Source organism: Eucalyptus grandis, chromosome 1 (genome assembly GCF_016545825.1).
Source record: "Eucalyptus grandis isolate ANBG69807.140 chromosome 1, ASM1654582v1, whole genome shotgun sequence".
Classification (NCBI taxonomy): Eukaryota; Viridiplantae; Streptophyta; class Magnoliopsida; order Myrtales; family Myrtaceae; genus Eucalyptus; species Eucalyptus grandis.
The window spans coordinates 12,057,396-12,193,974 of NC_052612.1; the positions used below are offsets into that span (position 1 = coordinate 12,057,396).

Below are 136,579 nucleotides of genomic sequence, written 5' to 3' on the forward strand. Positions count from 1 at the left end.
GGATGCTGTGCTGGCCCGTGGCGGGGGACCAGTTTGTGAACTGCAAGTACATCGTCGAGTCGTGGCGGGTTGGAGTGAGGCTGGGCGGGTTCAGGGAGAGGGAGGTCGAGGACGGAGTGAGGCAGGTCATGGACGACGGCGAGATGGGGGTGAGGTTGGCAGAGCTGAAGGAGAGAATGATGACGTCGAAGGCAAGCTCAAAAGCAGCGGCTAATATGGCAGGCTTTCTCGAAGATCTCAGGAGAATGGCGGAGGATGATTCTCTGTAGTTACTTAGCTGGAAGCTTGGAACAGTAATCGTTTTCGTTATAGTTGTCTTCATAGGGTTTTGAGTTGATCATCTTTGTTTAAAGGCTATGCAAAAGTCTGTAAACCTTTTGATGGTAATGGTATGTGATGCATGCGTATGTCTTTTTTCTTTTTCCTTTTTTGTATTTTCTCTTTTGCAGGATTTTCTGAGCAAAATAGGTAGAAACGATATATATTGGCTCAGCATATATAAAGGTCATATACGGCTACCGCCAGTAGTCCTACTATTTTTTTTTTTTTTACGTGAACATCAGCACTTTTAATGTACTTATTCTATGATGTTGAAAATTTTAAATATCCACTTACATTGAATAAGACACCCTTTAACTTTATAAGTTATTTACATAAGGCTATAAATTTCGTACTGATCGACTTTTCATGCTTCAATTCTAGGGTCGTTTGATTTTACCCATCATTCTTCATTGGAGTTAACAATCTATTTGTGTTCAATCAAATTTACGCATGGGAGAGGACAGGAATGGCAAAGATTTACCCCATGATCATTTTTTTGGCTGTGCAACTATTGTATGGTCATAATTAAGTTTCGTTCTTTTCAATCATGGAAAAGATTTGTATTATCATATAATTGACAGAAAAATAGTAACGGATCAATATTACTCACTTAAAATGAAGTAGTTTCGATAACTATTCCATGAAATAAAAAATATTGATTATATGAGTCTCGCAGCAAGATCTACTTCAGAAAAATAGTCCCCATGATTTTAGTCCATGTCACGTTTAGTTTAGGGTGATTTATACTTGGTGTTATGAAGCAACTAAAGGCTGCATAATGAGGGTTGACCGCACGATTTCTCGAAGTCAAATATACGTGGTTGATGCATCACATAACGCAAAATGGTAAGTGTTGACCACTCAATATTTCTCTTTTATGCTACAAAGTTCATCATCCAACCGCGCGCAAAGAAAGACGAGATTGGAAGAACGATAATACTTCTCATTTGTAAACGCAAGAGAGTGCGAATACTAACGCAATAATTGCATATGATACGCCCCAAGCCACTCAATTTCTCTTTCATGCCAGAAGTGATTTTTTTTTTCTCATTTCACCTGTTGTCAATTTGTGATCAAATAGTTTAAACATCGAATTAAGGATGTTGGAGTATCCCGTGTCACCAAATTTACGGGATTTATATTTCTTTATATACATACTTTGGGTTGAATATTCTAACAAAAGATTTATAAAAAAAAAAGATCAAAGTTTAAATGTCCATCTATAAGAGTGTTGATTAATTTATTCCCACCCGAATCTGACATAGAATACAGATTCAACGAATGAAATGTACGGAATCACTACTTTCTTCTTCTTTTTATTGGCTGACGTAATGCTTTTCTCAATGAAATATTCGAATATAAGCAAAAATATGAAATGTCTACCTATTAGCCAAAGATTTGATATTTAAAATTTGGCGTTAGCTGATGATATATATTCTCTAATTGCAGATAGTTAATTTCCATGTATTGAAATCCTAAATGCTGCACGACAAGGGAAAAAAAGTATTAAAGGCTCGGTCATGTAATTTTTTTTTTTTTTTTTTTGGAAAACCTCAAATGGTGGACATTTAAAATATCGATTTGCCCTCTAAAATTTAGAGCGTCATGGTTATTAAATTTTATGAAACTGCTAGCAACTGCTCGGAAAACTTAAGATGCTAAACTAAAGTGTTGTTTGATATTTAAATTTTTTAATACTTTGCCCTCATGAGTAGGCTAAATTTTGGCCTATGACTAGGCATGTAATTTTTTAATAAGAGACAAGGAGTCTGGAAAAATTTAAACTCAAAATCACATGCTCTAATATCTTATAAAGATTTTGTGAGACCATTATCAATAATAGACAAAACAATAATTTAATATTGAAATATTCTAGTAATGATCCTAATTTATATCACGATAAAAGAACATTAGAACCCATATCGGTACCATTTTGTAAGTAGAGTGATGCTAGAGGTACAACATTCTATAAAGCAAATTAATAAAGTGATGGGACCGAGTGTTTTAATATATCACATTTATTTAAACATTATCACTTCAATGTCTAATTTATTTAAAATCCATTTTTAGGTGTAATTCTGAAAATATTCATTGAGCTATCCTCCTCCAAGTCTAGCAAAAAAGGGAATTATACTTCCCGAAGTCAATGGTGCACTGCCTCCAAAAAGAGTGCAAAAAAAAGTTATAAACTATTATAATTGTGTCAATTCAATTCTAAACTATTATGATAATACCAATTTAGTCATAAACATTTTCATATTTTGCCAATTAAGTCTATCTAGCCAATTTTAGATGTAAATTATAGATGTCAATGTTGACAATCCTACCTGATAAAGTCAATGCTAATGTGGATATTTTAATAATATTTTGATAATTTCGATTTTTTTTTTCTGCTTGTTTCCTTTCATTTTGGTTGTCTCACCTAGAGTTGGTGGGCCATGAAGGCCCTCAGGGCCCTCGCGCCCTCGCCCACAACCGACGAGGCTGTGATGATCCTAGGCGAGGCCATGCTAATGGCATTGCCCAAATTTAGCGAAGACCTTTGTGACCTTACTCGCGGCCAGCAGAGCTATGACCCTCGCCCGCCAAAATGAAAAAAAGGTAAAAATTGTCCATGTCATTATCAATCGTGCCACGTAGGATACTAGTGTACACCTTAGTAATTTCTTATTAAAATTAGCCGGAATAATTAAATTAGCAAGTTGAGAAAAGGTTTAAACTAAATTAACACACTTAAAATATTTAGTGCTAAATTAGTTTAAGTGCAACAGATTTAGCAAATTTCGGGTACTTTTTCCGTTCATTATTCATGAGCATTTGAAGTGCACATTTGTAACTTTCGAGCTAATAAAGTAAAATTTGGGGGCGCCGAAAAAGAGGCACATCATAAAGGGAAAATAAGTTGTAGCTTGCGATAAAATATCATTCACGTGTGGAAAATCCTCCTCCATGCGCGACAACGACATCAGATCCCACCATTGCGGTAGTGCCCATCAACCCACCATCAATTGCACCTTCCAAGAGGGATAAATCCACATCTGTCAGAATCCCTCTCGAAGTGGTTTCTTTCTTAATTGAATTATAATGATCTTGTTCAATCTTTCCCATCTTTTGCTACGGACTATTATCGGTTAAACTCAAGATTCACGAGATAATTTACCGAATAGCTTGAAACGGGGTTCTTTTTATGTCCAAAGATTGTTGTCTAATATGATTTCATGTTGATTCTACAATCGCACCTTCGATGAATTGCGTCACTTTGGCACTGACTTTAATGATTAGTATGTGAGACGTGGAATCTCTAACCTGCGTGGTACCCTCCGTGTATTCAACAATTCTCAATCTTTAGTTTTTGGAATATGAGATTGTTGTTGAACGGTTGAATTATGTCGAGACAGGAAGGCTGAGGGCACCGCGCGGGTAGAAAATATTTTCGTCCCTTTACACAGTAACGAACATGTATTGTAATTTCACAGCCTGTACCCGATACATGATATATTTTCTTTAGAATTCAAAAAGTTAGGCGGTTTCCTCCTCTCACATCCATGCATCTGCCACAAAAACTTACGAATAGTAAATCTAGTGCGATTATGACATGTGCGCAATTGTGAGAAAATGACATTAAAAATGTCATAATTTTTCAGTTGATCGCTTAAGTGCTATGACTTTTAAAAATATGTTCACTCGAATAATCTCAGCGATTTCCCTTATCTAAAGATCTTACGAGTCATCAATTTCATATAAAATCCTCCAAAATGGTTTGCCCAGGAATCGATATCTTTAAAAACGCATAGAACAACATCGTCTGATCCCTTTCCATGCACCAAATTATGTGCTCTCAACTAGCATAAATGTCGAGGTGGGCAATTGGGATGAAGCGGAGAAAGCAAGGATATCACCAACGGGGAGTGAAGCAGAAAAGCAAGCTGGATGCGGCTGGATTGAGCTGAGAAATCAGGTTCATATACTTGTATTCAATGATCAAGCGCTGCCCAAACCACGAGATCTACATAACATCGAACTCTTTAGCTTCAAAGACTTTCGTCGCATGCATGGCAAAAAAAAACATAGTCCTTCATTCCTCGGCTCTAATAGTTTACAGGACTATGGATTATGGATCATGCTGTTGCTTATCATTATTAACAACCCTTACTTGACAAACTGGATAGTATTTTACTAGGATGTACATTTGCAAGTTTTTTTTTTTTTTTTATGAAATACACTTAAACTTTCACTGAAAACCCGAAAATGATCCACAAGAGGTTCCACAATCATAACAAAGTAGTGACAAAAACAAATAGGTTTAGAAAGCCAACTCAAACCTAGGAAGTTAGAGCAATGGGCCTTTGCCACCTAATCTATGGTCTGGTTTGCATCCCTAGGACAATGGACTAAAGAGACCCTATATTGTTGGGCCAATAGCTTTTGGCAATCTTCTGTAATTGAACCCACAATCCATGGGCTTTCATCTTGGCCTAGCATTCACCATACACGAGATTGTTTGACCCCACTTCAACCCTTAGATTAGATCCCAATCTAATCTTGTCCTTTTCCTTCCTAGTTTGACTACAAATCTTCAACAAAGACAACAACCCCTCTCGAAAGGCTAGGGTTTCAGCTACACTTGCCAAGGGAGCTTGAATTTTCTTCACAAAACCAAAGATAAGGACTCCATTATGATCTCGAAGCACCTCCACGGCTGTAGCCTCACAGGATTTGCTGCACCAAGTTGCATCTATGTTCAGTTTGAAGCTCCCTTTCATCAGCAGAGACCACCAAGCTACTGTGGTAGCCTCCTTTTGTACCTTGTCTCTTTTGTTGATGTTCCACATATTGCACAAGTTATAATCGCTTATTGCCTAGTCTATGATGCACCATGGGTCTAGTTTACAATTCTGAAAAATTGCTGCGTTTTTTGCCTTCCAAATCAACCATAGTATACCCTCCAAGATCGATGACAAGGGAATGGTTTTCATTGGGATATAGTCATTACTATACACCAAGTTGTCCGCTTGCCATTTATCGATTCTTGACATGTTGGTAGGTGAGACATCAACATTCAATCAAGAGTCTAACCGCACCTATTTCATCCATTAGCATAGGAGGAGGAGATCTTCAAGAGATTTCGGGACATGTTGACATAGAGGGCATAGAGGATTAGGTGCCAACTTTCTCCTATATAAGTTTTATTTTGTTGGTAGAGCATTGTTATAAACACTCCAAAAGAAAAATCGAACCTTGGAGTAGTCTTGTATTCACCATATTTTAGTCCACAAGCTCCTAGGGGGTTGATAAAATGAAGATGCCTGATTTGTTTTTTTGTTGTGAACTCAGGAAGCATAACTCGTTGTATCCACTTTTAATTGAATAGTTTCTTGTTCTATTCCCCATCCATACCATTTTATCTTTCAAGAGATTCAAACTAAATGGGATTGTCGGTATTTCTTGCACCACATTCTCTTCATATAGTTTGGTAAGTAACTGAGACTTCCACTCATGTGTCTCCTGATTAACAAGTCCTTCTACAAGTTTTGGTTCATTTTGGTCTGATGAACCACTAATTTTCCGAAAGAAAGCCACTTACCCTCTCTAATCCTTATCCTTGTACCATTGCCTACTAGACATCTAAAATCAACCTCAACCATGTCCCTACCCATTAATGAGCTTTGCCAACCCCAAGAAGGCCAGTGGCTCTTGTTGGCCTACCAAAACTCTCCATGAGGGTAGTATAATCCTTTTATTACTTGACTTCACAGGGCATTTGGTGCTTGTATTAGTCACCAAGCCCATTTTCCTAACATAGCCTTAATAAAGGCCATTAAGTCCCCAAAGCCTAATCCTCCCAAATCTTTCCTCATTTCAAGAACTCCCATCTCTTCAATGGATATCTATCTTCTCTACACTTTGCTTCCACCAAAAGGATGCAATTTTCTTTTCAATCATTTTGCAAATTGAGATGGGAATCTTGAATATAGACATCGCATATGGTGGCAAGGGTTGGACAACAATTTTAATAAGGATTTCCTTCCCTGCTTTCATAATGAACTTTTTCGCCCACCCTTCTAACTTTGTATTAAACCTCGCTAAGATCTAGGTGAACATTTGTTTCTTGGATCACCCTTAGTCAAAGGGGATCCCTAGATATTTGCTTATTTTATCGATGATTGGAACTCTCAGTGAATACACCATATTTCTCTTCAAGGGCTTGGGGTAACCATTACTAAAGAAGATGCTCGACTTGTTCAAGTTAAAAGCTTGTTATGAGGCATAGCAATATTGGTTCAAAATACTTGCCAAATTTTGGCACTCCCACACCATTCCATTCAAGAAGAAAATGGTATTATCAGTAATTAACAAGTGTAATAATGTTGAGCACCATCTATTCAGCTTTGTACCCCTCACACTACCCTCATTTATTGCCTTGTGTAGAAGAGAAGATAGGCATTGGCCGTAATAATAAACAAGTAAGACGATAAAGGATCTCCTTGTCCGATACCACGGGAAGGTGAAAACTATGAGAGAGACTCACCATTGACACTAAACACTAAAAGAGACCATAGATATGCACTATTTTTTGAAGACAACTTCAAACTTCCTTTCCATTTTTTCGATGCACAATTGATGAAGGACTTTCGGGACTACTAAAATGTTATCTTGAATTTGCCTTCCATTTACAAATGCATTTTGTTCAGTGGCAATAATTTTAGAAAGCCAAGGTTTCAAGCAATTAGCCATGACTTTAGATATGATCTTGTAACTAAAATTGCATAAACTAATGGGCCTATATTGAGTGATACATTATGGATTTTCCACCTTTGGGATAAGGACAATATATGTATGATTAAGAGTAGGATCAAACATACCTAACATGAAGAACTTATAAATTAAGCAATGGACATCATATTGTATGCTCTCCTAATGATGTTGGAAGAATTGTCCATTAAGCCCATGCCGCGGGAGTCTTGGTTGTGCCCATTTGAAAAACTACTTTTTTTTCACCTCTTCCGTAGACATTCTTTTTATTAATGCCTCATTCATTCCCTCTTTAGGAATATATGGGCATTGGAAGTTTCTTGATCCTATAGATGTATATAATGACTTAAAGAATGATCCAATATGTAACTTGAGCTCTGATGGCTCCCTACTCCATCTGTTATCCTCCACTTTTGGAATAGATATTCTATTTCTTTATCTCGTTTGAATCATTGTGGCATGAAAGTGTTTAGTGTTCTTGTCTCCCCATTTCGACCTATTAATCCTAGATCTCATTCTTGAATACATCTCTTCTTGCTTCCATAACTTCTCGATTTTCTCCTTGATTTTTTGGATGTCATCTCTCTCGCCACCCACAACTAAACCATTAGTAAGTTCCATTAATCTCCTCATCCAATATTCTATTTGTTTATGTGCATTTGAAAATTTCAGCCTGCTCCACATTTTCAAAGCTCCCACCTCCTTTCTGGCCTTACTTAAAAAATCTATGTGAATATTAGCCTTATCATTCCAAGCCCCTCTATAATGTCTTTACATTCAAGATCATCTAGCCAATATGCCTCAAACTGAAACTCCTTCTTCCTCTTTAACTTAGATGGAAAATGGATAGTAAAATTGGACTATGGTATGAGCCCATAGCCAATAGTGCAAAGACTTTTGCCTTAAAGAATAACACTCTCCATTCCATATTACATACCATCCTATCTAATCTCTTTCTAACCGACTCCTCTCTGTCTCTATTGTTAGCCCACATATAAGCACATTCTTTACTCTCGATATCCATGAATTTACAATCGTTTAGCATCTCTTCAAATGTCACCATTCTATAATATTTAGCCTCTCGTTTGCCGATCTCTTCCCATTGGTAGAGAACATTATTGAAGTCACCCATACAAATCCATGGAGGCCTATTTTTATTACGTATGGAACACAACTTTTGCCAAAGGCTAAATCTTTCCTGGAAGTCAGTTGATGCATGGAAAAAAGGACATTCACATTCTTTTTCTAGTAGTAGGTTCCCTATATCGTATCAATTAAGTTCTCCATGATTTCCTCTACCTCCACCATTACCACTTTGTCCCAACATAACTACTAAGCCTCCAGCCATTCCCACGAGTCAATTGTTACTAAGTGCTGAAATTTCAATTGATTTTTTTATTGTGTCCACCATGCCTCTTTTATTATTTGTTTACATTAAGAACAACACATTGGATCTTTCTCGATCCACTAAGGCTCTAAGATACTTGAATGTCAGGGTAGAACCCAAACCCTAACAATTCCGAGCCGCAACCTTAATAGGGTTAGCCACCAGAGCCCATTCTTTTGAGCTATCCTCAATCAAAATTGAGGTCTCATGAAGTTGAGTGTCATCTAGGGTGTAAGGATTATCCCCTTGAGAGTTGTGAGGGTTGTATCATCTCAATTCCTTCAATGCTGGGGTTTTATGGTCTTTTTTCTCTTTCAGTGAACTCTCAAGTGCATTTCAAGAGACACCTCCATCCATGGGGTGGCTGAGAGAAAGAGTTGAGTGCTTTGATGCCTCTTTCCTCAAGTTTCTTTGACCACTCCCTGCTAGACCTTTCCCTTCTATTTCAGCCTATCCTTATATTGAATTTCCATGGGTCTCTAATTCGGCATTTCCATAGTAAAAGGTAGCACATTGTTGACATATAAATTTTACCATTTTATTTATGACTTAATTGTATACAAATTAGGAATTAGTCGCTAAAAAAGGAAGTAAAAAGTAAACTAAATAATTTTCATTAAAATGCATCGTGTATGTTTTCATTAAAATCTATTACGTGTAGACATTACGAGCATTTACATAACTATCGCTATATATTAAAATTAAAAATTAAAAAAATCAAAAATTAAAGAAAAGTAAAAACGTTTCATTAAAAGGTATCTTGTTTTCATTATTGCACTGTGTATTGAATGGTGAATGGTCATTTTAAATTTTTCCAAAAATTTGTCATCAAAATGAAAAAAAAAAAGTAAAAAGAATTTCATGAACAGGTATAAGAAAAATTGAATGGGGCCAAGTAGAGGGTTTTTCTTCATGCATGGACTCACCCACCTATCTCTTTTCCTTTTCTCCCTTTTGCACTTAGGCTGGCCCATCTCCTTTTATTTCAACTCGGCCCGCGCGCAAGTCATCTTTCTCCCCTCATGCCAACCACGCTTCTGCAAAAAGAAGGAGAAAAGAGGAGAGTATCAGCAGAGGAGACAGGGGATCGCCATGGAGCAGATGGCAACATGATCCACGGGTCGGATCAATCCGGCCGGCAAGCTGGCAGTGGTAGGGGCCATGCGCACTTGCCGGTTGCCCTTAAAAGAGAGGGGCTCACTCATTTGTTCAGGGGATTTTCCATTTTGGCCAGAATGGTTCTTTTGTTGGAGCTAGAGAGTGACAGAGGAAGGGAGAGGGAGAGGAGACAAGTTTTTTTGGTTGAAGCTTCTCTGGTTTTGGTGCCAAGGAGAGCAACGTTCTGCAAAGGGTGAGAACTAGAGGGCTTGAAGATATACACAAGGAGAGAAGGGCAGAGAGCTCAGTTTAGAGAGAGAGATCCGAGCTAGTGAAGAGCTGGGGGAGAGTGATAGCTGAGATAGAACGAAGAGGAAGAGGGAGCCCTAGCCGCGCAAGCTCCATCCGACGATCCTGTTGGAATATAATCCAGAGAAAGCAAACTATTTGTTGTAATCAGAACATCAATGTAAATAAGACAATAACAACTTTATAATATCCTTCTTTTTACGTAAACTTACAAATCTTGGAGAAGAAAAAAAATAAGATATCACTAGAAAAATAACATAAAATTAGAGATAAGGTATGGCTATCCGAATCTCCTTAAAGCGATTAATTCTTGCCAATGGTGCTCCGCACATTCACAAATTATGCCTCCCAAGATACAACACATCGAACTTGTTTGAATTAGCATTATGCAAATATGACTCGATTAAACCGTTCAATTGAACCAGCAAACCTAGAAAAATTAGAAGAGTAGAGTAGTATTTCAAATCTCTTTTGGAATCGTTGTCTCGAATTGTTCTATCGAAAAACCTTCTAATGAAGCTCTATGCTCTTATCGATTTATAGAGCTTTTAAGTTTATATATAGAAGAGATACATGAATTAAATAGATGCATGTATCCAAGAAATTCATAAATTAAGAGATACATGAATTATTCAAGAGATTCATGAATCTATAGACACATGAATTCAAGAGATTCGTGAATTCAATAAATATATGAATTAAAAATATATGTGAATGTAAGAAATTCATGAATTCAATAGATACGTGAACAGAAAAGACGTATTTAATTTGTTGGCTTTCGTTGATCTATTAACCATAATTATAACATATCCTTCTGGGTAGATATTCTCAAACCCGAATCAATAAGTCTTTGTTTTTCCCTCTATTTGCTGCCCTTTTTTGGCACGCCGGGCCAAAGCTCGTGGCCGTTCGGCTCACACATGCTCCGACCCCTGTAGGTCGTTAGCTAGGTCACTGCATGTTGGCGGTTGTTTGCTAAGGTTTTGTGGCTCACCCTCGAGTCTTGGTTGAGTCGGAAACCACTTGTTTAGTGGCGCACACAACCCATTCGATAAAAAGCTTCGCCGAGATCTAGTCTCGTTTGGCCCTTTTTGGCCAAAACCGAGTGTCTTCATGTTGATTTGTTCTGTTGAGGTGTCGTTTTTCTTTTATGCCCCAGCGTTGGTTGTTTAGTCGTTTCGCTGTCCCCGCCACTATCATCATCTATGTCGTTTGGTGTTTCTTGCTTTGCGGTCGACAATGGCCGTCCGATGACAAAAGGAAATCGGCGAATAGGTTGGCCGACGAGCGGTGGTCGAAATGGATGCCTGTTGTGGGCGTCGGTGACAATGCCTTTGGAGGATGTTATTGTTTCAGATGGTATGGGTTCGGTGGAAATCCATGGAAGAAGAAGTTCGGGGAAGAGGATGCAGGGGAGTTGTCGTGAAGAAGAAGATGGGCATAAAGAAGAAATAAGAAAGAAAAAAAGAGTGTAGAAGTGGAAAAAGACAAGGGTGAAGAAGACATTCGGTGAGGAAAGCACGCGGGGAAGAAGACTACAGGGGAAGTGACAAATAAAAGGTAAGAAAAAAAAAAAAAAAAAAGTAAAAGCGCAGAAAAGGTTTTTTTTTTTTTTTTTTTTAAAGGAGAGAAAAAGAAAGCAAAGGTTGGCTGGAAGGAGGAGGCACTTAGAAGAGATGCAGTAGAAAAGACAAGATAGGGATAAGACAAAAATATTTTAAAAAATTGAGAAAAGAAAGTAAAAGTTGGTTCCAGGAAGGAGGAGGCACAGAGAAGAGGTGCAGTAGAAAAGACAATATAAGGATAAGACAAAAACATTAATCAAAATACTAATATTAATATAAAAATGAAAAAGAAAACAAAAAAAGGTTTTACGAAATAGGCTTTGTCCATTTTAAGTTAAGTTCGGGTCATCGAATCGGGCTAGCAGGTTGGATCGGGTTATCAGTCCCAACTCATTTTCTCAAATATAATAATATTAAATATTTAAAATTTCAAAAATTTTCAAAAAATTAAACATTAGAAAATTTTGAAAATAATAAAATTCAAAAAATTAAAAATTTCAGAAAATATTAAAAAATTCGAATTTAAAAAAATTTAAAAAATTAAAATCAAGAAAAATTAAAAATTCTCAAAAAATTCCAAAATTCGAGGAAGTCTAAACATTTCAATAGTAATTAGAAAAATAACAAAAAATTAAAAATATTTAAAAAATCCAAAAAATTTGGAAAATTCAGAAATTCAATTTTTCTGAAAAATCAGAAAAAAATTCTTTAAAAAAATTAAAAAATTAAAGATCCTCAAAAAAGGTTAAAATTAATCTTTTAGGTTGTTTTCTCCTAAAAATTGGAAGTCTTTCACTTTAGAGTTATGCTCAAGGTTGACCAAGCCCTTAGGGCTTAAAGTTTTGATTGTCCTTAGAGACAAATGTTATGATTGCGTGATATTGATACGTTGATTTTGGCTTCCCTTTAGTCTAGTTAGGATAAGCATTTATCTTTTCCTTAATGTTAAATATTTGTTCTCCCGTGCAATTTATTTAGACGCTTTCCTTGGCTACTAACTGATATTTTTATGATTGCGTATTCGCATAATCACCTCGAGTGTTAGTGGATTGGTCTAAAATTAATCTAAACTGCTTAACAAAATTTCTTTCTAAAATGAACAAAATTAAGTACCAAAATGGCACTAATTAGTTAATTAGTGTAATCAAGTCACCAACCCTAGATTCTCTAGTTGCATAGGAAGTGAGATACACTCTCATACCTCCATTGGTTTCTAGTCGACCATAATAGGTTAATGACGACTTCTTATTACAAAATTCTTATGAACATCCCAATGTCGTGCAATGTATGGGCTTGGAAGAGCTCGTACTTGATCATGGGTCGTAGGCCCACCTTTTAGGCAATGCCCCATAAACCTATTCCCTTCCCCGAGGGGTAGGTCGCAACACACATCATCCAGCAATCCATCATGTCTCAGGGTTTCTAGAATGATTTCGTCCTTATCCAACTCCAAAAAATCATCTCCATTGAATAATTTCCAAAAGGGGCTGGACTCACATGTTTCCGCTTTCAATCAATACCCATAGTATCTTGCACTAATATCTTTCAATTCGGCTTCCTTACAAGGCATTTCCTCAACTTTGGGTAAAGTCGCCTATCTTCTTACAAGAATAGCAAAAGAGAGGAAGATGATTTTTTTTTTTTTTTTTGGTAAGGAAAGCTGGGGAAGAAATAGAGAGAAAAAGAGAGGAAGATGTTCATATCTAAAATCAACCCAACACTGGTCATCATCCAAGTTCATCACAATTCCTGACATAAGCAGTTTTGACAACTCTAAAAGTACTCAAGCTTTCCCCACTTTGCACAAGCCACCCTCTTTCGCTTCTAATCTTATCTCCAAAACTCTCCTGACTTTGGAGGACTTTAGAGGCCACCTCTTGCATCGTATTCTCAATAATCCATACTAAAGGCAGGCCATGAACTTGTATCCAAAAAGCACAATGAATGAAAACATGGTGATGAATGAGTAGTTTGGGATTTAGTTGCCGGAGGAAAAGTAAATTAATCAAAAAGGACCATGGGCTACCCTCTAAAATTCTCTTCTTATCTCTCTCTGATCCAAACGCAAATGTGAATAAACTTTATTGTAGTTGGTCGCCCATCAAATCCTCTAATTTCCAAGCCTTTTTCATCGTAGATAGGAAAGCCTAAAAATTAACTTTAGGTCTAGAGTGAAGTTTCGCCAGTAGGGTCAGATTACATGCTTCCATTTTCTCCCTAGGACTATCCTCAAACACACTGGCTATAGAATCCTCCAACCACATTCTTCCCACATGTTTACATAGGGCAACGAGTCTACATTCTTTTAACCTTTCATTTCCTATTCTGCTCACTTCTTTTCTGCAACAAGTGTTTAAAAAACTTCCAAGTATCAGAGCCAATAGCTTACCAACGGAGATGACAGCCCCTGCTACAAGTGAGAAAATATTGAATGCAGCTCTGATTTCAGCGTGGACTAGTCAGAGTCCACTCACCGGGCAACACATGTCACTCGATGCCACGCTGGAACCAAAGCCCATTTTGGAAATAGACATGCTAAAAATATTGGTTTCTCTCTCTTCCTGCAGCTTGCTATCTTGTCCCTATCTCTCAGTCAATTTAAATTGACCAAACTCCCTCTCTGTAAGAAAATATTTGGTGGGGCCCCACTAGCTCCTTCACATAATATTTTCTCTCCTCCCATGATAAAATTGAACGGAAATGGGATCTCTCTCTCTCTCTCTCCATTTTTTTCATGCTGAAGCGGGTGAGCACGTCGAGATCCTCGGTGGAGAGGGTGTATGAGGTGGTGCCGAAGCAAGCGGCTTTGGTGAAGAAGCAGAGGCAAGAGGAGGCTATGGATGTGAAGAATGAGCACGTCAAGATCCTCGGTGGAGAGGGTGTATGAGGTGGTGCCGAAGCAAGCGGCTTTAGTGAAGAAGCAGAGGCAGGAGGAGGCTCTGGATGTGAAGAAATAGAAGGAAGCGGAGGGGTTGACCAGTGGCGACCTATTGAACGAGGCCTATGAGAAGAGAAAACCTTGAATCTCTAGCTTTTGTACCCGACAAAGGTGCAGGTGGTGAACGTGGTCTTAGCCATTTCGAGCTCGATGGCGAGCCCGTCGAGATCTCAATGCAAAAGGTGTACGAGGTGGTGCTGCAACAGGTGGCTTTAGTGAGGGAGCAGAGGCAAGAGAAGACTCTAGATGTAAAGAAGCCAAAGGAAGTAGAGAGGTTGACTAGTGGCGATATGTTGAACAAGGCCTACAAGAAGAGAGAACCTTGAATCTTCGGCTTTTATACTAGGCGAGGATGCGGTGGTGAGCGTGGTCTTGGCCATTTCGAGCTCAATGGTGAGCCCATCAAGATCCTCAGTGAAGAAGGTGTACAAGGTGGTGCTGAAGTAGGTGGCTTTGGTGAGGGAGCAAAGATGGGGGGAGGCTCTGGATGTGAAGAAGCTGGAGGAAGCAGAGGGGTTGACCAGCAGCAACCTATTGAACAAGGCCTACAAGAAGAGAACCTTGAATCTCCGGCTTTAGTACTTGGCAAGGATGCGGGTGGTGAGCATGATCTCGGCCCTTTCAGGCTTGATGGTGAGCCCATTGACATCCATGATTGAGAGGGTGTATGAGGTGGTGTTGAAATAGGCAGCTTTGGTGAGGGAGCAAAGGCAGGAGGAGGCTCTAAATGTGAAGAAGTCGAAGGAAGTGAACGGGTTGATCGGTGGCGGCCTATTGAACAAGGCTTACGAGAGGTGTGGTAAGGTCTGTGTTGAGTACACCAAGATGTTTTACTTGAGTACACTTTGCTTTCTCCTTTTGCATGCATGGTCCTATTTTTTCCTATTGAGATTTAGATAATGCGTTTATCTTTTGATCATGAATTCTAAAAGGTTGATGTTAGTTAAGCATAAAGAAAAAGAAGAATACCATTATCTTGCTTGATTGATTAAAAAAAAAGTTCAATGAAACTACACCTTTTCTGGCTGACCTTATCTCCTGCATTGCCTATTAAGCTATTACAGTGTTTAGTCACATGAAGTGATCTTTGTGGTTTAAGTAACTTATAGTGTTGTGTGAGGCTCACATAGATCAAGTGCACTATGAATGATTTTTAAGATAGTCTTTTAGTAAATGATGCTCCATTCTTTGTTAGGAAAAAACTTGTGGATAGGTTGCATACTTCTACCCGTCTACGATTTTTTAATGGATCAAGAAAGTCTGGAGGCAAATAAAGTAAGACTCAGATACACACATGTTCTCTTGAATGCTATAGATATAATGCAACTCATATGGCAATATCATCTTGGCAGGCATTGATATGACAAGCTTTAGCTTATGCTTATGCATGTGTATGATGAATAAAGTATCGTCGAGTGTTGCTAGTGGGCTGGTGGCTAGTCCTTACTTGTGCCTACTTGTTCTGAATACGCACTAGCACTCTCCAGGAATTTCGCACCATTGCCATAGATACATTGGGAACATGTTCCAACATATGATAAAGATAACACTGACTGCTCAAAATAAAATCCATGAACAGTTTTTTTAATCTACTTTATGTTGTTTATGTAATTAGGTCACATTGCTATCTTGGTCAAAACTTGTTGAACCAATGGGACTTAACTTCAAAACGTGCTGGTCAAGATTGTTTTAGTGTCATTTCACTCCCAATTTGGTACAATTTCATTGCAAATTTGCACATATAAATATATCAAATGGCAAAATCACAGGTAAGAAATAAAAGGAAGAATGATGGGCAAAATCAAATAATCCAAAAATTGAAGCACAAAAAGTCAATTAGTACAAAAGTTATAACCTTATGTAAATAACTTATAAGGTTAAAGGGTGTCTTGTTCGATGTAGGTGAATGTTTGAGTTTATATACACTCATAGAATAAGAATAGTCAAAAGTGCCAATGTTCACGTAACAAATAAAAGGAGGTAGATTGGTAGTCATATATTATCTAATTTTTTGTTCAATACATATGATGTTTATTGAAATATCTCACATTACTAGTTTATGGGGTTTATGTGCTCTTTATGCACATGTGATCTCTATGCACATGTGATCTCTCTTCACATATAAGTTTAAGCTTTTGGGTTCTACAAATTTTTCTTTTGCACAGCAAAAAGTACTCAAAAGGGAGGGAAGAGGAGGAAGAAAAGAAATACAGATACATCGCATACATTACTAGAAAAAGAATTACTGACATTTGCATGGCCTTTAAACAATGATGATCAACTCAAAACCCTAAGAAGACAACTATAACAAAAACAATTGATGTTTCCAACTAAGTAATTACAGGGAATCATCCTCCGTCATTCTCTTGAGGTCTTCGACGAAGCCTGCCATATTCGCCACCACTCTGGAGCTCGCCTTTGCCATCATCATCCTCTCCTTCAGCTCCGCCAACCTTACCCCAATATCGCCATCCTCCATGACCCACTTCACACCGTCCTTGACCTCCCTCTCCTCAAACCCTCCCAGCCTCACCCCGATGCGCCACGCCTCGACAATGTACTTGCAGTTCACAAACTGATCCCCTGCCACGGGCCAGCACAGCATCCTTCTCCCAAACTGGACTGCCTCCACCACCGAGTTCCACCCGCAGTGTGTTATGAAGCACCCGATCGCCCCGTCCCGCAGGACCTCCACCTGCGGGGCCCATGACACGACCCTGCCCTGGCTGCGGACCCTCTCCAGGAAGCCATGTGGCAAGGCCTCGCGCCATGACAGTCTCAGCACCCAAAGGAAGGGCCGCCGTGTAGACTCGAGTGAGAGGGCGAGGCTGGCGACTTTGTCGCGTCCGATGGGACTGACCCAACTGCCGAACGAGACGTAGATCACTGAGTTTGCCTCTTGATCCTTCAACCAGGTCAGGCAGGTGGTGTCTTCTTCCCAGAAGCTAGGGTTCTTTGTCAACAAGGAATGGACGGTCATCGGCCCGATGGGGACGATCGAGGGGTAGCCTCGGGAGCACTGGATCGGAGCTTTCTCTTCCTCCTCGGGGCAGGAGTTGACCAGGAGCCACCGGAGAGATTTCGACCGGCGAAGAGTCCGAGTCCAGAACTTGAATCTTGCTTTCTGGGCGTTGACCGGCCCGATCAGCCACGGCAGGTCTTGGGTGGTCAACGATGGGTTTTGATGTATCTCGCTTTCTTTCTGGGGTATTCCTGCTTGTTATTTTGCACGTTTGCATGTGAGAATTAACGCGGGAATACAAGGTACTCTCACAAAATCATAATCATAATAATAATAACAACAGCAGCAGCAGCAGCAGCAATCGTATTCGTGTTGATATTCCTCTGTCGCAATTATTATTTTTAATGGTCGACCTGGAAACAAATCTTGCTCATTTGAGGTGGAAGGCATGTGCGCCTTTTTGTCCCTACGGCAAAGCCAATCGTGCTAACCGAACACTTAGTACAATGCCACAACCCTTGTATATATTTCAATATAAATAAATGGTCGAGATGCAACTTATATGTATTATATAAGAAATTCTCAGTTATTTGATTTCCCATGTTGGAAAAAAAATAATATATGCATCTGTCATTTTTAAGATCAATTAGGAATGTTAATGTTAACTAATTCAGGCGTGAGACTAATTCATTTTTGACACAGTAACATATATTAGTAATAGATAGGTGGTACAAACAAGTGTCATTTTAGTCGATGCAATACCATCTATGCTCCGTTTATTTTGTGAAGAATGAATGATTTGAAAAATATTTTCCTAAAAAGCATCGCTTATATCATTTGAAATAATTAGTTAATGAAAAATAATATCATTATCAATAACAACTTATATCTAAATATTTTCATAGATGATAAATATATTTTCAGTCTAATCATTTTTGTAAGTGATACAAGTTATCATATATATAATATGTTTTTCGAATATTCATTTTATTTATGAAACAAATGGAGCCTCAGTTCAAGAAAAGGTCTCTATATATAGTTTTTTTTTTTTTTTTTTTGGACAGACCTCTCAATGTACTTAACAATGGTTTTTCCATGTTTATTGTACCCGAGATGGATTTACATTATTCTCCAGTACCTAACTCAATTATAAAAGTTGGGTTATAGGATTAAGACTTAATCCTCTACAGGACGAAAATATTGCGTAGGCTCATTCTTTGAATAATTGTTGAAATATTTAAATAGTAACTTATGTTTTCATCTTGCATTTAGAATAGTTTGCGGTGATTTCAAAAAAAAAAATTACATAATGTCAAAGCAGAAAATTCTAAGTTCAAATCCTTGCAAACTCCTTATTTTTCCATTTTATTATGTATTTCCACGCTAAATTTTTTGCCAATGTCCAGCCTATGTATGAAAGGAAGTGTTCGAATATAGTGTCAAAAACATCACACTTTCATCTAAGAATTCAGATTTTAGAATAGTTGGCATTAATCTCACAAAATTTTATGATAATAAGATGGTTACAATTAGTCACATATAATTCTGAGGTTTCTAGGTTCATTTGGAAAACAGAAAATTAGGAAGTGAAATGAAACAATTTGGAAGCATAAATGACGAGCGAGCAAGACTCACCACAATTTGAGATGTGACCTTGTCGGACCAATTCCGGGATTGTCGCAACCAGCTTGTAGGTCGTGAGCATGGCGACCCAGAATCCCATGGTCGGGACCCCGCACCGGATCCCCACTTCGATAGCGAACGAGGCCAGCAAGTCGACCACCATCAACGCCACGTCAAGCTCCCTCACAAGCCGCTCCAGGTGGGCTGCCATGCCGTCCTCCATGGCCTTTTCAACCGAGAAGAAGTCGCGAGGCGCACCACCATCGGCGCCCAAGCCGTCCGGTATCGAAACGTACGTGATCACCTCCACCGTCGTCTGATCATCCACGGGAGAGATCCTGCGGTGGATGAATTCCGGGGTGACGAGCACTGGGTCGAAGCCGTGGGAGTTGAGGACTAGGGCTAGTTTGAGCATGGGAGTGACGTGGCCTTGCGCTGGATAGGGGACTAGTATCGCCTTTGGCCTCCTTGCGCACGGCTTCATCTCTCTCTCTCTCTCTCTCTCTCTCTCTCTCTCTCTCAGAGTCTCAGCAGATGCGCCCTCTAATGGAACTATATCAAACACCTGTACTTCAGGACGTACGTATATAAAAACCTCGTAAAATCTAGAGAGAAAGAGAGAGACAGAGAGAGGAGTCAGCAAAGCATGTGGAAACAAGTATAGCCTGAAATGAATAAGACACAACGTAGTACATGTTGTAAATTTTGCTGTATTTACTATCCATAAGGCTATGAGCTAAGCTACGCGCATGCATAGTGTATGTAATAATTATTAAAGAGGAAACTGCTTAACTTTTTGAATTCTACATAACATACTATATAATACATCTGCATAACTGTGCATAGGGACAAAAACGTTTTCTACTCGGCCCAGTGCTCTCCCCCTCTGCATTTCGGCGTTCAACTGTTGATAACAACCTCGCTTCCATCAATCAATAATTGTGATTTATTGAAAACACTGAGTGGGAGTCGTGTGCGGATTAGAGGATCCTAGTCCATTGTAATCCTTGCAGGCATACAGATCGAATCAGGTCCAAAGTGGCATGGTATGCTAAAAATGCGATCGTAATGTCGGCATTGCATCTTATTCAACATCTAACTATAGATATGAGGGACTCCGATTCAAGTTGTTAGGTAGAGTATGTCTTGATTATTGAGTTTATGCATAAAAAAGCCCAAATGGAAAGAATGAGAAAGATCAAATAAGATTATTATAATTCAACCAGGAAATTATAAAATTCGAGAGGGATTTCAAAAGATGTGACATTGTTGCTTCCTCTAAATACTTACAAAGATTAACCATTTTACAAATTTTCCTTCAAGTGATTCGAGTACATGAGCCCTCTGTATTTGAATCCATTGATGTTACTAGGTTACACGAGACATCTAAAAGTTAGGATGCATTGGATTCATACTTTAGGGCCCGTTTGGTTCAACTTTGGGGAAATGCCTTTGCATTTCCCCAATTATCTTTAGAAGAATGGGCATTTTGTGAATGCTGAAGTGTTTGGGAACTCTTTTTATTTTGGTGCATTTTACAAAGGAGCTTTGAGCTGAAAAGAAAAAGGAAAAAAAGAAAAGGAGAAAGGAGAAGGAGATGTTGAAGCAAAGGAGGGGAACGATTGGGAGGCAGCCGGAGCTAGTGGGGGAGGCGGCTGGTGGCTATGGTGGGGGAGGCGGTTGGTGGTGGTGGTGGGGAGGCGGTGGGTCGCGCGACCCACGCGCCGGCCGCGTGGGTCGCGGCCTCGGGCGGCGTCGCCTGGGTCACGCGACCCATGCACTGTCGTCTTGTGGGTCGCACGCCCTCAGGGCGATGCCGCCTGGGGCCACGCGACCCACGCACCACCGTCGCGTGGGTCGCACCGCCTCAAGCGTCGATGCCCGAGGCCGCGCGACCCACGTGACGACGGTGCATGGCGACCAGATCAAGCGGTGCTCAACCCATTGCGTGGGTCGCGCGACCTAGGCCACGCCGCCTGAGGCCGCGACCCACGCGATGGTGGTGCGTGGCAACGGCGGTGCTTGGCGACGGCGGTGCGTGGCGACAGCGGTGCGTGGCGACGGCGGTGCTTGGCGACAGCGATGCGTGGCGACCAGATCTGGCCGGCTGAGCACCGCTCAGCCCGTCGCGTGGGTCACGCGACCTAGGCGACATCGCCTGAGGCTGCGACCCACGCTACGGCGGTGCTTGGCGACAGTGATGCGTGGGCAACCCGCTCCGGCCGGTTGAGCTCCGCCGGCTGAGCTTCACTCTTGAAGAAATAAGTTCAACTAGGAAGACGATGAATAGTAGTTTTTAGGGTATAATAGGAAAACACAATTATCAGTGAGGGCAATATTGGAAGAAAAAAAATTCATTAATCTCCTCTTCAGCATTCTAGAGCATTCCAAATGCTAACATTCTCCCAAGTATAACTCAAAATGCTGAACCAAACGCTTGAAATTTTTTCCAATGAGCTTTCGAGGAAAGTTCCTTGGGAATGCTGAACCAAATAGGCCTTAATGCATCGAAAATTGTCTCGTGTTTTACCATAGGTTTATCTTCGCTCTTCTAGAGAGAAGTGTCCAATACCACGGCACTAAAAAAGGCGTGCCTGCCTTTTAGCGATTGACCCTTAAGAAGAAACCTGTACCGATGTTAGGTTTGATGTGACCAGGGGAGATCCATTTTATTGGTGCGCATGGAGGGACGATATTCCACACGTGATCATATTCTATGCAAAAAATACATATAAAAATGGGTTTTCAGTTAATTAGATTTTTTAAGGATAGTTCATTCGTCTTTTGCTAGGCTTGGAGAAGGATAGCTCCATCAATATTTTTAGGGTTACATATGACAAATGGGTTTTAATTAATTAGACATATTCAGAAACTATATGTCCTATCACTTTAGTAATTAACTTTATAAACTTTTGTATTACTCTACTTACATCATGGTACCAAGATGGATTTTAATACTCTCACACCGTGATATCAATAGGGATAATGTTTTTTTTCTTGTCATAGAGCACTTAGGAATCCAATACATGGATCTTACCTGCTCACTCCCACTTGGTCTTCTACTTTAAATAGTCTGCACATTTGAGCCCACCACTTTCTCTTCTCCAGCAATGTCATGCCCACAGTTCATAAAAATAGAGCCAAAAAAGCATAGTTTAAAGGATTATTAATTAAAAAATGTATACCGCATTAATATGTTTTGAATCTGGTAAATTGCCTGGTTAAAGAATGGTAAATTGTAAATTAAAATATGGATGTTGTAATCAAAGTTGAAACGTGTTGGAGAAAACTTCCTTAAGTGTTTTGAAGCTGACAAAACGTTTCCATCAATCTAGTCGGAAGACTTGCAAACTCTTCCATCAAAGTCTGAAAACTCCAGACTGCCAAATTCAAAACTCAAGATCTATCCTCATTGACTGTTTCTAGACCGTCGAAAAAGGCTTATCCAGAACTAGATGTTTCGTTAAGGATTTGACTTTATCGACTAGAGAAGATCTATTTGCTGAATACAGCATGTCGGAATCCATTATTCAAATCAAGATTGATTCAAGGATTGTGAATCCGTTGATTGGTGAATTATACTTGGAAGGTTCTACTTATGGAAACCTAGATTCTGATTGTATGTGCGAGCGGGATTGGTGAGCTATCGTCATATTCCTTAAATAGCTTGGAATCTTCCTAATTGATTTCGTCTAATAGGTAGATTGGAAGAATTCATTTGGTAAGTGCCAACGGGTATGATGGCATAAAATAATATATAAGGAAGACGTTCTAGTTGTTTGAGTGTGTGCGCAATAAAAGAATTCCAAAGTCTGAAGCTCATTGTTCTTAGTCAATTAAACTGTTGAGCGAAATCTTGTATGCAAAAGAGAGTCTATATCTTTGAGAAACCTTGAGGAAGTGTAGTAGAGTCTCTACACTGTGGAATCAATGAAGAGCTTTACTGTAACAACTCTTTTGTTTCATAGTGAAATCCAGCCGGTGGGCTGTCAGTGCGGAAGAGTGGACGTAGACTTGGATTAAGCCGAACCACTATAAACCATGTGTTCTTATTCTCTTCCTTACGCTCTTTTACTTTAGTTGTAACTTGATTTGTTTACAAAAGAGTTGCACACTTCACTCGGGAAAATTGTTTTTACACCTATTCACCCCCCTCTAGGTGCTCGTACTAGCTTTAACAATTGGTATCGGAGCCTATGTACTCACTTAAATTGAAGTGTTTTACTTCAGAATTAAAGATCCACGGCTAGTATGGTGGCTCCAGGACTGGTTGAAGGGCAAAGCAATACCAGACCGCCGTATTTTGATGGAAAGGAATACAACATATGGAAAAACGAGATGAAGGCATTCCTAAGATCAAATGATCCTCTAGAATGGGATGTGGTAGAAAAAGAATCATTCCTAAAGCTGCATCAGTCTCAGAAAGAGGAAAATAAGCGATTGAGTCTAGTGAAATGACTCAAGAAAAGATGACCAAGAGACAAGCTCTTAATGCAAAAGCAATTTACTCTTTATATTGTGCATTATCTCCTACTGAATATAACATAATATTTTCTTGTGAAAGAGCTAAAGAAGTCTGGGATACACATCACTTATGAAGGAACTGATCGAGTGAAAGAAACTAGAATCAACATTCTACTTGGTCAATACGAATCATTCAAAATGAAATCAAGAGAATCTATCACTGACATGTTTAGTCGTTTTATAGAAATCGTGAATGGTCTTAAATATCAAGGTCAACCAATTTCTAGACCCATGAAGGTGAAGGTAAACAAGTTACTGCGTGGACTGTCCAAGGATTGGAATCACATAAAGATCTCAATAAGGGAGACACAAAGAATCATGCCATTATATGTTGACGAATTGGTTGGGACTCTTCAGTCTTATGAAGTGGAGCAAATCAACGAAGATGAAGATCCTAAATGTAAGAAATCCATTGCATTAAAATCTAAGGATGATTCTGATGTCACAGATTCTGAAGACAATATGGATGATGAAGAGCTTGCTCTCATGATAAGAAGATTCAGAAAACTAAACAAAAATGGGAGAAGATTCAATCCAAAGAAACAAAGCTTTCAAAAGCAACAGACTAAGTCAGTTGAGGATGATGAATCCAATAAAGATGTAGTATGCTTTGAATGTAAGAAAAATGGACACATCAAATCCAATTGTTCCCTTCTAAAGAAAAAGAAAGGAAAAGCTGAGAAATATCGAAAGGCACTTAAAGTAGAAACGTGGAGTGATACAGAATGTGAGGAAAGTGATTATGATTATGCCAATATTTGTCTCATGGCACAATTAGACTCAGATTCAGACTCCGGCGACTCAGATTCGACAAAGTGAAATCGAGGTAAGTAATTTGAAAATCCCTACTAAAGTCTCTAGATACATTGATGAATTGTGTCTTAGTCTCAAAACATCTCTCAAAAGGATTTCCGAACTTTAAAGAGAAAATTCTGCATTGAAACAACAAGAAAATGTTTGAAAAGAAAAGGTTAAAAGCTTAGATAAAAGTGTTACTACTTTGAAAGAAAATGCATATCATATTTCAAAAGAAAATGCATTCTTGAAAAATGATATCTCAAGTATCTCTAAAAGATTTTTTATAGGATCTAAGAAACTTGAAAAAATTCTTTCAGCACAAAGACCTTACTTTAACAAATCAAGTTTAGGAATGACTGCTAAAATCATTCCTCTAATTGATTTTCTTAAGGTAAAGGAAAGAATTAAGCAAAGACCTACTTACAAAAATCATTTCAAGAGAATTTTTGTAAAACCAGTAGGTCGCAGTGCTCTTAAATGTTCTAAGTGCAATAGCTCAGATCATTTTGAGAAAGAATATCCATGGTTTGGAACTTGTTAAGAAGGTATGGGCAAAAACCGTATATTACACTAACACTAATGGACCCAAGAAAATATGGGTACCAAAGAAAGCTTGAATCTTTTTTCAAATGCAGGTCATTATCGAGAAAAAGGTCAAATGGTACCTGGATAGTGGATGCTCAAGACATATGACAGGAGATTCAAATTGCTTCATAAAGCTCGTTCAAGTTAATGGTTGAAAAGTTTCTTTTGGAAGAAATAGCAAATGAAGAATTATGGGATATGGAGCTGTAAAGATTGGAAGTCTCACGATTAATAATGTTTCCTTAGTAGAAGGACTCAACTACAATCTGTTGAGTATCAGTTAGCTGTGCGACACCGGTTTCAAAATCAACTTTCAAGAATGAATATGTTCAAGAACCAGTAAAGACTCATCTCAGTCTTTCACAGGTCGAAGACATGGGAATATCTACCTCTTGGATATCAAACCAGATGAAACTCAAAATCTAATCTCAATTCAAGAAGAAGCAAACTTATGGCACAGAAAACTTGGGCACATCAACATGAAGCAAATCTCAGCAAAGAAGCTTGTTCGTGGACTACCCAATCTGACATACCAAAAGTCTGATCTATGCACACCATGCGTGTTGGGAAAACAGGTAAGAAACTCATTCAAACCAATAAATCAAGTATCCACTAATCGTGTACTGCAGCTCTTGCATATGGATCTCTTTGGACCAACCAGAACTCAGAGCATTGGAGGTAAGAAATATTGCCTAGTAATTGTAGATGACTACTCACGATTCGATTGGGTATATTTCATGGCAAGTAAGTCTGAAACCTCTTCTTATTTTATAAAATTTGGTAAAAAGGTCCAAAATGAGAAAGGGTATGTTATTTCAAGTATAAGGACAAACTATTGAGGTGAATTTGAAAATCAAGACTTCACAAAATTCTGTGATGAATCTGGTTTTCAACATGTGTTTTCTTCACCATATACTCCAGAGCAAAATGGAGTCGTAGAAAGAAAGAATAGGTCACTTCAGGAAATGGCTAAAACTCTTTTAATTGAAAGTAACATCTCTTCTCGTTTTTGGGTTGAAATAGTTTCTACAGCGTGTTATATCATTAATAGAGTCTTTTTAAGGCCTATTCTGGAGAAAACTCCTTATGAGTTATTCAAAGGAAAAAAAAACCAATTGTTCCGTATTTTCATGTGTTTGGATGCAAATATTTTGTATTGAAAAATGCACATGATCGAGTTGGCAAGTTTGAAGAAAAATCAGACGAAGGCATCTTCCTTGGATATTCAACCACAAGCAAAGCTTACAGAGTTTACAACAAAAAGACTCAATCTGTGGAGAAATCAACGAACGTCAAATTTCAAGACTTTATGCAAAACCAATCGATTTAGACTCAACCTAAAGAATTTGAATCTATTCCAAACTCTACAAAGTCTAAATCCTCAAAAGCAGCTCAGACTTCAGAAGACCAACAACAAATGATCGTCGAAGATTCAAATGAGAAAAATGATCAACAGTCTGACAAATCAACCATCAACTAGAAGCATAAGTCTAGTCATCCCAAAGATCTTATTATTGGTGATGTTAATGAAGAAATTCGCACAAGATCCAAAAGGCGTGAATAGTCTAGTGATGTGGCTCTTATTTTTGAAATAGAACTCAAAAGCATAGAAGAAGCTTTGACTGATGAAAGCTGGATTGAAGCTATGCAAGAAGAACTCAGGCAATTCAGCATCAATGATGTTTGGGAATTGACTCCTAAACCAAAAGGTAAATCCATCATTGGAGCTAAATGGGTTTTCAGGAACAAGATGAACGAGAAGGGAAAAGTCGTAAGAAATAAAGCAAGACTCGTGGTCAAGGGATATACACAAGAAGAAGGGATAGACTATGATGAGACTTACGCGCCAGTAGCAAGGTTAGAAACAATTAGATTATTACTTGCATTTGCCTGTCATAAGAATTTCAGGTTATTCCAAATGGACGTCAAAAGTGCTTTCCTAAATGGATTCATCCAAGAGGAAGTCTATGTAGAACAAACACCCGGTTTACTCTGTATTCAGACTGAAAAAAGGCTCTATATGGTTTAAAGCAAGCACCTCGAGCTTGGTAAGACAGGCTAAGTAAGTTTTTAATTCAAAATGGTTTTGTCAAAGGTAAAGTAGATACTACATTGTTTATCAAAAGACAAAGCAAAAGTTTTCTACTTGTTCAAATTTATGTTGATGATATTATTTTTGGATCTTCTAATGAAAATCTATGCAAAAAATTCTCTAAGTCTATGCAAGATGAGTTTGAAATGAGCATGATGGGTGAGCTAACCTTTTTTCTCAGGCTTCAAGTGAAACAACTGAAGGAAGGAATCTTTATTCATCAAGAAAAATATGCTAAAGAACTTGTTAAAAAGTTTGGACTAGAAAATTGCAAAAAGACTAACATACCAATGTCAAGTTCTTTGAAGATGGACAAAGATGAAGAAGGAAAGAAAGTTGACCGGAAGCTATACAGGAGTATCATTGGTTCACTTCTTTATCTAACTGCTTCTAGACCTGACATTTTGTTTAGTGTTTGTATGTGTGCCAAATTTCAAGTAGATCCTAAAGAATCTCATCTAAGTGCTACTAAGCATATTATCAAATGCATTGCCTCAACTTCAAACTTTAGTCTCTAGTATCCTAAAGAAGGAGACTTCACTCTTCTTGGATACTTAGATGCAGACCTAGCGGGATGCAGAGTTGATAGAAAGAGCACCTCGAGCACCTGTCAACTACTTGGAAGCAAGACAGTATCTTGGTTTTCAAGGAAACAAAGTACAGTAGCTCTTTCTACGGCAAAAGCAGAATATGTAGCTCTTGGAAGTTGTTGTTCACAAATTCTATGGATAAAACAATAACTAAGAGACTTTGGAATTGAAGATTCATGCACTGAGATCAAATGTGACAACACCAGCGCAATCAATCTCACCAAGAATCCAATTCTTCACTCAAGAGCAAAACATATAGAGATTCGACATCATTTCATTAGAAATCATGTTCAAAATGTAGAAATTTCGATTCAGTTTATTGATTCAAAGAATCAACCGGCGGATATATTTACAAAACCTTTGGAGAAAAATTAATTTGAAGTTATTCATTCCAGACTCAATATCTTAAAGTCTGAGGAAGTTCAGACTCAGGATTGAAAGTCTAATTAATCTCAGACTCAGACAATCAAGACTCTCGACTGTAAGTTATTTTTATTTAGAAATTTATCTCTCGGATCAAATCTTGAAAAGGTATGATCTTCTATCCGAAATTGATTGGTGTTACTTCCCAGTTTCCTTGATTATTGTAATTCTTCTTTTTCGAAAAAGAAGTTATTTTTTTAAATGACAGTTATCTAATTTTTTGAAAATGCAGTTATTTTTTTTAAAGGCATTTTTATATTTCCTTTTTCACGACACTTCGTATGCCTCGCTTCGACTGCCTTATATACTACTAGTTCTTCATTTTACACACAAAAACCTTAAGAGAGCACAAATCTTCCATTTCTATCTTCTTTTCTTGTTTAATCCTCAAAAAATTTTCATCTTTCTTGGGAAACAAGCTTGGAATCTCTCAAAGACTGTGAAAGATGTCGTCTCAAAGAAAGTCTTCAAGGATCGCAAACAGGGGACCACAACAAATGTGTGAGGGGCCCATGCACTTTGATCTCATCGAGGAAGAAGAATCTCCTAGACAGTAGCAGAGCCCACAACATTCTCAGCAACGTCAATCTCCTCCATCTAGACCTCAGGATGTTGCACATCAAGAAGAGGAAGAAATCATCGAAGACGCAAAACTCGTAAGAACTCTTAAGCCCGCTTTTACCTACAAGCTTTATCGTGCTTTGAAGAGGAGTGGTACTCCGTTGAACTACATTGATGAATTTCTGAAAGACAAAGGGTATAGAAATGAAACTTTCTTTTTATGCACAATGGAACGATTGGGAATTGCCCCTACGAGGTCGACGAAAGACACCTTGACAAATATCCCAAGCGATCCATGTATTGGAGGGCTGAGTCAGCCTGATGGAAATGACGATGATAGGATGTACAGTCAATTTAAACCGAGAATGGGTGTTGCGGCAAAAATCCGAAGCAAAAGGACAAACTTGTTTCGCTTGAAGAAACACATGCAACTGTACTCTAAGTTGCTTAAGCATGGCGTGATAAACCCTAGAAGGGTGGATTTTGATTTTCTTAACTCTGTAAATGTCAATCTGCAAGAAAAATTCAATCTTCTGCAACTCGAATAGTTTTGTTCTGAAACAACAGAGGCTTATGCTGAACTTACTGCTTACTTCTATTCGAATCTTAGTTTCTTGGATGCGAATAGGTTCTCTTTCAGTGTTCGAGATCAAGATTATGTGGTTGACATGAATACTCTGGCTGATGTGATTGGGGTTGAAAGAGGGAGATATCAACCTATCAGTGTGTCTATTGCTCGTGCAACGTTGGAGCTTGTTTAGGTCAAAACAACGGAAGGGAAGATTTCGAATTTGAGGATGAATGCGTCCAACATTTTGCTTCACAAGATAGTGATTAATTGTCTCAGACCAAAATCAACTTCAAAGACCGACGTTTCAAACTCGGAGGCAAAGTTGATGTACGCCATCAATGCTGGTAAAAAGTTCTCTCTTTCACACACTATTATGTTCCACATGTATAAAGCAATGGTGAAGGACAAGGGTCAACTTCCTTACCCAGCACTTGTGACCAAATTATTCAGACATTTGAACATTCAGCCTCACCAAATTCTTTGTGTTCGAACGTGTGATCAAATGGTGGTGGGACTGAAAATGGACTCTAAAATGCGTCTGAAGGAACTCAACAAGGCATTAGAGCAATTCAAGGAAAAAACTCCTGTCAAGACTCATCCAGTCTCTTCGGCTGCAAAGAGAAAATGGAAGGAGCCCATGACTGCTCCATCCAAGAAAAGAAGAGCACTTATCATTGAGGATGAAGAGGATGAGAATGATATCACCATTTCTGCAATGGCATTGAAGAACTTGAGTCGTTCTGCTCCAGAATCAATGGAGAGATAGGAACAGGACAGGATGAGACAGAATAGAGAACTAGAGAGAGAGAAGAATTGGAGAAAGAAGCAGAGGAGGAAAGGATTGAGGAAGGAGAAGAAGAGGGCAGAGGAGATCAAGCAGGAGAAGAGCATGAGGAATATTTTTCTCCACCTGAAGGCATGGAAACAGGGGGAGATCCTGAAAAAAGAGGTACGTCCTCATTCCCTACCACTAGTGAAGGAGTAAGCCGCTCTCCAGCAAATCCAGAGGACATCTATGCCTCTCAATTTCCTGAGGAGGGACATGATGTTTCATCGCCCAATCTACGTGACCATGCTAATTTGCCATCATCTACCAATACGCCATCTGATCGTGCAGATGCCAGTGCTCAGACTGATAATTCAGCAGACTTACGCAGAGTGCTTGATGTTCTTTTGGAGATGCAAGGTCAAATCTATGCTCTGGGATACGAAATTCAGAACTTGCAGAATGCAGGACAAGCTTCTTCGGTTTCTTTGAATGATCAAATCCATGCCCTTGCTCTTTAAGTTCAAGCAAATGCTAAGGGTGAAGATGTTGTGCAACTAAATGAGGACTTGAAAAAGCTGAAAGGCATTGTCCAGTCAATAGGAGATTTCCAGCTTGTCCGTGTTCCCAAGCAATCTTAATTCCATTTTCTTTTCATCTCTACCTTTTTAATGATGACAAAAAGGGGGAGAGATGTGGTGCAGATTTGAACTTTGAACTCTTAACTTTTGTGATGTCTTGACTTGACTTGACTTTTGTGCTTGGCTGTTTGGATTTGGATTGGATTTGGTTTGACTGTTTAAACGTTTGTTTTATCTTAAGCACTGTTGATATCCCATGGCTTTGTTCATTTACAGAACTAACCTACTTTCTGTTGATGCATATTTTAATGATATCTTTACTAAGCCATTTATCTTTTCTGAGATATCCATATTTGCTTGAGTAATGTTTTGCAGGTCAAAGTTATCCAAATCTGTAGGAAAGTTTTGTCACCATCAAAAAGGGAGAGATTGTTGGAGAAAACTTCCTTGAGTGTTTTGAAACTGACAAAACGTTTCCATCAGTCTAGTCTGAAGACTTGCAAACTCTTCCATCAAAGTCTGTAGACTCCAGACTGCCAGACTCAAGACTCAAGGTCTATCCTCATTGACTGTTTCTAGACCGTCGAAGAAGGCTTATCCATAATTGGATGTTTCGTTAAGGATTTAACTTTATCGACTGGAGAAGATCTCTTGGCTGGATACAGCACGTCGTAATCCATTATTCAAATCAAGATTGATTCAGGGATTGTGGATCCGTTGATTGGCGAATTACACTTGGAATGTTCTACTTATGGAAACCTAGATCATGATTGTATGGGCAAGCAAGATTGGTAGGCTATCGTCATATTCCTTAAATAGCTTGGAATCTTCCTAATTAATTATGTCCAACGGGTAGATTGGAAGAATTCATTTGGTAAGTGCCAACGGGTATGATGGCATAAATGAGTATATAAGGAAGACGTTACAGTTGTTCAAGTGTGTGCACGATAGAAGAATTCCAAAGTCTGAAACTCCTTGTTCTTAGTCAATTAAACTGTTGAGCGAAATCTTGTACGCAAAAGAGAGTCTATATCTTTGAGAGACCTTGAGGAAGTGTAGTAAAGTCTCTACACTGTGAAATTAAGGAAGAGTTTTACTGTAACAACTCTTTTGTTTCATAGTGAAATCCAGCCGGTGGGCTGTCAGTGTGGAAGAGTGGATGTAGACTTGGATTAAGTCGAACCACTATAAACCATGTGTTCTTATTCTCTTCCTTACGCTCTTTTACTTTGATCGTAACTTGATTTGCTTACAAAAGTCTAATTTCCTTTTCATAATCTATTGTTGATTTGAGTTGCACACTTCACTCGGGAAAATTGCTTTTACACCTATTCACCCCCTCTAGGTGCTCGTACTAGCTTTAACAAAACGGAGCATAACCACTAGAACAAAATCATCATTGTCATAGCGAAAAACTCCCGATATTGGAATGAATAAACGAGTAGAAAATAAATCGCGCTGATATTGGAATGAATAAATGAGTAGAAAGTAAATCATGCAGTAGCGCGAAGCTTGTTACGATCAAACTCAACACATAAATAGTTCATCAAGAAGTTATAATGACAGTGAAACTTTGAATTCGCTCTTGCAGATTTGCAGTATATCATATTCACATCCCATGAGGTTAGCTTGAAGAAACCCTAGCAGATTCTGGATATTGAGAGCGCAATTAATTCAGCAGTATGATCTCTCTCCTTCGCAAACGCGTTTTTGTACATTGCCTTCAGAAGCTTTCTGGATAAACCACATGTAAATCAATAAATTACTTCGAGAAGTCGCACGAAAATAGACAAAAGAGGGTACTACAGTTGAAAAATCGGAAAAAAATAATAAATAAATAAACCAATTCAAGCAAATCCACGTTATTCCTGAGGGTAGGATCTCAATCGTTTACCTTAAAAAATGGAGATGAATATGGTCATAGGGATTTTCTTCAGGAGCTGCTTATTCTTTCAACGTCTTGTAATTTTCACAGTATCGGCATCACGTATAAACCGGTATGCCTGGGATCATAAGAATCAAACAGAGTTTAACTCACTGTGTAAACAAAACAAACACATTATAGATGAAAGCAAGCAAGCACAAAAACCTTCATACACTCCAAGGATTCGACCCCATCGAGCGTAGGTATCTTAGGGCATTGTTGTACATGTAAGTTGGATACAGATTGCAAACCTTCCAAGCCGATGACTTCTGTTTACTCAAAGCACTTATCGAGAATCAATTCAGATAAGTGCTTCAAGTTTGACAAATTCGTCAAAGCTTTAAGCTTTCCACAACATGAAATAGAAAGCATTGACAGTCCAACGGGAAGTTCTGGGAGACATTCAAGCCAACGGCAATCAGAAAAAGTGAGTTTCTTGAGAAAGGCTAGCTTGGAAAGATGTGGCAGTGACAGACTCCAGCAGGTGATACTTAGAGCTGTTAAGCCAGAGGCCAGTTCTGGTAGTTCTCAAAGCTTTTTGCAATGTCAACCACCAAGGTCTTGGAGAAAAGAGAGAGCTTATAAATGCTTTCTAGCAATGCAGAAATGCATGTCTTGTCTAAATTAAGCTTGTTTAGCGAAAGCAATTTGCCCATATTACTAGGTAGTTTTTTCAGATGTTCACATTCTAAAGCTCTCAACTCTTGAAGTTTCGCTAACATTCTGATTGCACCTGGCAATTCTGGTACATGAGTTCCACCAATGTGCAAAACCGTCAAATTCTACGGATTTCCAATGCTTTCAAGTAATTTCACAATTGTTGTACATTTTAAATCCAACTCAACCAATGATGTTAACTTTCCAATTGAGTTAGAAATTTCTCTTAAGAAGTGACATTCCTGTCTGCAAAGATATGAGGGAGCCTGTAAGGACCCGGGCCTCCCACTGTGTAATATTGTCCGCTTTGGGCCTTCGGCTCTCATAACTTTAAAACATGTTGTCTGGAGTAGAGGCACTGGGGTAGAGGTGCGGATGCACCGCCATCCCTCGCAAGGCTTTGTTCTCAGCGTAACGAAAGTTCACGTGAAACACGTTACACAAGTTAGAGAACCCAAGCCTTATAAACTAGCCCAAGACTCCCCCCCTAAGCAATGTGGGACAGGAGACGCACCCTCTCCCTACACACATCAAGGGACCAAGGCACGGACACACCACCATCCCTCCTCCCTGCCCAATATTGTCCTCTTTGAGACGTGGACGCACCGCCATCCCTCGCAAGGCTTTGTTCTCAACGCAGCGAAAGTTGATGTGAAACGCGTTACACAAGTTAGAGAACACAAGCCTTACAAACTAAGGCAGGACTCCCCCCTAAGTAATGTGGGATAGGAGACGCGCCCTCTCCCTAGCACGTCAAGGGACTGAGGCGCGGACACACCGCCATCCCTCCTCCCCTAAGCAATGTGGGACAAGAGATGCACCCTCAGTCCCTTGACCACCGCCCACCAACATCCCTCATCCCAGCCCAATATTGTCCTCTTTAAGGTGCGGGTGCACCGCCATCCCTCGCAAAGCTTTGTTCTCAATGCAGCAGAAGCTCATGCGAAACGTATTACACAAGTTAGAGAACCAGGCCTTATAAACTAGCCCAGGACTCCCCCCTAAGTGATGTGGGACAAGAGACGTGTCCTCTCCCTGCGCACGTCAAGGGACCGAGGCGCGGACGCACCGCCATCCCTCCTCCCCATGCACCCCTGCCTGGGCCGTCACAGAGCCTATAGAATATGGAAGTTGAGCAAGTTTACCGCACTTCCATAAGTCTAGGAGAGATAAAGACATTAGATGGCCTATGGAAATGGGTATATGGGTTAATGATACACAATAAAAGGCATCAACAGTCTCAAGCTCCTTCAAATAACTAATGGATTTAGGTAATTCTTTAATCCCTGTTAGAGCTAGGTTCAGCTACTGTTAGACTAAATCTAAACAAAAATTGACTATCTTGATTTATCATTCACAAAAAAATACGTGCATAATTTAGGATCATTTTGCAGAAATATAAGGGATTGACATACCTCTAGCCATTAATGAAATTCTGCAAATACGGAAAATCGCAAAACCTTGAATAGATGCATAGAGCATGATTGATCTGTAAATATGGAATCACAAAATCTGTACGTCCTGTTCCACTAACCAATACCCCTCAAAACTTGATGGTGTGTTTTTCTATAATAATAGAGTATAAACTTGACGACTTGACGTTTTATTCCGTTTCTTACGTTATCGAAGTCATTAAGACTATTATGATAACATATTAATGGGCAAATATCACATAATAAACGCGGGTAATAGATTAGGCAATAAATCAGAATTAATTTGAAAATATAGAATTGGGATTGCATTTAAAAAAATAAAATATTATAACAGCTAGTTAACAACGCAAGAGAGCCCATGGATTCTAGTAATTCTTTAATCCCAAAATAAGATAAGTCCAATTGAGTCAACAATACAAGAAAGCCTATGAACTCTAGAAGCTGAGCAAGTACTTCACAACACGAGGCACATCGAGTCTCCAGCTTCATCAAACAACCTCTAGAAATAGGTGTGACATCCTGATTTTCCAATTCTTGTTTTAATTGAACAAGTCGGGCATTTCATCTTTGCGTCTATAACTCTCTTCTCTGAGTTAGCCACTAACGAGATAACTAGTTTATCAGGTGAAGCCATTAAGGAATCTAAACGCAATAGACTTGAGAATTCAACTAGGAAACGATTGCTAGACTGTACTAATCTACAAGGGTCATTATGACACAGACCGATTAGAGACCGAAGATAGGTTGATTCAACATAATCATGTAATTCAGTGTGGGTGATTCCACCTAATTGCACAATTCTTGTTGATCAGCACTAAATCGATTTCTCTGTCATTTTGGTACCCTGTGTTCGTATTTGAAACCTTGAGATTTCTACGACAACCGAGAGTTGACAATGTATCAAAGATGCACTTTGTAGCTTGAAAATAATCAACCACAGGTCAATTGCACAAAAAATTCCTAAAAGCCACCCAGTAGATTAGGACGTGCTAAAGTCGTGCCAGATTGAAAGTAACCGTGAAATTGAACTCGATTACAGAAATTGGAAGTTCTATCAAGTCACAATTCATTTTAGGAATGTCGACTCATCTCTAGAAGATTGTTCTACAAACTGAGATTTTTGGCAGAAAAGCAAAGTAAGGCCGTTTTTGTTCGAGATTGTCATATGGCCGTTTTTAATCGAATCTTTGGGATGCAAGTTGGATCACTTGATGGGGAAAAGTCATAAGAAGGTTGAGGACACATGGGTTGATTTAATTGAGTTTCAATTGGATCGAATTGAGTGAGAATTGATTGAATTTGATGTACAAATACTCAAAATTCGTATGCCAAGGGCCAAGGGACAAATTGCACCTATTAACAAGCTTGTAGAGGAAGCTTGAGGAGAGAGAATGGGCTGATGTCATGTGGGGGCAAAGCAAATGAAATTTTGACAAGTGTAGAAGGCTTGAAGACTCACCAAAGGGCCCCCTCTTCAGCAAACCATCTTCTTCCTTCATTCATGGCTTTCTCCATGGTTGAGGCTTAGGAAAAGCTCAAGAGAACCAGAGGAAAGCAAGCTCACCAACCCCTCCATCGTCGCAAGCCCGGAAGGCCATCGTCGGCCGTTTTCCTCCCCTGTTTTCCCTCGTTCCAGTTTCTACTCCGGCTGACCCTTCAATGAAGAATCGAGTCAAAAGTGGTCTTCCCGTGCGAATCAGCTCACAAAACACCCACCATTCTCTTCAACACATCCAAACCGTCCGAATGGTCTTGGTTTCACGCCAAACGAAGCCCCCATCCGGCCTGGACGCCGCCGGGAAGGAACCGATCGCCGGTCCATCCGTCCGCCTGCAGCCTACACTGTTTCACATTTTTGGCCACTTTTCTCCTATTCCGGTCCTTCCTCCACCCATCCCAACCTCCAGCAAGACCCCCGGGAGTCACTGGTTGCTAATTACTCGCTTGCCGGAGCTCCGATCAGCCCGTTTTCGCCGTTGAAGTTACTGGTTTCTTCTCTGCAGTTCAGCCTAGATTAGAAACAGAAGACAGCAAGGTTTTGGAGACTTCAAGGCCCATTTTAGGTGTCTTCTCAGCCTTGGTTGGTGTCGCCGCCTTGAGGTTTATCGCCCGCCTTGGCGTCGCCTTTGCCGAGGACTCGCCAGAACGTTAATCCGGTGAGTTTATCCTCTAATCCCTGCTTAGTAAGTTAATTATGCTTAAGAGGTGTTTAGATTAGTCTAATTAGGTTTAGGTGGTTAGATTAGATTATTTTAATGTAAATTAGATTAGTTGTATGATTAGTTTAATGGATGTTTAATTAGGGCTAATTGTATGATTAAATTAGTGTAATCTTGTTTAAGCCCTAATTAATTATTTTTAATTAATTAATTATTTCGAATTTATAAAAATTATTTTATTAAATTATATTATTATAGTATAATATTTAATTATTTAATTTTCGAAATTAAATTTAATTATTTAATAATTTCGAAAATTTTGCCGAGATGGTTGGTCGTTAGAATTTCACACCGATTGCAGCGGTGCGGTCAATTTGTGTCAATTGTATTTTCAATTGAGAAATTGTGTAAATTGATAATTATGGTTAATTAGTCCAAAGTGTGGAATTGAGTGAAATTTAATGAAGTTTTGGTATTTAACTTGAAAATACCAAGTGTTGGCTTTTAGCACCGTAATTGGTTTGTATGACTAGTTTGAATTGTTGGTTGTTATTGGATTGACTATCCAATTCTATGGTTTATTATTGAATGATCAGCTTTGGTGAGCATTGGTTTATATATATATATTATTTATATATATAATATATATATATATATATATATATGTATTAGTTTGGGCGAGCAAATATTATATACATATATATATATATATATATATATATATATCAGCTTGTGTGAGCTAAGATCGTTTTATCAGCTTGTGCGAGCACGATCTATCTATCTACAGCTTAGGCGAGCTATTATCTATCTACAGCTTGGGCGAGCTATTATCTATCTATACAGCTTGAGCGAGCTATCGTCTATATATTACAGCTTTGGAGAGCATTTGTCGTATTAACGACTGGTTTGATAGACGGTATTGAATGATAGATAATAATGGAAAGATAGATAGTACGGATTGAAATGGAAAGATAGATAGTATGATTGAATTGAATCGTTGGATCAATTGTGTGATTGAGAATTGAATTGTACTGACATGCAGGAAAGGACTAAGGCGAGGTAAGTCATATGTTCTATTTGTGTGGCTAGAGCACCTTGAGGCGTATTTTCTTCCTAATCGGGTCTTAGAAAGTAGGACTTGCTGAGACATTATTTCACCCCGTCGTGGGTTTAACATTTTTAGGTCCTTAGATGGCGGTCATGGAGGACTCGAAGCCATGGACATTTGTGGAGGTGGAGACCGAAGAATCGGCGAACATGTCTGACAAGTTGGTCATAAGACAATTCCCTTTTTGTTGGGCCGGTCTATTTTGTAATCAATCCAGTGTTGTATATAAACCTATGTGTTTATAAGAAAGCTTGTTTGGTTGTGATTGATTGCCTGCTTTTTTATCCCAAGTTAAATGTTGTCAGGGGATTTGTTTCACTTCCGCATGTGCAATAAAAAGAATGGGTCGGCAACGTGTCCTGGGAAGTCGCATTTCTATTGATCGCAGTGGGATGTGCGCGTGCTCGAGGTTCAGGGCGTGATAATAGGAATCTCTTGTATAGCAGTGAGATCTAAGATAAGCTCTCTCGAATTTTTTTTTTTTTTTTAAAAAAACTACTCTTTCTGGTACTCCTCCAATCTCGAACATCTCTTGACATTCAAGGAGATGAGGGTCTTGATGTTTTCCGATAGAAGGATAAATCTCTTCCAATTCTTACAATCTTCAAGTCAAAATCTCCAAGATTTCACAAGTGGAGTAGTCAGAGTTCTTAGTAAGGAATGCCAATGTGAGAGGTTGAGAACTGTGAGCTTGACTACTATCTAAAAGAAAGAGAGGATACCTCAGTAAGATTAAACCAATGCAACGTGTGATTTTCCATTACTCGTTATCTTTCTTAGACTTCTCAAAATTCCTCAAAGAACTCTACTACCACGTTTACGAATGTTTCATAGCTCGGTTCCCATGCTGTCATTGCTATGATGCTCCACTACTTCATGTTTGTTTTTATTTAAATGTTTGTTGACTAGTAGTGTTTGGCTAAGTCACCAACATATAAATGCTTTTTTAGCATTATTTACAGAAAAAAGAATGTTGGGGACATACAAGAGCTAACTATACTTTCTCATTGCACCCACCGGTGGGTAGCTACGTTGGTTGGGTGTTCTCTTCTTCATCGCTGAGGTCGAGAATTCGAACTCCTATGTTGTCAATACACGTCTTAAGTGGGGGCCATGGTGGTGGGGTCTGTGCTAGTCTCCCTCTAGGTTTTACGTCTAAATAGTGGCTTGCAACGACATTCGACGGTGCCACCGGGCATCGAAGGGCGGTGTGACCCCGTAAGGGAGTCTCCAGCAATTCCTCGATTACCCAAAAAAAAAACTATTCTTTCTCATTGCACTAGGCATATCTTCCAATTTGGCTAAAATGAATATTGACTTGTTAGAACTCATAAAAATAACATCTAATTCACCCTCGCAAAATTATTATAGCGCAATGCACTTATTATGAAGTATTATGGTTAACTTTCGTTTCCAAATTCTATCTATGACCATTCAAATAGTCTTTCACGTAAAGGGCAGTTAGAGTGTTTGTGCGAAGGCGACCATACGATATCTAAATAGTTGTCATTTTTCATTTCTCAGGAAAGAAGATTATATAACAAGAATCCCAAAAAAAGACATACTTTTTAATGGGGAAAAATCACTTCGATGACATAAATTATTTAGATTAAAAAATCGAGATAGGTATGAATATTTTAATTGTATCTGTAATAGATTTTATCAAATATAGTTTAAAAAAAAAATCCCCAGTATGTCTAATTTTAAGCATGACTATTGTTAAGATATTAACAATAGACGATATTAAAGGCAGAAGCTTATGGTATATCTAGGGACGTACGAATTCCTCTAATATTTAGAGGAATATATTTCATCTGAGGAAGGATACTAAACCTTTCCGAAAAAAAAAAAAAAAGGAGAGCTTGGTGTTGTTAGACTTTCAACACCCGTGATTATTCATAAGAGACGTGTCTCTCTACATCTTACTTTGAGTAGACCCCAACCTCTCCCAATCATCCGAAATTCCACTCCACAACAGGTCAAGCACGACTAGCCTCTTCAGGTGAAAGTTGGCTATTGCAAAATTTGAGGGATAGTCCCTAAAGCCATCTTAATTGAGGAAGCAAGTTTTAAAAATCTCCTGTAAAATTTGCACCATTCACTTGAAGGAGCCTCAAGTTGGTCAGTTATTTAAATCAATCAGCTGTATAACTTCTTCTCCTACATTTAAATTTTTCAGTTGTGTCTTCCTTCCCTACCATATATGCCAAGTTGAAGGGCCTCAATCCTTTTAGTGCCCTGTAATTTCAAAATATTGTAGACCGTAAATTTTGAACTATGAGATAAGACCAACTGATATCAAATAAAATGTATTTTAATATGCTGTCTACTATCATGATGTGGACTTTGATATAGCTAGTATAAGTACCTAGAGGGGGGTGAATAGGTATATAAAAGATTTTTCTTCGATAATTGCACAATACTAGACAGTTGATGGATTTGAGACAAACGATAATCAAAGACTGAGAGAAGAGAAAATTGAACACGCGGTTTATAGTGGTTCGGCTTATGTCAAGCCTACGTCCACTCTTCTGCACTGACAGCCTATTGGCTGGATTCCACTATGAATAAAAGAGAATTTACAGCACAGCTTTGCCTTGATTCCACAGTATAGATGTTCTACCACACCTCCTCAAGATTTCTCACAAATAGAGACTCTCTTTTGTATACAAGTATTCGCTCAAAAGAATTGTCTAAACAAAAAGGAGCTTCAGACTTTGGAATTCTTCTATCGCGCACACCTCAACAACTTAGAACGTCTTCCTTATATACTCTTTTATGCCATCATACCCGTTGACACTTACCAAAGGAATTCCTCCAATCTACCCATTGGATGGAATCAATTAGGAAGATTATCCGAGCTATTAAAGGAACGTGTCAATAGCCCATCAATCCTATTCGCCCATACAATCAGGATCTCAATTTCCATAAGTAGAACCTTCCAATAATATTTAGGCAATCACCGGATCTTCAATTATCGAGTCAATCTTCGATCAATCAAAGGACTCCATTATGTCTTTTCCAGCCACGAGATCTTCTCCGGTTGATAAGGTTAAATCCTTAACGAAACATCCAGTTCGGATAACATTTCTTCAACGGATTAGAGACTATCAATGAGGATAGACTTTGAGTCTTGAGTCTGGCTATCTGGAGGTCTTCAGACTTTAAATAGCAGAGTCTGCAAGCCTTCAGACTAGACTGATGGAAACGTTTTGTCAGCTTCAAAACACTTCAAGAAGATTTCTCCAACAGACTTCTCACTTTCAACTTTGTAGTGGTTACATATTATTTATTTAAAATATGTAGAAATTTAAAGCCCAAGAGATTGTTCCCAAAATTCTTTCTCTTCTAATTCTACCCTTCCTAATTTGCACATTTTGAATTCCCAAAAATTGTATCCTTTGAAATTACTAGGAAAGTGTTAGAAAAGTCCCAAACCTATTACATTGATACCATTTTAGTCTTAAATCATTTAATTGTATCAATTTTGTCCTAAACTTATTGACCTAGAGCCAATTCAATCATTTTGACTAATTTTGGCTTGATATTACTGACATTGATACCAATCGGCTTATATAACACAATCAATGCTGATGTGGATATTTTTTAATAATATTTTAATAATTTTTTTTTCTTCTTTCTTTTTTCCTATTCTTTTTCTTTCTTTCTTTCTTTCTTTCTTTCTTTTCCCTCCTCTTTCCGATGGCCAACACAACCATGGTCGGCAAGGGCTAGCCTCACTTGAGCAAGGGCAGCTCTTGATGCCACAAGCAAGCACTGACCTTGCGAGGGAGAGCACTAGCGAGGCCGCCTTGGACAGATCTAGCAAGGCCAAGTGTCACCAAGGAGAGGTTGGCCTAGCCGAGCATCGTCCGGGCAAGGGTTGGCCTCACCTTGGCCTACAACATAACATATGCCTTTTTATTGTACATATTTATCAAGTTTTAGTTATATTTTGTGCAACGAGATCATATATATATATATATATATATATATATATATATATATTCTTTTGTAATGGGTATATTTATCACGTTAATTTATTTCTAAAGCATGTGTGTTAAGAGGAATCTATTAAATGACTTCATATATTTCAACAATAAATATATCAAAATGTATAAGTAATGACTACTATGATTGAAAAGGTGCATGGATGCCCATTGTAACTAAAAATATTCATCATCACAAAAAAGTCATTTAAGATGCTTTACAAATAATGAATATAATAAAAATTTCCATTATTAAAAAACCAAAGGAGAGTATTCTTATCACAATACTATGAGGGAAAGATATTACATCGATCATTAATAACCAAGAAACTGCTCCTCAATTATGGGCTAGAATTAGGCAAGATCGATAGTTGTTCAAAGGAGCTCTTTTGTTGATAGAACCAACAAGTTTTGGGGACTTAGGACTAACAATAAATTTTATCTCAAGCAAGAAAGAGAAGACGGATTCACATTCACTAACTAAGATAGGTAGAGAAAACTCTTACCTTAACCTTATTACTTTCAAGCACATCTACAGCTTCCTCATACATCCATAATCTGCTACGCTTTTGAGGCTCCTTGTGATTTTCTAAATGAACAATTTCCCTCCAAGATCTCTTAGTTGATCATTCATCATTAGCTTGTCGTCTTTATCAATTTTGATTCGGGACATAAGACTCAATACTTCAGTCCCTTACCCGGGAAATAATCACAAGCATCCACATATAAGTCAAATATTGTTTACATGATCCAATAAAAAAAACGTGCAACAACCAAAAATATCTATTGCTCCTCATAATCTAATGGTTCATAACTTATCCTTAACATCTCTTGCACTTCCTTATCAAGTACCTTCTTTAATTTTTTGTATGTATCTTTCCAAATTTTTTAGTCTTTCCACATAAAAATGAACCTGTGATTTCAAGAGCTAAGGGAAGCCCCATAGTAGTAGTTATTACATCACGAGAGATAAACTCATAATCACTTCAAGGAGAATCCTTCGAAATGCATGTCTACTAAATAAAATCAACGATTGGTCCAAAGACAACTCATTGAGTTGCTACATATAGCCCACCCTAGCCTCATCGAGAATGCTTTTGTTTCTAATTCTAATAATTATTATACTTCCAACTTTGAAGCAACTACCATCTCCAACCAAAACATTCAAGTGAGCATTGGCATCAATATCATCAAGAAAAATAAGGACTTTTTTGTGTAAAAATCGAGATTTGATAGCGATTCCCTCGTCAACATTTGACATATCGCATGAACTTCCTATTATATTGGAAATGAGCTGTTTTTGTAAGTATTCAATACCCTTTGCTAAAATGTTTCTTGAATATTTGCCACAAAGCTAAGATACTTCAAATTAGTAGTTTGTTGTATAACACATTTGCAAGAGTTCTTTTACCGATACCGCCCATTCCATAAATTCCAATTATCCTTGTTACATTGGATTTAACATCTATTGAGCTCATAATTTATTCCACATGATCATCAATTTCCACCAACTGTTCAAGAATACTTAGCTGAAAAAGCCTTTTTAGCCCACTCATGACTTTTCTGACAACTATTTTGACTAATGCTCCTTCATGCCTGTCAGATTACAATATAAATTTCAATAGATGATGGCAACACTTGCATTCCTTTTTGAGTAAGACATTAGTAAGAGAAACTAAATAAAGTTTTGGTGGAGAATAATGTACCCATTATCAATTTTCTCAGATTCCCATCCCTTCAAAAGACGGACTTCTTTGAGTACTTCTTTACATTCCTTCACAATCATTTCGTCCAAATTCTCTTCATGTGTATCCATAGCATCTCCCAATCTCCCCATAAGAAGTCACACCTGCACAGGGTCCACTTTATAAAATATTGGCAACACTATTTGCCCTCTACTTCTCTTACAATTTAATATCTGAGCCAGCTCGCGGAAACACCATTTACTAGAAGCATGGTCCTCCAAAATAATTGGGATTGAAAACTTAGACTATGTAATATTGCAAAGAAACTCCACACCAATCTCCTTACCAACACGAAGCTCATTGTTGTTTTTGAACACATGAATTCTTGTATCGGTAAGGCTAGTGTAGAGATAATCGGTAAAACCTTTGCGAGTGTCTTTCTCTCTAAAGCTCAAGAACACTTCGTAATCATTTCCTCTTGGCTTTTTGGTTCCACCTTCATAATCGCTTACATGTGGAGAGCTCGATAAGGAAGACGCCCCATGTATAGGATCTTCTAAATGAGTGACTTCTTTTCTTTCCATCTCAGGAGAATTGTACTAATACAAAGGCGGCAAAAGAAAAAATGGGAGCAAAGACTTAAAAGAAAGCAAGAAATAGAGAAGAGAAGAGAAGAGCATGGAGTCATTGATTGCCTAGGGGTGCTCAAACAACATAATCCAACCGCTGCTGCGATTTCCACCAATTCTCAGCCCTCGACGTTGGATTACCAACACGCAACTCTCTACTTAGCGTATTTGGACAATGTTGAATTGTTCAAGCTGATACGGGGTAGGTGGAACCTCCGCAAGCGCTTCTGACTTGGCTTGCCTCTTCTATTAATAAAACAAATAGGCAAGGAAACTAAGGAGCAGTGCCCACATGCTCCTGGCGCTAATATACATCACTCAAATGACAAAAACAGATCAATAGATGGATTATACAGGAGTTTGTTAATAAACATCTGCAGTATACTTCCTTACCAAAAAAAAAAAAACATCTGCAGTATACTTGATATTCAACTAATGAATTTTTCAATCTACAATCTGGCTTTTTGTTTTCCTGAAGAGATTCCTCCAATAAATTAACTCCTAAAATAAATCCGATCAAACAATTTGCTCAAACTAGATTTCTTCGTGCCTAAATATAATCTAGTAATCACCCTCTCAACCAAGTCACTTTCATCTCTCTCATTAATTTTACATTAATCTCATTCTTCTAGTGACCCATGTAGAAACTCCGGGCCAACGATTCAGTGATACTTTTTCCTGTTTTATTCCATTATTTTGTCGAACTTTTTATACCATGTTGACATTATTTCTTTACTTAGCTTTTCAATCAATATTATCACTTATTCAGTAAGGTATTTTTCATTAGTGATTGGATATTATGAACCAACTATATTACAATATTTTGACTTCAAACAATTATATTGTCATATAAGATTGCATAAAAAGCAATTGCTTTTCTTTTATGTCTCCTAAGAAATCAATATTGTTGACATGTTTAATGTTTTACCTCATATTGTAGACAGAAAAAAACGAGATGTGATAATATAGCGGACATTGTAGTTCTTCAGTATGACAGTTTATTGATTACAGGTTTCGTTGTGGAAGAAATAAACAAGGATATGCATATAATAAAGACTAAATATCAAAGCTAGGAATGAATAAACTTTATGGATAAATATGAAATGCAATTTCTTTTATATAGTAAAGTGATATATTTTTTAATCTAATGGTGCTTTGGATAACGAATGGGCGTGCTTGATGGATAAACCTCGCCGAGAAAAATTGAAATCCAGGCAAACATTGCTGTGCGCTAATATGACTTTACACCCATGTACGTAGGTATTGTAAGACATACAGTTTATGCATAAAAACATGACAACGTTTGACTTGTGCGTGTCCAAGGTGACCTTCGTTTTTTTTTTATTGGCTCTTGTAATACCAGCATCCGAACCTTTAACTTGACTAATAGAATCATGCAAACTGTTTTTTTCACTGTTTTAACTTTACTTTAGCTTTGGGTTTGTCTTTTTCATTGTTCTTTTAACTTTACTTTAGCTTTGGGCTTTGAGATTTGGCATTTATATAAGATGAGTATCTCGTATCTTTTAGAAGCACGCCCAAAGTGGCACTGATATCATATCGATTATCTCATAATTTCGTGAAAGAGTTAGAAAAAATGATTTTTGGTTAAATTTTCCCAGAAAGGGTCCTAGTCTTCACCGCAAAGTGAAGTAAAATCTAATGCATAGGGTTGAAGTCGAAACTGCATAGTTCCTTAATCCCAATGCAAAGCAATTGGATAAAGTAGGTGATGACGTTTTGATTTGTTAGGTCCGGATACGCAACCAAGACAGGGGGTTGAAGAGGTTTTTTAAAGAAAACAAAAACCAATCGGCCCGAATAAAAATATTGCTTTAAGGCGCAAAGTGAACTGTCAATATAAGCAGAGAAAAGAAACAGGTTTAAGGAGAGAGAAAGTGCAAACAATTCTTTCATCACTGATCTTTCCCCTCCTTTCTCTACCTCTTAATGAGTCACTGATAGAGCAGATCAACTTTGCCGATGGTCAACTTCGTTTTAGTCGAGCTTTCGGGGTGTGCAAGTTGCTAGAGAAGCTAACTTAAGAAAATAAGCATGGATACTTCTCTCCCAGGACGGTCCGAAACCCCGTTTTGTTGAGAATGTCCGCGCCATGGCATTTGCAATGCAGATGTAGTCGTGCCCTAGCGTTGGTGGAGCACGGCTTTTGATCCATATCTATCCCTTCGGTGTAAATGACAGGTATGAGGACTGTAACAGCTAATCTCTAGCTCCACTGGCCAATAATACTGTCCATTTTTTACTGCAGGACCCACCTGCCCCATGCGTTTTGTTACTTTGGGCTTCACCAAAAAGATATCGTTGGTAGTTAAGACTAATACTACTCCTTATATAAGGTATTACCTCACCATCTCTAGACGATACAAGATTCGGTTCATTTCCGCCCTTTCCACCATTTTTTAGGCGAAGCTACACTCCCATCCCTTTATACCCCTCTATACCGGGCGTTACAAAGACCATGGTGGTTTGGAAGTACAACTGCTGGTACTGAACAAACTCAAGTGATGCCGTACTGACCGCTGACCACAAAATATGTCTCTTTTATTCCTCGATTATCTGATGCTAGGAAGCACAGTGACTTGTAGTGTCGAAAAAGCTTTTTGGGTTGTAATCATGTTGCTGAATGCAGTGGGAGTTAATTATTTGCAAAACAACTGGGGCGTTCATAACTTGAGAACATGTATTCACACACATTTGGTGTTGCGCACGAAGCATGAGTTACTCGCGAACTGCAATATAAAGCAAGACAAGGAACATAACTTTCATATTGCACGTTTACCTGAATATCATAACTTCTCAATCAATCCCTTGAATACCAGGACTTTTAAAAACATTGACTTAAATACCATAACTTTTCAAGTTATCACTCAAAAACTTTAGCTGTTAACAAAGTCGTACGAAAATTATAACCCTCAATTGAGCGCCACAAGAGTTATCACACTTCCTTTTCCCCGCACTATTAAATGGAAAAGGTTAATAAATTACCTAAAAAGGGAAAATTATGTCACCCTACCATTATATTGATACACTTATCTTAATGAAATGCCAGAGAAATTTAAAAAATAATAATAATAATAATAGCCTTGCGAGAGGGCAAAACCCCATGCAAGCTGAAAATCAATTACACCAGGATGCGGACAACATACAACAGCCGCCCTTCTGCAATTATATACAGATGCCGCCAAAATAAATGGAACACGGTAAACAACAAAAACCTTCAGTTTGCGCGGTTGATCCATCCGCAGCTCGTGACATTAAGGCGTTGCTTGCTTTTTACCCTTGTTCTTCTGTTTCTTCATCTGGCTCCCCTACAGGAGGCTCATCTGCATTTTCTTCCCTCGCATCTTCACCGACACTGAAGTCTCGATCATCGATGTAGGCCTGGGAGCTCACAACCTGGCCTGCCAAGTCTTTATGTTTCAAATTACCTGTCAAGCAGAGGGGAAGATGTGAATAGCAGCAAGAGGTTATGCATAGTGAGTTTTTTGCCATTTAGAGAAAACCATATCGGCGACTGAAAGATCAGTAGTGATTCTTCAGAATAAAACGATTAAAAAGGTCATTGCAAATGTACAAAACCTCCAGTCATTAGTGTGAACATTAGAGAATAAGAAAATATTCTAATGCAGCGAGACTAGGATGATTTTGCATACCCATCCAAAATGCGCATCCACTTGATGAATTGTGGAGAAGAGCCTTGACACGAAATAAAAGTCGCTCTAGAGACCTTTTCGTAGCAGGAATTTTGGTGGTGACAGACATTTGTTTCAAACCCTTACAAGAACACAGAAACATTAGCATTCAAGTGAAAATGATTTTGCCTGACCAAAATGAGGAAGCAATGCCAACCTTTGCTTCAGAGCACAGTGTCTGCAATGTCCTTGTGGCCTTCTGGAGCTCTTTTACCTTGGTCATTAATAAAAAGTATAGTGACTGCAGCTCAGACTTTTATCCAGTTTGTATCATCAAAGTAGCCAAGTACATCTAAAGCATTGAATCTCACCAGCTGTATCACAGGTTCTTGGTGCTCTTGAAACTGCACCTCCAAAAACTCAAAAACTGGGAAGACAGTTCAGAGCTCAGTAGAAAAAGCACTTATAACAACAATTAAAGCAGTCAAAAATCATTATTTACCTTTAAGAAAAGAATCGACAAACTTCCCACCATATTTGACAGCCATAGCATGCATAGTCACCTACCCAATTGTCTCTCTTAGTCAATTCAATGCAACAGTTAAAATCAAGTTCTTTCCCCTAAATAGGGGGAAACACTAATTATTATCTGCAGCCTGCTTACCTTGTCACATGTCCTGCACATACTAACTAGGGATACAACCACATTCACAGGGTCCAGCAATTTAATAAGAAGTCCTCTTATGACATCATGTTTGGCATCATTTCCCAGTTTACCTGCATCTGGTTTACTCCTAAGACCAACTTCTTTAACCTGAGTCACATTAGAGGACAAAAATAAAGGCATATTAAATAAATTGGCATAAATTATAAACTAGTGTTCAAATTTTTTACTTGGAACTCACCAAAGCATTGAATCGAGTAAGGTTGACTTCATGCTGCACGAGTAGCACCCTCTGTAAGAAAACTTCCCAAAAATGCATGGTTAATTACCAGATGTATAACAGGAATCAGATTTCTTACCAAAACCCGGTACCACACATGAAATGTCGCAGAGCACAAGGATGCGAAGCCATGAAGCAAATCGTCTTCGGCCGTTTTGCACACCAAGGCCTAATAAAGAAGCATTCATATTGAATATCAGGGCAAAGCAGCATTTATAAACAAGTTTGTCTAGAAAGTCTATTCATAACCTGAGCCAAGTCAGATTCTCAACACTTTTGCTCTTGATGGAGACTAAATTTAGTCTCTGGAGGGCATTTTTATCAAGAACTTGAAGCTTCGGCCAAAAGAAACAACAACAAATTTAAGCACTTTAAACAGCCACTTATAAAATGCCTATTTTTCGACCAAAGGAAATGCCTATATTGGTAGCCATCCATCTTCCAACTAAATAACCATTTCAAATGTGCTGCAGAGTATTTTTATTCACCTGCGGCAACACAGAGAGGGCGAGTTCATTTAGCACTTCGGATGTAGATTCACTGTTCTCCAAGTAAACGTGCAAAACCTTCTGTACTCGGTCTCCCTGCTGATAGGAAAGGTATATCATACAAAATATGTGACTATTTCTGAGAAAATCTGGAAGCTAAGTCACACTCCTAACAGAGCGAGGACCATATGCAATTTGTTGCCATGTTGTGGTCATCACTAAAATCTAACTTTGAAGTAAAGGGAGATGGCATAATGGGGATAGTCTTACTTTACTCTTCCAACTGTTCTCCACATTCTCAACATCCCATCTATGCTTTAGAATCTTCTCAGCAGAAGTTCCAAGTCTTCTACGCAGGTTTAGAAGTACTTCCTGATTGAATCCTGACTGTAGAAATTTACAGTTTGCCCCAGTCGACTTAATGTTAAGATTCTGGGCTGAGGTCAGAGCTGCTTCAAGCGTAAGAAGAGTTTCTGATGCTGCCATGAAGGAAAAGGAGCAGGCTGCAGGAAGGAGATATTTCTTAGCAATTTGGACCGACAAAAGTATCCAAATACAAAATGAAACAAAACAAAGGATGGACGACAAACCCATGTCCAAAATGTTCTCCAGAAATGAATAAGCACCACAATATAAGTGTTCTATGCTCCCAGGCAACGGATGGGGCTGCATGCTTGAAATATTACTTTCCTTCATTTCAATTGGCTGAAAAGCACGTAGCAAATCTGAAAGGATTGTTGTGTCCCTTTGAAAATCTGGAAGATTTAGTATCTGCCATTTCCATTATATGGTATTAAGACAAGCCAGGCATGCATTGATCACAAAAGATGATGAGCCAACGAGCATAAAGACCTACCTCACTAAGACAATGAAGTACTTCCTTTATAACCAAAGTTGTCGCTGAAGTCACTGTGAGCACACAATCAGGAAGATTTGGATTCCCAGCATTAATGCTCTGATTTTCCCAGTGTCCTCTGCAATTGTTATCACCTGGAAAATATTTTCTTAAAATTTTAAGAACATTGTCACAAGGAAAGATCTCAACCAACTAGAGTGGGCATACATACCTTCTCCAAGGATACTCATTGCTCTATCTAAATGCCTCTTCAGAGAAGGAAAGAGTGGTCTGATATTATTTAAGAACTCTTCCAAGGTAAAACCAGCAAATCCAGATGCAGCACTCAAGCCATTGCATTTAGTATTGAAGTAATCCAGCTTCTTATGAAGATCTCTCAGAAGGAACAGATAAAGGGGTAACTGAAAGAAGATAATCAACTCGGGAAACTAGTAAGGATCATAACTTGAAAGAAAAGCAGCAAGTCTAGGTTGATAAGGTACCTCAGCCATGGGATCTGAGCAACAGGTCTCCTCTTTCTGCAATTTAGAAGACATGAATAGCCATTATTAAAAGAGCCTATCACATGTACAACCAAGTAGGCAATTACTCTAATCTTGTAAATGTGCAATTCAACAAATATACTACAAGGATCTTTGCAACATTACAACAATATAACTTCTTGTTATATATATGCCACTGAAAGTTGATATCTTAAAAATAAACTAGACAGTATCTTTGAAAAAGTCACCATCTATCTCATGATAGTATGCACCAATTTTCCACCACAGCCTCAGGATACCAAATTCATAAAAGCACATAGTGAGGACATGATTCCATTTCCAAGAGCAAATCTTAAAAAGAAAAAAAAAATCATGCATCAGCAAGTTTGGCTACACTCATAACCTTGACAACCTAATCCAAAGAATGCCTAGCGTCTGTGCTTAACCTCAAAAAAAGAATAACCCTGCAACATATAATCTTATAACTGATCCAGTTTGCGTGTATGAGAGAAGAGGGGGGGGAACCAGTGAAAGGATCACATCCATGTAATTTTAAAATCAATTGGCTGATCTATCACCATCTACCAAATTTCATCCAACTTTACTGTACTAAGGCTGATTTTGAGCTCTGTCAATCTGGATGGTTCCCTTCTCCAAAAGGTACAAAGGTTTCACACCTGAAAGGGAGGCCCCATGGGCTCAACAGTTGTATAAATATAAAACAATAGAACCGGCCATCCAAATTAAGGGAAAGTCATCGACATATGTCAGCTCAAGCATTATTTTTTTTATGTAACAAGGATCTTCTGAAATGCACATCTCTCAGAACTGGCCACATGTGTGCATCCAATAGGGTGGTGTTAGGCCCTATTTATTAGATGCAGCATGCTACTTTCACAAGTAAGGTCAAGTTACTCCCCTGGCCACCTCAATGTCAATCTTGCTTCCTCCTACATTTTTGGCATTTCAATTGCTCTTCAATTCTGGAACAGTTGAACACTATGCATTTTGAAACTCGTAGAGAGCATAGAAAGAGACATATTTGCCAGCCCCTTCCACCTTCTTGGTTTATCTCATGGTCATATACTCGACATCCGTGCCATTGCTTTCATCTCCACCATGATAATTTTATTGTTGCTGCTCTTCCTCACATATTTGTTATGGTTGGTTCAGCTTGCTTAAGCTATCCAGAAAGAAGTAGCTTCCTTCTCTACAATTCATCTCCACCTAAATGAAGGCAAGGATCCTACCCAAGTAATTGGCACTACAACCATAGGCATTCACTAGCTAAATAGCCAGCACTTTCCATATGTGCTACTTTTAAATGGCAATCAATTTTTTGTTAAGTGATACCACTCCATAAAGTGATCCCAACTCATTTTACCAATTCTACATAATCTATGATTAGCCTTAAAACTTCCTTGGTAAGTACAGTAAACTACTTGTCACCCACGATAGAAATATGATAGGACAGAAAAAGTGGCATCTCATGCAAATTAGAACATGCAATTTATATTTGATGAATGAGAGAACATAGACAGTTAAAAAACTTTTCTGGTGACATGTAGAATTATCCGTTTGATTACCTACATAAAAGAAAGGAACAATGGGGACAAACTGCCACAAGATTCGAACAATACCAAGATTTCGTCCAAGTACTTGCAATCCAATGTCACTTCTTTAAGCCATTGCAAAATTTTCAAGAAAGTAGAATGCAAAAAAGGTGTTAATGACTAAGATATAGAAATAGACGCAATAGTTTAGCTTGCAAACAGAAACATAAAGGACAAATTCCATTCATCGTACCTTTGAGAATGCCAAAATGGAGTAACACTGAAGCAGAAGTGGTCTAAACTTGGATCTCTGCAGTTCCAGAACTGTAGTAGCTGCAGAAATTTCTAGGGTTAATGTCTCATCAGAATCATGAGGATGCTGATCTTCCAATGTAGTTCTCCCTCCATTCATGTGTGGACTTGAAGAATCATCATTTTGCACTTCTTGGCTTGTCGTTACTCTTGCCTTCTTTAACACATCCACTATAGTGGGCTGATGAAGCTTTCTATCGGTGCATGAACTTGGTTCAGTGTCAGTCAGTTTTTTGCACTTGTTTGGATTAGTGAGATCATGTGCTCTCTTCAGCTCATTCTTCTTTTCCAGATGTCCAACTGGATAAAGTTGGCTTAAATTTGAAGACTTGGGCTGCTCTAAGTGAAGATGGAGCTCCGGCAGGCATAGTGGGTAAGACTCTAAGTGATAGTTTAACAGGCTCTCCAAAAATCTAGATCACCAAAATTTAAGAATGAAACTCATTCCCTCTTAAATTAAACACTCAACAATTTTAAGTAACACCACTCTCATGCTTAAAATCTAAGAAACAGAGAACAAAAATTTTAATAACAACATCCGTGAGACACCATGTGCTTGTCATATAAAACTTCAGAACGAGGAGGCCAAAATCTAAATCCAAGATAGTATTAATTATCATCCCTGCATAGACAATACAGTTGTCGGAAAGGAAGACATGGCAACAAAAGCATCAATTACCAAATAGAAAACTTTACGGACTACAATCCACAATAGTCTATCTGTGCTTTATTTTACTCTTGCCCTCAGGAATTATACCCATTTGCCATTCAAAGTTCATGTATCAGGTGCTATCGCACAAGCCTCTCAGGTCTCTTTCACTGTGTTTGGATGTTCAAGAGAAAGGGAGAGAGAGAACATTCAAAGGCTACATCTTTGCCGAATGACTTGATGAAAGTACATAAGATGGCTCCATTTATAGAGCATGAAAGACACCCAAAAACCCCAATTAGCTTAATGGAGCCATTTTGTACACTCTTTCAAGTCTTCACTAAAGATGTAGCCTTTAAAAGATTAGATGATTTAAATCTAGATTCTAATAAAAGTTTAACATGGATTTAGATCGTTCAATGTGTTCAAAATGGTTAATCGTAAGCTTTTAAGATTTAAATTGAGATTTTAAAAACCATGGCTCTTACCTTCAATCAAAAAATAAACATAAAATCACTTGGCACAGCGAGTTTGAGAACCAAAGGAGCAGCTGTACAGAGCATGAAAAGTTGTGAAAGAGGTACATACACTAGGTTCCTCAATCGCTTCAGCAATTTGTTGATTATATCCTCTTTTGTAGCTTGAGAAGTACATTCAAATTTTCCACCGACTTGTGAGGAGAAAGCATTGAGCTACATGAGACAAAACAATTAATACAGGCTATGCACCAAATTTAATGTTAAACTGTAAGGGTTGAGGGATGACATTAAACTTTATATACCAGTTCTCTAATCCAGTTAGCCGCATAATAGAGTGAGAGGCACACTATCTGCTTCTGCTTTCCTGTGAGAGACTGCCACACAGCTTTGGAGAAATACTGGCATCAAGGTAGTCAAAATGCATGTTAGACCTAAAACAATCTAGCTACGACAGCAAGCAACATAAATGGAGCAAAGTAAGTGAACATAGTAACACATTGGAAATACCACAAATTAAAGTTGATATTTAGGGTGCTTTCTCTGACATAGTAATGGATCATCGGAAAGAGCCTCCTTCCTCCGCATACATATGCAATATTTCAGGGACCAGACAATTCCTTTTCCTCTCGTCCATGGGGCAAGTAATAGAGGTTTCCTTTTCCTATCCCCCCATAGGTCAAGTAAAGGGGATTCACAAAATTAGCATCCAAGGACATGGGGAAAAAAAAAAAAAATCGGCCGGTTAACCTTCTTTGTTCTCGATGGTCTGGTGTTGTTACATGGTAAAGGTCATCAACGGGGATCCCCTGCTTTGTTATACCCAAAAAAAACCCTTCTTTGCTAAAATAAGATCACAAGTAACAGAGAGATTTTCCAAACCACCCCACTCTTGTGAGGAAAATTGAAGGCGTGCATAATTCCTCCGTCAATGTTTACTTTTTCATCTCAATAAAGATTGTAAGTTGATCAAACATAATTACAGGGTGGCACATTGTAGTATTACCTTAGAGGAAGGAAGGTGCAAGGGACATCCAAGGAGTGCATCAATCCCTCCAAGAGATCCTTGATTTGTTGATCTTTCAACCTGCAACAGAAACTGTATAATGCGAGAATACAAAGCTCTTCAAATTGGTTGAAAGAACAAGCACTTACTGTAGAAAGTAAGAGAATGTTGGCAGGGAGAATCTGCAGTAGAGGAGACCTGCAACAACAAGAAATGACAGTGTCAAGAAAAATTACCAAGAGACTTTCACGAAGAGGAAAGTAAGGCATCAAACTGACATAACTGCAATGATGAGGAAGTCAAAGGCAAAATGTTCACGCATATCGGAGATATATCACCATCCAAGTTCATCCATAGTTCCCCTACAAAGGGAAGTGAGAGAAGAAGCTGTGAATCTGCAACTATCTTTTCTCCAACAAGTTTACAAATTTCTGTTGTCAAGCAAATTTCTCATAGTGCAGTACTCTATTCACCTTCTAATCCGCCATAGGAATCATTCAGAGGCAACTTGCCATCTTCAAGATCCAAAAGATATGTAGATTCTAATTCTCCAGCATTTTTACCAATCCTACAACAAGTACAGGTAGGTAATGCCCCAATATATTTTTTAAGCCAAAATAAACGGCTAAATCAACTCAGAACATAATTTCACCATTCCATAATTGCTGGGTGCAGATTTCTTTGATTCAACAGGGCAGTCATTTCATCATAAAAGAGGGTCAGTGGCAAGGCCAATTGTTTGCAGGACTTTAAACATGTTTCCAAGAGCTCCAAGGCCTCCGCAACATTGGACTTCTGCAAAAATATCCCATAAAAAGTCACACATCATAGAATTATGGAGTTAAAGCATGGATCTCTCCAAGTTACACAGCAAGAACGCGGTACCGTGTACTTGCTGGTGTTTACCCTATGTTGTATGTGCAAGTTTTACATATGCAGTTGTGTTTCAATTCTTAGTTTTCTTTTTCAGGTAGGTTACTCCCCCTTCTTAAGAAAGTATAATCAAGATTCTTGGTCACTTTTGAGTCTAAACAGTATCAACAAGCGATGGAGAAGTCAAGAAACAGCAGTAGGTAGCACCTGAGATGGATCTGGAGAGAGAATGTTATTTGCATCGCCAATGCATGAAACTATCTTCAAACTTCCAATCAATCCCATCTTCTTGTAATTCATATCTGGATGATTGACCTACCCAATTATAAGCCCACCAATTAATCAACCAATCGGCACAATTTCATCCAATCGTTACACCAAAATATACAGAGAGAACATTTGTAGTCTTCCTTTTGCATCAACGAATCCATGATACCTGCTTTCGAACGACTATCAGAAGCTCATTTGCAAACGATGATCCCAATGAATCTCCACTTGATCTGATTGATAGTGCAAGATTGCTGAAAACCTCATACACCTACAATGTGAGAAAGTCTCTAAAGGATAAGAGATAATTCAAGGCCTGACTTGAGAACATATCAGAGCAAATGCCAACCTTATACAGGTTTTCAATACTAAATCCTTCCAAATAGTCCAAGATACCTGAGAAGGACACCATGAAGTGTATCAAAGAAATCTTAAGTTTTAACTAGTCATCATCCATTGAAATAGAAGTTTTAAGTAAAATAAAAGGTGGCTTTAATACCGTTTATATAAGAAGAAAGTCGGATTAACTCCAGAGGATGCTTTGCAACCAGTAAATTCATGGTCTCCAAAGCAGAACCAACTTCAGGATTTACACCACTTCCCACATGAGTAACTAATGCTCCAAGAATCTGCACAGAAACAAGACCAAGATTATGATGGTACATGCATTAGCATATATTCTTATCATCAAAAGGCAGTTATAAATCTGTTAGAAGCTTCTTACTTCCTGCCTTGAATATGGATCCGCAACTTCTTGAAACAGACAAGTGTACATGTGAATGCCAAAGGTCCTTGCTTTTTGTTCTTTGCAAGACAAAATGTACTCGCACAGAGAGAGAAATGATGGAAAGTAGTCCTATCACATATCAGCAAAAAATCAAATACAGCTGCCAAAAACTTTAGCTGATATGCAAATCTTACAGAAAAACACACCTGTACTAGGCTTGCATGGCCATGGAGACATTGTTCTATCATCACTAATGGAATGCAATCATCAACAATCTTTCTCATGAAGATCTTTTTTATGCTTCTCTGGACAGACTCGCCATTCATGTACATGACCATAATGAGCCATATGTCAATGACTTTGTGATCCTGCGGTCTCTTAAGGCTGTTGAATTCTTTTAAAATTTCTTGGCAGAGAATCTGTGAATACAACTGTGAAGAAATGCTCCACAGAATAACATGGTGACACTACTAAAAACTATAATAAAGGAAACTTACATTCTTAAATCTTAGGCCCAATCTCAATGTATTGAGGATGGAGGCCTCAATGCCATCTGCAACAGACTTTCCCTTTAGTTTCCTGTTTTGGCCACTATGATGATTGGATACTCCAATAAATTTCAACTGCTCACGAATGTGTGAGATGATTCTTCGAACATTTGCAGGCGTTGCTGAAAGCAATAAAAACCTAAGTAAAAAGGGCATGTGCTCTCCATCAATTGTTCTAAGGCACGATAATGCGATCGTGACAACCTTCAAATGGAAAGGAGTGTCAATTTCCATATTGGTGTGGTCTGGAAGTAAATGCATAAGATTGACTTCAAATGAGGACTACATAATTCTGCATCAACTACTTCCAATTAATGATGCCTAACATCACATGATAATTGTTTCAAGAATTGCTAATATTCTATTTTTCTTATCCATCAAACTAAATTTTTCCTCTGACAAAAAGAGATCAGATCAGAAACAATCATTCACAACACCGTTCCAGCGACTACAAATAATTATAAGATGGAAATATTTTCACTCAATAAAGAAAGATAATCATCAACTGAGCGCTCTGAAACTGCTTGAGGCTAACACTCACTAACCAAATGGGCTTATAAACTCCAATTACATCACTCTCTGCAAAATCTTCTCAACAGTGAGGCAGAAGAGAAAGCAAAGACTAAGCCAAAACATGTTACCTGAGCTTTCAACTGATCATCCAAATGAAGATTGGAAAGAGAGTCAAGGACAGGCACTATAATTGCTGTGTCCTCTTGAAGCATTTGTTCCAGGGAATTGACCACAGTATCATAGTTCTGCTCACCAATCATCTCAGGCAATGATCCAATAATCTCTTTCTTCAAATGTAAGGGGCAAATGGACAGGACTTGCATCAACTTATCAACGAACGAATTAGAATCAACAATAAAATCAAGCCATCTAAAGTGGTTGATGATAAGCCGAGCAACATCATCCTTGAGCGACAAAGATGCCCCAGAGGGTTGGGGGATCACGTCGAAGAATTCAGGAAGCTTCTCAAGGAGTATGTTCTGAAGATCAACTTGAATTGAGGGGACCAGTAGGAGGTTCCGAGCAAGGCTGTTGCTTCTAGTGGCCAAAAGACCGCCATGATCTGAACTTGTGAGAACCCTGAAAACAGAGAGAAAAGCAGTGGAACTTCTCGGATTAGGTTTCCATTCTCATTCAAATTCAACAACGAAACACATGCCTGAGAACCAGTCGCATCCAATCGCACGCGCCAATTCGGAACGGATGATCTCTCCGCACCCATTCGCAACAGATAATCGCACAAAACTTCACGGAAACTGTAGTACACGCCCTTACCTGAGGAGATTCTTAGGAGACTGAACGTGATCGGAGAATCCGGCGACGAAATCGGAGCGCAGAGCGTTGTTGGAAGGAGAAGAGAGGAGGCGCTGGAGGTGAGCGCGGAACCTGTGGACGTCGGACGGGAGGCAGGGCGGGCCGTCGCGGTTCAGGAGCGTGCAGCCCGCATCGGCCAGCACGGACACCATTTTCTCCTCCGGCGACGCGCCCGCCACTTCGCTCGCCGCCGCAGACGGCGGAGGCGGAGGAGTCGCCGGCGGCGGCTCGTCACCGGCGGCGGCGGTTTTGGGGGGCTTGGGCTGGGGAAACGGGGGTTGAAAGAAGGGTGTCTCTTCCGAGAAGGCCCTTGCTGGTGCAGGAACACCATGGCGGAGGGCGGAGGGCGGAGGAGAAGCTCGCCGGCGGCGGAGGGTTTCGGCGGCTCCGCCGCGGAAATCGACGAGGTTCGGTCCGGACTCTCGCGACGGAGGGAGAAAGGGAAGAGAAAAGGCGCCAAAATTTTTCACTCGCGAGCGGTGTGAGCTGGAAGCGAAGCAAGTGCCCGAGTCACTGAGTCGGCGACTCGGCCCAGGTTGCTAGCGAATTGGGCCAGTGTGACTATGGGCCAAAGGCCAAGGCCCGAGGATGACCATGGCTAGTTCATGGCTTGTTCGAAAATTAAAAAAAAAAAAATTCAACTTTTGAGTGGGTAATTTCTTGAATTACTCAAAAGTAACTTTAGTTTATTCATGAAAACAAAGAGAAATACCTTTAAATATTTTCCAAAAAGCTACAATTAAAAAAAAATCGCCAAGCCTTTGTGGTTTGGGCTGAACCCTTGGGCTCATGAGATACCAAGCACGTAATCACGTCTAATATTTACACCCTGTATTATTTATTAAAAAAAGAAAAAAAAATCTTGTGAAGAATTGCTAAGTGGCATGATGCACAAGACAAATTTAAACACTCGAAAAAAAATGTTTATGAAAATTGTTGAATTATTTCAAAATTAAAATTTACTCTTTTAGTTAAATTAATTCATTTCTCAAACCTCAATGATGCAAGGACCGGAGTTATAAATGACAACTTTTGATTGGCGATTTGAATTTCGGATTCAATGCGAGAAAAAGAAGTCTTATAATTGACCTCCCAAATGGTGAGAAAATAGAAAATGCAAAATTAAGGAAAGTATAAAAGGTGAGAAAATTTCATCCACTTTCTTTAATAATTACAAACTCTTTCCACTCACTTCATCCGCTCCCGAAATTAATTTTTTTATTTAAAAAAAAAAAGTCAAACGAACTGACCGGTGACGACTCACGTGCCACCTACTCGGCAGCGGACTCCATTACCATTTCGCGACGGACTCCGCCGATCAGCTCGCCGAAGCGAAAGCGAGAGCGCGGAGATGTCGGCGGCGAGCACCGCCGCGCTCCGGCGAGACGAGGAGCTGAAGCTCTTCGACGACGCGAGCCTCGGCGTCAAGGGCCTCGCCGACTCCGGCGTCTCCCGGATCCCGTCCTTCTTCGTCCACGCCCCCCGGGAGGCCACGGCCGACACCGCCGACGTCGCGATCCCGACCGTCGACCTCGGGGGCGTCGTCGGCGGCGGCGGCGGCGGCGGCGGGGGGGATCGCCGGTGGAGGGCCGTGGAGGAAGTCCGGAGCGCGTGCGAGGGCTGGGGGTTGTTCCAGGCGGTGAACCACGGGATTCCGGAGGGCGCGCTGGAGGAGATGATCGGAGGGGTGCGGAGGTTCCACGAGAGCGAGGGAAGGAGGGAGTGGTACTCGCGGGAGAAGGGGAGGAAGGTGCTCTACTTCTCCAACTTCAATCTGTTGAAGGTGGCGGCGGCGGATTGGAGGGACACGCTAGTCTGCGAGATGGCCCCGAGCCCGCCGGAGCCGCATGAATTGCCGGAATCGTGCAGGTACGGCCGTCGAAAACGGTTTACTTGACTCGATCTCCGGCTTGTAGATTGCTCTCAAATAACTCACCGGCCAAATCGAGTAATCAAAGATCGTATGGATACATGATGTAGTACTTAGTCTTGCAATTTGAAGAATTTGAGGTCGAATTCGAGCTTCGTGAAGTCGACCATGCTCGAGCTCGAGAAATCCAGCTCGAGGCCAGGATATCAGCATGCCCGATCGAGCCGGAGTCGAGCTTGAGGACTGCATCCCGTTGGCCTGACCGAACCCGACTAATCCCCTGTTCTGGACTGCGCTGCCAATACTTGAGATTGGCGAATTCTTGATTTGCCGGCGAAAACTTTCGGCTTTTACTTGCTGTGCAGGACTTAGAAGTGCTTGTTTTGGCATTGCTTGCAGGGACATTGTGATCGAATTCTCGGAACGAGTGCACAGCTTGGGGATGACATTGTTGGAGCTGCTGTCCGAGGCGCTCGGCCTTGAGCCGAGCCACCTGAAGGACATGCACTGCGGCGAGGGACTAGTCCTCCTGTGCCATTACTACCCGCCATGTCCCGAGCCGGAGCGAGCCATGGGATGCAGCACTCACAACGACGGCAACTTCCTGACAATACTCCTGCAGGATCGGCTGGGCGGCCTTCAGTTCCGGCATGAGGATCGGTGGGCAAATGTTCCTCCCCAGAAAGGAGCTTTGCTAGTGAACATGGGAGATCTTATGCAGGCAAGCAAAGCTAAAGCTGCAGGCTATAACCACGAACCGCACAGCCGCACCCCTCGCACGCGCACATACACAGATATTCACTCCTTCGGCTCGAATTCTATCGATCAGTCTTTGAACTGATTCTTGTTTTTCGTTTGATGGATGCTCTGCTTGCAGCTGATTTCAAATGACAAGTTCAAGAGCGTGAGCCATAGGGTGTTGGCTAAAGCCGAGGGCCCGAGGATCTCGATCGCGAGCTTCTTCAGGACGAGCTTCGGGATCGAGCAGGCCTCGAAGCGCTACGGACCCATCGAAGAGCTGGTATCGGAAGAGCACCCGCCGCTCTACCGGGAGACCACAGTGCCGGGTTATCTGGCATCCTACTACGCCAAAGTCCGGGAGGAGAATAGGCTCGACACCGACTCTCCGCTGGCGAGCTTCAGATTGCGAAACGACTGAGGACAGTGACGATGGACATGTGCAAGTACGAGTATCTGTGATATGGGGTTTTAGAAATGTATGATCGACATATTGCTTCGGACTTTTGAGCATTTACTGTTTCATCAAATGGTGATTGCGGGAAGCTATCAGTATCGGTTGCGTTAGGCGCAGCATTTGAAATGGGCTTTAAACCTCTAAAGGCCTTTGTATTAAAATTGTGGTGTTAGGCAAGAAAATTTCAAAGGCTTATGTGCCGAAATCCGCATTTCCGAAAGCCCTTAACCTAATGCAAGTTCTACATTTGTTATCTTATAACTTTGCCATTACTAAACTATCTAAATTCCGATTTTCGCCTCACCATTTTCATTGTTTAACCTCGCGTGATGTCCGCAGCGAGCTCAATCTCATCATTAGCAAGCCGATCTAGTGTCAATAAGCCATGGTTGGGGTCGAGCGATCACATACGAAAGCCGCCTAAGGTCCCACAACTTCAGTGGGCATCCCAAGGTCTTGCATTCTCAAGTGAGGGCTCAGCCCTTAAGATGGCTAGCCTAAGCCGCAACCCTTAGATGCAACTCATAAAAGTATTAGAAAAGTTTTTAAACTATTGCATTAATATCAATTTAATTATAAATCTTTTAATTGTGTCAATTTTATCATACGCATTTTGATTCCTTCCGGTTAATTTTGGCCAAATATTGATAAGGTAGATGTTGGGCAACTAGTAATGATAAGAATAATTTTTAATAATATTTTAATTTTTTAGATTTTTTTTTATATTTTTCCATTCTTTTTCATTTTGTCAATGACCAGTCATGGACGAGCGGGCTGGGGGCCAAGGCCAACTTCACCAAATTTGGCGAGGGAAGCCTTCACTGAGGCTCGCCCTCGCCCGGGCCAAATCTGGCCCGCCCTCGCTCGGCCGGGCTTCACCCACGGCAGGCCTTCGTTCTTATTGCTAAGTTTGGTCTCCCACGTACTCCATGAAATCACGATGCCACCTAAGCATCCCGTAATCCCTATACTTTAGCGAAGCTCAACAAACGCTCTCCATTCAACGTATCCGATGGATGTGTAGAACGTCCACGCTAATCCCAATCGACACGCGCTTGCATGCTGATCAAATCGCTATAAGAAATCTTCAGCTGAAGGGACCACAATTTCCGCCTTGAAAGTGACGGTCCTTTTTTTCTTCCTTTCCAATATTCCCCAATCCCTCATGGCGCAGGGGCCTTATCGGTAGTTCAATGTTCTAAAATGTGACATAAAAGAAAAAAAAAAAAAGAGGGGGGCGGGGTCCCGTTGGTAGTTGACAATTTAAGAACAAGTGGAAAGGGACGGCAATTTAGGGAAAGAGTATCCGAAAAATTATAAATCTATCAGATTTATGTCAATTTAGTTTTAAAATTTTTAATAATGCAAATTTAATTATAAACATTTTAATTTAGTGCCAATTCAATCTTTCTGATTAATTCTAGTTGGATGTTGTTGACGCGGATGTCCGCCGCCTTACGAAAAGTTCGACACTGACGTGAATTATTTATAATTATTTTTTTCTTTCTTTTTTTTTTTGTTCTTCCTTTTACAGATGATTGACCATTGGGCCATGGCAAGGGTTAGCTTGATGAGGGCTTTCCCTTGCCAAATAGGGCGAGGCTGGCCATTGCTTGTGCCGGTGGTTGGTCACCGGCAAAAGGAAGAAGAAATGAGAAAAATAATAATAACAGAAATTAAAATATTATTAAAAATTATTTCACATCAATAATATTTGACCAAAATTAGTTATAATGACTAAATTGACATTAAGTCAAAAGAATTATGCCTAAATTGATACCATTAAAAGGTTTAAAACTAAATTGACATAAATATAATTAATTTATAACTTTTTTGATATTTTTCCCACAATTTAGCTCAGTTTGGTTCAATTTTCCTAATGGACCTTGGCCTCTAAAAGCCCATTAGAAAAAAGTTCAAGCATTTGGCAATTTTTTTTTTTTTTACTACTTTGGAAAAATGCTAATATTATCATAGGTGAAAACCCAAGGCAAATGGTCCTGAGTTTTCAACATTTTCGAAAAAGCAAGTTCCAAAATAGTTAACTTTTTTTCTTCCCAAATTGCCCTCCCTAATAATTTCATATTCCGATTTTATCCTCAAGAATATTAATCTTTTCCCAATGGATCTGGGAGTTCACGAAGATGAAGGAGATAGACAGACTTCGGTGAGACGTCACGTGACGCCAACGTCACATAACCAGTCATGCCACCTTCGTCACTCGTGACGTTGGAGTTCAGATCTACCTCCCGACTCGCTGGAGTCTTAATGAAGCTCACCTAGGGTCATACAACCTTATTATGGCAGTGACAATGTAGATGTGCATTATAAGAATAGAGAATGCAAAGTGATATTGAGCGGCAAACTCGGTACGATTCTTTCAATTTCACCATTTCTGAATGTGATTTATAATTTCGATGCCTATTGTTTAAATATTCTTGCATTTTTCTATCTTAACTTCATATTTTACTAATTACATGTGCGTATCGCATGAACGAAAAGCTCGTATGGACACGTGTGGAGAGATCGTGTCCTCCGACAGCCTTAGAAACCCAAAATACTACCGACCAAAAAAAAAAAAAAAAAAAAAAACCCAAAATACTGAAAAAGAAGAAGAAAAAAACTAGTGATAAAAGTTATTAAAAAATAATGAATTGATGATGATAACGCACGTCGTCGTCGTGCCTACTCAGCAGCGCACAATCCGGCAATTTCGCCGCGGACTTCGCCGATCAGCTCGTCGAAGCAGGAAAGCAAAGCGACGATGTCGGCGACCAGCACCGCCGCGCTCCGCCAGACGAAGACCGGAAGCTCTTCGACGACACGAAGCTCGGCGTCAAGGGCCTCTACGACTCCGGCGTCTCCAAGCTCCCGTCCTTCCTCACCCACGCTCGGAAGTCATCGGCCGACGGCGTCGACCTCGCGATCCTGACTGTCGACCTCGGAGCCGTCGTCGGCGGCGGCGGTGGCGGCGGCGGCGGCGGCGATCTCAGGCGGCGGGTGGTGGAAGGAGTCCGGAGCGCGTGCGAGGGCTGGGGGTTGTTCCAGGTGGTGAACCACGGATCCCGGAGGGCGTGCTGGAGGAGATGATCGGAGGGGTCCGGGGGTTCCACGAGAGCGAGAGCAGGAGGGACTGGTACTCGCGCGACAAGCGGAGGAAGGTGATGTACTTCTCGAATTTCACTCTGTTCAACATCGCGGCGGCGGACTGGAGGGATACTCTGATCTGCGAGATGGCGCCGAGCCCGCCGGAGCCTCAGGAATTGCCCGAATTGTGTAGGTACGAGCAATCGAAAACCGTATGGATGCGTTTATAGATGCAGCAAATAGCAAGATAGTATAGTATCTTCTAGTCTTTGCACTTTCAAGAATCTGAGGTCGAATTCGAGCTCGAGCCAGGACATCAGCAAGCCCGACCTAGTCGAGTCGAGCTCGAGTGTCGAACCCTGTCGGCCTGACTGAACTCAACCAGACCCTGTTCTAAAACAGCAGTATCGATGCTCAAGAATGGCGAATTCTCGATTTCCCGTGGCGATGAATCCTAAGGATAGACCCTAATTCATTACTTTGATTCTGGTTAGACTTAAAGGACTTTTGAAGTGCTTGTTTTTGGCATTGCTTGCAGGGACATTGTGATCGAATTCTCCAAACGAGTGCACGACTTGGGCTTCACGTTGCTGGAGCTGCTATCAGAGGCACTTGATCTGAAGCCGAACCACCTGAAGGACATGCATTGCGGCGAGGGACTAGTCCTCTTGTGTCAGTACTATCCACCGTGTCCCGAGCCAGAGCAAGCCATGGCATGTAACACCCACAACGACGGCGACTTCCTGACCATACTCCTGCAGGATCAGCTGGGCAGCCTTCAGTTCCGGCATGAGGATCAGTGGGTCAATGTCCTTCCCCAGAAGGGAGCTTTGCTGGTGAACATCGGAGACCTTATGCGGGCAAGCAAAGCTAAAGCTATAGCCTTTAATTATGAGTTGATCTTTTCCCCTACTGTAATCGCCTCATCTTTGCTAATTAAGAAAAGCAGATCAATCGTGCGCACGCTCACACACAATTTTCACACATTCGATGCGAATTTGGCTTTTTATAGGACGTGAAATGATGGAAGTTTCATGGTTTTCTCATATTGGATAGAGTTGCTTTGCAGATCTCTGAAATTGCAACTGGTATGATCTCGTATGCTGTAAACAACGCTAGGGACATAGCATAATCGTAAGTGAAAATCGTATACAAAAGAAACCCGAAAATACTGGCCGAAAGAAGGTTTGGAATAAGATATAGCCAAGGAAGAAGAAAACACATAGAGCAGGTCCCGTGGAATTGCATTAAAATGATATCTGCCATTCAATTTCTGAAACTGATTCCTGTTCTTGTTCGGGTCGATGCTCTGCGTGCACAGTTGATTTCGAATGACAAGTTCAAGAGTGCGAGCCACCGGGTGCTGGCTAAAGCCGCAGGCCCGAGGGTCTCGATCGCGAGCTTCTTCAGGACGAATTTCGGAATCGAAAGCAGGCCACGAAGCTCTACGGACCCATCAAGAGCTGGTGTCCGAAGAGAACCCGCCGCTCTACCGGGAGACCACGGCGCCAGGTTATCTCTCGTCCTACCACGCCAAGGTCTGCCAGGAAACAGGCTCGACGCCATCTCTCCGCTAGCAAGCTTCAGGTTGTGAATTTGCATTTGGCATTTCCCGACAAACATCTTGTATTGGGTTGACGTCACGTGTCTTCGTATAAGCATCTTTTCGTAATCTTTGACAGGTCGAGTTTAGATCACTGAGAGTTATTAATAATGTGACATATGAATTCTTATATATAAATGTAAAATAATGCAGTTCAGATGTATCTAAATTGGCCGGCGTTTGACCTTCCTGCGTGGCAGCGCTAACACAAAATCACTCACCTTCAATTTGGCCACTTCAGCCAACAGGGATCGGCAATGACTAGCAAGGGTTGTCTTGCCCTCGCCGGCTGATGGTAGTGTGACGCCAAGGCTCGTCATGCGCTACATGTATCATTACCAATTATATTTTTCCTTTAATTAATAACATGTGGAAGCACCACAAAATACATAACACCACTAGTTAATAATTAGACATATGTCTCATTGTGCCAACTTCATATTTATAAATCCAGAATATTATTCCATATATCACATAAAAACACAAAAGACCTAGGAGGAGTTACGGTTGCCTATCTTTATTACTACTCTTGCCCAAAACTTGCTTGTACAAAAGACAAACTACCTATTACGGGTCAACAACTCACCCAACGATTCGTTGCCTTCACTGTCAAAGCCTCTCAATGGTTTGATCAAATCACCCTTGAGATTCAAGTACCAAGCAACAAAATGGTGAGGGATCCACTCGAGGAGTCCCTCGTCGACCCATATGGTGGACATACACTTAGTAGGCATCCAACTCAAGTATAGACATAGCTAGCGCATGAGAACGTTTCTGTTTCTCATGGTTTATGTTCTTTTGTTCCCCGGAACAAAAAAAGAACAGAAACCCGTTTAGTAACGCCAAGTTATTTTTCTATTCTTAGAATAGAAAGTTAGCCCTGAATAGATTTGAGCAGAAACGGAAGCAAAAAAAAGTTGCTTCCAGCCTCCCGAGAGCAATTTCTAGAAATAAGCTAATTTTCTTTTTCTTTTCTTTATTTCTTTTTTCTTGCCGCGCCATCGTCAACTACCCGGAACCACCGCCCACTGCCGGCCGCTGCCGATTGCCCGTCGCCGGCTGCCGCTAGTCAGCCACCAGTCACCGGTCGCCGATCGCTGCCCATTGCCGCCGATCACCGGTCCCGCCCGCCGCCGCCAGTCACCGGTCGCTGCTCGCCGCTCGCCCGCCACTGCCGGTTGCCTTTCATTGGTTGTCGCCGCCAAACACCACCATCACCGGCTGGCCGACGGCGGCGATCCATGCGTAAAAATAAAAAAATGAATAAATACAAAAAAGAAATTGTTGCGTTACCAAACACATTTCTATTCTTTTTCTATTCCAATAGTAGAAATTTTGTATAGTTATCAAACAGGTTCTTTTATCGTAAAATTGTTCCTGAATGTAAATATAAAAGAACTATTTTTTGAAAAACTCTTCCCGGAACAAAAGCGTTATCATGCGTAGCCATAGTCTCATAATCACACCCGTGATGCATAGACACCTAAAAGCATAGGCGGTGAGCTCTCCACCTTACATTTCTAAAAAATAAAAATAAAGGAGTGAGCCAAAGCCTAATAGATAAAATCTCTAGATTTAAATTAGTAAATCATCTTACCACTCAACATGACATAATAATCACAAGCATTTGAAACAACATAATTAATGCATTAGCACACACCTTACCTTCTATTCCAAATGCCTCACACAAATGCATGGCATGTAATTTCTTGATGCATTAGTATCACTTGGTGCCTCATCAATATGCAGGTACGTATGTTCATGAGCATGTATCATGCTTATGATCACTCCTCCCATAACACTCCTTGAGACATCCCGATCACACAAACGGGTATCTCGACTCCTAAAACATCCCGAAACTCCTGGGCATCCCGATCACACAAAGGGGGGGGCATCCTAACTTTGGGCATTGTCACATACTACTTATATGGACAATCACATTACACTTCATATTTAGTCATATGATGTCATGCACACATTATTAATACCACATGATTTCACGTGCATTAAGAATAGAACTAGCAATCATTTTCAACACCGGCATCCATTTTATAACCAATTTCACATGCTTACCTCTTTTTCATTATAATACTCAATAACCAATATGTTCGGCACATAATTCTGAATAGTAAATGATTGTTCCAAATCAATGAGTTTGAAGCATAAGGAAGTGTTTATGAATGAAAAGTCTGAAACATACGCAAATGATTCTAAATGGAAAGTCTTATACATAAATGAGTTATTCTAAACGGGAAAGTTCAAAACATAAGCAAATGATTTTGAACGCAAGGTCTGAACGTATGAATAGACACGGGAAGTAAGTTTGGATGTACGTTAGAATGTACAAATTAGGAGACCTGAGGATTAAGTTTTGTGCTTGAGTCTGAACATTTAAGTGAATACATCCAAGCTCAAAACATAAACATCCTCAGGTTCAAAAGATAATATATTTTTGAGGTTTAGAACATAGGTATACTTAGGTTCAAAAAGCAATATTCTTAGATTCATAATGCAAATATACTTGAATGAAGAAAGTAACATTTTAAGGTTTAAAATATAAACATATGGAAGTTAAAAAAAAAACTATTTTTTGGTCAAAACATAAACATACTGGAGTTTGGAAAGTTCTATTTTTGGGTTTAAAATGTAAAGATATTAAGGTACAAACATAAACATACTTAGTTTCAAAAATATTATTTTCTAGTTCAAAATGTAAATATACTTAGGAATATAAAATAATATTTTAAAGCAATCTTTTCAAGTTCAGAACATAGATAAACTAAGATATAGAAAGTATTTTTAGGTTCAAAACATAAAGATACCTAGCCTTAGAAAAACAACATTTTTAGGTTCAAAATATAGATATTTCAAATTCAAAACATGAATATATTGAGGTCCATAACATGGACATACTAAGGATCAAAAATAATATTTTTAAGTTCAAACGTAACTATACTAAGGTTTAGAAACATTATTTAGACTCAACAAAATATGGTTGGACAAATAGACAGATTTAACAAATGAAGGGACTCAGACTAAGTAAAAATATGATAGAATAAATGACTAGATTCTAATTTAGTATTTCCACTTACCAATTGTACCACATTTTTAGAAATCCGACCATATGCCCTCTAAAGATGTACAAGATCAACAAGACTAATATAATAATCACCATATCCATACATTATTGCACATCAAAATCACACATCTCAATCAACCAACCAAGTCCAAATTGCTTATTAGATTACGCTAACTTAATGCCTAGAGCTTTCACTTATCTCAAAAGCAACTTCAAATTAAGAATCTAAGTCACCTTTGAACAAAACAAAGACAACCAAAATTAACAAAGTTTGATTTTCAAAAACGATAAAATCTATTGGTAGAAAATAGGGGAAATCCATGATTTATCTTATCTGAATAATATCTTAAGAGTGTGTATGACATAGATGACTTATGATGATGTGCTAGGAATCCATAGGGTAAATATTATGAAAAGTTTTAAACTGGTACACTTATGACTTATGATGTGTTAATATTAAATCGATAAAATCCGGGGCTTTTTTTTTTCTAAAAGAAGAAATAATTCAGGATGGAATTGAAATTAGATCTAAAGTCGAAGGACTTTTTAGGAATTTAGGCCTCATGTGGGAGCGCACATCATTTTACGAAATTATCTATCGATGTCAACGTGAGCGACGCGAGCGCATCGTCGAGGTCACCATTCTCGCCATCTCCTCGTCGCTTTCCACCCGCGATTCCCACGCAGCAACGGAGGAGAAACGCCAGTCAATGGTTGAAGCTTCCTCTCTCTCTCTCTTCAACGCATCATGCAATAAATTTCAAGGAAGGAGAAAAATGGGAGTTGAAGGATCCACCATCTAGCGCTTGGCTCAGTTCTGCCGCCCGAATCCCCCTCGTCCCCACGCCCATTTCTTTAATCATCTCCCTGCAGACCTTGGCGTGATCTTGCCCTTCTGAAATCATTTCTTAATTCTTGAAATTGGGTGTCTTTTTCTGGTCGACTCTTGCTCTATCTCTGCCTCGCTCCCTCCCACTCTTTTAACCATCTCTTTCCGCCTCCCGCATAAAAAGGACGAGGTGGGTACTTGCCCAATCAAGAATCGCTTCGACCCCAGTTGGCCTCTGACTCTGATTGGCCGTTTCGGGTTTTTGGGTCGTGGGGATAGCCGTGAGGCGATGAAGAGGTACAGGAACGGCGAGATTTGGGACTTCGAGCACGAAATGCCGGTGGTGGGTGGCAACGACGAGGTGGTTCTTGGGCTGGACGGCGGGACGACGTCGACGGTGTGTATCTGCATGCCCCTGCTCCGGGTCGCCGACCCTTTCCCCGACCCTTTGCCCGTTCTGGCCAGAGCCGTCGCGGGTTGCTCCAATCACAACAGTGTCGGGGGTAAAAATTCTCTTTCGCTGTTCGGTTGTTGCTTGAGAGTTTTCTTTTTCTTTCTGCTCGTGGATGTATTTGATTTTTTCTGCTCGTTTCGCGTGCTTCGTGTATTCTTGATGTTGTGTGGTTTGGTGTGTTTGATGATACAGAAGTTTGCGAAGTTGTGTATTGTGTCGGATTGGTTTTTGTGTTCAAGCTGCATTGCGCACGACCTGGGTTGTGTTTTCGTATGGCATTTTTCCATGAGTTGGTGGAATTGGGGTGAATTGGGTTCATTTTGTCTGAGCTCTGACCTCAGAAGGGATTTACCAACTTTTTGATGCTGGTTCAATACGTCCGAATGTGGTGTCAAATAACAGAATATGACAATTGAACGATAGGCTGTTTGCAGTGAGGAGGTGTGTGGATCGTACATGTATGTCCCTCAATTCACACGTTCTTGTCAATCATGCTTGTTTCCATTAGAAAAGGCTGTTTGAAATGCAAGGTCCTTGTTACTTTTTTGGATCAGTGGCTTCTGTTTTGTGTATTCCTCTTTCCACTATATTTATTGGGATAGGTATTCCAATTACAATGCTCATGGAGAAAGAAATGTACTCTGCTGCATATTTGCTTGTTTGATCATGTTGCTGTTGGCCTGGTGTTTTTGGTCAGGGAATTGTTTCGCATGTTTAATAATGACATAGAGCATACGTCTTCAACATCGAATTCAAGTTTTTAGCTTTCAACTGCTGCTTGAGATGAACCATATTAGAAGTATGGCCTTCAGAGAAAAAAGGGAAGTTGATATAAAGTAGACCATTGTTTGCGCCATGTAAAATTAACGATCAGAATATCTGTTGTTACGAATAGAAAATTATGCTTGATCTGAGTATGGGTTTCCCAAAATTCAAATAATTATTTGAAACTAGTTGAACCCGAATAGATTGCAAATAGAAAACTGAAGCCATTGGCTACTCTAAAATTTGAGCTGACTATGTGAGTTATATGGGCAGTTAACTCTGTGCATGAGTGCATTTTCCGTATCTTTTCCACTATAGGAGTAAATTGTCCCACTGGCTGAGATGTGTCAAGTAATGGAGCAATGATAAGCTAATACACTTGAGGTAAATGATGGCAATGGCACTCTATGATAAAAGTGTTAATGGCAGCCATACTACTGAAAACTTTCTATATTCCATGCTTCAAATTTTCAGGCACCATGGACATAATTTTACTCATACTTCTCATATAAGAAGTAAAGAAACTTAATAGATGATGACACCAACAGAGAGGGAGGGAGGCAGAGGGAGGGAGGGACCGGTGATATTTAGAACTGGAGAGAGAGAAAGAAGGATACACCTTACAGTGTTTTGCACAAGTTCGCTGTATTTGTCTTGTATATATGTTCATTACCATTTCTAGCTGCTCTTTTTCTGCATGACTTCTGATTAAGTACAAGTCTGGAAAATTTGTGACGTCGACCATTTACATGAGATGATTTAGTGATTTTTGTCAATCTTTCCATTTTAAAGAAGCTGCTGCAAGGGAGACACTGAGCAAGTTATGGCAGATGCTCTTGCTAAATCTGGTTCTAATCGATCAGCTGTCCGGGCAGTTTGTCTAGCCGTGTCTGGTGTTAACCATCCAACTGATCAGCAGAGAATAGTAAATTGGCTCAGGTCTGCTCTAGTAGTACATTATTTGATTACTAATTTATAAACTGTTCAGGATTAGGTTCATTTTGTTGCAGTAATTTCATTTAACTACACTTTGATGGATATTAAAACAATGCCTGACATTATAAGATTCCTCATATTATTTTGTGATGAATATAGATGCACTTGACTGAGAATGAAGGAATTGTAGTGCATGATTTCTGTCCTGACTAGGAATTCGTTCTTAAATTTATTAATACGGGGAAGCTATTTTCCATTTTATTGACTTCCTAATTTGTTCTATTCTACTCTTTAGTTAATGTTTTAGAAGTTGTTGCATGCAAATGTTGTTTTTTCTAATTGTATATAATACTTCCAAGATCAGCATTTCTGTTTTCAATAACTATAGCAGAGAATGCTTTATACAAAGCATTGTCTTGTGCAGAAATTTCCTATCGTATCTTTTCAATTCCTGAAGCTTCATTCCCTGGGCAGCCATATATAGTTGTCTGATTTCTGTAGAAAGAAATATTATACAGGAAACAAGAACGCAAATGTTCCTACGAATTTCATTTTGTCAACACTTCAATTTATCATGCATGTGTCTTGCGCTTTGAAACCATTAAGAAAGAGAGGAGTTTCTTAAGACCTGAATAAAGAAACAAAAGTGAGGAAAAAAAAAAAAGACATGAAAAGAAATAGAGGAATGAAAGAGTTTCAATGCAGATTGCGATTTGTGAATGCTCCGATACAGTAGAGAGACCATGCGACTCTGTTAGCTCTCTTAAGAATCCGTATTTCTTCTGTCCAAAAATGAGACATATTGTATAAATTAGGTGGTTCTCATTCAGTTGATTTAAGTGCACAACTTCTTTCACTGAGTGGTGTACTTACATACGGCTACTTAAAGTTTCATGATGCTTTAGCATCGTCTTACACTTGTTAATAGGATTGAAATATTTGCAGGGAGATGTTCCCGAGCTATGTTAGGCTCTATGTTCAAAATGATGCTGTCGCAGCTCTGGCGAGTGGAACCCTGGGAAAGCTTCATGGATGTGTTTTAATTGCTGGTACTGGCACCATCGCTTATGGATTTACAGAAGATGGAAGAGAAGCTCGGGCTGCTGGTGCGGGCCCCACCTTAGGTGACTGGGGAAGGTATATGCATCATTTTCTATAATTCCAATTCCATGGGGCTAGAAGTTTGCTCTACATTTCCAATGTATTTCCTGCATGCATGTTATGTGTGTTCTTTTTTAGGCAAGAGATTATGGCCTTTGACTAAATTTTAGAGTTAAAACATATCATGGTCCTTTATCACCCTTAGATGTGCCTCATTGTTAGAGTTTAATAGTTTGATTTTCTAAGGGGTAATGACGTGGGTGATCATCAAACTTCTCTTTGATGTTCAATGTGGTCTTCATGCTTTTTTTCAATTTGTTCACTAAAATTTTTTAAAAGTTATCTTGATGTAGTCCTTCCGCTAAGTGTATTGTCATATTATGTGCGTTTTTCTATGTGTATTGCCATGTTAGCGTTTGCCCAGCCAAAGTAATAATGTGGACTACCACTTCGTAGTCCCAAGTCAACAAATCTTTTTTGTTCTTTTTTTGGGTCAAAATAAGGAGAGATAAATGACATGGAAGACCTATGTAAGCCACATGGATGCCAGTATGGCAAATCTAACATCAAGTTAACAAAAATTATGTTTACGTAAACTAATGGTTTTATAATTTTCAACCGTAGGAATACATCAAGTGGATCGTTGGAAATTCAAGAACTAGATTGAACAAAAGAAATGGTTCAATAAACCTCATTGAATGTTGAAGACAAGTTCATGAACCACCCATGTCATTATTCCATTTTGATATGACTTGAAGCATTTTAGTACCTTTAATAAGCTTAATTGGTAATTGCTTATGAATACTAGAGCATTCAAATGGTATGATTCTAGTCAGCCATGTGGCTTTTTTATGTAAGTTGACAGATGTCGAGTATGAGCATCAATTCATGTTATCATGGTGAGAATTTATTGGAAACGTGTTGTGTGGAAAGGCAATGAAGGAAAGTTTAAGCTCTCTCATCTCTTATGCCTGCTATAAGCATGTCAACTTCCTGAATTCCTGTTTATGTAATTGCTGTTGCGTCAGAAGTTCAATGACATTAATTCATGCATCATGATGGCACATGATTTCTAGTGATGCTGCTTGGGGGCTTGAGATCTCTGTTATCTCCCTTCTGTTTGCCTCTGGATTTCTGTAACTTAGCTCCAATCAAATTTGCCTCTTTTATGTGCTTTGATGCATTCTATCATGTAGCTGTTAAATGAAGGTTGGGGGTTTAATTTTCATATCATTGTATTGTGTGTTTAGGAACATTCATCATAGTTTTATCTTTTTTTATTGCAGTGGTTATGGAATAGCTGCACAGGCATTAACGGCAGTAATTAGGGCTTATGATGGTCGTGGGCCAGAAACAAATCTGACTTCCAGCATATTAGAGAAGATTGGCCTTTCTTCCCCAGATGAATTAATTGGGTATGCTATTAACTAGTGGATGTCATGTTTTTCTTGAGGTTCAAAAGTCTAGAAATTTTTGGGAAGTTTACTGAGTAGAATGCAGTGAGCATGTCTGTGACACTACTTATGAATCTCTGTGACCTAACAACAGCCTTGTTCCTTTTATTTTGGCAAAAAACATGAACAAATCCATTCTTTTCACAAAATAAAAAAGAACCGAAAATTTGTACTTTGATTGCACAGTTTCCTCATTGGTGCATCTTTTTCTTCTTTTTTTTTTGTGTCGCCAAACGTGGTACTAGTTTTTCAAGAAATGATTCATTTTGAGGGATATTCAGAAACACTATTGTTTCTAGTGGACTATTCAATCCAATTTAGACTGAGATAACTCTCTGAAAATTGGTTAGTCAGTCTGTCTAATAGCAATTCTATTGATTGCTTGTTGTAAATCAGCATTCTTTGCATAATGAATAGTTAGTGTTGCATTGAGATTCTTTCTCTCTCAATAAATTAGGTGGACCTACGCAGATCCATCTTGGGCTCGCATTGCAGCCCTTGTCCCAGTTGTGGTGTCTTGTGCAGAGGCAGGGGATGAAGTCGCTAACAGGATTTTAGTTGAATCTGTCCAAGAGTTGGCTTTAAGTGTGAAAGCTGTTGTTGAAAGACTTCGTCTGTGTGGTGAAGGTGAGATACTTCACCATAGGGATGTACTTGTGGATTCATTTAACCCATTGTTATTTTCTTTTTCATGTGTTGCCCAAATTTGACATCGGAAGGTACGATTTAAGTGCTCTTAAACCATGATTATCCTTGAAAGGGAAGTAAAGAGTGGAAGATAGTGGAGAGGGAATATTTGTCAGCACTAGCACCAATCTAGTAATTATTACTGAATCTTTTACCTCCTAGGTTGGGTTGGATGAGCAGATCCTTCTACTCCATACCATCTTACCTACTGCCAAATTGCTGAAAGATTCTTATTCTCAGAGTCTTTGTCAGAATCTATGTTCTTTGGGTCTCCCTCTGCCGATTTTGAAGTAAGTTTGACCGTTTAATTGAAAACATCTTTAGAATCTACCTAATAGATATGCCCAAACACCTCAAACATGTTTACCTAGTCTTAATTTTTTCTCCTATTTGGAAACAGTCATTTCCCTGCCATGTGATGTGTCTGCAAATATACCTGATCGACCACATCTTGGATTAATCCATCATCTATGCACGCTGATATCAAAATGTCCCTTTTCTTTGGGGGAGAGGGGGAGAGGGGGGGGGGTGGGGGATTGTTTAATAGAATAACCGGATATCGACTATATAGAGTTTAATTTATGGTGCTTTAATGGAGTTCTCTTACTTCAGTGGCATTTTCTAGTCAACTTAGAGTGCTGGTTCGACCCTCTATAATCTTCATGCAATTTCATGATAGCCTTAAATTATCAAAATGTCTCATCTTTCTGTTATTCATTGTTCCTTATTTCCCAATGGTTTTATCCATAGATTTGGTTTACGAAATTTTATTGATATGCTGCAGAGATGAAATTACTCAAATAACAACTCTTAGTTTCGACAATTTTCTTCAATTATAATTAAAGCTTTCCCAAGAACTCTCTGCACTCTGCACTCTGATCATGCTCCGGTTAGCAAAACTTCAAACCAGGGTAACTTTGGTACAGTGTACCTCATGGATAACAAATATATTCCTTTCAGCAGTCGGCAGAGACTTGCAGGTATTTTTCCACTGTAATATGATTCTTGATTAGTGGCCATGAGGAATGCGAAATTTTCAGCCATCGTTTCGGAAGATGGCAGATGTGCCTTGTTATTCTCTCTTGGATATTTCTATTGTGTCGTCAGTAATTGTTTATGATGGTGATTTGATTCTAACCTTCTGAATCATCTATTGCCATGGAAATTAAAATTAAAATTTTGTTGGAATTGTATTATGCCTACTACTATGTGCCTGTTAGACACAGTTGATGAATTACATTAGTTGAAGCATAAATTGCTATGTGGAATTTGTATTACAATCTCATGAAAATGCCATCACAGATGGAAAAGATTCTTTCCCCCTTGTCATGGTGGGTGGTGTTCTTGAAGCGAAGAAGAGGTGGGATATTGGCAAAGAAGTCATAAACTGCATCTCCAAGGAGTTCCCTGGAGTATTTCCTATCAGGCCAAAGGTAAGCATGTCAGTTACTGTTCAAGCGATAAGGATGAAAATTTCTTTAGGAACATATGGATAATGCGTGTCCGCTGGGTAGCATTTAATGATTCTCTCATTCTCTGTGACTAGAAATTCATGGGAACATAGAGAGCTTGAGTGAATTATACTGTATTGTCGACCTTAAAAATTTGCAATCAATGAAGTTTCGGATATATAGATAAATGTATATATACATGTGATATGTCTATATATGTATCTAAACAGACCGTTGGCATTTATCTTTCCGTAGGTTTGACCATGTGCGTTTTGGTATGTGTGCCATGTAGACGCATTAAAAGAAATACACGAATACAGATATCTTGTGGCCTTTTTTTTTTTTTTGTTTAATAAACAGTCGTGGCTATAATGTTGGCTTCTAGCACGCAATGTCTAACACGTTTTGTATGTTCGAAAAAGTTCTGATGGTTGCTTTTTTCCTGTGACGTCTGCACATTTTGTATTTACTTGTCCACCAAGATTCTTTCTAGTGAGTATTTGGTACTGGTGCTCATGCTGTGCAATTTTAACTAAGTCTACACTTGGGATGCAGGTGGAGCCTGCGGTTGGGGCAGCATTGCTGGCTCGTAATTTTTACATGAAAGAATTCTGCAAGGAGCTATAGAAGTCCCATTCTTGAAGATTCGCTAGAGTCGACCCAATTGTACAGTAGGATAACAATGAGGTTTTCTAGCGTTGCCAAAACACGAACACATCGGACAGAGGAAACGACAATTTGAGACGAAAACCGGTCCGAGTCTGGTGAAAGGGTTCATAGGTTCCCTCTCCATTCTCTCTCTCTCTCTCTCTGAGGTCATTCTTTTCAGCAGATAGTTTTTCACTTCCTGGGTGAAACATGCTGCAACGCTACCGTGAGTCCATGATTGGTGAAATTAGTCCGTGTGCTTGTATTTGTTTTGCTGTCGATGATTAGTTTTGATGCATTTAAGCATCCCTCTTGTCGCCATGGCAGAGCATTCTTGCTGAGAATTTCGTTTACCATGGGAATTGCACTTGGCCACCGTTGGCTTTTCCGCTTTGTGTTTTGTTGTTGACAAATAAGCAGTCACCTACTATCCCTTGCCCTCAACAGGACTCAGCAATGAATCTGCAAACACCCTAAGTTTGTGAATTCATGATTCTAACTGGTGGCGTCGAAACAATTCGAACCCGAGGTCGGTACTTTCAGACCCGGACAATTCATCATGGTTTCATTTTTCACGGTTTCATTCCCGCGGTCGCTATTCTGAAGTCACTGTCCAATTTAGCTTTTGGAGAGAAGCAATAAGTGTTGAGAGCACTGTTTTGGCATCACAATAAATCCCTCTGCCAAACCCTAATCCACTAGCTCAACAAAATGTTCATTGGGTGAAGGTGAACACCAAATTAAGGAAATTGGTCCTAAAAGGGATCAATCGTGCATTGAATGCACCTCTTTTGGGATTCACTAGCTTGGTGGTAAAAATTTGTTCCCGAGTCCTGGTGGATGAGAGCACTAGTCTGGCATTATAGTCATTAACGGAGTATCTAAAAGAAATGCTATTTGGATGAACAATACCAAATTAAGTAGTTTGTCTTAGAGAGGATCAATTGAATGCACGACTTCCGGATTGATTTACTTGCTGGTAGGCTCGCTCATACTAGAGCACCTATGTTTCCTTTACCTCTTCCTCGCCTAGCTGGGCCTTGATGCCGGCCAGCCTAGTCATGGCCAGTGGCTGGCCACGGCCGAAAGGGTGAAGAAATTAAAAAAAAAAAAAAAAAGGAAGAAGAAAAATCAGAACAAAGTAAAAAAAAAAGAACTTTAAAAAAACTAAAATATTATTTTAAATGATTCATGTTAGAGCCGATTTTCCTGCATGGCATTGTTGGTCTCCACATGAACAATTTCTAGCTAAAATTAGTCAGATGTACTCATTTGGAAAAAGTGAAGATATTAAGGACTCAATTAGTAAAATTGAAAGTTTGGATTAAAAAAATTTTGAACAATTTTCCCATCAAATTACATGGAATTGAAAAGACATGACAATTGACAATATAATGAACTTGTCAACTTATAAACTGGTTTGAAGCTGTCATGGTAGGGATGGATTCAATTTGTGTAGATTGACTGCACATAGAAAACCCTCCACTAGCATGCAATTGTTTTCTTTTTTGGGATAGAATTTCTCCTCACTCATTGAAACATCAATTGATTTTTTTATGTGTCTTTACTTGTCTGCTTAAAACTCATCGTTGTTATGAAGTTACCATCCAATTTAGCTTTTGGAGAGAACAGTATGTGTTGAGAGCACTGTTTTTGATATCATAATAAATGCTTTGCCAAACCCTAATCACTAGCTCAACGAAATGTTCTTTGGCTGAAGGTGAACACCAAATTAAGGAAATGGGTCTTAAAAGGGATGGATCTTGCATGTTATGCACCTCTTTGGGATCCACTTGCTTGGTGGTAAAAATTTGCTCCTAAATCCTATTAAATGAGAGCTCTATTCTAGCATTATAGTCATTAATGTAGATCCAACCACCAAACCCTACCTACTATTCTGGCACTCTGATCATGCTCTGATTAGCAAAAACTTCAAACCGGGGTAACTTTGGTACAGTGTACCTCATGGATAACAAATATATTCCTTTCAGCGGTTATGCAGAGACTTGTAGGTATTTTTCCACTGTAATATGATTCTTGATGAGTGGCTATGAGGGAATGCAAGAAATTTTCAGCCATCGTTTCGAAAGATGGCAAATGTGCCTTGGTTATTCTCTCTTGGATATTTCTATTGTGTCGTCGTAATTTTTTATGATGGCGATTTGATTCTAACCTTCTGAATCATCTATTGCCATGGAAATTAAAATTAAAATTTTGTTGGAATTGTATTATGCCTACTACTATGTGCCAGTTAGACACAATTGATGAATTACATTAGTTGAAGCATAAATTGCAATGTGGAATTTGTATTACAATATCATGAAAATGGCTTCATAGATGGAAAAGATTCTTTCCCCCTTGTCATGGTGGGCGGTGTTCTTGAAGCGAAGAAGAGGTGGGATATAGGCAAAGAAGTCATAAACTGTTGGTGGTTATAGGTTTGAGAGAGAAAAAACGGTTGCTTGAAGTATTACATCAAGAGATGTCAAGTTTGGAACGCTCAACAGTGTTACCTCCAGCGTAAGGAAACCCTAAAGTTCTTATATGCATGTTATTGGGCTCCGGCCCATATGCACCCAAATAACTGTGCTTTTTCCTATTAGGCTTGTATGTGAATATATTATTTTGGACTATATTAATAATATATCAAACAATCTCCTCCTATGTTCACCATACAACACAATCCAATAAGGTGGTCAGTGTAATGTTCAAACAAACATGAATCATCCACATTCAGTCCAAGACAATCAACTCAAATCGGTCAAAGAGTATTTCAGCAGTAAAGTATTAAACTAAATCATCATTTACTCATTATTCTTATCATGAATCTGTTCTGAGATTAACAAAATCCAAATCCCAAAATAAATCTCAGACTTAGTTCACAATCAATATATGCATAATAGTCAAGCTTAGTAGGCCAGTCAAAATAGTCCAAGGCCTTACAAATATAAGAAACAAGCATAATAATGTCCACACAATAGAAATAGTAAAATGAAGCCTCAAGTAAATGGACTTCATCAAAATAGGCAATAGTAGGTAAACTGTCAAGTTTCTACACGCTTTAAATGATATATATTCATTCATCAAGTAGGTCATCTTGGTTAGGATCCCGCTCATTAAGCTCTCCTCCATCTCTACCATCCCTGTAGAATGTCAAATATGAATTTCATATTATCATGAATTCAATCATTTGAATAAAAACTTAGCAACATTCTATCGGGCAGAGAAGAACATATATTGATGTCATAAAGCATCATAATATCATGTTCATAAATATCAATCAAGTTTCATATATTATGAACAAGACCTAAACAATGTAATTTACAAAGAGCCATCAACTTAAGTTTATTTGTAGGAGAATAACTATTGTCTAGTTTCAAAGAACATGACCAATAGTCAAGTCACCTACAATAACCTAGTCATGTAATATCAAGTTTCAATTAAGAACAAGACCAGCAAGCTTCTTATGTAAACAATTGTTTCTATGCTTCAATTTGGAATGTCATAGTTACTGATTCTTTAAAGTCAAATAATCTAGTATCAAATTTGGAATGAGATCATTTAACCAAAAATGATAGTCCAATTTAATTGAATTGTATCATCAAGTTTGAAATGACACAATTTTCCTCAATAGAACATTTGAATTAAGTTAAAGTCATCTTCATAAAGTTTGGAATGAGATAACTCACCCTTTTCAAATTAGTCAGCAACTGTGAACATCGATGAAACATATAAACTGTGCTTATCATTGTAATCAATAAAGAAAGATTCGATAATTCAAAACACACAATTAGAAGGTAAGTAAATGTTAGTTAAGACTTGCCTATATAGTCTTTACTTCAAGATTGTTGGAGGTTATAGGTTTGAGAGAGAAGAAGCGGTTGCTTGAAGTATTACACAAAGAGACATCAAGTTTGGAACGCTCAACAGTATTACTTCCAGCGTAGGGAAACTTTAAAGTTTTTATATGCATATTATTGAACTTTGGCCCATATGGACCCAAATAACCATGCTTTCCCTTACTAGGCTTGTATGTGAACATATTATTTTGGATTATATTAATAATATATCCAACATAAACTGCATCTCCGACCAAAAAAAAAAAAAAAACTGCATCTCCAAGGAGTTCCTGGAGCATTTCCTATCAGGCCAAAGGTAAGCATGTCAGTTACTATTCAAGCGATAAGGATGAAAATTTCTTTAGGAACATATGGATAATGCGTGTCCACTGGGTAGCATTTAATGATTCTCTCATTCTCTGTGACCAGAAATTCATGGGAACATAGAGAGCTTGAGTGAATTATATTATATTGTCGACCATAAATTTGCAATCAATGAAGTTTCAGATATGTAGATAAATGGATATATACATGTGATATGTGTCTATATATGTATCTAAACAGACCGTTGGCATTTATCTTTCTGTAGGCCTGGCCATGTGCGTTTTGGTATGTGTGCCATGTTGACGCATTAAAAGAAATACACGAATATAGATATCTTGTGGCTTTCTTTTTTTTTTTTAAATAAATAGTCGTGGCTATAATGTTGGCTTCTAGCACGCAATGTCTAACACGTTTTGTATGTTCGAAAAGTTCTGATGGTTGCTTTTTTCCTGTGACGTCTGCACATTTTGTATTTACTTGTCCACCAAGATTCTTTCTAGCGACTATTTGATACTGGTGCTCATACTGTGCAATTTAACTATGTCTACACTTGGGATGCAGGTGGAGCCTGCGGTTGGGGCAGCATTGCTGGCTCGTAATTTTTACATGAAAGAATTCTGCAAGGAGCTATAGAAGTCCCATTCTTGAAGATTCGCTAGAGTCGACCCAATTGTACAGTAGGACAACATTGAGGTTTTCTAGCGTTGCCAAAACATGAACACATCGGACAGAGGAAACGACAGTTTGAGACGAAAACCGGTCCGAGTCTGGTGAAAGGGTTCATAGGTTCCCTCTCCATTCTTCTCTCTCTCTCTCTCTCTCTGAGGTCATTCTTTTCAGCAGATAGTTTTTCACTTCCTGGGTGAAACATGCTGCAACGCTACCGTGAGTCCATGATTGGTGAAATTGGTCCGTGTGCTTGTATTTCTTTTGCTGTCGATGATTTAGTTTTGATGCATTTAAGCATCCCTCTTGTCGCCATGGCAGAGCATTCTTGCTGAGATTTTTGTTTACCTTGGGAATTGCACTTGGCCACCGTTGGCTTTTCCGCTTTGTGTTTTGTTGTTGACAAATAAGCAGTCACCTACCATCCCTTGCCCTCAGCAGGACTCAGCAATGAATCTACAAACACCCTAAGTTTGTGAATTCATGATTCTAACTGATGGCGTTGAAACGACTCGAACCCAAGGTCAGTCCTCTCAGGACCCAAACAATTCATCATGGTTTCGTTTCCACGGTTTCATTCCCGCGGTTGCTATTCTGAAGTCACTGTCCAATTTAGCTTTTGAGAGAAGCAATGAGTGTTGAGAACGCTGTTTTTGGCATCACAATAAACCTCTGCCAAACCCTAGTCCACTAGCTCAACAAAATTTTCATTGGGTGAAGGTGGACACCAAATTAAGGAAATGGGTCCTAAAAGGGATCAATTATGCATTGAATGCACCTCTTTTGGGATTCGCTTGCTTGGTGCTAAAAAATTGCTCCCAAGTCCTAGTAGATGAGAGCACTAAAGAATTATAGTCTTTAATGTAGATCCAACCACCAAACCCTACTTGCTATCTCAAATAAATGCTATTTGGGTGAGCAATACCAAATTAAGTAGTTTGTCCTAGAGAGGATCAATTGAATGCCCAACTTCTGGATCGATTTCCTTGGCGGTAGGCTTGCTCATACTAGATCACCTATGTTCCCTTTACCTCTTCCTTGTCCTTTTGATTCCTTGGGATTGAGTTTGCGTCACGAGAAGCTTGAGATCTCATGTTTGACTTCATTTAAGATGACCTCTTGGAGTTAGATTATAACTGGCTTGTTGAGGAGATGAATTTTGTTTGATATGGGAAACAAGACAATGGTACCTATGGAGCGATACACGGAAACTTTTCATGCCTTTTCGTTGAGCTACGGCTTATTAATCATTTGTATTAATTTGATCTTGTGACCAAGCAAAGATTTTATAGAAATGCACAAAGGCAGGCCGGATGAAGTCTATTAGAAAGTGATTGAGCGAGTGCCACGGTTCCACGGTTGAGCACAAACGCATGAATGAGACTTGAATGGAGCGACGAAACCATGCGAATCTCAATGCAAGGAAACATAAATTGCATCGTAATTGAACTTTACTTGGAATCAAATTACGAAAAATTATCCAAAAAAACCTAAATCTATTGCACTTTTTGCTGATTTAATTCTAAACCTTTCAATTTTGTCAATTAGTTATAAACATTTTTCTTTTCGCTAATTGAGTTTATCTAGCCAATTTTGGATGGAAATTACTGATGTGGACATTGACAATGTCATGTGGGATAACCAGTGCCGACGTGGATAATTTTTAATAATTTTTGAAATTTTAAAAATTGTTTAAAAAGTATTGAATCCTAACCTTTCAATTTTTCCAATGGAGTCCTAAACCTTTTCACTTTTAGATAATTGAATCCATTTGATCAATTTTGGAAGAAAATTGCTAATATAGATGTCGGTAGCGCCATGCTCAAGTAAGGTCAAACTTTGCCTAGGCTTGCCTGGCCAAGGGCCCCTTGCCAGATCTAGCGAGGCTAACCTTCGCCCAGCATCACTTGGCAAGGCCGCCCTGACTTGGGCGAGTTGAGCTCCCTTCGCTGGGACTCGCCCTTACTCTGCCAATGGCAGCCGAGTCTAGCTAGCCTAGCCATGGCTAGTGGCTAGCCACGAGCAAAAGGGCGAAGAAATAAATAAATAAAAAGAAAATCAAGACAAAATAAAAATATAAAAACTAAGGTATTATTAAAGATTTTCTATGTCAGAGCTAATTATCTTGTGTTTTTGCTAGAATCCACTTTAGCAATTTCTGGTCAAAATTGACTGGATATACTCAATTGACAAAATTAAAAGATTTAAATTCAAGACTTCTTCAATAATTTTCCCATCAAATTACATGGAATTGAAAAGACATGATAATTGAATTTGAAGTTGTGACGTTAGGGGCATATTTAGTTTGCATAGATTGATTGTGCATAGAAAGCCTTCCATTGGCATGCGATCCTTTTTTTTTTTCCCGGATAGAATTTCTTGTTACTCATGGAAACATCAATTGATTTTTCATGTGTCTTTACTTGTCTACTTATGAACTCGTTGCTGTTCTTAGACCTGTCAAATGGGTGGGTCGGGTCGAAAATGGGTCGACCCATATTTGATCCATTTAACCTAAATTTATGTAGTGTAAATCAAGTGACCCATACTCGACCCGACCCGTATTGTTAAAACCTATTAATATTCTAGGAAAACCCACTTCTACTATATGCTAATTGGATTAAAACTTCAAATTAAATTAAAAATAGTAAATAAAATAAAAATTAAAAAAAACCTATAAATTGAAATATTTATAAAAAATTAGACTATGCACATGTTTCTCTTATTTGAAGTGAACATACCATTGAATAACTAAAAATCGGGGATAAGAACGCTTCAAGTGCCAAAAGTTGGCACAAAGGGACACTTAAGTGCCAAAAGTTACGAAAGGTACACTTAAGTGCCACATTCGAAAAAAACGGATCACTTAAGTGCCAATTGGCCAAAATCCGGCCAAAAGGCCGACGTGGCATTTTTCCGACGAATTTCCGGCGAAATGAACCCAAACGACGCCGTTTGCACGCCGACGTGGCAAATAATGCAAAAAACGGCGTCGTTTTGAGCCGACGTGTTAAAAAAATAATAAAAAAAATTAAATAAATTAAATTTAAAATTAGATTTAGTTAAAATATTAAAAAATAAAAATTTTAAAATTAGATTTAGTTAAAATATTTAAAAATAATAAATTTAAAATTAAATTTAGTTAAAATATTAAAAAATAATAATTTTAAAATTTAAAAATATAAAAATAATTCAAATAATAATTAATTTAAAATTACATTTAGTTAAAATATTGAAAAAATAATAATTTTAAAATTAAATTTAGTTAAATATTAAAAAATAATAATTTTAAAATTAAAAAATTTAAATAATTAAAAAATAATTTTCGAATGAGATTTAGTTAAAAATTAAAAAAAATTAAAATTAAATTTAGTTAAAATTTAAAAAAATTATAAAAATAAAAAATTATTTTAAAATTATTTTTAGTTAAAATATTTTTAAAAATAATTTTAAAATTAAATTTAGCTAAAATATTAAAAAATAATAATTTTAAAATTAAAAAAATTAAAAAAAAGGGGCCGATGGCTAAGGCTCCCTCAACCACCGGCCCCTTTTTATTAATTTTATTAATTTTATTAATTTTTTTAAATTTTTTAATTTTAAAATTATAATTTTTTAATATTTTGCTAAATTTAATTTAAAATTATTATTTTTTAATATTTTAACTAAATCTAATTTAAAATTATTATTTTTTATTTTTAAAAAATTTATTTTAAAATTTTTAATTTTTAATATTTTAACTAAATTAAATTTTAAATTATTTTTTTAAAATTTTTAACTAAATCTAATTTTAATTTTTAAATTTTTAAAATTTTTAATTTTAAAATTATTATTTTTAATATTTTAACTAATTTAATTTTAAAATTATTATTTTTCAATATTTTAACTAAATATAATTTTAAATTAATTATTTTTGAATTATTTTTAAAATTTTTAATTTTAAAATTTTTAATTTTTAAGTATTTTAACTAAATTTAATTTTAAAATTATTATTTTATAAATATTTTGACTAAATCTAATTTTAAGATTATCATTTTTTAATATTTTAACTAAATCTAATTTTAAATTTAATTTATTTAATTAATTTATTATTTTTTATCCCATGAGTCCAAAACGACGCCGTTTTGCGTTATTCGCCATGTCGGCATGCAAAACGGCGTCGTTTTGGCTCGGTTGCCGGAAAAATGCCACGTCGGCATTTTGGCCGGATTTTGGCGGATTGGCACTCCAGTGATCCATTCTTCTCCGATTTTTGAAACTTAAGTGTACCTTTCGTAACTTTTAAGACTTAAGTGTCCATTTATGCCAACTTTTGGCACTCAGGGTCCTTGTCCCCTAAAAATCGTAACATGAAATTTTTTAACTAAATCTAAAAAAGCTCATTTTTATGATTTTTTTTATAAAAGAAGATGTTGTTAAAACATTTTTATGCAATACGAATTTAATGGAAAATTTTATAATTATTTTAAAAATATTTTTTAAAAATCTAATTTTTAATTTTTAATAATTATTTTTTTTCTTCTTCTTGGGCGGCCGGCTGAGGCTAGCGACAAAGAACGGCAACCAGCCATAGGCGAGATCCCGGCTCGCTAGCGGTGGGCGAGGCTCGATCTTGTTGATCCGGCGACGAGACTCGAGCTCGCCGCATCGCGGGGGCCTCAACCTCGTTGGATTGGCAAGATCGAGCCTCGCCCGATGCCCTCGCGGATCCGGGCGAGACTTGAGCTCACCGGTGTCGAGCGAGGCTCAATCTCACCGATTTGGTGAGGCCAAGGCCTCGCCGTCTTTGGCGAGCTCAAGCCTCGCCGGTCGTTGGAGAGCTCAAGCTTCGTCGGATCTAGCGAGACTCGAGCTCACCGGGCGTCGGGCGAGGCTCGATTTCGCCCGATCACAGCAAGGCCGAGGCCCCACGATGTCGGCGAGACTCGAGCCTCGCCGGTCGTCGCGACCTCGAGCTTGTGTGTCGGCGAGCTCGAGCCTCGCCCGGCTGTTGCCGATCGGCAGCCGGCCGTTGCCTTGCCGGCCGCCGGTTAACGAAAGAAAAAAGAAAAGAAAAGAAAAGAAAAAGAAAAAAAGAAAAGAAAAGAAAATTGAAATATGAAAAATAATTATAATTTTGATTTTTTATAAATTTTTTTTTTTATAAAGTTAAAGAGTGAAGGCCATGGGTTCAAAGTGGGTTTCCTAATAACCCATTTAGACATTTTTTTTTTGTGCTTTATTTTCTCAAACTCATATTTAACTTTCACTTAACCAATTTTTGACCCATATTTAACTTTCACTTGACTCATATATGACCTATTTAACTAAAAATGGGCCATAATATAGGTTTATAACCCATTTTGCCAGCTCTAGTTGTTTTGAAGTCACTGTCCCATTTAGCTTTTGGAGATAAGCGATAGGTGTTGAGAGCACTGTTTTTGGCATCATAATAAGTCCTTTGCCAAACCCTAATCACTAGCTCAACGATATGCTCTTTGGCTGAAGGTGAACACCAAATTAAGGAAATGGGTCTTAAAAGGGATGGATCTTGCATGTTATGCACCTCTTTGGGATCCACTTGCTTGGTGGTAAAAATTTGCTCCTAAATCCTATTAATTGAGAGCACTATTATGGCATTATAGTCATTAATGTAGATCCAACCACCAAACCCTACTTACTATCTCAAAGAAATGCTATTTGGGTGAGCGATACCAAATTAAGTATTTGTCCTAGAGAGGACTGATTGAATGCACAACTTCCGAATCAATTCACTTGGAGATAGGCTTGCTCATTATAGATCACCTATAATCCCTTTACTCTTCCTTGTCCTTCGATTCCTTGGGATTGAGTTCTTGCACCTCGAAGCTTGAGATTTCATATCCGATCTTCATTTAAGATAACCTCTTGCAGTTAGATTATAACCGACTTGTTGAGGAGATAAATTTAGTTTGATGTGGGGAACAAGACAATGGTACCTATAGAGATCCGCGGAAACTTTTCTTGGCTTTTTATTGAGCTATGGCTTATTAATCATGTGTATTAATTTGATCTTGTAACAAAGCAAAGATTGCAATATATAGAAGGGGAAAAGTGTTAAAAAAGTTCTAAACATTTTGTATTTGTGTCAATTTAGTCATAAACATTTTTACTTGATGCAAATTTAGTCATTTCTAACTAATTTTGGCTGGATTTTGTTGACTAGGTATCGGTCACCGATGTGAACAATTTTTAATAATATTTTAATATATTTGATTTTTTTTATTTGATTTTTTCCTTTTCCTCTTCCTTCCTCTAGCAAGTCGCCGAACCTTGGTGACTGACTAGAGGCGACGATTGGCAAGGTCGAGCCTCACCCATGTCCGATGGGGCTTGACCCTTGCCCGATTCGGCGGCGAGCCTCACCAGCCGGCGTGAGGCCGCCCTCGCGGCTAAGGTGGCCTCAAGCTGGCCTCTCGTCGGCCATGGGCGAGCTTGATCCTCGCCAAAGGCTCACCCTCGTGGCCACTAGTGAAGGGTCGAGTCTCGCCAATGGCCGGTGAGCCTTGCCGCTCATTGCAAGTCCGCCCTCGTTGGCCATTGCCTTTGGTTGGTCGTTGAGGTTCAACGACCAGCTGGAGGAAGGAGGAGGAGAAGGAAAAAGGAAAAAGAACGAGAAAAAGAAAATAAAAAATTATAAAATTATAAAATATTATTAAAAATTATTCATGTTAGCGTCGATCGTGTCACGTCAATCACGTTCAGTTAGTAAAATCTGGCCAAAATTAGTCAGAAAAGACTGAATTGGCACTAAATAAAAAGGTTTATGACTAAATTGACACATAAAAAAGGTTTATGGCTTTTTAACACCTTTCCTGTAGAAAATGCACAAGGGCAATCCGAGTCCATTAGAAAGCAATTGAGCTCGCGCCATGGTTCCATGATTGACCACAAAGTGCGTGAACGAGACTTGAATGGAGTGACAAAACCATGCAAATCTCAATGCAAAAGAAGAACTTAATTTGCATTGTAATTGAACTTACTTGGAATCAAATTACATGAAACTAAGTAGACATGATAATTGAAAATATATTGAACTTGTCAACTTATGAATTGGTCGAAGTTATGACCTTAGGGACCGATTCACTCTGCGTAAATAGATTACACACCGAAAGCCTTCCATTAGTGCACGATATGTTTTTCATTGGATTTCTCCTAGCTCATTAAAATTGATTGATTTTCTCATGTGTCTTTACTTATCAACTTATGAACTCGTCTCCTTTTCATTTTTTGCTTCTCCATGCCGATTTCTGCTCCATTCAAGTCAAATTCCTTTGATCAATGGCCACAAAATTCAAAGTGAAACACCCCCTGGTTTGCACGTTTATTAAAAGCATATGGTAAAAATAGCTAGCAACGCACAATAATAATTCAGGAGAATCTTGGAACATCGTTCGGAGAAAATGAGAAAGTATAGTTGCTAATTAGCGATGGGGAATCGATAACGACTTATCTGACTTGAATGGAGTCTTCCACAAGCTAGGTGTTCCCATTAGCGACAACTTCGATAACAATTAATATTCAGCTCAAAATCACGAGAAGGCAACAAGGGTTTCCTTTTTTTTTTTTTTTTTTTGATACTTAGGGAATCTCGTATAGCCGGCAGCCGGGCGGAAAACCCCGGGAGTGACGCTAGCATATGACTCACCACCCCAACGTCAGAAAGAAAAAAAAATCCTATTTTTTTATTATTTTCCTTTAAGCAAATTATTATAGATGACAATTTTGTAATTCACAATAGGTCAATTGGATGAGCAACGTGATATGTCAAGATGACATTAGATGCAAGCATTTAAAATGCATTAAATGTGAAAAAAGGGAGATATAATAGTCAAAAGAGCTCGTTGCTAATCATTTTGAATCGGTTGCGAATTGAGGACATTATATTAAGTTCTAATAATTGCGTGTGAACAAGGAATTATTCAAATGGTCAGAACATGGTGTGTTCTCCCGCATGGCCCTAGGGACCACCACTTCCTAAATACATTGCAAAGATACAACGTGACAAACTTACTATAATTGACCTTGCTTTTGTATTTTGTGGCAAAAAAAAAGTTAAAAACAAAGAATTTGCTTTGTTATTTATAGGTTATCCCATTTAGATGTGGATGATAATAATTGTGTCTTAAATAAATCGCCATTGGACTAGCCGCCTCGAATTATATGAAATGTGTGAAAGCGAGTGAGAGAAAATTGTCCGGACCAACATAGATAAATTAAGAAGACTACCAAATTTCAAGAAAATAGCGGAATTTTATATGATACTCTATCAATAAGATTCAAAAGAAGATGAATATTCCGTGCTTTATACGTTTTGTGATTGACCAGATTAATCTACCATAGTAAAAAGAACAATAATTGTTTTAAAAAAAGGATGAAATTGAAGGGAACGTTCTTATGCATCTAGACGGCCATCATCGAGAGATGATTTAGAAAAAGAACGTCATTTGGTTGTATCAAATCGGGAGAGAGTGTGAATAGAACTAAATTGCAGGGATGGGATACTCAATTTAGCAATGGGCCAAGAAACGAAAGATGGTGATGACGGCGGTCTATTTATCTTCAACTTCATATTGAGATTGTTTATGTATCATCAGCTTTTCTTTAAAAAATACAAAACAACATTGAATGGTGAATCGAATAATCACAGGGAACCCATTCAACCAAAAAAAAATGACATGGAACCCTAATTCTCAAACTGACCAAAATCTTGTCCACGTCTCATTCCTGATAGGTCAAGTCAACCCTAAAAATGATGAGGATCTCATTAATTTCCCTTCAAAATGATTATATCGCCCTTTGAAAAGGAGACATTGTTGTGTAAAATTGGTGGTTCCGGGACAAGTTTTTCCTTTGAAGTACTTATTTTAAATAATTTTTCAAATGATTGTTAAAAACAAAACAAACATTATTTCGAATATTCGACGGCCAACCTGCTTGCGAAAATTTCAAAGGTTCCGTAAAAGAAACGCAAAAAAAATAAAAAATGATGATTATATGTTGCAAGATGAGTTCTAACTACCGAATTACAAGAATGGTTAAGATGTCGCATCGCAAATTGTCATATTTTTTTAATTGAATATTCGGACACGAGCTAGCTAGCTAACTAATTCTCGAGAAAAGTATAATTAGAGAAGCTGACCATTAACATTAATTTAAGGACTTAAAATTATTGAAACGAGGTTTCTCGAATGAAGATGACAAAATTGAATGATTCGTCGCATCGGTTCCTTCACGCGTGGGTTTACAATTTGCATGATGACGTTTAAGCCCAAATTAAAAAGAAAAAAAAAGGTGTAAAAAAAGCGAAAAAAAAGAAAAAGGAAGGTATCTGCTCATCTCAAGGATGCCACGCGCCTTCACCTGCTCCCATTTAATTGACCCCAAGCTTGTTTAAATGCACGTACTTCGGTCTTTTTCTCTAAATCCGCCGCGTCATCTGTACGAGCCGAAACAATGGAAGATTCAAATTTCGATATAAGACAAGGAAATAGAAAGAGGGTCGATGTGACCTTTTGCATCATTCGTTCAGTCTTCTTTTGTTCGTTAGATTAGTATGATAATAAGTTCGAATTAATGCCATTTTGAGGTAAAGCTCTCTCGTACATCATAAAATTGATCAAATTTTATCGTGCTATGTCAATATATGGTACGAGTATCGCAATGGCATGGACATGATACACATTCTCAAAAACCATAAATGGAGATGGTTGGGAATTCTAGGAGGTTAGCCGAGTGATAAAGTCATCGAAAACCATAGGTCTCTAGGCGTAAGAGGTCTTGTATTCGGTTCTTATTCAACACAACATTTCAAGATCGATAAGGATAAAATTCCTCGTGGCATCGTGGACAATATATCTTTGATCAAATCAGAAAGGTAGGGAGTCGATTTGTGCGAAAATGCTTGTTTGCAGGCCATCTATTTCTACCCGAAACAAGAAAAAGTGTTAACTAATAGGAGCAGAAGAATATTTCAAGCAGGCCTTCGTTTACACGTTCTTCTCCTAGGCTTTTGGGGAGAGACAGCGTAAGGAAAATAATGGTACGGATGTTAATTTTGACCATGGTGAGAACTAAATGAGATGGTTGAGAATGAGTTGTTGACATTTCTTCCTCCCACCTTTCTTGCTGACTTTGAACCACATAGTCTTTGACAGGGTATTCAACGAACCCCACCACTTCCTGGAAGGCATATATTTTTGCTTTTAGGAAGCGCTAAACGGATAGGCCTAGCGTATCATTCTTGAACGAGCCTTTTGCTACCTGTTTTGATATTGGGTCAGAGCGACATGCATTAAGATGGTAGTGAATGGGAAGATGCAGAGTTTTCCCTTTGGAAAAGGAACGACAGGTGGCGGAGACATGGCGAGCAAGAACCTCCGATTGCTCTCGTTTCTGGTTCTCTTCTGTTCTCGGATTCATCTGATTTGCTCTACTACAAACCCAAATGACCGTAAGTGCACACGCATGTATTTGTTTATGCATGTTGCTATGGTCTGTGGATTTATTGTCGTTCATGTTCGTTCTTTCTTTCCATCTGTACTTCTTTTGGGTTCATCTTGTTCTGGCTTGGGGATGGTGTGAGTAAAAGGTAGCTAGTCATCAAAACAGCTTTTCTCTTATGGTTTTTTCCTTTTGAGGTTTCAGGGACTTAAGCTGTCTGCGTAGAACTTAGAATTCCTCAGGTTTTTAAGGTTGTGGCTTGTCTGGCGAGACATGAACATGTTCTGTTATTGGAACCAGGAAAGGGCTACTTTCGGTCTCTCTGAGCCCGAAGGATCATCTGGATTTTGTCACGTAGTTGAGAGGACATGCTTAAAAGGCTGCTAGTTTCGCAGGTCTTTCTTGTCTTAAATTGTCCCTGGAGTCTTGATCAACAAGGGGCATATACTTTTTGCTATGTGCTTTGGGATTGAGTCATTCTAGCCTCGGTATAACTACTCAAAGGAAGAACTGACACAGGTGCAAGAAAGAGGTCTCCCATTATGTTGTTAACCATTAACAAGTTCATAAACTTGGATACGATTGCAAACATTATTCCCTTAAAAGGATTTCAGCAATGTGGAACTCAAGAATAAATAGAGATTAGACACGCGAGTATAGAAATTGAAGCATCTAGTGGTTATTGCCGTGAATGTTTTCTTGGCCGTCCATGCAGTCAATTCAATTATCTGCTCTGAGGCGTGCAGAGCATGAAATATTTAGCCCTGTACGAACATGTCGGTCTTTTTCTGCCTTGTAGATGTAGAACTAAATTCTAGAGTTCTGAAATTTCATATCTAATCATACACTCTGAGCAAACAGTAAGTTCTGGCATTGATCACGAAAGAAATGCGAGTGTTAAATTTAGTGAGAGAAAGGAAAAGGCGAACTGTCTATCTATTTCTGTCCCTGAATACTTGCTCAAGCAATAGAACAAAGATGCCTCTGCTGAAACAACGGTAAGATCAGTGGGAAGTCTGGACTGATAATGACTCTGACAAAAGTGCATGCCCGGATCTCTGTTGATGAAAATTTTAGTGGAAGTGGCTGTCGCAACAACTAGCTGTTTTACCCAACTGCTGGAGCCATGAGAGAGCTTTTAGTACAGGATGACACCGTGTCTCTTGCAATCAGAAATTTTTTCTTTCAAAGTCTTGCATCGACAATGGATCTCATGAGGCTTGAACGTGCATTTGACCTTATTGGCCTGTGGCCAAGGCAAAATCTGTTCCCTTTCCCATCTTAAAATTTCACTCTTTTTCTTTTTTGCCATATAATTGTGCAGTCACTGCTCTTTTAGCCCTGAAAGCCCAGTGGCAGGACACACCGCCCAACTGGGGCAAGTCCAATGATCCTTGTGGACTGCCTTGGGATGGACTCACCTGCAACAGTAATTCAAGAGTGACCGGATTGTGAGTGCTCTCTACTTGTTCTCAGTGGTGCTCATTCCTGTTCTCAGTTCCTAGAACTTTCAGTCCTTTTCCTTGAATATCAATAATGCCATTTTAGCGGCCATTGACTGTGATACTTTTTTCTATTTTCACTTTGACAGGGGTTATCTAGCATGAATATCAAAGGGCCGCTGCCAGCCGACATCGGGGGGCTCACAGAACTCACTTCTTTGTGCGTTTCTCGTCTTTCTATCTTCTGTCATGAGCAAATTTTTATTCTTAGATGTGTAATAGGAATTGCATAGATGAAGTACTTCAAAGCAAAGATGGTCGTTTTTTGTGTTCAATCATCAACTAGCGTATGAACGAGTCTACTTATTTGCCCATTTCACCTTTGAACTGCAGGGATCTTTCCTTAAACAAGGGTCTCACGGACCGATCCCTTCGCAGTTGGGAAGTCTACGGAAGTTGAATATCTTGTAATATCCTTTTTGACTGCATTCATTGCTAAGACAGCTTTTCTTTTTTCTTTTTTCTTTTTTCTTTTCTTTCCCCTTTTTTCTCATGTATGGACCTTGATCTTTCCAATTTTCAGAATCTTGGCTGGATGCAGCTTCACCGGTAGTATTCCTGATGAACTGGGCAACCTCATGGAGCTGACTTTCCTGTAAGGCTTGTCAAAATGCGAATGCCACCAACTTGATGCTATGGAAGTTTAGCTATATGATTTGCTTAGAATTTCAAATTGTCGTTCTTACCAGGGCACTAAATTCCAACAATTTTAGCAGTAATATACCTGCTTCTTTGGGTAAACTCTCCAAACTCTACTGGTTGGATGTGTCGGAAAATCAGTTATATGGATCACTACCAGTTTCGACAAACACCACCCCAGGGTTGGACCTTTTGTTCAATTGCAATCACTTGTAAGTTCTCTACAATCCTCCCACACCTAGTGTGATGAATATAGACTAAGGATTTTATATTCCAGATTCTACCGATAAGTGATACAATCCTTGTGTTCTTTCATCATTAACTGTTTGGAATGTGCTGCATCTGTAACTTCAGCCACTTCAGCAAGAACCAACTGTCCGGCACCATACCAGCTAAACTGTTCAGTTCAAACATGTCTCTGATACACACGTAGGTTACCAATTTTCTCACTTCATACAATAGACCAAGCTTTCCGCTCTAACTTGTGTTAGCTTTTGTTGACAGATTATTTGATGATAACAAATTTAATGGTTCTATACCGTCCACATTAGGCCTTGTTCAGACGCTTGAGGCTCTGTAAGTAAACCATGTTTTGTGCTTTGGGATATTTAATTATCAACCATTGTCACCTACTAAATTTAGATGGACTCACATTGCACAATATGGCACAGCCGACTCGATAGGAACTCCTTTTCTGGGAACGTCCCTTCAACTCTCAACAACATTACAAAACTCAGTGAACTGTGAGTATAGATTTTTTTCATCAATGGTACTCTAGCGGGATCACAGAAAGAACTCCGCTCATTCTGCTAAGTTTTCTTCAGGAATTTAGCATATAATGAATTGGACGGTCCTTTGCCAAATTTAACGGGTATGAATTTACTCAGTTACATGTAAGTAAGACACCCTGGCTTTGTCTCTTCCTCATGATATCACATGGTTAATCCTGCTGGGTGGTTGACCGGGCATAACTGTACATTTGCAGTGACCTCAGCAACAACTCTTTTGTGGCTTTGGCGGCTCCAGATTGGTTCTCAACTTTATCATCTCTCACCACTCTGTAAGATTTCTCAATGCAATTGGTACAATAAGAAGTATGGCTTTCTGAAACTAATGTGCAACCTCAAATTTATCTCACTATGACCAGAATCATACAATATGGACCGCTTCAAGGGACCATACCACAAAACCTCTTCAGCCTTCCCCAGCTAGAGCAAGTGTAAGGAAGAAATATTTCTAATTTGTGTCTCTTCTACCATTTTGATGATTTTTCGAACTTCTACAGTGATATGAGAAATAATGCTTTCAATGGAACGCTGTACATGGGTACCAGCATCAGTCCCAATTTGGAGCTCGTTAATTTGGAAGATAACAAGATTGAATCGCTGACGACCAGTCCCTACCAGAACAGATTAATGTGAGACAGACAGTTCACAGGTGTTAGACTTCAATTCTGAGATAAGACAGACATTATGATGCTAATCAATTTTTATTTTTTTGGGTCCATTTTGCATCAGGCTAAACGGCACTCCAGCATGTACGATTGCGCCTATTCTCTCAACTTCGGCGTACTGCAATGATCAGCAGCAGCAACGACCTTATTCTACCTTAGTCGACTGCCCAGGTGCATCGTGTCCCTCAGATCAGAAGCTTAACCCTGGAAGTTGCAAATGTGCAGTTCCGTACGAAGGAATAATAACATTTAAAGCTCCATCATTCAGCGATTTGTCCAATGACACTCTGTTTAAATCGTTGGAAGTAGGCCTGTGGCAGACATTGAACCTAACTAATGGTTCAGTTTCTCTTCAGAATATCTTACATAATCAAAGCAGTGGATATCTTATAGTACCTGTGTCTTTCTTTCCATCTAATGGGACAGAATTCAGAAGGTCGGGCATTGTGAGAATCGGATTCGCTATGACTAACCATACCTTTCCATCGCCCCCATTTCGGTACCTATCTCTTCAGCGCACAACCTTATCCATTCCCAGGTAACTTAACTTCATCCTCTCATGTATCAGGTTTGACTATCATTCATATCTGTTTTGACATGAACCACTGTTCCAGCTCACGGAATAAGAATCAGTATCGGCGTCATAGCAGGGATTGCCATTGGCTGCTCAGTCCTGGCTCTTGGACTTGTGTGGTCAGCAATATACGCTATTAAACAGAAGAAAAGAGCACAAAGAGCAATGGAATTGAGCAAACCATTTGGTAATTAACGCATGAACTCTTCATCTTTTTGCTACTAAAGCACTTTGACAAGCTGATTGCTGAGATCATTGAAAAGGAGTAAACTAGATAAGTTGTTCTCTCACTCACATTGATCTATCCATTTTTAAGCATCCTGGATACCGAGGGAAAGTGATGGCGGAGGAGCACCGCAGTTGAAGGGGGCAAGGTGGTTCTATTTTGACGAAATCAAGAAGTGCACCAATAGCTTTTGTGAAAGTAATCAAATAGGCTCTGGGGGCTATGGAAGGGTAAAATCATGCGCTGCGTCGATTGTATGTAAATCATAATATGCTTCATATCACTGCTTTGTAATTCTTTTTTGTGATCTGATAGGTCTACAAAGGAATGCTTCCTGATGGCCAAGTGTTGGCAATCAAGAGAGCTCAGCAGGGGTCGATGCAGGGCACGCATGAGTTTAAGACGGAAATCGAGCTACTTTCTCGAGTCCATCACAAGAATCTCGTTGGCCTCTTTGGCTTCTGTTATGAACAAGGAGAGCAGATGTTGGTCTATGAATATATGCCTAACGGGACACTTAGGGAGAGCTTGTCGGGTACTTTTCTTCACCTAAATAACATGGAGCTTTGTGATCTTTAGATTCCATATAAAACTTTCCATATCATTCTTTGTCCTCATCTCGTTATTTCTAGCATAAGTGCGAGCAAGACTTTTCTGGTGAATGAAACTGCCCATCGTATGTAGCAATGGATACTGAAAATTAATGATGCAGGAAAACTAGCATACATCTTGATTGGAAGAGAAGGCTGCAGATTGCTCTCGGCTCTGCGAAAGGACTGGCATATCTGCATGAACTCGCGAATCCCCCGATTATTCACAGAGATGTCAAGTCCACGAATATTTTGCTGGATGAAAACTTGGTGGCTAAAGTTGCAGACTTCGGCTTGTCTAAAATGGTGGCGGACAGCGAGAAAGGACATGTGTCAACCCAAGTCAAGGGCACACTGGTATAGTATACTCCTATTTGAAAGTCCAGTTTAGGCGACACAGGCGGGTTACTAGATTTTAACCGAATTATAACCTCTAGTTTTCCATCGAACTCCAACTGACAATAAGTTCCCCTTTGTCTTCCCGAAACTTCAGCAGATGATACGTTAATGCCAGATTTACTAGAACTAGGGAAAACACCGGACACTCCATATAGGTAAACTGAAAGTAAAAAGGATTATATAGAGTACCATTACGAAGTCTGAGTAGGTTTGACTAAGTTGCAATGAGTTATAGATATTCCTGAGAAGGTGAAGTGTATGCTTTCCTGATTTTGAGTTTTGATTGTTCGTAACTTATGATCTTGCAGGGCTATTTGGATCCAGAGTACTACATGACCCAGTTACTGACGGACAAGAGCGACGTCTACAGTTTCGGGGTCGTGATGCTTGAACTGATAACTGCAAAGCCACCGCTCAACAAGGGCAAGTACATTGTCCGCGAAGTTCGCATGGCAATGGACAAAAACGACCAAGACTACTACGGACTAAGGCAGGTCATGGATCCGTCCCTTCTCAACGTGGGGCGTCTCGCAGGGTTCACAGGGTTCGTGGAGTTAGCAATGCGGTGTTTAGAGGAATTATCCATGAACCGTCCCAGGATGAATGAAGTCGTGAAGGAAATCGAGGTGATCCTGCAAGCTGAAGGGATAGCCACAAGCACGACGTCTGCGGCCACAGACGTCAGAGCATCGCATTATGGTGCTCCTACACATCCTTTGTACACTGATGTTTCGCTCAGTAGTCAGAATGCTAGTTACAGCAATTCGTTCGATCACAGCAGCGGGTACGCACTTTCGATGAAGATCGAACCGAAGTAAATGTAGATTGCGTGAATCGCTTATTTGAATCATCAAATAAGTATGGTAGTTAGCACGAATCTGTTCCATTTTGAGGTGCAGTTCCTCGTTCCTCGTATATAAGGATGAGAATCGAATAGTAATTTTGTACAGCTTATCGATACACAAGATTTCACTAATATCGGGGTATTTTATGTCCCTTGATCAAATTGATGATGCTACGTCAACAAACTGTTAGGTACGATATACATTCTCAAGGATCATAGATAAAAATGGTCGGTGATTGAACAGGTTACTCGAGTGATAAAGTCATTGAAAACCCTAGATCTCCTGTAGAGGGAGAGGACTTGTTCGGTTCTTACTCAAACCAACATTTCAAGGCCAACAAAAATAGAATTCCTCTTGGCTTCCTGGACTATATGTCTTTACCAAATCTGGGAAGAACGGCGATCCATTTATCTATTTATCTACTTTTTAAATAAAATAAATTAAAATTGGTAGGTTACCAAATTGATCCGAATAATCACTTAAAACCCTAATTCTCGGACTGACCAAAATCTTGTCCATGTGTCGTTTATGAAAGGTCAACTCAATCCTAAATGGTGAGGATCTCATTAATTACCTTTTTAAAAGATTCATTTCGTAACCTTGTTATAGGGGGTCTCCCATGAATCACTAGCGAAAGCTTATCCATTTGATGTACAAGGACAATGGGCTCCACAAATGCATTCTTTATTTTTTCAATAGTCTTAAAGCTTTTCACTTCTGATCAATTTTGATGAAAAATTATTGATGTAAATGTTGGCAGTGCCATGCTCAGGTTAAAATCGAACTTCGCCTGCGCTTGCTTGGGCAAGGGCCCCTTGTCGGATCTAATGAGGTTGAACTTTGCCAAGCGTCGCTTGGCAAGGCCACCTTAACTTTGATATAGCTAGTATAAGTACCTAGAGGGGGGTGAATAGGTATATAAAGGATTTTTCTCAATAATTGCACAATACTAGACGGTTGATAGATTTGAGACAAACAATAATCAAAGTAAGCGAGAGAAGAGAAAATTGAACATGCGGTTTATAGTGGTTCGGCTTATTTCAAGCCTACGTCCACTCTTCTGCACTGACAGCCTATTGGCTGGATTTCACTATGAACAAAGAGATGTTACAGCGATGTTCTTCCTTGGTTTCTTGGTATAGATGATCTACCACACTCGCTCAAGGTATCACTAAGTATAGACACTCTTTGTGTATACAATTTTGCTCAAAATGTATCGACTAATAATCAATGTGCTTGGACTCGGAATTTCTCTATCGATCATGCACTAAAGCAACTAGAATGTCTTCCTTTATATTCCTTTATGACATCATACCCGTTGGCACTTACCAAAGGAATTCCTCCAATCTACCCGTTGGACGGAATCAATCAAGAAGATCATTCGAGCTATTAAAGGAACCTGATGATAGCCCATCAATTCTGTTCGCCCATACAATCAGGATCTTGGTTTCCAAGAATAGAACCTTCCAAGAATATTTCGTCGACTATCGGATCTTCAAACGATCTTGATTTCGAATAAAAGAATCCGTTATTTTTATCCAGCCAAGAGATCTTATCCAGAGGATAGGACTAAATCCTTAACCAAATACTTCGGCTCTGGATTGCCTTCGTCACTGGATTAGAAAGAATTGTCAATGAGAATAGTCTTGAGTCTTGAGTCTTGAGTGCTGAGTCCGTGTGATCCGAAAGTCTTAGGACTCTAAACAGAAGATCTCGTATTTATTCAGACTAGACTGATAGAAACGTTTTGTCAGCTTCAAAATATTCTGGAAAGATTTCTCCAACAATCTCCCTATTTTTGATGGTGACAAAACTTTCCTGTAGATTTGAACAACTTTGACCTGCAAAACATTACTCAAGCAAAATGGCTATCTCATAAAGATTAATAAAACAACCAGACTCTGCATCCACAGAAAATCGGTTAGTCTTTCATGAGTAAGACCATTCAACAACACTTGATATAAAGGCAAATAGTCAAACATCAAAATCCACAGCCAAGTCAGTCAAATTCAGGTTCACACTCAAGTCATACTCAAAAACAAATATTCAAACACAAAAGAAATTTAAGAAATTTAAAGTCAAAGTTTAAAGAGTTCAAATTGCAGTTCTCCCCCTTTTTGTCATCATTAAAAAGGTGAGAAAAGAGTCAAGTCTGCTTGGGAATGCGCATAACTGAAATCTCCCATCGGCGTACGATGCCTTCCAGCCTCTTCAAGTCTTCCCATAGATGAGCCACCTCTTCTCCTTTGGCATTGGCTTGAATTTGAAGAGCGAGGTCTTTCATTTGATCTGCGGGGTACCGTAAGATGCTTGTCCAGCATTCTTCATGACTTGAAGTTCACATTCCGAGCATAGATTGGACCACCGCATTTCTAGAAGAACATCAAGGATACGACGAAAATCTGCGGTATTGTCCGTTTGTGTGCTCGCATTTGCTCTTTCGGATGGAGTGAAGGCGACGATGGAACTTCGGTGTAATTGAGTAGATTTGGTGTTGACGTATCATGTCCTTCGTCGGGCATTTGAGAAGCCTGAAAATCTTGGATTTGCTGGTGAGCGACTCACACCTTCACTTTGTTGACAGCATGTGGTGTAGTCCTTCCTTGCTCGCCATCTCCCCCTGTCTCTAGAACCTCAATTGGGGAAGAGTGATGGTCATGCTCTTCAGCGTCTTGATTCCCTTTCTTTCCGTCTTCATCTGCAGACTTTTCTTTTACTGCTTCTCCTTCTTCTTCAGCTTCTTTCTCTTCATCTTCTTTCTCTTTCTCTTGATGCTCCTCTGCTTCTCTGTTCTTTGCTTGTCTCTCTTCTTCTCTCTGTTCTTTTTCTTTTGCTTCTTTTCCTTTCTTCCGTCGTTCTGTTGATTCAGGTACAGAACGTCTGGTCCTTTTCAATGCAGAGATAGTGAGATCTTCCTCCTCATCTTCATCCTCCAAGATAAGAGTTCTTTTCTTTTTGGATGGAGCACCCATGGGCTCCTTCCCTTTTCTCTTTGATGCAGAAGATGCTGGAGTCTTCACTTTGAACTGCTCCATTACCTTATTAAGCTCTTTCAAACGCATTTTTGTCAGCATTTTCAAACCCACCACCATTTTGTCGCATGGTCGAACACAAAGAGTATGTGGAGGTTCAATGTTCAAGTGTCTGAAGATCTTGGTCACAAGACCTGGATAAGGCAATTGGCCCTTGTCCTTCAACATTGCTCGTACATGTGAAAGAGAATGGTGTGAGGGAGAGAGAACTTCTTCCCGAATTGATCGCGTACATCAATTTCGCCTCGGAGTTAGACACGTCGGTCTTGGATGTAGACTTTGGCCCGATACGGTTGATCACAATTTTGTGAAGCAAGATGTTGATGGCATGCATTCTTGAGTAGGTAACTCTTCCTTCTGTACTCCTGTCTTTGACAAGTTCCAGTGTGGTACGAGCGATTGAAACCTTGATTGGTTTATATCGTCCTCTTTCAACTCCAATGATGTTTGCCAACATGTCCACATCTACCTCATAGACTTGGTCTCGAACATTGAAGGATATTTTATTCGCATCTAAAAAGCTAAGATTCGAATAGAAGTATGCTGTCAATTGTGCATACCCGTCTGTGGTGTCGGAGCAAAATTGCTCAAGTTGAAGCAGATTGAACTTCTCCCTTAAGTTCACATTAATGGCATCCAATAAATCGAAATCAACACTCTTAGGGTTTATCACCCCTCGTTTCAACAGTCTGAAGAACAGATTCTCCTATTCCTTCGATTTAAACAAATCCATCCTTTTTCCCTTCACCTTCGCAGCAACACCCATTATAGGTTGAAATTCACTGAACATTTTATCATCATCGTTACCGTCAGTCGGATTCAGTCCCGATACACGAGGGTCACTTGGAATGTTCGCAAGTGCTTCCTCAGCCTTTCCTTTGGGAGCAATTCCCAAATCCTCCATTCGTCGCAAAAATATATACTCATTCCCATAATTCTTATCTTTAAGGAAATCATCTATATAGTTTAGCGGAGTCCCAATGCTCTTCAACGCACGATAGAGCTTGTAAATAAAGAGGGTTTTGGACTCTTACAGGTCTCGTGTCCTCGATTATTTCTTCCTCCAGCTTGTTGACCCGCACCTTGTGGGGTAGATGATGAAGAGTGACGTGGTGGAGAGTGAATAGGGCTCACATTCGACTCGGTAAATCTTCCTCTTCGGTGAGATCGAAATAGGTAGGCCCCTCCCTCATTCTCTGTGGTCCCCGTTCGCAATTCTTGAAGACTTTCTCGAAGAAGACATCATTCCTTGTCGTTGAAAGATTCCTTTACTCGCTTTCCCAAGAAAAGATGACAACTTTCTCGAAGATGAACACGAAGTAGAGACAGGATTGGGAGGAGAATGCCTTTTTAGGGTTTTGAAGTTTAAGCGAGGAAAACTGTATATATATAACTTAGTTTAAAAGGAAAAACCAATCGGCACAAAGGAAAATGAACCGACGCCTCTTTAAAATCAATAATTGCCAAATAGGAGTTAATCTTTTGAAAAGACAAGATTCAGTTTTTCACGGAAATTATAAATTAACCGAACTAATGATCGTACCTTTTCGAAATTGAATATAATAACAACTTACGCGTCTATAGCCATGAATGTCCGAGTCCGAGGGTTTGAGAGTCTCTAGACTTTAACTTCCTCAAGCTTTAAAATGTTGAGTCTGGAACGGATAAAGTCGAATTGATTTTTCTCTAAAGGCTTTGTGAATATATCCGCTAGTTGATTTTTTGAATCAACAAATTGAATCGAGATTTCTCCATTTTGAACATGATCTCTAATGAAATGATGTCGAATCTCTATATGCTTTGCTCTTGAGTGAAGGATTGGATTTTTAGTGAGATTGATTGCGCTGGTGTTGTCACATCTAATCCCTGTGCATGAGTCTTCAATTCCAAAGTCTTGTAGCTATTGTTTTATCCATAGAATTTGCGAACAACAACTTCCAAGAGCTACATACTCTGCTTCTGTTGTTGAGAGAGCCACAGTGCTTTGTTTCCTTGAAAACCAAGACACCGTCCTGCTTCCAAGCACCGGCAAGTTCCTAAGTGCTTTTTCTATCAACTCGCAAAGGCCAGATCTCGCATCCGAATATCCGGAAGATTAAAGTCTCCCTTCTTAGGATACCAAAGACCGATGCTTGAAGATGAAGCAATGTATTTAATAATACGTTTCGCAGCACTGAGATGGGATTCTTTAGGATCTGATTGAAACCTAGCACAGATGCAAACACTCAACAGAATGTTAGGTCTAGAAGCTGATTAGATAAATAAGTGAACCAATGATGCTCTGTATAGCTTTTGATCAACTTTCTTCCCTTCTTCATCTTTGTCTATCTTCAAAGAACTTGACATCGGTATGTCGGTCTTTTTGCACTTTTCCAGTCAAACCTTTTGACAAGATCATTAGCATATTTTTCTTGATAAATAAAAGTTCCTTCCTTCAATTGTTTTACTTGAAGACCAAGAAAGAATGTTAACTCTCCCATCATACTCATTTCAAACTCGTCCCTGCATAGACTTAGAAAATTTCTTGCACGAGACTTTCATTAGAGGATCCAAAAATAATATCATCCACATATATTTGAACAAGCAAAAAACTTTTGTTTTCCTTTTTGATAAATAAAGTAGTATTTACTTTACCTTTGACAAAACCATTATGTATTAAAAACTTACTTAGTCTGTCGTACCAAGCTCGAGGTGCTTGCTTTAAACCATACAATGCCTTTTTCAGTCTGAAGACTGAGTCCGGCTTCTTTGGGTCTTCAAACCCTGGTGGTTGTTCCACATAAACTTCCTCATGGATAAATCCATTTAGGAAGGCACTTTTGACGTCAATTTGGAATAACCTGAAATTTTTATAACAAGCAAATGCAAGTAATAGTCGAATAGCTTCTAACCTTGCTTGGTGCGTAAGTCTCATCATAGTCTATTCCTTCTTCTTATGTATATCCCTTGGCCACGAGTCTTGCTTTGTTTCGTACGACTCTTCCTTTCTCATTCATCTTGTTCCTGAACACCCATTTAGCTCCAATAACAGTTTTACCTTTTGGTTTAGATGTCAATTCCCAGACATCATTAATGTTGAACTGTCTGAGCTCTTCTTGCATAGCTTCAATCCAGCTTTCATCAGATAAAGCTTCTTCTATGCTCTTTGGTTCAATTTCAGAAATGAGAGCCACATCACTAGACTCTTCACGCCTTTTGGATCTGGTGCGAATTCCTTCATTAATTTCGCCGATAATGAGATCTTTGGGATGACTGGACTTATGTTTCCGATTCTTGGTTGATTTGTCGGTTGATGATCTCTTTCTTTATTTGAATCTTCACGAACAGCTTGATATCTTGGTCTTCCGAGTCTGAGATGCTTTTTGAGTTGTAAGCTTTGGAGGGTCTGGAGCGAGTTCGGACTCTTCATGATGAGTCGATTTGGATACATCTTGCGTAGAGTCTTGAAATTTGACATTCATTGACTCCTCCACAGACTGGCTCTTCTTGTTATAGACTCTGTAGGCTTTGCTTGATGTAGAATATCCAAGGAAGATGCCTTCATCTGATCTTTCTTCAAACTTACCAACTCGATCTTTTGCATTTTTCAATATAAAGCATTTGCAACCGAACACATGAAAGTATGAAACAATAGGCTTCTTACCTTTGAATAACTCATAAGGGGTTTTCTTTAGAATAGGTCTTAAGAAGACTCTATTGATTATATAGCACGTTGTTGAAATGACTTCAGCCCAAAATCGTGAAGAAATCTTACTTTCAATTAAAAGAGTTCTAGCCATTTCTTGAAGAGATCTATTCTTTCTTTCCACAACTCCATTTCTTTGAGGAGTATATGGAGAGGAGAACACATGCTTAAAGCCAGATTCATCACAAAATTTTGTAAAATTTTGATTTTCAAATTCACCTCCATGATCTGTTCTTATACTTGAGATAACATATCATTTTTCATTTTGAACCTTTTTAGCAAATTTTTCAAAATACGAGAAGGTTTCGGACTTACTTGCAAGGAAATATACCCAAGTAAAGCGGGAGTAATCGTCCACAATTACTAGACAATATTTCTTACCTCCAATACTCTGGGTTCTGGTTGGTCCAAAGAGATCCATATGTAGCAAGCGTAGTACATGATTAGTAGAGACATGATTTATTGGCTTAAATGAATTTCTTACCTGCTTTCCCGAGAATACATGGAGTGCATGGATGAGTCTTTTGGTATGGTAATTTGGGTAGACCTCGAACAAGCTGTTTTGATGAGATTTTGGCTAATTGTTTCATATTGACATGACCAAGCTTTCTGTGCCATAAGCTTGCTTCATCTTGAATTGAGATTAGGCATTGTGATTCATTTGGTTTCACATCCAGAAGATAGATAATTCCATGTCTTCAACCCATGAAAGACTGAGTAGAGTCTTTACTGGTTCCAGAACATGTTCCTTCTTGAAAGAAGATCTTAAAACCAGTATCACACAATTGGCTAATGCTGAGAAGATTGTAATTGAGTCCTTCCACTAGGAAACATTACTTATTGTGAGATTTCCAATTTTCACAGATTCCAAATCCCACAATATTTCCTTTCTTGTTCCCTCCAAATGAAACTTTTCCACCATTTACTTGAACAAGCTTTATGAAGCAATTTGAGTCTCTTGTCATGTGTCTTGAGCATCCACTGTCAAGATACCACTTTACATTTTTCTTGACGAAGACCTGCATTTTAAAAAAGAGTCTCAAGCTTTCTTTGGTACCCAAATTTTCTTGGGTCCTTTGGTGTTAGTAAGATAAATAGTATTAGCCCATACTTTCTTAACAGGTTTTCCAAACCATAGGACACTCTTTCTCAAAGTGATCCGGACTATTGCACTTTGAACACCTGAGGGCATTTCGACCTACAGACTTTACAAAAACTTTCTTGAAATGATTTTTGTAAGCCTCTCTCGAGGGTCTTTTCTTAATTCTTTCTTTTACTTTAGGAAAATCAATCAAGGGAATTGTTTCGCTGTCATACCTAGACCGGATTTATTGAAGTAAGGTCTTTGAGCTAAAAGAATTTTTTCAAGTTTTTTGGACTCTATTGAAATTTTTTTGAAATATTTGATAAGTCAGTTTTTAAAAGAGCATTTTCTTTTAAAAGATTATCTTTGTTTTCTTTAAGAGTGGAAACATTCAAGTCTAAAATTTTAACTCTTTCTTCTAAAACGTTTTCCTTTTGTTTTAGAGCTGAGTTTTCCTTTTAAGTTCGGAAATTCTTTTGAGAGAAGTCTTAAGACTAAAACACAGTTCATCAATGTATTTAGAAACTTTGACAGGAATTTTAAAATTACTTGCCTCAAATTCACTGTCCGAGTCCGATCCAAAATCTGAGTCTCGAGTCGATTGTGCCATCGACATAGGTTGGCATATTCATTATCACTTTCTTCACACTCAGTATCACCCGTGTTTCGGCTTTGAGAGCTTTTCGAAACTTTTCAGCTTTTCTCTTTTCTTCTTTAGAAGAGGACGGTTGGTCTGATGTGTCCATTTTTCTTACATTCAAAGCAAACTACATCTTTGTTTGGTTCCTCATCATCAAAGCACTTGGTCTGTTTGTCTTTGAAAACTTTGTTTCTTTGAGTTGAACCTTCTTCCTTTTCTATTTAGTTTTCTGAATCTTCTTATCATGAGAGCAAGCTCCTCATCGTCCATATCATCTTCGAATCTGTATTATCGAATCATCATTTAATTTTAATGCAATGGATTTTTACCTTGGATCTTCGTCTACATTAATTGTTCCACTTCATAAGATCGAAGAGTTCCAATCGCTCGTCGTGAGATAGTGGCATAATTCTTTGCGTCTCTCTTATTGAAGTCTTTATGTGATTCCAATCCTTGGAGAGTCCACGCGTAGCTTGTTTACCTTCATGGGATCTGAAATTATTTGTCCTTGATTCTCAAGACCATTGACAATATCTGTAAAACGGCTAAACATGTCAGTTATAGATTCTCCTGGTTTCATTTTGAAGGCTTCATATTGACCGAGGAGAATGTTAATTCTGGTTTCCTTCACTCGATCTGTTCCTTCATAGGTGATATGTAATCTGTCCCAAACTTCTTTTGCTGTAACACAAGAAGATATTATGTTATATTCAGTTGGTGACAAAGCACAATATAAAGAGTAAATTGCTTTTGCATCGAGTGCTTGTCTCTTGATTATCTCTTCCTGAGTCATTCCATTTGGTCTCACAGTTTCTTTCCCTCTTTCGAGACCGATGCAGCTTTAGGAGTAATTCATTTTTCTACAACGTCCCATTCCAGAGGATCCTTTGATCGTAGGAAAGCTTTCATCTTGTTCTTCCAGATGTTGTAATCCTTTCCATCAAAGTAGGGTGGTCTGGTATTGCTTTGCCCTTCCACTGCCCACGGTGCTAGCATACTAGCCATGGATCTTTTACTCAAGTAAAACACTTCAAATAAAGTGAGTACACAAGCTCGATACCAATTGATATAGCTATTATAAGTACCCTAGAGGGGGTAAATAGGTATATAAAGGATTTTTCTCAATAATTGCACAATACTAGACAGCTTGATAGATTTGAGACAAACAATAATCAAAGTAAGGCGAGAGAAGAGAAAATTGAACACGCGGTTTATAGTGGTTCGGCTTATTTCAAGCCTACGTCCACTCTTCTGCATTGACAGCCTATTGGCTGGATTTCACTATGAACAAAGAGATGTTACAGCGATGTTCTTCCTTGGTTTCTTGGTGTAGATGATCTACCACACGCTCAAGGTATCACTAAGTATAGACACTCTTTGTGTATACAATTTCGCTTAAAATGTATCGACTAATAATCAAGGTGCTTCAAATTCTGGAATTTCTCTATCGATCATGCACTAAAGAAACTAGAATGTCTTCATTTTATACTCCTTTATGCCATCATACCCGTTGGCACTTACCAAAGGAATTCCTCCAATCTACCCGTTGGACGGAATCAATCAAGAAGATCATTCGAGCTATTAAAGGAACCGATGATAGCCCATCAATCTGTTCGCCCATACAATCGGGATCTTGGTTTCCAAGAATAGAACCTTCCAAGAATATTTCGTCGACCATCGGATCTTCAAACGATCTTGATTTTGAATAAAAGAATCCGTTATTTTTATCCAGCCAAGAGATTTTATCCAGAGGATAGGACTAAATCCTCAACCAAATACTTCAGCTCTGGATTTCCTTTGTCACTGGATTAGAAAGAATTGTCAATGAGAATAGTCTTGAGTCTTGAGTCTTGAGTCCGAGTCCGGTGATCCGAAAGTCGGACTCTAAAGAAGATCTCGTATTTATTCGACTAGACCGATAGAAACGTTTTGTCACTTCAAAATATTCTGGAAAGATTTCTCCAACAAACTTGGGTGAGTCGGGCTCCTGTTGTTGTGACTTGCCCTTGCTTTGCCGGTGGCAACCGAGGCTAGCCAACGCAGCCATGGCTAGTGGCTGGCCACGGGCAAAAGGGTGAAGAAATAAATAAATAAAAAAGAAGAAAAAATCAGGACAAAATAAAAAAAAACTAAAAAAATAAAGATATTATTAAACATTTCTATGTCGAGATAATTATCATGCATTGCATTGCTAGAATCCACTTCAGCAATTTCTAGTCAAAATTAACTAGGATATACTCAATTGACAAAATTTAAAGATTCAAATTCAAGACTTCTTCAATAATTTTCCCATCAAATTACATGGAATTGAAATTAGGAACAGATTTAGTTGCATAGATTAATTGTGCATAGAAAGCCTTCCACAGGCATGCAATCCTTTTTTTTTTTTTTTTTGTGGATAGAATTTCTTGTTACTCATCGAAACATCGATTGATTTTTCATGTGTCTTTACTTGTCTACTTATGAACTTGTTGTTCTGAAGTCACTGTCCCATTTAGCTTTTGGAGAGAAGCGATAGTTGTTGAGAGCGTTGTTTTTGGCATCAAAATAAATCCTTTGCCAAACCCTAATCACTAGCTCAACAAAATGTTCTTTGGGTGAAGTTGAACACCAAATTAAGGAAATGGGTCCTAAAAGGGATGAATCTTGCGTTGTATGCACCTCTTTGGGATTCACTTGCTTGGTGGTAAAAAATTGCTCCTAAGTCCTATTAAATAAGAGAACCATTCTGGCATTGTAGTCATTAATGTAGATCCAACCACCAAACCCTACTTACTATCTCAAAGAAATGCTATTTGGGTGAGCGATACCAAATTAAGTATTTGTCCTAGGGAGGACCAATTGAATGCACAACTTCCGAATCGATTCACTTGGCGGTAGGCTTGCTCATTATAGATCACCTATAATCCATTTACTCTTCCTTGGGACTGATTTCTTGCGCCTCGAGAAGCTTGAGATTTCACATCCCTTCTTCATTTAAGATAACCTCTTAGATTATAACCGACTTGCTGAGATGAATTTATTTTGATGTGGGGAACCAGACAATGGTACCTATAGAGCGATACGCAGAAACTTCTCTTGGCTTTTCATTGAGCCATGGCTTATTAATCATGTGTATTAATTTGATCTTGTACCAAAGCAAAGATCAGCAATATATAGATGCACAAAGGCAATCCGCATAAAGTCAATTAGAAAGCGGCGAGCTCGCGCCATGGTTCCATGCTTGAGCACAAAACGCATGAATGAGACTTGAATGGAGCAACAAAACCATGCCAATCTCAATGCAAAAAAAAATTTAAAAATTAAATTGCTTTGTAATTGAACTTTCTTGGAATCAAATTACATGCAACTAAATAGTCATGATAATTGAAAATATAATGAACTTGTCAACTTAAGAATTGGTTTGAAGTTATGACCTCAGGGACCGATTCATTCTGCTAAATAGATTGCACACGGAAAGTCTTCCATTGGCATGCTATTGGGAAACGGATTCCGAAAATAACGATCCGACACTCAATCGAACACAAAAAATGAGCGGAAAACATCATTAGAAAACACGTTACACCAATCATAAGGTACATTACGTAGTCGAACATATCTTGTCTTTCACAGATTAAACACTCTTGTCGCAGTTTGATGAGGAATACTATCTTGTTCTTCAAAAGGAGTGTACTATTTTTGGGGAAAAACTAAGAGAGCACAGAAAATAGAGAGAACATATTTTCTCTTATTTTCAAATTAAGTAGCAACCGCTCAAATTTCTCTTTTATTAAAAAATCTTCATTTTTTTTATCTACTATAACTACACTCTTCTTCTATGGGCCCTTCACTTATGTTGGAGAAATTCCTCTTGAAGTGTTTTGAAGTTGACAAAACGTTTCCATTAGTCTAGTCTGAAGGATTGCAGACTCTACTATTTAAAGTCGAAGACCTCCAGGACAGCCGGACTCAAGACTCAAAGTCTATCCTCATTGACAGTCTCTAATCCATTGAAGAAAGGCTATCCGAACTGGATGTTTCATTAAGGATGTGGCCTTATCGACCGGAGAAGATCTCTTGGCTGGATATGACATAACGGAATTCTTTATTTGATCACAATTGATTCGAATATTAAGGATCCGATGATTGGTGAAGTATACTTGGAAGGTTCTACTTATGGAAACCGAGATCCTGATTGTATGGGCGAACATGATTGATGGGCTATCGACATGTTCCTTTAATAGCTCGAATGATCTTCCTAATTGATTCCGTCCAATAGGTAGATTTGAGGAATTCCTTTGGTAAATGCCAATGGGTATGATGGCATGAAGGAGTATATAAGGAAGACGTTCTAGTTGTTTGAGAGTGTGCACGATAGAAGAATTCCAAAGTCTGAAGCTCCTTGTTTCTAGCCAATTCATTTGTTGAGCATAATCATGTAAACAAAAGAGAGTCTATATTCGTGAGAAACCTTGAGGAAGTGTGGTAGAACATCTACACTGTGGAATTAAGGAAAAGCTGTGCTGTAACTTCTCTCTTGTTCATAGTGAAATCCAGCCGGTGGGCTGTTAGTGCGGAAGAGTGGACGTAGGCTTGGAATAAGCCGAACCACTATAAATCTTGTGTTCATTTCTCTCTTCTCTAACCTTTACTTTACTTTGATCGTATTTTCCTTTCTATCGATTGCCTAAAATCGCTTCCGTATCTCGAAAATTTGTTTGTGCACCTATTCACCCCCTCTAGGTGATTATACTAGCTATCTCAATTGGTATCCAGCCTCGTGTACTTACTTTTGTTGAAGTGTTTTACTTGAGTTAAAGATCCATGGCTAGTATGTTGGCTCCAGGGCTGGTAGAAGGGCAAAGCAATACCAGACCACATTACTTTGATGGAAATGATTACAACATATGGAAGAACAAGATGAAAGCATTCCTAAGATCAAAGGATCATCTGGAATGGGACGTTGTAGAAAAATGAATCATTCCTAAAGCTGCATCTGTCTCAGAAAGAGGAAAAGATGTTGTTGAGTCTAGCGAAATGACTCAAGAAGAGAAAATCAAAAGACAAGCTCTTGATGCAAAAGCAATTTATTCCTTATATTGTGCTTTATCCCCTATAGAATATAACGGAATATCTTCTTGTGTTACAGCTAAAGAAGTCTGGGATAGATTACATATTACTTATGAAGGAACCGATCGAGTGAAAGAGACTAGAATCAAAATTCTCCTCGGCCAATATGAAGCCTTCAAAATGAAACCAGGAGAATCTATAACTAATATGTTTAGTCGTTTACTGAGATATTGTGAACGGTCTTGAAAATCAAGGTCAACCAATTTCGATCCCATGAAAGTAAAACAAGCTACCGCGTGGACTCTCCAAGGATTGGAATCACATAAAGACCTCAATCGAGAGACCCAAAGGATCATGCCTCTATCTCGTTGATGAGTTGGTTGGGACTCTTCAGTCTTATGAAGTGGAACGAATCAATGAAGACGAAGACCCTAAAGGTAAGAAATCCATTGCGTTAAAATCTAATGATGATTTTGATGCTACAGATTTTGAAGACGATATGGATGATGAGGAACTTGCTCTCATGATAAGAAGATTCAGAAAGATGAACAGAAAAGGAAGAAGATTCAATCCAAAGAAACAAAGCTTTCAAAAAGCAAATGGACTAAGTCTGTTGAGGATGATGAATCAAACAAAGATATAGTCGCTTTGAATGTAAGAAAAATGGACACATCGGACCTAACTGTCTCTTCGAGGGAAGAAGAAAGGAAAAACTGAAAAGTACCGAAAAGCTCTTAAAGCTGAAACCAGGTGATACGAGTGTGAAGAAAGTGATGATGATTATGCCAATATATGTCTAATGGCACAATCGGATTCAGATTCAAATTCCGAGACAAATTCAGACTTAGAAAGCGAATTTGAGGTAAGTAACTTCAAAATCCCTATTAAGGTTTCAAAGTATATTGATGAATTGTGTTTCGGTCTTAAGACTTCTCTTAAAAGAATTTCCGAACTCAAGAAAGAAAATTCTGCTCTAAAACAACAGGAAAATATTTTGAAAGAAAAAGTGAAAAGTTTAGACAAGAATGTTTCTTCTCTTAAGGAAAGTGAAGATAATTTGTTAAAAGAAAATGCATTCTTGAAAAGAGATATCTCAAATATTTCAAAAGATTTTCTATAGGATCTCGAGAAACTAGAAAAATCTTTCTGTTCAAAGACCTTATTTTAATAAATCGGTTTGGGAATGACTGATGAAACCATTCATTCAATTGATTTTCCTAAGGTGAAAGAAAGAATCAAACAAAGACCCACAAGAGATGCTTACAAAAATCATTTTAAAAGAATCTTTGTAAAACCAATAGGTCGCAATGCTCTCAGATGCTCAAAATGCAATAGTGCAGATTATTTTGAAAAAGAATGTCCTATGATTTGGAAACTGTTAAAAGATATGGGCAAAAACCGCATATCATACTAACACCAATGGACCCAAGAAAATATGGGTACCAAAAGAAGCTGAGTTTCTTTTTTAAATGTAAAAGGTCACTACCAAGAAAAAAGTAAAATGGTATCTGGATAGTGGATGCTCGAAGACATACGTGACAGGAGGCTCAAATTACATAAAAAGCTTGTTCGAGTAAATGGTGGAAAAGTTTCTTTTGGAGGAAACAACAAAGGAAAAAATTGTGGGATTTTGGGCGTAAAGATTGGAAATCTCAAAAATCGTAAGACACCACAAGCCGCCATAATCTCGCACGCTTGACACTTGCCGCCATAACTTCAAAACTAGTACACTTAAGTGCCACTTTTTTTTCGAACGACACTTAAGCCACCTCCGTGACCCGCACGGAAATCCTACGTGTGATATTTTATTATTATTATTTGCTACGTGGCTCATGGGAGCTCCAAATCAGCATAAAAAAATTAAAAAAATTAAAAAATTAAAAAGTTTTAATTTTAAAAATTTCAATTTCAAAAAATTAAAAAATTTAAAAAAAAAAAGAAAATTTTAAAAATTTTAATTTTAAAAATTATAAAAATTAAAAAAAAAGAAATTTTAAAAATTTTAATTTTAAAAATTTTAAAAATTAAAAAAAAAAAAAGAAATTTTAAGAAATTTTAATTTTAAAAAATTTTAAAAATTAAAAAAAGAAAATTATAAAAAATTTTAACAATTAAAAAATAAGAAAATTTTAATTTTAAAAATTTTAATTTTAAAAATTTTAATTTTAAAAATTTTTTAAAAATTAAAAAAAGAAAATTATGAAAATTTTAATTTTAAAAATTAGAAAAATTTAAAAAAATAAGAAAATTTTAAAAATTTTAATTTTAAAAAATTTTAAAAATTTTAATTTTAAAAAATTTTAAAAATTTTAATTTTAAAAAATTTTAAAAATTTTAATTTTAAAAAATTTTAAAAATTAAAAAATTTTAATTTTAAAAATTTAAAAAAAAAATATAAAAATTTTAAAAATTAAAAAAAAAGTAAAAAAATTTTAATTTTAAAAAATTTTAAAAATAAAAAAAAAATTTTAAAAAATTTAAAAAAAATAAAAAATAAGAAAATTTTAAAAATTTTAATTTTAAAAACTTTAATTTTAAAATTTAAAAAAAAATTTAAAAATAAGAAAATTTTAAAAATTTTAATTTTAAAAAAATTAAAAAATTTTAAAAAAAAAATTAAAAAATTTAAAAAAAGGGGGGAGGCGGCGGTGGAGGTGGCGGCGGTGAGGGAGCCGCCGGCGGTGGCAAGGGAGCCGCCCGTTCGCCTCCCCCCCTTTTATAACTTTTTTATAATTTTATTTTTTTTAATTTTTCTTTATTTTTAAAAAATTTAAAATTTTTCTTAATTTTTTTAAATTTTCTTAATTTTTAATATTTTCTTAATTTTTAAATTTTTATAATTTTTAAATTTTTCTTAATTTTTAAAATTTTAAAATTTTAAAATTTTTCTTAATTTTTAAAATTTTTAAAATTTCTTAATTTTTAAATTTTTCTTAATTTTTTAAATTTTTTAAATTTTGTTATTTTTTTAAAATTTTGAATATTTTAAATCAAATTTAATTAATTTATATACTATTATTTACACGTAGACGCGAAACGCGGCGTCGTTTTGCATTTTCTCCGCCACGTCGGCATGCAAAACGACGCCGTTTGGACCGAGCTCACGGAAAGTCGCCACGTCAGCCATTTGGCGGATTTTCGCCGGAGTGGCACTTAAGTGTCCCATTTTACTCCGATGATGGCACTTAAGTGTACCATTTTAAAGTTATGGCTGACTTAGTGTCGGCGTGCCAAGTTACAGACCTGGGTGTCCCGCACTCCAAAATCAGCAATGTTTCCTTAGTGGAAGGGCTCAATTACAATTTGCTAAGTATTAGTCAGCTATGTGATACTGGTTTCAAAATCAACTTTCAAGAGGGAATATGTTCTGGAATTAGTAAAGATTCTACTCAGTCATTCATGGGTCAAATACATGGAAATATCTACCTCTTGGATGTGAAACCAGATGAATCACAATGTCTAATCTCAATCCAAGACGAAGCAAACTTATGGCACATAAAGCTTGGGCACGTCAATATGAAGCAAATAGCCAAAATCTCAGAAGAAGCTTATTCGTGGACTACCCAATTTATCATATCAAAAGTCGATCTATGTACACCATGTATATTGGGAAAACAGGTAAGAAATTCATTTAAACCAATAAATCAAGTTTCCACTAACCATGTACTGCAGCTTTTGCATATGGATCTTTGGACCAACCAGAACGCAAAGCATTGGAGGTAAGAAATACTGCACGGTAATTGTGGATGATTACTCACGATTCACTTGGGTATATTTCTTGGCAAGTAAGTCTGAAACCTTCTCTCAAAATAATAGAAAAATCGCTATGAACCCACTCCACACATTGACGACCCTCGATTGTCGTGGAAATCTCGAGGATTCAAATACGGAACAAGGTATCAAAATAATAGAAAAATCAGTCTAGTACCGGCCGACGAGAATTTTCCAATTTAGTGGTGTCACTCACGATTAGCCACTCGTCTCAGTCGAACCGACCTATCTCTGATCTCTAATCGATTTATATATGTGCCGTAATGATCTCGGCAGATGAGCACGATCGAGTAACCGATCCCTAGTCGAATTCTCAAGTCTATTGTATTAAAATTCCTTAATGACTTCCCCAAGTAGTCTAATTTTCTTAAGAATGATCAGCTCTGAGAACAGCCCTATAGGTGCGTCAATGAAATGCCCGATTTATTTAGTAGAAAACCGGATTGAGAATCTGGGATGTCACAAAACCCATCATTTCCCACTCGCACATGGTGGGCCGAACAAAATTCTCTTTACCTCTCTGCAACATTCATACCGGTGAATAATTCGTGCGATAACATACTTTGAGAGCTTGTTGCCATATATCTCGTTAGGAATATATAGCAGCTTATAATGAGCATCACAATTTTGAGTAAGTATAGTATGCAGTACTTTAGATCGATCGATCACATTTATATCATTCTTGATCTCTTTTTAATAATGATATATTGTATTTACAATTATGATTATCCCAAAAACAATCATAATTGGTCGACCAGTGAATACAAAACTAAAATGTAATTCTCTAAATTCGATCTTCCTCTTTTCTTGAAACTCTCAATTTCAGTTTAACTTGCTTTTCTAGAAATGTCCAATTAGATCGAGTCAATTCATGATCATTAGCAACATTTTAAGATATCAAACATTGAATAAAAATCTTGAGAATAAGTAAGAGTCATGAGGGCACTTAATGGAGGAACTATTTTCCTCAAAAAGTCTCACATGGCATGAAAGTTGAGATAAAAACTTTTGCCACTCTTGTTGGTCGTTTCATGCATACTTAGTATGAAATACGTATTACAGTATTTAACTCATTTCTCATGGAGCGTATGTCTACACTTTCAATACCGTACAAATGATAGTTCAGACATACCTAGGTGATGTTTGATAACCATCCCAACAGTGATTGATTCTGATTTTTTGTTCTTGGGAGAAGTTTGGGAACAGAATTACGTTTGATAAAAAATTTTTTCCTGGGAACAGATTTGGAGTAGAATCAAGAATAAAAAAAAAAGTTTATTTTTATTCCGGGGAACAAATTTGAGAATCAAGTCTTCTTCTATTTTCTTTTCTTCTTCTTCTTCTCTTTTCTTCTTTTTATTTACTACCATCCCGCAATTGCCCTCTCGCCGCTGTCCACCATTCACCGTCCACCATCCGTTGGCTGCCATTGTCGGCAACCGATCGGTGAGCTCGCTGAGGCTCGCTTGGCCAAGGTGAGGTTAGCGAGCCTCCCGTGAGCTCGCTGAGGCAAGCCTAGCCACCGACGAGGCTAGGCGATCTCGCCGGTGGCTAGGCGGGCCTCGCCCAACTCCGCCGAGGCCGGCCTAGCCACTTAGGCAAGCTGGGAGAGGGCTAGGTGACCTCGCCCGCTTGCTGGTGAGGCTTGACCGATGAGGGCCAGCCTTGCCGAGGGTTGGTGATGCTCCGGTGAGATCATCGGCCCTCGCCCCCGGCCGATCGTTGGTTCGGCGATCGGCTGAAGAAGAAGAAGAAGAAGAATATGAGAAAAAAGAAAAAAAAAAGGAAAAAGGGAAGAAAAGAAAAGAAAAAAAAAAGGAAAAAAGTATAAAAATTATTTAAATATTAAAATAAATTGATTTGGAACATAATCAATGAACACGGTACCAAACACATTTCTAATCTAGAATCAGAAATTTTGAACAGCTACCAAACAGCTTAAAATGCTTAGAATCTGTTCCCCATAACAGAATAAAAAGAATAATTTCTTATCAGAATTTACTCCCGGGAACAAAATTATTGCCAAACGTGCCCCTAATATCTAACTTGAATTCACGTATCTACTTTTTCACGGAATTTATCAGAACTCATGTCGACATCATAGATAGATAAAGTAAAATACATGGGTTATTTTACTTTTAGACATCGTAAAATATTATGTCTTCATCTTAACACTTAGTTAAGTGGACATATATATTTTAAGCTTGAGCTCTTAATTATCACCAAGATAATAAGTTTAAAAACCGTCGCATCCTTATTTATCACATAATAAATAAAGGCGATTATCCATGTGAGTGGGCTAATTTTTTATCTGTCTGACATACCTTCTCAACTTTATATAATGCACTAAGCATTAAGATGCATAAACGTCAACCAAAGATTCATAGGCATTAATAATGAATACACAAATTCATTAAATGTGAACACTTAAGAGAAATTATAATATTCAGTACATCAGCCTCTACGTAGTCCTAGAGATTTCACATGGCTACCGAACACATCTCTAGGTATTGGTTTCATCATAGGATCTGCTACCATTCTTTGACAAAATTATGCTTGGTACCTATATGTTTGGTCTTGCCATGATATTTTGGATTTTTGGTGTACGTTATTGCTGCTTGGCTATCACAGTTAACCAATAATGAGTTTGTAGCATTCTCAATAATACCTAAATGATCTAAAAATCTCTTGAGCCAAATACCTTTTTGTATTGCTGCTGAAAATACCACGAACTTAGCTTCCATCGTGGACAATGCTATACATGTTTGTTTCTTACTACTCCAAGATATGACGCCATTATTCAGTAAGAAAAAAAATCTAGAGGTAGATTTTCTTTCATCTAAATCTCCTCCTCAATCAGCATTTGAATAGCCTTCAAGTCGCAAATCATTTCCTTGATAACTCAGCGTATAATCAGCAGTTCCCTTTAGATACCTTAGTATTTTTTAACGGTTTTCCAATGTGCTTAACTTGGATTTGATTGATATTTACTTACCATTTCAATTGCAAAACATATGTTAGGTCTTGTACACATCATTAAGCTTCCAACAACATTAGCATAAGGAACATGTTGCATTTGTTCATTCTCTTGTGGAGTCTTTGGACACATTTTATGATTCAATCCTTTACCTTTTACAATAGGAGTATCTATGAGTTTACAATCTTGCATACAAAATTGTTTAAGAATCTTATTGATGTATGTTTTTTGCAAAAGAGATAATGATCTCTTTGAACAATCTCTTGAAATCTTAACTCCAAGAATGTATACATCCACACCCATGTCTTTCATCTCAAAGTTGGAAGATAACTAACTCTTGACAGTATTAACAAACTCCATATTGCTTCCAGAATCAGTATATCATCAACATATAATGATATGATCACAAATTGATCTTTGGATCTTTTGATATATATATATATATATATATATATATATATATATATATATATATATATATCCTCATCGATCATCGAAAAATCACATGTTATTATGGCATTATGAAAATGTATATACCATTGTCTCGACGACTGCTTAAGGCCATATATCGATTTCAAAAGTCGACATACCTTTTGTTCATGGCCTTTCATAATGAAACCAACAGGTTATTCCATATATATTTCTTCATTTAATTCTCCATTGAGAAAAACAATGTTTACATCCATTTGATGTAACTCAAGATCCATACTAGCTACTATTGCCAGAATAATGTGAATCGAGATAAATCTCACCACATGAGAAAATGTTTCATCATAATCAATTCATTCCTGCTGATTATATCCATTTGTCACAAGACGAGCTTTATGTCTTTCTATTGAGTCATTAGCTTTATGCTTTATTTTGAAAATCCACTTGTTCCCAATGGCTTTGCGTCCTTTTGGAAGATCAACTAGTCCCAAACATGGTTTGACTTTATTGACTCAATTTCCTCTTCCATTGCATACATCCATTTTTCCTTATTAGGGTAATTTAGAGCTTCATTTACATTTCTTGACTCATCTTCATCTTGTGGAACAACCATGAAAATTTCCTATTCAATGTCAAAATGTCGACGGAGAATACTTTTGTGACTTATTCGTTGTACGGGAGATTGTACACTTTGCACATCATTGCTCATTATACTTACACTCGGATGAGATAATGATAATATCGTCTCATCATGTGGTTATAATTGAGAGTGAGTTGAATTCAATTCATCACTTCTCATGTTACTCTCACTTGGATGAACTCTACTAATTTCATTATCTTGATCTAAGGTTTCGCATAGGGAGTAATCATTACCTATTTCGTCATTCTTAGGAAATTTATTATTTAAGAATGTGACATCCCGTGATTCGAATATAGTTTTACTCCTACTTGTCTACTCACCTATAAACACATACCCTTTCGAGTATTCTGAGTATTTTATAAAAATACTCTTCTTGCCTCCGAGACCCAATTTCCCAAACTTGTGAGAGGGCTCATAAGTATAGGCAGCACAACCTCACAGTTTAAGAAAACTTAAGTCTAATTTTTACCTGTTCATAACTCATATGGAGTGGAATTAATTGATTTGGAAATGCACATGGTTAAATATATAAGCAATAGTTAATAAAACATTACTTCAAAAAGTGATAGGTAAGTTAGCATGCGCCATTATGGACATAACCATTTTCAGTAGGGTTTTGTTTTTTTTTTTTCTGCAACACCATTTTGTTGAGGAGTGTAGAGAATAGACAACTGTCTTTCTATTCTTTATCATCACATAAATTTCTGAACTCATCAAATAAATATTCTCGATCACGATCGGATCTCAATATTTTTATTTTCTTATCTAATTAATTTTCTGCCAAGCTGAAACAACTCAATGCTTCAGATTTATGATAAATTAAATAGACATGTCCGAATTGAGTATAATCATCTATAAATGTGATGAAATAAACAGTCTCACGCCTTTCTCTCACATTTATTGGACCATAGATGTCAAAATGGATTAATTGCAAAGAAAATTAGCTCTTTTACATTTTCCAAATAGTTTCCTTATTGTTTTTTTACTAGGCAATGCTCACATATTGACAAATTGACTTTTTCAATGTTGCCAAATAAGCCCACTTTGGCTAGTCTATTAATATGTTGTTGACTAATAGACCAAGTCTAGCATGCCCCATGTTCACATAATTATCATATGAATTTGAAGGCGTGAAAAGGGAATAAAAAACATTGACATTACCACAGTTAACATTCAATACAATAAAATCATCTAGAAAATAACCACAATTATAGTAGTTTGTATTCAAATACAAATTCACACCATTATTATGGAAGTTTAAACTAAAACCAAGCTTTACAAACACTAAAATAAACACTAAATTCCGACGAATCTTCAAAGCATATAATACATCATGTAGGAACAAAGTGCATCCACCATGCATGTTCAATTGCAGATGCCACCTTTTATTTCGGCTCGAGTTATTTCTCATATATCCACTTAGTTCTAGTCAGTATTTGTCGAAATTCCACAAATGATTCTCTATCCTTCGCTACATGGTCTGTTGCTCCCAAATTTACAGTCCACAAATGATTAGATTCAGTTAAAAACACAAAACTTGACACATAAGCAAAGTTTTTAAGAGTACGAGGGGTCACTACCTTCTTTGGCTCACAACAATTATGAGCATAGTAACCATTCTGGTCAAAATTATAACATTTCATCCTTGAAATTCTTTTCACTCGATAACGTTTTCCTCTCTTATGTTGGTTAATTTTAGTTTCTTACCGGCGTAAGTACAGCCAAAGTGCCAAACTTGGTACGAGGGGACACTTAAGTGCCAAAATTTGGAAATGTACACTTAAGTGTCAATTTCTTTGAAAAGTGGGACACTTAAGTACCACCTCTGGTGAATCTTACCAAAAAATCCTACGTGGCAATATTTAATTATTTTTGCTTGCCTACGTGGCTCACCAGAGAACTAACTCAGCTCTAACTCACCCGAAACAACGCCATTTCCATAGTTGGCCAAAATAAAACGTCTGAATCTACAAAAACGACGTTGTCTCCCAAATTGCCCCAAATCTAAAATCCGAAATCGGCCAAAATCCTTATTGAAGTGCTCAAATCCAAGTCTCGAACTCTAATTTTGATTTGCCCAAAATTCCATCATCGGATATTGGAAATGGAGAGCATGACTCGCAACAACACCTCAAATTCCTCTCATCAAAGCGAAGGAGAAGGCCAGAGTTTTTGTTTTTGTGGGTTAAAGAGTCCTAGAAGAACATCATGGACTCAAATCAATCCTAGGAGAAGATTTTATGGATGTGCTTGATATAAAGAAGGGTCGAAGTGCAAATACTTCAAATAGGTTGATGCAAAATTCTCTGACTGAGCCACAGATGTGATATTGGATCTACTTTATAAAAGATATCAATTTCCATCTATGTTCGTGGACAACTTGGACGATGTTGACTCAATGTAAGCTCAAGCATCTTTAGCTAAACTTTTCAAGAATGAAGTCTCAGCTCAAGCATCTTCAGCTAAACCTTTCAAGAATGAAGTTTCAAGGATGAAAATTGAACGGAAATGTTACCAAGCGTTTATTATGGTGTTGTTTTGTTGTCTATCATACTTTATGATGAAATGTAAAGAAATTGAAGATGAGAAAAAGTTTCTTTGACTGCTATAGTTAAAAACGAGTGGATAAATGTAATTGTTTTGGATTAAATGTAGGCTTTTTTTCTTTTGAAAAATGAGAAGAAGTTTGTGTTGTTCTACAAGATCGTTTGTGGCTTTGTTGTTGTTTGTGCTGTCAAATATATTGTGGATTAGTTCTTGTGTTTGTGGGGACGTTAAGGAAATTGAATGAGTGAATTAGATGCTGCTTGTACTATGTTTTTACTTGTTCTTGAATATAATAAACCAATAATGATAAATGTGTATTGGGTCAATGTATTGTGGTGGCTTTTGTACTTGAACCAAATATAAACATAAACCAAAGCAAATATTGGAATTGAATGGAGTCGCCATAAGTTAAATTACCATCACCTTCTCCGTTTTGCTTAAGACCGGTATATACACAAGACAAACATGAGTTATTACCCTAGTGTTATAAGTTGTATTTAATAATCACTTAAGTGCTAGTCGCGATGAAAAAAAGATTACTTAAATGTCAAGTTATTATTAAAGTGATCACTTAAGTGTCACTTATAATTAAAAATGAACACTTAAGTACCAAGTTTTTAGAATGTGATCAGTTAAGTGCCAATTTTTTGTAGGTTTTATCTAAAAATTGTGCTAGCCACCACCACCACCAGGCACCGTGCCACTAACCATCACCATTAGCCACATTAGGGCGCTCCAACCACCACTATGCTAGTGGTGTTACTGCACAAGATATTGGTGTAAGTTGAACCTTGCACTAGCTTGCAATACACATGGTGTAAGATATGCAACCGCACATTTGCACCATATGCAACATAAGCCCATAATTCCCACCACAAGCCCATAATCACCGGACATCACCAAAGTCACCACCAAGCCACACTAGCACCCCACCACATTAGTACCCGCACAACAAACTCACTACCACCAAGCATCACCATCCACCACCACCGGTCCACACTAACGCTCTAGCTACCACCACGGATCCAATACCAACGGTAGCATGTAAAAGCAGAATCCATATCTTATAAAAACAGAAGAATTTGACAAGCGTTAAGATCATTCCATTGATATTGATATTAAGTGACAAACTAAAGAAAAAAAGAAGATAACCATCCATAGCAAGTTATTATAAACGTTTACAAAATTGACTCCTAAGCTCCACAAATCTTATCACGCTCCATCTCATCAATTAATATACATAACACCCCATATTCATGCTTCTTTTGATGGTCCTTTCACTTGATTCATAACTCTTGCACTCTTTCTAACTGGACGTACAACTTCTTTTTCAACATTCTCAATATCCACTCACTCAAATTGAGCTGCAAATGTCCTGTGCTCAATTGATTCAAAAGGAGCTGCAACTGTCCTGTCAGCTGAATTAAATCGAGATGGACCCGCAACCGGAGTTTTGCTCTTCTTTCTTGTTGGCGCTTCTTTGTTTTCTTTTTGTTGGTGTAGCCGTTGATTTTGAGTTGGGCCCGAGATAGAACCTCCGAACTTCTCCCAAGCTACAAAAAAGACAATAAATTGTCAACAAAAGTCTGCAGCATAAATTAAATTAAATGCAGTCAATAAAACTTATATTCATAATGACCGGTTCCAATACGCTCATCCGTATAAATGCCATAACCATATTGTCTTAACCTCTTCCCTAACTATCCCCTCTTGTTTGAAGAGGGGCGTCGTTTCAAGAACTTGTGATTTGTTCGCTCTTTTCTTGCCGAGTGATTTCTTGGGCCCTTCAACTACAACTAGGGCTTCTTCGACCAATTCTTTAGCTGGGCGTCTTCTAGATGGTCTTTGTGTAGTTGCCCCTTCACTTGGCCTTCTTCTAGTTGTCATTCATGTAGCCCTTCAACTTTAGTGACACCTTCGTTAAGCCTTCTAGTGGTACTTGTGGTGACCCTTGTAGTGATTCTTCCGGTGGCCCCGTGATGACCCTTGTGGTGGCTCTTGTGATGGCCTTTGGTTGGGGGTTGAACTCCAACTTGCATTCTTCAAACTTGAGAAAGAGGCAAAAGACACCATAAATATAATATCAGGTCATATAATAACGTAAAGAAAAACTGAATACAAATTGTTGAATTTACTGGGTATTTCTTTCTCTACTGAAGAACAGTCGACTGAATTGGCCGTTTAGCTGCTAGGGCCAATCATTCAGCTAGTCGTCTTTTACCTTGTTTTCTTTGAACATGTTGTTCAGTTTCATGATTTATCGGGGTTCTTCTCGTGACCTAATAAAGACATTACATACAAGGTCAAATAAGATATTATGTACAATGATAAACCACAAAGCAACATAAACATAAATTTTATTTTATGACTTATGGAGGTTCTAGTTGTCGACTAAAGAATAGTTGACTCACTTGGCCCTTCCGTTTGCCTTTCTCCAACTGCTCTTCACTAGGCCCTTTAGCTGGCCTCAACTGTTCTTGTTGCTTCCTTAATTGACAACCTTTAATATTGTGCCTTGCTATGCGGCAATAAGAGCCCGATCATCTTTGCACCTGTCCCGCTCATTTTTTGCTGACCCAAGCCTTCTCCCTCCGCCACTCTTTGTCTTCGTTTTGACCTTCTAATTTTCTTCTTCAATGGCAAATGTTGAGATGCTTCATAATTCGTGGGCTCCCAAAACCTCCTACTTCTAATTGGCTGCATCATAAACTGGTACAAAGCAATGTATTTTGATTTTTTGTACCAATCATCGATGTAATCCTTTGTAGTGTGGCCCTTCAATTGGATGTCACATATGACATGTGCACAAGGAATTCCACTTAGTTGCCATGCTCTACATGAACACTTCCTTGTACTTAGACGGACAACATACTTATCAGAACCCTTCATTATTTCATATCCATCATCTCCATTCCAAATGGGATGACAATGCTTACTTGCAGCCAAGTTCTCATCCAATTTCTTGGCAATCCTAGGACAACATTGTTTAGTTCACTTTGCAGCCTCATCTCTTCGTTTCTGCAGCTGAGTTAGGACCACAATTTGTATATCTTCAAGCATTGAGATGGTTGGTTTGCATCGACATCTATTATCTTGAATTAAAAACTTCACAAATGTTATTGTCGATGTTATTGCACTTGAATTCCCCATTGAAGAATGCCCTATACCAATGCTTCGGTTCTAGTTAAAATAATGTAGTGCAACATTCCTTTGTCAACTCGAAGCAGTCCTTCTTTGGCTATCCTAAAGTTAGTCATGTTTTGTACTCTTTGCTAATTGCCAAAATTGCAATTGCAACTTATCCCCTTTGTAGGTCTTTGCTCAATTTCCGTATATGTGCCACACACACATTCGATGTTCAACATGGGGCAACAACTCGGTTACTGCCAGAACCAATCTCTGCAATAATTTAAAGTAAGAAATGTAAGCAAATAACATGTTAATATTACAAAGCAAACTATTGACTAAATTTTTCAAAAAGCAAACATTACTTTTTGTTGGTCGCTTATAAACGTCCACCCTTCCTCGTTTGTTATCTCTAAGTCAGCCATCAAATTTTTCAAGAACCGTGGACCAATTGTCCTTTTTCTCAATTTTACAACAGCCCAAGCTAATGGGAACATCTTATTATTCGCATATCTTCCAATCGTCGTAGCAGTTCTCTCTTGCACAAGCCCTTCAAGAAACTTGACTGTCCAATCCTATAATCCGTCTACAATCAGCTAAAAATCCTCGTTTGCATGCATCAAAGCACACATAAAACTTATTAAACTTGGTCCCACTATCGTAGCGGCCTTTCCATCACCTCTACATACACTTTACTTGAAGGGTTTTACAACCTACACTCCTAAGCATACTCCCACACCTACCCATATTCCTTGCCATATTGACCAATAAGTATCTTTATCACCTTTTGCTTTTCTCCTTTGCACTAACTCCTAGATATATTGATGCTTACATACTCCTTCACCAAAGCATCCTAAAGTCTGTAATTTTCATCTCGGGCCTTAGCTTAATCGATTGAAGAAGTGCTTGGACAACCATGCACTTGTTACCCTTTTGTTTTGAAAATTAATGGAACAAGTGTGTTTCTCTTAGTAGGCTCTAATCGGGAAAGACCTACCTCTTAACAAACGTGCCGTAAATCTTCCATGGACAATTTTGTTGCGAACATCTAGCTCTTATAAAGTTCTTAGTGTTTATAATGAAATCAATATTTCTTTGTGCAACAATGGAGTTCTTTAGTATAGCTTCCCTAAATTGTATCACATCTTGGAATTTCATACCTACTGAAAAGTAGGAGAGGCAACGGAAGGATCATAGGAAGGAAACTTACTTTTTCTTCTATGCACAGCTCCTTGATCTTCTTCAAGCTCGTCCTTGGAAGTAGCAATGTTGATGCTTTCTTCATAATCCGTCTCTTGGCCAACAACACCAGCATCTGCAGGGCCTTTGTCTCTGTTGGGAACTTCATCAGCTACCTGCAAAGTTGCAAATCTATCTGACAAAAAGTCCCTTTGTTTTTTCCTTGACCGTAAGCTCCTCCTCGTCGTCATCACTTAAGATTAAGAAATTTTCAGCAGCCAACCCTTCATCGTCATCATCACCATCACCGAATTCAGCTACTTCTCAATCTAATTCAGTGATTGTGACATCACCTATGTCACCATCACTCTAGTAAACAACATCTACGCCCCTTCTCCTCCCCCCTGTCTTGTCCATCATGCCCTCCTTCATCCCTAACTTCAGTACTAGCTTAAATATCATCTCCTCCTTCTACTACTTGGGTTCTATCGTTGTCATCATCTTCATCCTCATTATCACTATTGTATTCAACATATACTTTTGTCTCTTCGCCATGAAAATAATGATATAAGACATCCCTAAAACCATTATAATCTTCTAAATTTCTTAAACCATCTCTTAACCCTTTCCTAGGAACACATTTTACAACAACTTTTGTACTTTATAAGGTAAATATGTCACCATATCCCTAACAAATCCAATATAAGATGCCTTCTTTATATCTGAAAAAAAGATAGTACCCTCATTCCCCCTCATACTCCCACTCATCCTCCCCAATCGCAAAATACCCACCAAAGCAAACAATGACAGCAACACGTTCTTATCATAAGTCATTTCCGCAAACAAAGAGGAAACAAATACAATTAATTTTTAGGACCACATTCATGAAAGACAACAGACAATTGTATGTGGAGGTCCTTACACTTTTTATTAAAGAAAAGAAGAAAGAATGAAAGATGCACAGATCAAATGACAGCTTACTTTGATTATGTCGCATTCCCTTAAAATATGGAGAGGTCCCCATAAGATAAGCATGGGTCCTCATGACACCAATTTCAACATTGTAATTTAAAAAAAAAATGCCCAGAAGTCCCCATGACAATTACTCGAACCCTAACAATCACCATCGCACATCACATTTCACATTTGACCCATACAAATTACTTTCGCACATCACAATTCCACATCCGAGCCCTACGTCACACATCACAGTACTTAGCACCACATTTGAGCCTTATTTTCCCCCCGCCGAGCCTTGCCAAGCTCTACTTTTCGAGGTTGATCATAAACTGTCAATCCGAACCCTTAATAGGGTTCTAGCACCACTTCTAAGCCCTAAATCTTACATCAATACCATCCAAGCCTAAGATTTCTAGCCAACTCCCAAATCTTACATCAAGTTGGAGTCCTAATAAACGAGTCGAAGCCCTAATTTCACCACGGGAGAGGAAGAGAAGATACAGTGAGCAATGATGGCGAGCTACGACAGCAAGCTACAACAACGAGCGACGATGATGAGCGATGACTCGTGAATGGCGACCCGTGAAACGGCGATGGAGAGGACGTCGTATCCGGTGTGAAACGCGAGCGACCGCCGGTTAAACCCAAATAAGCTAAACAATGTTGTTTAGCACTATGGAAAAACGACGTCGTTTAGCTTGGCCAAGGCAGAGTGGATGGGGTGACATTGTTTTCCTCCTCCACTTGTGCCTTTTTTTTTTAAATAAAAATTGCCACATCGGTTAAGCATGTTGTTGGAAAATACCACATCTATATTTTGGCCAGATTTTGGCCGGATTAGTACTTTAAGTGATCCATTTTGTTCCGATTTTGGCACTTAAGTATACCTTTCCAAACTTTTGGCACTTAAGTATCCATTCGTGCCAAGTTTCGATACTCCAGGTGTCCGTATCTCGTTTCTTGCTAGTAGGACTTGATCCCTTACATTTCCACCTTGCGCTTGCACTTAGAGCTCGAAGCTCCTTCTAAGCTAGAACCAGCACAAAGCAAATATTTGTTCCTGCTCAAATGCCTTTAAACGGTCTACGATAGCTCAAGGTGGCGCACATCATTCTCGAAGTTCTTCCATAACATGATTAAAAACTTTTAGTGCTTTCTTACTTTTCAAGTACATATTGAATTTTCATATTCAATATTTCGCAATTCTCGCTGTTCAATTTCTCTTCTTGTTCAACTTAGCAATTATACTTTAGTTGCTGAAGCCATTGATATGAACATATTAGACACATGCACGAATTATTAATGTTTATCATTTATGCATCCATTTTGCATAAACTCACCATATTAATGAACAATTTTAAATAAGGTTTCAAAATCAAAATATTACTATGTTTCCAATCATTATCCAAAATCTAACTTGAAATTATCATTAACATAATCGTTCATGCAAAAATAAGTTCAAAAAAGTCACTAAAACTTTCTTGAACCGATAAAAAATTGTAAATTAACATACTAATTTACAACAATAGATAACATTGAACTTTCAATAATTAAATATGTCAATTACACTAAGTAATATATTCAAAGGAAAATATCTACTTTGAAGAGATAGTTACACCTAAAACATCTTAAACTAATCTAAGAAAAATAATTAATTAAACCCAAATATTTTCATTTATCTCATAAACTGGAAGTCTCTTCTAATCTCTTAGTAAATTTTTTTTTTGAGAATTTTGAAGGTACATTGGTCAATCACGGAAAAAACCTTTAAAGAGCCCTCATGCCACCTCCAAGGCACATTCATTCTCGCCATGTGACACTCAACCCAAGGGTTGAAGTCTTGAATTAACTCGATTCTATAGTACCCTCTTACAAAAGCTATTACAAGCCTTCTATAATTTGTGATCACGTTAACCTTCCATAGGCGATCTAATCGCTTGTCATTAAGGTAAAATAGTGTTCATTAAGGCTTCTAAGACCTTCTCAAAATTCGGCATAGGATAACCATTCCAAATGATTTCTTGTATCATCCGATTGACCCTAACTACGTGTGATACTACATAACCGTCATTCTACCGATAATTAGCTAATTCTATTTTTAGCCCTTAAAGTCTCGCATTTTCTTCATTCATTTTCAGAAATGTAGGCATGCGTGCAAAACACATCATGGTTCTTGCAACAAATGCATAACAAAAAAGATTACTTATAATCCACAACGAACAAATCGGAAAAACATAATTTTCCCTTCTTTTTTTTTTCTATTTTTTTTTTGCCGGTCAACGACGATCAAAGCAGGTCAACGGTGATCAATGTAGGTCAACGATGGTCAGCGTCGGTTAACGGTAGTCAACGATGGTCAACGGTCAATGATCAATGGCCAAAGCAATGGTCAACGGTCAACGGGTCAGCGTAGTCAACGGATTGGGTCCGTCAAACTAACCCGCCTAGGTGACGTCATCATGACATCACTAGCACGTACCCCGCACATGCGCGGCAACTGCCGGTTGACGTCACGATGACATCATCTTGTGCCTACCATGCACGCACCAGCGGTGCGCATGCGTGCCACGCACACGCGTGCAATTACTTGGGGAATTGTTTCGGCGTGTTTGTTGTATGCGCCCGATGACTCCGGATCTTCTAGTTGCGCGTCCGACGGCCCCCGGCGGCGGGCCACCCTTCGTTTTTCTCATCTCGACGAGAATTACGATCCTTGTCTATCAGAAATGAGTTTTGATTTACAAAAAATCATAAATGGGGTGAACTATACACAGTGTCGGGATTTCCATCCGAGCAAACCGACAAAGTGGTGTTTCACAAAAATTTCAACAAAAAAAAATTATAAATATCAACACTAATCGGGAAACATGAACAACATTGCTCGATACCAATGTTGGAAACGGATTCCCAAAATAACGATCCAACACTCAATCGACACAAAAAACGAACACGGAAAACATCCACAGAAAACATGTTACATCGATCATAAGGTATATTACTGAGTCGAACATACCTTATCTTTCTTAGATTAAGCACCATTATCGCAGTTTGATGAGGAATTCTAATACTGTTCTTCAAGAGGGAGAGTACTATTTTGGGGAAAAAATTGAGAGAACGTAGAAAATAGAGAGCGTGTTTCTTTTATTTTCAGATTACGTAGCAACTGCCCAGATTTCTCTTTTATTCAAAAATCCAGATTTTCTTTTATCTACAATAACTGCACTCTTCTTTCAAATGCCCCTTCACTTATGGGCCGGGTTTTCGGGCCCAACATGGGCGGACAGGTGGCAAGTAGCCCCATCAAACATAAAAAACCCATCACACGCAATTGTGTTTTCACGGAATGTCTAGTTACTTATTGGAACATTGATTTGTTTTTAACGTGTCTTGACTTGTCAACTTATGAACTCATCTTCTTTTCATTTCTTCCTTCTCCATTTCGATTTTTGCTTCATTCTGGTCGAATTTCCCCGGTCAATGGCCACAAAATTCAAAGTGAAGTAGCCCACGTTTTGCACATTTATTAAAAGCACATGGTAAAAATAGCTAGCAACGCACAATTACAATTTAGAAGAATCTTTGGAAAATCATTTGGAGAAAACAAGAAAGTGTAATTGCTAATATAGCGATGGGGAATCGACGACGACTTATCTAACTTGAGTGGAGTCTTCCACAAGCCAGGTGGTCACATCATCGACGACTTTTATAACAATTAATAATCAACTCCAAATCACGAAAAGGCAAAAAAGGGTTTTTTGGGGGAGGGGGGCATGAGAAAAAAATCCCACTTTTTTAAAATTATTTTCCTTCAAGAAAATTATCGTAAATAACAATTTTGTAATTCACGATGGGTCCATTAGATAAGCAACTAGATGTATCAGGATGACATTATATGTAAGCACGTAAAATGCTTTAAATATGAAAATATGGAGATATAATAGTCAAAAGAACTCATTGCTATTCAATTTGAATCGCTCACAAATTGAGGACATTATATTAAGTTCTAATAATTGCGTGTGAAAAAGGAATCATTCAAATGGCTAGAACAAGGGGTGTAGTTTCCCCACATAGCCCTAGGGACCACCACTTCTAAATACATTGTAAAGATACAACGTGACAAACTTACTACAATTGACCTTACTTTTTGTATTTTGTGGCAAAAAAAAAAAAAACCTTGCTTTGTTATTTATAAGTTATCCCATTTTAGACGCGGATGAGAATAATTGTGTCTTAAATAAATCATCATTGGACTAGCTGCCTTGAGTTATGTGAAATGTGTGAAAGCAAGTGAGAGGAAATCGTCCGGACCAACTACACAATTTAAGATGACTACCACAATTCAAGAAAATACTCTATCAAAAAAAATTCAAAAGAAGATGAATAGTATGTGCTTTATTCCTTTTGTGATTGACCGGATTACTCTACCATGGTAAAAAGAACAATAATTATTTTAAAAAAAAAAGGATGAAAATGAGAGGAACGTTCTGATGCAGCTAGACAGCCATCATCAGAAGATGAGTTAGAAAAAGAATGTCATTTCGTCGTATTAAATCGGGAGAGAGTGTGAACAGAATTAAATTACAGGAATGAGATACTCGATTATGTCTGTGTATATATACAAGTAGCTTCTGTTGGTGACAATAGCAACGGGCCAAGAAAACGAAAGATGACGAAGATGGCGGTCTATTTATCTTCATTTCACATTGAGATTGTCTATGTATCATCAGCTTTTCTTTAAAAAATATATAATAAAATTGGATGGTGAACCGAATAATCACAAGAAACCCATTCGACCAAAAAATAAAATAAATCACATGGAACCCTAATTCTCAAACTGACCAAAATCTTGTCCATGTCTCATTCTTTGATAGGTCAAGTCAACCCTAAAAATGATGGGGATCTCATTAATTTCCCTTCAAATGATTATATCGCCCTTTGAAAAGGAGACATTGTTGTGTAAAATTGGTGGTTCCAGGACAAGTTTTCCTTTGACGTACTTATTTTAAATTATTTTTTTAAAATGATTGTTAAAAACAAAACAAGCATTATTTTGAATATTCAACGGCCAACCTGCTTGTGAAAATTTCAAAGGTTCCGTAAGAAGAGAAACGCAAATTCCAAAACAAGGAAAAAAATGATGATCATATGTTGCAAGACGAGTTCCATTTACCGGGTTACAAAACGGTTAAAATGTCGCACGGTAAATTGTCATATTTTCTTAATTGAATACTCGACAAGCTAGCTAACTTAAACTGAGAAAAGAGCACTAGAGATGCTGACCATTAACATTAATTTAAGGACTTATAAAGATTGAAACGAGGTTTCGAATCAAGATGATAAAATTGAATGATTCGTCACATCGGTTCCTTCACGCGTGGGTTTACAATTTGCATGATGACTTTGCCCAAATTAAAAAGAAAAAAAGATGTAAAAAAAAAAAGCAAAAAGAAAAGAAAAAGCAAAAAAGAAAAAGAAAAAAGGAAGGTAGCTGCTAGTGAGCGTGATTTCCATAGAATCGAACCGAGAACCTGGAACTCTATGTTCTAGTTTGGTTCTCGGTTCCTAGGAGGCCGGTTCCGGTTCCATAGGAACCGGAACGCAGTTAAAAAAAAAAAACCTAATCCTCCACATCATTTCCCCTTTCTATGAGTAAATGTATCACATTGTCAAAAGTTTGATAAATATGTCATAATTGGCAAAGTTCGAATTTTTTAGGTCAATTTTTTTTTTTTGGTAAATTTGTCACTTTAAGAAAAGTTTGGAGTTTTTGGTAGTTTTTCCCCTTTAAAAAAACATGAAAATGAGAGGGATGTTCTTATGCATCTAGACGGCCATCATCAATTAGAAAAAGAACGTCATTTCGTCGTATTAAATTGGGAGAGAGTATTAAAAATAACTAAATTAGAGGGACGAGATACTCGATTCTGTCTGTGTATATGTACATGTAGCTTCATGTTGGTGACCATAGCAACGGGCCAAGAAAACGAAAGATAGTGATGACGACGGTCTATTTATCTTTTTTTTTATAAATATAAAACAAAATTGGATGGTGACGGATTTGACCCGAATAATCACAGGAAACCCTTTCAACCAAAAGGAAAAAAAAAAATCACAGGAAACCCTAATTCTCAAACTTGCCAAAATCTTGTCCATGTCTCATTCATGTTAGGTGAAGTCAACCCTAAAAATGATGAGCTCATTAATTTCCTCCAAAATGATTATATCCCCGTTTGAAAAGGAGACATTGTTGTGTAAAATTGGTGGGTCCGGGACAAGTTTTTTGTTTTAAGTACTTATTTTAAATAAAAAAAAAAAATTAAATGATTGTTAAAAACAACTCACATTCTTTTGAATATTTGAGGCCTATTTGCTTGCGAAAATTTCAAAGATTTCGTACACGAGAAGAAATGCAAATTCCAAACAAGCCAAAAAAACGATGATTATTTTACGTCGCAAGACGAGTTCTAATTACCTAACTACAAGAATGGTTGAAATGTCGCAAATTGTCATATTTTCTTAATTAAATGCTCGGACACGAGCTAGCTAACTAATTATTGAGAAAAGTACACCGAGAAAAGCTGACACTAACATTAATCTAAGGACATATAAAGATTGAAACGAGGTTTCGCGAATCAAGATGACGAAATTGAATGATTCTGATACGTCTCATCAGTTCCTTCACGTGGGTTTACAATTTGCATGATGACGTTTAAGCCCAAATTAAAAGAAATAAAAGATGGAAAAAAAAAGAGAAAAAAAAAAAAACCGAAATAGCGGGCCCATCTTAAGGATGCCACGCTTCTTCACCTGCTCCCATCTATTGACCCGAAGCTCATTTAAATGCATTTACTTCGGTATTTTTCAATCCCCGTCACCGGTATGCACTCGGAGCATGTGAGCCGACACCATAGAAGATTCAAATTTCGATATAAGACGACGAAGTCGAAAGAGAGTCGATGTAACCTTTTGCATCATTCGTTCAGCCTTTTATTCATTAGATTAGTACAGTAGTTAGCTCAAATTCATGCAGATTGAGGTAAAGCTCTTGTAAACATAAAGCAATAGGCTAGGTTTTAGTGGTGCATTGGCCTGTTCATCACTCCTATATCTGGCCTTCGCCAGCTGTCGACATTGTATGGGTATCGCAATGGCATAAGCATGATAAACATTCTCTAAGAACTATAGATGAAGATGGTTGATGATTCTAAGAGAGTAACCGAGCGATAAAGTCATCGAAAATCTTAGGTCTAAATAAAGCATAAGAGGTAACATTTCAAGATCTCTATGGATAAAATTTCTCGTGGCATCGTGGACAATATATCTTTGACCAAATCAGGTAGTTCGGTAGTCAATTCGTGCGAAAATGCTTGTTTTATAAGCCATCTACTAAAACGCGAAAAAGTGAAAACAAGAGGAGCAGAAGAATATTTCGCGAGCCTCCGTTTACCTGGTCTCTCTCCCTAGGCTTTGGTGGAGACCCTGCGGGGAAAATAAAGTGACGGATGTTAATTGACCCTGGTGAGAACTACTCAGATGGTTTAGAATGAGTTTCTTGACTCTTAACACAAAGCCGAAACAAGAAGGAAAGAAAGAAGGCAATCATCATACTCAAACCCATCGAGCAAAAGAGAGGAAAAAATCCAAAGACTGTCCCATTTATTCCTCCCTCCTTTCTTGCTGACTATGAACCACATAGCCTTTGACAGGGTTTTCAACAAACCCCACCACTTCCTGGAAGGCGGCCAAAATTTTTCATGGGAACTCAATTGGCAAAACTTGAATTTAGAACGCAATTAGCATAATTAAAAGGTTTAGGATTGAATTGACAAACGTGTAAAAGATTTATAACTTTTTAGACTACTTTTTTCCATTGTCCAATAACAATTTATAACATCATTTCATATAAACTTTATAATTCCGACATTAAAAATAGTATTTCTCTTCAAATACACCTAATAATACCTTGTGAATTCACGAACATAAATGCTAGCAACGTTCACGATTAACGTATAACAATCGGTTGACGCTTTCAAAATATTGAAATTCTTTTCTCCATCATTGACAAATCTATTGTGGAGAGATCATTGTGTAGGCTAACTCTAATAGTCTATATATATATATATGTATACATGTATACATGTATACATGTATACATATACATATATATATACATATGTATACATATACATATGTATATGTATATGTATACATGTATATATGTATATGTATACATGTATATATATATGTATACATGTATATATATATATATATATACATGTATACATATATATACATGTATACATATACATATATACATGTATACATATACATATGTATGTATATGTATACATATGTATATGTATATGTATACATGTATATATGTATATGTATACATATATATATATACATATGTATACATATACATATATATATGTGTATATACATATACATATATGTATGTATGTATAAGTAAACTTCACTTAAATATAAATTTCTACACATTTTTTTCGTTGCACATGTTTCGACTTACCTATAAAATGAACTTGCACCATCAAGGCCCTGGCTGAGTGCAAATGATGATCTTTTTATATA

At 38.2% G+C, this 136,579-nt stretch overlaps 6 protein-coding genes, 1 long non-coding RNA gene and 1 pseudogene across 7 annotated transcripts in view; 6 read left to right on the forward strand and 2 right to left on the reverse strand.

Annotated features, from left to right (window-relative positions):
- LOC104454338 (UDP-glycosyltransferase 82A1) overlaps positions 1–353 on the forward strand; it is a 2,706-nt gene extending 2,353 nt beyond the window's left edge. The window contains exon 2 of the mRNA XM_018868489.2: positions 1–353. This exon is cut by the window's left edge and continues 606 nt beyond it. Within this exon, the coding sequence (XP_018724034.2) occupies positions 1–269 (269 nt within the window). The 3' untranslated portion in view covers positions 270–353.
- A 16,356-nt stretch (positions 354–16,709) lies between these two features.
- On the reverse strand, positions 16,710–19,371 carry LOC104454328 (UDP-glycosyltransferase 82A1-like). The gene is made up of 2 exons (XM_039316581.1): positions 18,969–19,371; positions 16,710–17,584 (listed from the first exon to the last, which is right to left on the reverse strand). The coding sequence occupies exons 1-2, from the start codon at positions 19,369–19,371 to the stop codon at positions 16,710–16,712; spliced, it is 1,278 nt and encodes a 425-aa protein (XP_039172515.1).
- Positions 19,372–47,011: 27,640 nt separating this feature from the next.
- On the reverse strand, positions 47,012–59,388 carry LOC104433521 (Fanconi anemia group D2 protein homolog). The gene is made up of 32 exons (XM_010046300.3): positions 59,384–59,388; positions 58,153–58,677; positions 57,507–57,957; positions 56,815–57,069; positions 56,524–56,736; positions 56,315–56,446; positions 56,090–56,219; positions 55,940–55,986; positions 55,760–55,861; positions 55,531–55,638; positions 55,103–55,245; positions 54,924–55,018; positions 54,734–54,812; positions 54,600–54,648; positions 54,451–54,531; positions 53,750–53,845; positions 53,557–53,660; positions 52,261–52,732; positions 50,455–50,490; positions 50,184–50,373; positions 49,973–50,106; positions 49,707–49,887; positions 49,387–49,619; positions 49,117–49,212; positions 48,708–48,797; positions 48,590–48,622; positions 48,349–48,498; positions 48,187–48,247; positions 48,056–48,111; positions 47,902–47,958; positions 47,706–47,826; positions 47,012–47,480 (listed from the first exon to the last, which is right to left on the reverse strand). The coding sequence occupies exons 1-32, from the start codon at positions 59,386–59,388 to the stop codon at positions 47,326–47,328; spliced, it is 4,680 nt and encodes a 1,559-aa protein (XP_010044602.3). The 3' UTR covers positions 47,012–47,325.
- An 87-nt stretch (positions 59,389–59,475) lies between these two features.
- On the forward strand, positions 59,476–61,514 carry LOC104433513 (1-aminocyclopropane-1-carboxylate oxidase homolog 1). Its single transcript, XM_010046286.3, has 3 exons — positions 59,476–60,060; positions 60,461–60,782; positions 60,939–61,514. Exons 1-3 carry the CDS (start codon positions 59,543–59,545, stop codon positions 61,218–61,220), a joined length of 1,122 nt encoding a protein of 373 aa, XP_010044588.2. The 5' UTR covers positions 59,476–59,542; the 3' UTR covers positions 61,221–61,514.
- A 2,409-nt stretch (positions 61,515–63,923) lies between these two features.
- Positions 63,924–66,109, forward strand: LOC104454320 (annotated as a pseudogene).
- Positions 66,110–70,128: 4,019 nt separating this feature from the next.
- LOC120288963 (N-acetyl-D-glucosamine kinase-like) lies at positions 70,129–77,671 on the forward strand. Its single transcript, XM_039303320.1, is given in 8 exon segments — positions 70,129–70,357; positions 71,866–71,883; positions 71,886–72,012; positions 72,955–73,146; positions 74,397–74,525; positions 75,022–75,191; positions 76,554–76,684; positions 77,258–77,671. Coding segments are annotated over 8 exon segments (1,053 nt in total). The 5' UTR covers positions 70,129–70,143; the 3' UTR covers positions 77,330–77,671.
- Positions 77,672–81,460: 3,789 nt separating this feature from the next.
- LOC120292241 lies at positions 81,461–82,494 on the forward strand. Its single transcript, XR_005550037.1, has 2 exons — positions 81,461–81,505; positions 82,075–82,494. It is a non-coding gene; the product is annotated as an uncharacterized LOC120292241 (long non-coding RNA).
- A 9,943-nt stretch (positions 82,495–92,437) lies between these two features.
- Positions 92,438–97,987, forward strand: LOC104433467 (probable leucine-rich repeat receptor-like protein kinase At5g49770). Its single transcript, XM_039308191.1, is given in 20 exon segments — positions 92,438–92,650; positions 93,965–94,095; positions 94,232–94,302; positions 94,476–94,498; positions 94,501–94,549; positions 94,666–94,737; positions 94,832–94,993; positions 95,136–95,210; positions 95,286–95,357; positions 95,453–95,524; positions 95,606–95,674; positions 95,767–95,841; positions 95,929–96,000; positions 96,067–96,198; positions 96,299–96,727; positions 96,729–96,772; positions 96,849–96,995; positions 97,125–97,264; positions 97,350–97,569; positions 97,746–97,987. Coding segments are annotated over 20 exon segments (2,451 nt in total). The 5' UTR covers positions 92,438–92,496.
- Positions 97,988–136,579: the final 38,592 nt, after the last annotated feature.

Bases quoted from the DNA above. Each gene is read 5' to 3' on its own strand.
- LOC104454328 (XM_039316581.1), bottom strand. From the start codon at position 19,371: ATGCTCAAACTAGCCCTAGTCCTCAACTCCCACGGCTTCGACCCAGTG. The intron at 17,585-18,968 runs GTGAGTCTTGCT...AATAACAAGCAG, and splicing joins AGGTCACATCTCAAATTGTG to GAATACCCCAGAAAGAAAGC.
- LOC104433521 (XM_010046300.3), bottom strand. The intron at 55,987-56,089 runs GTATTAAAGCCA...TGTCCTTCTCAG, and splicing joins ACTTTCTTCTTATATAAACG to GTATCTTGGACTATTTGGAA. The intron at 47,827-47,901 runs GTTGGCATTGCT...TGTTCTTGTAAG, and splicing joins CACTGTGCTCTGAAGCAAAG to GGTTTGAAACAAATGTCTGT.
- LOC104433513 (XM_010046286.3), top strand. From the start codon at position 59,543: ATGTCGGCGGCGAGCACCGCCGCGCTCCGGCGAGACGAGGAGCTGAAG. The intron at 60,061-60,460 runs GTACGGCCGTCG...CATTGCTTGCAG, and splicing joins GAATTGCCGGAATCGTGCAG to GGACATTGTGATCGAATTCT. The intron at 60,783-60,938 runs GCAAGCAAAGCT...CTCTGCTTGCAG, and splicing joins ACATGGGAGATCTTATGCAG to CTGATTTCAAATGACAAGTT.